The following is a 144,179-nucleotide window of genomic DNA, read 5'->3' as shown; positions in this document are numbered from 1 at the left end:
CAACGAGGACCCTTGAAGGTCAAATAAATATGAATAAATAATTACAGCTGGGGGAGGGTCGAAATATTCTGAGAAATAAATTTGATTGAAATCATAATTTTACGAGAAGAAAAAACTGAAATTATTAAAAGAAACTTGAATATTCTTTGAGATTATAATTTATTTTTGGATCAACCTCATTTCTGATTGTTTTCCTGCAGATTTATGTCGACATGTGTAGTCAGGAAAGAGACCAACGTGCAAAAATACAATTAATCACAAAGTCCCTATCGTAAGGGACCTCAAACACGTTTTAACGCCTTAACTAATGAATCTCAAACATTAATTATCATAAACTTATGAAGTGATGACATGAATGTAAACTGCAATTTGGTTGGTGGAGGTATATAATAGCGACGTTGTAATTCCAGTTTACAGCTTGTTTAAATACTGGATACTGGAAGTTTATTCCATTCAATTGCAGCCGTGTGTGAAAAGTCTCATCTGTTGAGCTGCGTCTTTTCTAAACTAACAGTCACTCGTCCCTGAATCAAACTTTAACTCTGGATCTAAAGAAGAGACGGCTTGTTGTTCGACAACCAAGTCCACAGAGTGGCCCCAGGACACGCCCTTGAGGGACCCCACAACTTATAGATCTAGCTTTGGAAAAAGTCCCATCGATATCCACGATCAGGAGAGTTTCAGAAAAGTAGGTTTTATTGTGAAAAGCCTCGAATTGACCAACAAGATGTGACATGACGATAATACAACGTGTAAAGGCTGAACATGCTTTATATTAATCTGGTTTCAGAAACAACTTCAGTTCAGATTTTACCACAATTTAATTATTTTAATAGAAATTGTCCCAAAACCTGTTAAATGTAGTGAAAGTGAAACTTCTCTTGCAGACCCACAGATTTTGTTTATTCTTCCATTTAAACTACAAAATATCAAAGATGCTGAAATGTAACTTTTTTTACATATTTTTTTTCAAGAAGTCTCCTGGAAAGAACTTAATCACGAACAAACACTTAAATACTTCAAATTATATGTGAAGGTAACCTGAGTCTTGTAGTCGGTGGAAAGCTGAACATTAAAAAGAAAAAAGGAAGTTGGCAAGAACACAACGTGGAAAATGAATAAATAAATAATTAATTCATATTTATTTGGCTTTAAATGGAGCATTTCTTCTTATACTTCGTAACAAGATTTATTTCTGCATTAAAATAAAATAAAGTGTAACCAAATAACAAAAAATCATCTTTAGTCAACCTGTGCCGGATTCTCCAGTTTGGGGTTATATAATATTCTTATATAATTTCTCTCGTCTCCAGATCTGCCGACTGGATTAAAGAGAAACTTGAAGGAATGTTTACGTTTGTAAAACTTTCTCTGCACGTATAATATTTTCAGGAAACTCAAAAAGCTATATTGCAATGCTGGATTATCACAAATCATTCCCATGTGGTTCTACGTGTTCCTTTTCACACTACGAGCCGACAGTACAACGGTAGCGGACAGAAGAAGGTGCAGTCGTGTTGGATAATTAGGTCAAAATATACATACACGTGAAAATGAATGCGTGTTTTTCGGATACGCTCCAAAATGTCATCCTTGGCCCATGCGACACCCTTCCACCAAGTGTCATAAAACCCGTAATCCTGCGGACATGATGAAAACTGCACGGGGTATATCGTCTTTGTTTGCTAACTAACAGCCTCACACATGCTGACAAACCGTTGTGCAAGTAGATCAGGATGTCTGCAGAGAGCCAACTCGGCTCCCTTCTGTGTTTACTTTGTGTTTGAGACGACACATAACTCATTGTTCACACTGTACTGTTAGTAATGAGAGAGCATTAAATTGCTTGGTTTTTGAATGGCATTTGGTGTGATAGCTGTCCACACGCAGCAGAAAGGCACATTACTGTTCTCGTCGCACATGTAACCACTCAACAAGTTCTATCGATTAATTGAGAAGCTAAACATAATGTGGGTTGATGTTTGGAGTAAGTGGGTGACTCTATTCAGAAGAAATTCAGGGGGTGAGATGCATGCCGAATGGAAGAGTAGGCGCTTAAATGATAGAAAACATCAATAACATCTTACAGCATATATACCTCCGCTGGTGACAGGGGAAGTATTAAATTGCTGGATTTATGAATGGAGTTTGGTGTAGCACTGTGTAAATTACTGACATGATTCATGTTTATTTGGAAAGCTGTAGGAGGCCGGAGAGTGGAAAGTCAGCACGAAGGGAAATAAACCAGAATCATCCGTTAACACCTCGTTTTAACTTGTACACGCCGCCTTCACACGAGAGCAGAAATTAAACTGATGCAGGAACCAAAAAAGTCCAGATCTGAGAGTCAGCAAGTCTGGAGTCAGTCTGCAGTAGTTCAAGCACAAAGTCAGAGCAGAAAAAACTGAATGAAAAACACAAGATCTTAGAAAAAGATGATAATAATGATAATAATATAATAATAATAATAACAATAATAATGATAATAATAATAATAATAATGATTAATTGGGTAATTATGATAATTATCCACAGAATTGTCACGTCTGCTTCTCCAGAAACTCTATTCTATTATCCAATACCACCTTAAAAAAATAATGATTATCCTGCTCGGGTTCTTGGAGCAGCTTTGGCGTTAATCTTCAATAACAGTTTGGTCCATTTCGTCTTCCTCCTCCAGTCTTTGGTCAGTCCTCTCTCTCCGATACATAATCAATAAGATCAGCTGACAGTAAACACGACTCCGTCAGGTGACGACACGACGACTCCGACAGCACTCATCTAACAGAGACACAGATAACACCGATCAGATCAACACTCACGTGTTCCAGGTCAGGATACTGAGCACTGACTGTTAACGTCGTTATAACCTGTGCTTTTTTAAGAAACATTAACTTTGGGTATAAACAACAATTACACCTTTAATTTTAGAAAAAGTAACTTATTGTTAATCTTCTCTTTTATCCGTTACCGGTCTTATCGGATTTATTTATTTTAAATAATTAAAATAAATCTTTTGCTTGTTTTTTATTAATTATTGTTTTATTATAACTTTCTATTTTTATCTTTTTGTATTTTACTGTAAATCGTATTTTTTCTTATTTTTAATGAGATTTTGAATATCACTATTGCCATTCTTCTTGTATTTAATTTATTTTTAGTCATCTCTGCATTTTTGTTTTTATTTATTTTAATGTAAATTGCATTTCTTTTAGTTTTAACTTATTTTTTTATTAATTAATTTTCACTTAGATTGTTAATAATATTATTATTTTATATTTCCTTCAACTCTAGTTTTGTTTTTATTGTATTTATTTATGTATTCATTATTATATTTGGTTATTTTAATTAATATTTATAATTCCTCCATGTATAGATTATTCTTTGTCTTACTTGTATTTGGTGGAATAATCAGCTTTGGAACTACAGTTCCCATAATGCTTTGAGTGATGTAAACAAGAAGTATAGTCTTTATTAAAAGTGTGCCAAATGATCTAATAGGAGATAATGTTTCCAGTGTACCCGTGGATTTGTATGGGTACAAATATCACGGGATTCATTTGATACTGAAGAAAACTTCAAATGTTCCGCAGCATCTTTTTTTCTACGATTTCTAAATAGATTTATGGACGTTTATTCTGGGTGGACATCAGAGATAATAATGTGTGTGTGTATATATATATATATATATATATATATATATATATATATATATATATATATATATATATATATATATATATATATATATATATATATATATATATAAAAAAAATATATATATATATATATATATATATATATATATATATATATATATATATATATATATATATATATATATATATATATATATATAAAAAATATATATATATAAATATAAATATAAATATATATATATATATATATATATATATATATATTCTGTGTATTTGTTGTTGACCTCTGACCTGCGGAGGCTGCGAGCTTCATACAGCGTGTCGTCCTCGTCGCTCTCCACCGCCTCCATCTCCACAGAGTCGTCGTAGTTTGACAGCAGGCCGTACTTTTTCTTGTAGGCGGGCCTCTTCAGCCTGTCAATCAAGTAAAAATCACCATTATTACCAGCACTAAATGTTTTTTAATAATTATAATACAAGTCTGTTTGGTGCTTTAGATGCTGAACTTAAGAGTGGCTCCAACCGCAAAATAAAACACAGGAGTCGTAGTTTACAGAGTACGTACAGCTGTAACCTGTACAGTCTGTAAAGCACACCGAGACAAATGTATAATTTGTGATATTGGGCTATACAAATACATTTGATTTGATTTAGCTGATAAGAGACAAAGTGTTAAATTGAGAGATTTATGGATGGAGTTTGGTGTGACGAGCACATTCAGGGGAATGATGACGGTATTGTCAGTTTTTAGTGATAAAGGATTAACTGAACTGGTAAACTGTTCTTTGATAACACGACTCGCTGTGTCTTATTTTTAGCAGGAAAAAAAGCTTTACATTTTCAAAACACAATGAAAATACTGTTATAAGGGTAATGTTAGTTATGTCAATTTATTAGGAGGTACAGAAGTATTATTAGTATTGCTGATAAACTGAATAAAACTGATTTATTTATCACTAATACTGATAAAACAAAAAGGGTTTAAACTACCCATATAATAAGAAGTAAATATCGTGAATCCTTAAATTATTAACTCATGGATAAAATACAACATAAAACTATTTGGCCGTTTTATTTTCCTGCAATATTTAAGAGAAGTATTAAATCACGAGATTTATGAACGGAGTTTGGTGTGACGTCTATCACCTCACAATGGATTTATTTTTACGAAAGTATATGTTAGCTTTTGTAGCAACAGAAAAAAGTTTTACTTTGTATTTTGTGAATGTGTCACCTATACGTTCCGTTATTTACTAAATCGCTTCTTATATGAACGGAGTTTGGTGTACTGATATGAGAGAGGTCTTTAAATTGTGAGATTTATGAATAGAGTTTGGTGTGGCGTATATCCAGATACAGGTGATTGGATGCAAGTTTTTCTTTTACGAAAGTATACGTTAGCTTTTGTAGCAGCAGACAAAAGTTGTATATTGTGTTTTGTTAATGGGTCACCGATACATTTATTTACTAAACCTCTACTTTTATGGATGGAGTTTGGTGTAAAGCGGAGTAACAGTTGTCCTCACCGCACAGCTCGGATGAGGAAGTAGAGAACTCCGATGATGGTGATGCCGATCAGGACGTACAGGGCCCTCTGGATCATCGAGCTATCCAGCCCGTTAAACAGCCCTCCTCCGTGGCCCTTATGACCGCCGTGGTGTGTGGAGTTCCCTCCGCTGCTGGAGTTCGTCACTGCGGGTATGGTCGCCGCCGCTGTCCCCGGCACCACTGCAGGCTTGATCACTTCCTCCACCGCGGACACGAACACCCAACATATCGGTACAAGAACCGCGGAGCGAAGTCTGTTAAAAGTCATTTTAACGTCCAGAAACACTCCGCGCGGACTAAAAGAAGAAAACAACGGCGGTGGAGTTTAACTTGTTGAGCCGGAACCGGGGTATAAATGGGGGGTTTCCAGATATACACGTCGCGTTAGCTGAACTTTTTGATATTAAAGTAAATATCCCCAAAAAAGTAGGAAGTTAACATCCACCTACTGCCGACGTCAGGCGTGTGGGTGGGGCAAGTTCTCCCTCAGTTTGACTCTCAGGTAATTCCTGCTAACCAATCACAACAGTGAATCCAGACATCTGCAAGTTTTAATGCAGGGTTTACATCCAGTACATTTAGTGAAGCTTTAAATTACTAAATGTGTATCAACATAATGAAATGTAAAATGTTCTGCCTTTTTGTCTTTCTGCTTTTATTTATTTTATAGAAAATTGTTTCAAAATCTGAACTACGTTTTCACATAAAAGGAATTTGCTTTGGTGCATAAACACAGAACGAGAAGATTAATACAAATAAAGGCAGGTATTGAAAAATGCAAGAAAATAATAATAGAAAAAAATAATTTAAAAACACATTTAGAAGTGGTAATTTTGGGAAGAATCTTGCAAAGGTTTACAGTACCAAGTATATAATAAATATGCAATGTACAAAGATATAGTCCCAATCACATCTGTCTGTCCGTTACATTAATGATATTTTCTAACAGATTTTAGCTGAACTGAAGAGCGGCTCCTCCAGATTTAGAAAAACATGAATCACATTCTGCAAAGTCTGAATAGCTACTGGTATGAAGGAGAAATCTTTAAATTGTGAGATTTATGGCTGGAGTTTGGTGTAATGGGTGTCCATGTACAGGTATCAGCAGATGTAAACATAAATAAAAATATTTTATATATATATATATATATATATATATATATATATATATATATATATATATACATTCTATAACTGCTTTTTTATAATATTTTAGGGATATTCTACTAATATCTTTTTATATACTTTGCTAACAAATATTGGATATTCTGTATTGATATTCTTTTAGATATGTTACTAATATTCTTTGGGGATATTTTCTTCTATTTATGAATATATTTGGGATTTTGTACTAATATGTTTTAAAGATGTTGTACTAAGGTCTTTCTGAGACTGAGAGGTAAGAAAACAGACACATATTTGACTGAAATAAATACTGATATAGATTTTGATAAGGCAGAAGCAAACTGCTCTCTGTCCTCAGCCAGATCAATTATCTTTCCCTTTAGAAAATTCTCATATTTAACTAATCACACAATGAGTCGTAGGCATGTGACTCCACCTGTACACCGGAGGTAGTAAAGGTCATAGTTCACCAACAGATTTGTAACTTTTCTATAGGAGCAGTTTTCGGCCCTCTGATTTTACAAACCTCTATTTAATACTTAATAACTTATCATGTAAACATGGTTAATATTAATAAAAATAAAATATAGAAGTCACTTTATTTGATTAAATGTTTTAATTAATTAATTTAATTTTTACACTTTAATTATCTCTTACTTTAAATGATAGCGAACACAGAGTTAATGCGTTATTGACATCTTTAACCACAAAAAAATTAAATAAACTGAAATATGGTTAGTATGCACATATTATGTGACTGAAATATATTTTCTTTGAGGCACCAAAAATACATTGTGCCTTTTGAAAAGTTGTTTTCAATTTGTTACTTCAAGGCTGGATTACTGCAACTCATTGTTATCAGGTTGTCCCAAAAAGTCGCTTAAGACTCTTCAGTTGATCCAAAATGCAGCGGCACGTGTATTGACAAGAACAAGGAAACAGGATCATATTACTCCTGTATCAGCTGCTCTGCACTGGCTCCCGGTAAAATACAGAATAGAACTCAAAATCCTTCTCCTGACTTACAAAGCGATTAATGGTCAGGCTCCAGCATATCTTAAAGATCTCATAGTACCTTATAAACCAACTAGAGCATTACGCTCCCAGACTGCAGGGTTACTTGTGGTTCCTAGAGTCTCTAAGAGTACAATGGGAGCCAGAGCCTTCAGCTATCAAGCTCCTCTCCAGTGGAACCAGCTTCCAGTTTGTGTTCGGGAGGCAGACACACTCTCCACATTTAAGAGTAGGCTAAAGACTTTCCTTTTTGATAAAGCTTATAGTTAGGGCTGGCTCAGGTTTGCCCTGGATCAGCCCCTAGTTATGCTGCTATAGGCTCAGACTGCCGGGGGACACCTCCCTGCTCTCCTCCTCTTCCTCTCCCCTCCCCTCCCTCTCTTCCTCTCCCTCTCTATCTGTATGCATTTATGTAAATGTATGTTACTAACTCATCATCCGGAGTTTCTGTGTCTCATGTGACAGGATGCCACTGATAAAATTTACGTCAGGATCAGGAATCGTGGCTCCGCCTGCTGCCCTGGTCCTGCTGGACACCAGGAAGCCTTTTTGACATTTTCCTGGATTCATCCAAACTTTCTCTTTTTCAACACAACATCATTTCTGTCAAATGTTGTATTTGTACTATGTTGTTTATCCTGTACACACGACATCTATTGTACGTCTGTCCGTCCTGGGAGAGGGATCCCTCCTCAGTCTCTCCCTGAGGTTTCTTACATTTTTCCCCTTTAATTATGGGGTTTCTTTTAGGAAGTTTTTCCTTGTGCGATGCGAGGGTCTAAGGACAGAGGGTCTAAAGACAGAGGGTCTAAGGACAGAGGGTCTAAAGACAGAGGGTCTAAAGACAGAGGGTGTAAGGACAGAGGGTCTGAGGACAGAGGGTCTAAGGACAGAGGGTCTAAGGACAGAGGGTCTAATGATAGAGGGTCTAAGGACAGAGGGTCTAAGGACAGAGGGTCTAAAGACAGAGGGTCTAATGATAGAGGGTCTAAGGACAGAGGGTCTAAGGACAGAGGGTCTAAAGACAGAGGGTCTAATGATAGAGGGTCTGAGGACAGAGGGTCTAAGAACAGAGGGTCTGAGGACAGAGGGTCTAATGATAGAGGGTCTAAGGACAGAGGGTCTGAGGACAGAGGGTCTAAGGACAGAGGGTCTAAAGACAGAGGGTCTGAGGACAGAGGGTCTGAGGACAGAGGGTCTAAGGACAGAGGGTCTAAGAACAGAGTGTCTAAGAACAGAGGGTCTAAGGACAGAGGGTCTAAGGACAGAGGGTCTAAAGACAGAGGGTCTAATGATAGAGGGTCTGAGGACAGAGGGTCTAAGGACAGAGGGTCTAAGGACAGAGGGTCTGAGGACAGAGGGTCTAATGATAGAGGGTCTAAGTACAGAGGGTCTGAGGACAGAGGGTCTAAGGACAGAGGGTCTGAGGACAGAGGGTCTAATGATAGAGGGTCTAAGTACAGAGGGTCTAAGGACAGAGAGTGTTGTATCCTGTAGTCTGTAAACACTGAGACAAACGTATAATTTGTAATATTGGGTTATATAAATACATTTGATTTGATTTTTAATATAGGGGGCATTTCATTTAACCTGCAGTGAGTTCACAGTTAAAATGTACGCATGGTGGGTATTTGTATTTCTTTCAGATATGTATTAACTTTTGTCCAATACTTCCCACATATTTGACACATTTTTGTTTGATATTTTACTAATATGTTTGGGATATTCTACTTATATTTATATATTTTTTTGTTGTTGATATTTTACAAACTTTTTTGGATTATGAATTAATATTTTTATTTATTTAAAATGTAAGGGTTTTCACAGTTTTTAAAAAGGTACATATGATGGGTATTTTATGAGCTAATGACATTATTTTTAGCCCAAATGTGATTAATTTTAGGCCAATAAATAATAAATGAATAAAAGCTTCGGCATCTTACCGCCACATTATATCCCTGGCAGTGTGCGGAGGGCTTTGAATCCCCATCTACACTGTGTTGAGAAATTAAATGTAGAGTTAACTGAATAAATAAATCCTTTCGGGAGAGGTGGTGGTGTCTTTTGTTCAGCAAAGTAATAGGGCCATTGTAGGTTTAATACATTAAAATAAAGATTACGGAGCCGGGGAATAATACGAAGAGAAAACTCCGAGATTAAAGTTGTAATTTGATCAATAAAACAATTTAAAGCAGTTTAAAAGCAACTGCAGGCTGGGGTGGAATTTATAACTTTATTCTCAGAAATTCTGACTTTGTTTTTCTTCCCTCTGTGGCAGGTCACAGCTGCATTCAGGCCTCTGTGGGAGAACATCTGGAGAGCTTCACATCTTGGTTTAACTTTGCGCTGGTTGTGTTTCCTCCTGATGATTCACCTGTCAGCTTTAATCCTGGTCGTGTTCAGCAGCAGCAGCTGTTTACCTGCCTGCACAGCCTGCGGCTTTTTACCTAATGAGCACGCTCACATCTGGACACATCCCTCAGAGGTAATAAATCTGCTCACCTGTCTGTCCTGATGGCAGCGCGTGAGATACACAACTCAACTCAGATGATTTTGTAATATTTTTCAGAGTGGACTATTTTTAGGTTGGTTTGGCAATGATTAAGAGAGATAAGTGTAGATTTATCCAATATTTTACTAATATTCTTTGGATATTTTATTGATATTTTATTGATATTTTATTGATATTTTATGGATATTTTATTGATATTTTATTGATATTTTATTGATATTTTATGGATATTTTATGGATATTTTATGAATTTTAGTTTGGTTCAGTTTAACTCAGTAAAAAAAAAAGAATTTAATTGTTTTTTTGTTGTGTTGAACCTGTTAAACCCTGAGTTTTTAACGCACATAAATAAAATCTCAACACATCTCGACAAAGAAGTTTAATTGTTATTAGTGTTAACAGAGCGGGCGCTGTGGTGTCTCCACTGCAGTGAATGGACTTCAGTCAGCGTATGAACGAGTTCTTTGAGATATTTTGCGAATATTAATCAGACATTTTACCGATATTTTGGGAAATATTTACAGATTATTTTCCTCTTTCAGATATTGTAATACATTTTTTTGGATATCTCAATAGCGTTTTTATTTTTGGATATTGTAACTACAATTTCCTGGATATTAACTCTGGGAACCATCACCTTGTCGTGGTGGAGAGGTTTGTGTGTCCCTATGAACCTGAGAGCTGTGTTGTCTGGAGCCTAGTGCTCCTGGTAGGGTCTCCCAAGGCAAATTGGTCTCAGGCGAGGGGCCAGACTAAGAATGGTTCAAAACGACTTCATGAAAAAAAGGGAAAGAAAAGGAGAGACCCTGCCCGGAGGAAGCCCGGGACCCCCGTCTGGAGCCAGGCCCAGAGGGAGGGCCCTGACAGCGAGAGCCTGATGGCCGGGTTTGCCACGGAGCCCAGTCGGGCACAGCCCGAAGAAGCTACGTGGTGCCTCCCATCCATCCATCCTGTGGGCCCACCACTAATGGGAAAAACCGCTGGGGTCGGGTGCACTGTCACATGGGTGGCAGTGATGGTCAGGGACCTCGACGGACCAGACCCGGGCAGCAGAGGCTGGCTCTGGGGACGTGGAACGCCACCTCTCTGTGGGGGAAGGAGCCGGAACTAGTGCGGGAGGTGGAGCGCTACCAGTTGGATCTGGTTTACATCTACGCACAGTCTTGGCTCTGGAACCGTAATCCTGGATAGGGGTTGGACTCTATTCTTCTCCGGAGTTGCCCAAGGTGTGAGGCGTCAGGCGGGGGTGGGGATACTCACAAGTCCCTGGCTGAGCGCCGCTACGTTGGAGTTTACCCCAGTGGATGAGAGGGTCGCCTCCCTACGCCTTCGGGTAATGGGGGGGAAAACTCTGACTGTTGTTTGTGCCTATGCCCCAAACCGCAGTTCGTAGTATGCGGCCTTTTTGGAGACCCTGAATGGAGCCCTGCAGGGGGCTCTAGTAGGGGACTCCGTAGTCTTGCTGGGAGACTTCAACGCACACGTGGGAAACGATGGAGACACCTGGACAGGCGTGATTGGGAGGAAGGGCCTCCCTGATCTAAACCCGAACGGTCGTTTGTTGTTGGACTTCTGTGCTAGTCATGGAATGGCCATAACAAACACCATGTTCGAACATAAGGATGCTCATAAGTGCACGTGGTACCAGAGCACCCTAGGCCAAAGGTCAATGATAGATTTTGTAATCGTATCATCTGATCTGAGGCCGCATGTTTTGGACACTCAGGTGAAGAGAGGGGCGGAGCTGTCGACTGATCACTATCTGGTGGTGAGTTGGATCAAGGGGTGGGGAAAGACTCTGGACAGACCTGGTAAACCCAAACGGGTAGTGCGGGTGAACTGGGAACGTCTGGAGGAAGCCCCTGTGCTGGGGATCTTTAACTCACACCTCCGGCAGAGCTTTTCAGACATCCCTGTGGAGGTTGGGGGCATTGAACCTGATTGGGCGATGTTCAAAACCTCTATTGCTGAAGCTGCGGTGATGAGCTGTGGTCTCAAGGTTTTAGGTGCCTCAAGGGGCGGTAAACCTCGAACACCGTGGTGGACCCCGGTGGTCAGGGGAGCCGTCCGACTGAAGAAGGAGTCCTTCCGGGTAATGTTATCCGGGAGGACTCCGCCCAAAGCGAGAGTTGTGTCCGGATACTCGGCAGTAAATCTGACTCGTTCCCAGTGAATGTTGGCCTCCGCCAGGGCTGCACTTTATCACCAATCCTGTTCATGATTTTCATGGATAGGATATCGAGGCGTAGTCGTGGAGGAGAGGGGTTGCAGTTCGGTGGCCTGAGGATCTCATTGCTGCTCTTTGCAGATGATGTGGTCCTTATGGCATCATCGGTCTGTGACCTTCAACAGTCACTGGATCGGTTCGCAGCCGAGTGTGCAGCGGTTGGAATGAGGATCAGCACCTCCAAATCTGAGGCCATGGCTCTCAGCAGGAAACCGGTGGATTGCCTACTCCAGATAGGGAATGAGCCCTTACCCCAAGTGAAGGAGTTCAAGTACCGCGGGGTCTTGTTCGCGAGTGAGGGAACGATGGAGCGAGAGATTGGCCGGAGAATCGGAGCAGCGGGGGCGGTACTGCAGTCGCTTTACCGCACCGTTGTGACGAAAAGAGAGCTGAACCAGAAGGCAAAGCTCTCAATATACCGGTCGATCTTCGTTCCTACCCTCACCTATGGTCATGAAGGCTGGGTCATGACCGAAAGAACGAGATCACGGGTACAAGCGGCCAAAATTGGTTTTCTCAGACGGGTGGCTGGCGTCTCCCTTAGAGATAGGGTGAGAAGCTCAGCCATCCGTGAGAGACTCGGAGTAGAGCCGCTGCTCCTTTGCGTTGAAAGGAGCCAGTTGAGGCCACCTGGCCATCTCCCTAGGGAGGTGTTCCAGGCACGTCCAGCTGGGAGGAGACCCCGGGGAAGACCCAGGACTCGGTGGAGAGATTATATCTGGCCTGGGAACGCCTCAGGATCCCCCAGTCGGAGCTGGAGGATGTGGCCCGGAGAAGGGAAGATTGGGGTTCCTTACTGGAGCTGCTGCCCCCGCGACCCGACCCCGAATAAGCGGTAGACGATGGATGGATGGATTTAACTTATATTTTTCAGATATTTGACCAATATTTAAAAAAAGATATTGTTGTGACATTTTAATTCTTTACTTTTAACACCTTTTGGATATTTTATTGGTATTTTATGAATAATTACTGATATTCCTTTCGAATATTTTACTAAGTTTTGTCCAATGTTTAATGAAATTTTAGCCGGATATTCTATTCATACTTTTGGGATATTCTACTCTTATTTGTTAGGTATTCTCTTTGATATTTAATGATATGTTTTCGTATATTTTACAAAGTTTTGTCTGATATTGTTCTATAATGTTTTCCTGATATTAAAAAATATATATATTTAATTTATGTTTTAGTGATATTCTAATAATATTTATTTTTGATCTTTTACTAACATCTTTCGGATATTTTACTAGTTTTATCCAATATTTTACCAATATCTTTTGGATATTTTACAATTTCTGGGGGGATATTCTACTAATATTTTGGGGATATTTTATATTTACCAACATCTTTAGGATACTTTACTAATATTAGTCAAATATTTCTCAGATTAACGTGTGATGGTGTTTCGGTGTCAGAGTTGCGGGTTTGATTCCCGCAGGATCAAAGCCTCCAGATGTCACGCTAATGTACATTTATGTATTTAGGTTATTTCTGTATTTAGGTTGCTGACTGAGGCTTCAGTGACTGACAGGCCGGCCGTCCAATGGCAGCGCGGTTTGGCTCCGTTACAGCGTTGTGATTGGTGCTCGCGTTGACAGAGGGGCGGGGCTGTGAGATTACAGCAGCAGCATCTCTGTCTCTGCAGATCCCGCGGACATCTGGAGCTGCCCTGCCCGGGAATCAAACCTCCCTACCGAGCACCGAACACTGACATCCCGCATTGACCCAGCCCGGTGTGTCGCTGTCTGTTTTCCCGGTGAAATCGCCCTCTGGGCTCCGGTGTTGTTGTCGCGGCTGTCCGGGCTGGATCTCCACCGGGAGGCTGCAGCGCTCCGGAGGGACCGTTTCTGCCGGTAATAACACGGAAATACGAATAAAACCCGGGACAGGGGGGTGATGGACTGAAGTGATCTGACATCTGAGAGCGTTTTTAGGCCCACTGTGAGCTGCGACACATCCGGACCTGGTGCGTCTCGATCCCGGCTCCTGCTCCAACCTGGACCACAGAGTCGTGTTTGTCCCTGAGGATTAAAAACATTTATTTTGTTTTTTAGTTTGTCAGATCTTTTCTGTGATAAACGGTCCTGATTGAGACTTCCTCCTCTTCCTCCTCCTCCTCCTCCTCCTCCTCGTGCTGGTCTGGATTAAAGCCCATCAGGATCATGAATCATCCCCCCTCTGCTCCTCTAATCCGGGTTTTACCGAGCTGGATTTAAATCTGAGATCTGATCTGGATTACGCTGCTCCTGGATCTGATCGGGTCACGTCCTGGTCCTGGTGTGATCTTGGACTCGGTCCTGGTTGTTTTGGGGGGAGTTCTGCTGTCAACCATGCCGACGTCCCGGCCCGGTTCGGCGCCGGTGGAGTTCTGGGTGGACGGGTCGAGGCGGGACGGGGCGGTGGAGGAGTTCTACACCCTGAGCTCCGAGCTGGGCAGGTCTGCACCACATTGTTAGGGGTGGGGGTGGGGGGGAGATGAGCTCACATGGACCCCCATTGGACCAAAGTTACTCACATGAGTTTCCTCAGGTCCTGGATTGTATTGTTTAAATTCTGATATTTAATATATATAATATATATATTTATATTTATATATATAATATATAATATATATATATATTTATATTTATATATATATATAATATATAATATATATATATATATATATATATATTTATATAATATTTTATTGTATTTTACGAGATTGAATTTACAAGAAAATAAATCAGAAATGATCTGAGATTAAAAAGTCATCCCTTTACTGTGATGAGGTTGATCCAAAGTGAAGTGATGGAGGTTCTTTTAGTTTTTTGCTTGTAAATTTACGACTTTATTTACGAGAATATCCAAAAAAATTCTCGAAAGTATATTTTGAAAATAATTCATTAATATATAATTTTTTCCCTGTAAATTTACCACTTTACAACAAATTATAAAAATTATTTTGTCATAATGTTTTCCATTTTTTCACGAGAAAATTCGAGTTTTTTCTCGTTAATATGATCTTTTCTTGTAAATGTACGACTTTCATCTCAGAGACTATTTTATTTTTTTCTCGTTAATATGTTAGTTTTCTTTCTCGTAAATGTGTGACTATAATTTCAGAGAATATAAAAAATGAATTCTCGCAAATTTCTGATTATTTTCTCGTAATTTCTTGTAAATCTTAGAATATTGGAAATGCTAAATCTTTCTCTCAGATTATAAAAAGCCTATCAGGGTTGAGATTCTCCTGACGAGACAAACTTATTGTCGGCGTCTGTGAGCAGCCGTAGCTCCACAACACAAGATTCAAAATAGACTCAAAACAATCACAAAGACTAAAAATAGAAGCAAAATGTCAATAAAAAAAACACAAAATGAAAAAAATAGGATGCAAAACCACCTCAAAATGATGCAAACAAGTAAGAAATAGACCCTAAATCATTTAAAATAGATGCAAAACAATCACAAAGACACACAAAACGACTCTGAAGGGAGTCAAAGTAGATGTGTGTGTCTTGTTTCTGTGTAGAGCCTCTTACATGTCTGAGCCCAGGGGCCCAAAGTCTCATAATCCCTCCGTGGTACCATGGAAGTGTTGTTATGGGTGGCTCTCGTAAATGAGGATGAAGTAAATCTGGAAGTGACAAACCCTTAGTTCTGCCCTGTTGAATCATCATAAACCTATTGCTACATATTTTATAAAGTCATTGCTCATTTGGTGACATTTCCAGATTAAATTTACGCCCAGTTTGATTCTGGATTAAACCTAAGAAACCGTGTTTGAGGAGGAAAGATATATATAATAGGAGGTTTGCCAATGACCCCTAAAGCAACATAAATGACCTATTTAACCGTGTGAAACAGAACTACTTGGTAATCTTGATATCATTATATCTGATGTCCATCCAGAATAAACGTCCATAAATCCCCCTAGCAATGTAAAGAAAAAAGATGCTGCAGAACTTGCCTGAGAACTTTCATGTTTTTAAGTTTCTTCGGTATCAAAGTAATTCAGTGATAGTTGTCTATACATCCATTAATACACTGCAAACAGGAGCTGCTAATACATCATTCGGCATAACTATCTACCCATATCCTTACCTGTAGCTGACATTAAAACAGCACATTTGATACGTTTTTACGGGGTCTTGCTCTCCTGATGGCTTAAATATTTCATTTTGGCGTAAAAATGACCCACATACGGATTGAAATCACTGACCAGAGCTGTTGGCATCTTACAGTTTTGGATACTAATGCAAAGACAAGTTTCACTAGTGACACAAAAACACAACTTCTTAAAAATATATCACTTTGTTAAGTACACTATGTCGTGAGAAATGGTGGTCTAGTGCTCTAGGGTCAGCGGAGATCTGGGGCGAAGCTCTGAAGCGCACTGATCTATAAATATTGCAACATTAGTGCTTTATGAATAAATTATTATTATGCTTATTATTAATACTTCCAACACGTTAGGTGCGTTTCCATCCACCTCTTTTTAAGCATATTTCAAATTTGCACAAAAAAACCCCCCTGAGATGAAATATGAAAATCTTGAAATATTGGAAACAAGTTTTTACGTTGCGGTGGAAAAGTTAGTTTATCAATAAAGTTTTTCTGAAACAAAATGTTCAATACATTTGGATGGAAACCTGGCTTCTGTTAACATACTGTACGCTCCCTGGACACTTGATTAAGATTAAATCTAATGATATCCAATACAACACCTCAGCAACAAATTCTACATTTATTAAAAAAAATCTTTTAAAATTCTTTTCAGATTTTCTTATTTCTGTATGTCTTACATTAGTTTTACTTATTTGAAACTAATCTACCTGTAAGATTCTTGCTGTTCGGCGTTTGTATCCTCATCATTGTTTGCACTTATTGTCACTTTGGACAAAAGCTGAATGAACTCTAACATAATGTAAAACGTGAGGACGAAATATTAGCTGATTGTTTAATACCGTGATATCGTGATACCCGACTGCCACTCGACATTCGCAAACAGGCTTCTGGTTCACCAGGAAAAGAAAAAGTTTTTTTAACCAATGAAATGACACATGCATGTTAAGCCTTCTGTGATTGGTTGGAATGAGCTGTCCACACTTCACTTGAGCTCGCACGTTTTGTCTGGTGAAAGCGTCCTGGTTTGGTTCTGCCGGTGTGAAAGTGACCAAACCGTTGTTTATTGTTGGTGTGCGTGTTCACACGTCGTGTTGTTGTTGCTGTTCTTTCAGTCAACAACAACAACTCCGGGGAAAACACTCAAATTATGTCAGCAGTGAATTCACAAACGTGTGAGCCGCTCTGTTACCAGGTGCCCTGTTGCCATGGAGACCGGCCGGCACTGTGTGTAGGTGTGAGTGTGTGTGTGTGTGTGTGTGTGGTTTCTTTTCAGATGGATCTGTTTCCTCCATCTGTCCCATCAGAATAACACACACATACACACACACACACACACACACACACACACACACACACACACACACACACACACACACACACACACACATTATTTAAGTGTATTTTCACAGTCATGATGAATTTGTGTGAACGTGACTTTTCTCAGAGAAAGACGAGGAGGAGACAGTTTCTTCTGTTTCTTCTGTTTCTGACTTTAATAACTTCATAACTCACGAGCCGTCCTGCGTAGATATGACGTCTCATTCACGTAATCGGAGAGATAATCGTGAAAAAAAGGCGGGAAGGCGTCGTGGTTGCGATGTGGGCGTGAAGCTCCTCCGATAATGAAGAAAACCTTGAACTTGATTCACGCCTTCATCACATTTACTACAACGTTAACCTCTTACCGTGTGCGGGGAAATGCAATGAACCTGAAATTATGACAAAATATAATGCAAAAAGTCTCACGTTTATTTTAAAACGCGCCCACGTATTCACAGGACAGAAACAAACCAAAACAATAAAATACCCGACTAAAGAACTTTCTCTATTTTAAGACCATTTGACCAACAATTTATATATATATATAAATATATATATATATATATATATATATATATATATATAAATTATATATATATATATATATATTTATATTATATATATATATATATATATATATATATATATAAATATATATATATATATATATATATATATATATATATATATATATATTTATATATATATATATATTTATATATATATAATATATATATATTTATATATATATATATATATTTATATATATATATATATATATATATATATATATATATATTTATATATATATATATATATATATATATATGTGGAAACCACACAACACATATTTAAACTAATAGCAAACAAGCCCGACGATGGCAGGTGATAAAACATCCAGAAACAAGACAAGTACATCAAAACAGATTTACAAAAGCCATCCTTCTACTTTTGAACGTATGTTATTTATAAACCTTTCACAGCCCCATATTCCTGACACCTCGCCTGAAATGAGACAATTAAACACGTTCAGCTTTAACACTGTGGTTTCTTCCAGAGGAGCGACGTCCATCGTGTATCGCTGCGAGGAGAAAACAGACCCAGAAACCCTACGCCCTCAAAGTCCTCAAGAAAACGGTCAGTGTTCGGCCCAGTTAGAGGTCAGAGGTCAGAGGTCACGACGAGGGTCGACCTCTGAGCAGATTGATATAGAAAAAAGTGATTTCTGTTTTATATATATTTATATAGTTATATTTCTATGTGAATTAACAAACAGGGATGTTCAAACGCCTCTTGCTTGTCAGTGAGGATGATAATTTAAATCAGATTGTATAGAAGTCTATGAGAACATGTTTCTTCTTCTCTCTTGATTTATTACCTCAGTAACATTTTCCTGATGAGTTTACGTCTCAATCTGTAGTTTCAAGTCTTCTTCAACATGATGTTCATTTAGTAACTGATGGAAACATTTAAAATAGATATCAAGCAGCGTCTCTTTAGGGCGGGGCTACCTGTGATTGACAGGTCGCTACCATGGTTTCACAGTTTATGTTTAAGTCACACAATAACACAAACTCCTGTGTTCTGTGAGGTAAAATTACTGTTTTTGTCAATAGAGTCTGGTGTGTTTGAAGAGAGCATAGATATCGGCGTCAGAAAAAATATTCTTGGTAATACACAAACGAAGGAGAAGTAACTCTTACAACCCCACTTCAAAACATCTTCTTATTATTATCCCTTTAAGAGCAGCCACATTAAAGTCCACACACTCATCTTTAGTTGGATACTTTTATAGAAACAGGCAGCAGGACGGATCAATGTTCTGCTGTGGACGTATTTTAGACACCTAAGAAAAAATCTATATCAGTTTAAGGGCACGCTATAATTAGAATATTTTCACTGCTATAACTTGCTGTCAGACATCCTTTCTCACGGGGAACTGAAGCCGTTATATATGCTCTCTTCAAACACACCAGACTCCATTGATAAAACAGTCATTTTAACTGTAGAAACACGAGGCTGCTGGTCTGCCGCTGCCTCGATCAGATAGTTTTTCTTTATTGTTTGACTTTTAACAGATATTTCCGTCTCACGTTGTTTCTTCTGTCGCAGATCGACAAGAAAATAGTTCGCACAGAAATCGGAGTCCTGCTGCGTCTTTCTCACCCAAACATCGTAAGTATGTTTCTCACCACACAGTAATAATCATATTCACAATGATTCATTGTAAAAAGCACGTTATCAACCACAATGTGCTCATTTTAAATGTTTCATATATATTTGATATATTTTTCATTCATTTTCGATATTGTGATATACATATACATATATATTGTATTTGACAGTTTGAGCATGTCATATCTCGTTCAGTGTCGCTGTAGTCGAGTGTGTCTGTGTTTTCCTGTAGATTAATAATAAAGTAATGATTGTGTATAAATATCAGAAATAATAATATGACACGCTTCCTCATTTGCATAATACAGAAGAAATGTACAAAGAAAATAATACAGAAATAAATAGGTTTGGGGAAATAAATAGGGGGGGGGGGGGATGCAAAGGGACAATAATAGAGAAATAAATAATAAATACATTAAAAAATATAATAAAAATTCCCATATCATTATTTTTTGTTAAAAGACCAAATAATATAAAATATAAATATTTTCTCTGTTTTCATGCGCAAGTTAAATGTTATCTGTTGGATGTCTTTACATATACATACATGTCTTTACATATCTTTATGTCGTGTTACATTTCATTGTATTCCTATACTTTGGAGCGCCCACTCTCTGTTTTAAATATGATAATTTGCGTGTAACCAGCAATACACTATATGTTTATTATAATATATAATTACTGATGTTTACAGAGTTATACCTTGTTCTGTTGTTTTCTCTCAGATCCAGCTGAAGGACATATTTGAGACGGACACTGACATCGCTCTGGTGCTGGAGCTGGTGACGGGAGGAGAGCTGTTCGACAGGTAAAGTATATTCTGCATTTTTATTTACACTATCGAGGCTTAAACATTATAATAAACTCTGGGCCGTTGGACAACTAACCCATGTGCCTCACTAGGGACTTTCTTTACTTTTTAATTTGACAATTTCCCATTATTTCGGCTCAGTTAATGCATATGGCGTTTCTTTCCCCCCACATTTTGTAAATTGTACCATAGCTTCTTTAATAAGTGTATATTAAAGTGTGTGTCCAAAACACAGACAGTCAGAGCCTTAAGGACAAAAAGGTCTCTATTGAAATACATTAAAACCAAAGTTTCTGATCCCACGGCCATAAAAATCATTATTATATTATTATAACAATTAATATTATTATATTTGAGCACCGGCATCAAAATTGTACTTTACATAAAAAATGAAAGATTTGTGTGTTTTGTGTCATTATGTAAATAAACTGGTATTTAAAATTCTGAAAATGAATGATTATTTGTAGTTATGATCAGGACGGAAGTGGAATGTTATGATAATGTTATTATATATTTTTGACGCAGACTTCTTAAGGTGAGGGACAAGAGTTAACTGGTTTGGGTCCGAAGATACAGATATGTAAAAAGTGAAAAAGCTGTAGAGAATGTAAATAAACAGGCGTCATGTCAGAGGTGTAACGTGTGTGTTTGTCCGCAGGATTGTGGAGCGAGGTTACTACAGCGAGAGAGACGCCGCTCACGTCATCAAACAGATCCTGGAGGCCGTGGCGGTAAGACTGCTGCATTCAGTGTCTGTTCTCACTGTCAGTAAAATCCAGCGCTGTCTGTGTGTCTGTTCTTCGTCACAGTCAGAGTAGATGATCCAGCTCCATCCTTCCCTCCGTTCATTAGATTACTGTTCACTTCCTCCGTCTCTGTTCAGTCTCTGCAGCTTGAACCAGCTGCTGTCAGACAGATGTGGTTTTTAGGTCTGAAAACTGTCACGAGACCAGCAGAGAGGCTTCAACCTGTCAGATCTCACGTCCTAAGCTTATGCTTAGCTTCTAGTTCCTGTTAGCTGAGAGTTAGCTTCTAGTTCATGTTAGCTTGTATGTCCAGACACTTAGCTTAGGGTTAGCTTCTAGTTCATGTTAGCTTGTAGGTCCAGACACTTAGCTTAGGGTTAGCTTCTAGTTCTTGTTAGCTTCTAGGTCCATACAGTTAACTAAGAGTTAGCTTCTAGTTGGAGTTAGCATTAGGGTTAGCTTCTAGTTCATGTTAGCTTTCAGATCCAGACACTTAGCTTAGAGTTAGCTTCTAGTTCATGTTAGCTTTTAGATCCAGACACTTAGCTTAGAGTTAGCTTCTAGTTCGTGTTAGCGTTTGGGTTAGCTTCTAGTTTGTGTTAGCGTTTGGGTTAGCTTCTAGTTCGTGTTAGCGTTTGGGTTAGCTTCTAGTTTGTGTTAGCTTTTAGATCCAGACACTTAGCTTAGAGTTAGCTTCTAGTTCGTGTTAGCGTTTGGGTTAGCTTCTAGTTCGTGTTAGCGTTTGGGTTAGCTTCTAGTTCGTGTTAGCGTTTGGGTTAGCTTCTAGTTTGTGTTAGCTTCCAGGTACAGACAGTTAACTAAGAGTTATCTTATCGGAAACTGCAAAAAAAAGAGCTGCCCACATAATAGTGCCCTAAAACGTGAATAGGGATTCATTCTGCGTTGGCTTAATTGTTCAGCACCGGAGGATGCCACTTGGTTAAGAGATGGTGTCTTGGTCCTATAGCTAAACATTACCTTCTCTCTTCTCGACACACAGAGATGAAAATGATTTCTATATAAAACATGTGGCAGGATTTCATTAAATGTTGCACTGTTCCTTTAAGCTATAATAAATGTTGCACTGTTCCTTTAAGCTATAATAAATGTTGCACTGTTCCTTCAGGTTCACTATGAACATGTTTGTTCTCTAACAGAAGTCTGTTCAGAAGCAGATTTTGTTTTGTGGAGTAGGAGTTCTTCCTCCTCCAGCTGATGAATCACAGTCTTCCTGTTTCTCAGCGGATTTAATCAAACCTGAAAGTTTAAATGTCAACATGTGACGAGGCGTTCACTGACATGCTTACACAACACTGCACTTTTTATTTGGGCCCAACATGGCTGAATATGCAGCAACAGGAAACAAAAACTGATTAATTAATAAAAGAAGTCAGTGATGATCATAACATGTAATTATTGCCAGCATGAGAGATTATGATACAGCTCTGCCTGACAAGACACGTTCAGGGGAAACAAAGGCTCAGTGCCATTCACATGTTTATACATTTCTTATCAGATAATATTACGTTTTAATAAAATGAGGCTTCAGTCTCTGACAAATGTTTCAGAATCATAGAAAATAAATGATTCATAATAAATTATAAAACATTTACTATATTATATTACATTAAATGATATTATTAATTAACTGATACTAAATATATTAATTAATATAACATATATCTTTATAACAATACAAAATATTGTAATATTTTTAGTGTATAATGATTTATTTAGATATATGTTTTAATTATTATGTATTTATTTCATGGACTACTTATTACTTTAGTTGCTGTAGTTCGTTGATGTAGTTGCATTGGTGAGTTTCTGTCGGTGTAAGAGTTGCAGTAGTGAGTTGCTCTAGTTGCAATAGTGAGTTGCAATATGTGAAGTAGTTGCCGTAGTGAGTTGCGGTAGTTGCAGTAGTGAGTTGCTGTAGTTGCAGTAGTGAGTTGCTGTAGTTGCAGAAGTGAGTTGCTGTAGTTGCAGTAGTTAGTTGCTGTAGTTGCAGAAGTGAGTTGCAAGTGTAGCTGTAGTTGCAGTAATTGCAGCAGTTGCATTAGAAGGTTGCTGTAGTTGTTGTAGTTGCGGTAGTTAGATGCAGGTGATGCTGTAGTTGGAGTAGTGAGTTGCTGTAGTTGCCGTAGTGAGTTGCTGTAGATGATTGCTTTAGTTGCAGTAGAAGGTTGCTGTAGTTGTTGTAGTTGCAGTAGTTAGTTGCATGTGGTGCTGTAGTTGCAGTAATGAGTTGCTGTAGTTGATTGCTGTAGTTGCAGTAGTCAGTTGCAGGTGTTGCTGGCAGCAGCGTTGTTGTACACGGTGGCAGCGTGCAGCAGCTGCAGGTTTCTTATGCAACAGCAGCTTCCATCCTGCTGCTGAACAGATTAAAACCAGAGAGGATTAACACACACACACACACACACACACACACACACACACACACACACACACACACAAATATACACACACAAATATAAACACACTGACCACAGCTGACCTACATCTACCACGCAGAGAAACATACGCCTGTGTATGTGTGTGTGTGAGTGTGTGTATTAGGATTACAGTACAGTTGTATTTGCTGTATCACATGTGTGTGTGTGTGTGTGACGTTAATCTGCAACGCAGAAACATCCTATAGCCCCTGAACACATCAACATCTTTTTTGCACCAGTTTCTCAAACTCAGGGTCGTGACTCCACGAGGGCGACGGCTTTTATATTCTCACAGTTTCACTCTCAGAGAAGAGCCGACTGTCATCAAGGAGAGCGGCGCTGCAACGTCGGGACGGCTGCAGTGTTTATGTTCATGACAATTATGCAAATGAGACAAATGAAAGATTAAAAATGGACTCGTTCGTCTGCAGGAAACGAGATATCAGACTGTTGTGTGGCAGATTTTAATGTTTGTAAGAGAGACTGAAAAACATGAAGACTTACTGATGATTTATCTGCTTCTATATTAGTGTTTCTTTTAACGAGTAAAGACAACACAGACATCTCACTGGAACAAATACAAAGATCCAGCCGATGCGTACTGATAAACACAAACACACAACCGAAATAAATACCCATTAAAGATATAATAAAACAAAAGAAGAAAATAATAAGTAAATTAAATTAAAAGAAAAGAAAAAAAGCTTCACATACAAATTAATTTCATTATTATACAGAAACACGTAGATTGTGTCTCAGTAATTACAAAAAGCAGTTATTTATAAATCTACACTTAATGTTCTTTTTAATTAAATACAAACCAGGCTTCAACTTTTATCCACCTTTACAAATGTTTGTAGTCTCAACATTTCTATTTGCAACACACCCTTCCAAAATAAAATGACGCTTCATAAACATCCTGAATTGATTGATCGTCTCACAAAGTGTTTTCAGAAAATAAAATCTCCTCTCAGACTCCGATCTGAGAACAGGAAGTTAGTGTTCAGAGAGCAGCAGGGCATGCTGGGAGCTGGAGAAAGACGCCATCTGTCAGTCCATCCTGCCAAATCCTCCACAGACGCCCCCCCACCACACACAGACACCTCCACCTCACCTGAAGGCGTTTCATATCTCTCCAGCTTTTTCTCACAAACACTTTTCACAGTGTGTCTGTAATACCCACTGCAGCCTCTAGAGGGCGCCAACAAGACTTAACACTGACTACGTTTACGTTCACAAAATATTCAGTTTTGTGCCGTGATTCCGAAAAAGACAATATTCCTACTACTCTGTTTATATTCAAACGTGGAGCTGCTTTTAAACTGTGTGTGTGTGTGTGTGTGTGTGTGTGTGTGTGTGTGTTTCAGTATCTGCATGAGAATGGTGTCGTGCATCGTGACCTCAAACCGGAGAACCTGCTGTACGCCGACCTGTCGCTGGACGCTCCGCTGAAGATCGGTAACAAACACCAACAGCTTCACATCTTTACACTTGTTCAGACTTTTACTGACAACTGGATTTACTTCAATTCTGATTTAAGAGTGTAGGTTTAAATGAAGTTTAAGAAAATAAACTAGAAGTGTCTCACCTTGCATTTAGTATTCAGAAACAAATTATTTATTGATTTAACTCAGAGAAAGTGGGAAATAAAATGAATATATAATCTTTATCTGACACAGCACAAAAACATGTTTGAGTATCATTGACATCCCAGACTGTGAAAGAAATCCCCCCTAGCATTTAATATACATAAAATAATTTAAAAACAATTCTCATAAAAAAACAGTGGCATAACATTTTTTAATAATTTAAAGGGTTAAAATTAAGAAAGTTATTGAATATGTTTGGTAGTTATGATCAGGAGTGAAGTTGGTCAAAAGATGGAAAATAATATTAACATATAATATTTTTATGGCAGTTTTTTAACGCAGATGTTTTTGTCCTTGTACGACGTCAGAGCAGCTTTTTAAAAGTGATGCACAAAGGTTATATGACTTGAGTACGTACTTAGTTATTTTCCAGAACTGCAATTCATCTGTAAATAGCAGAAAATCCCATCTGTCGTATTTTAAGTAATAATGATTTGACAGCACCTGAACGCAGCATCCTGTCCTGCTCTTCAGTTTGAGCTCAATGAGAATATAGAACATTATCTGGTCCAGTTATCTGGCGACCAGGAGCAGCCGCAGTGTGTTGGGCCTCGGTGTGTGCTCGGTCTCAGTGTGTGTTCGGTCTCAGTGTGTGTTGGGCCTCGGTGTGTGTTCGGTCTCAGTGTGTGTTCGGCCTCGGTGTGTGTTCGGCCTCGGTGTGTGTTGGGCCTCGCTGTGTGTTGGGCCTCGCTGTGTGTTGGGCCTCAGTGTGTGTTCGGCCTCCTCCTCAGTGTGTGTTGGGCCTCGGTGTGTGTTGGGCCTCGGTGTGTGATCGGCCTCGATGTGTGTTCGGCCTCCTCCTCAGTGTGTGTTGGGCCTCGGTGTGTGTTGGGCCTCGGTGTGTGTTGGGCCTCGGTGTGTGTTCGGCCTCGGTGTGTGTTCGGCCTCCTCCTCAGTGTGTGTTGGGCCTTGGTGTGTGTTGGGCCTCGGTGTGTGTTCGGCCTCCTCCTCAGTGTGTGTTGGGCCTTGGTGTGTGTTGGGCCTCGGTGTGTGTTGGGCCTCGGTGTGTGTTGGGCCTCCTCAGTGTGTGTTCGGCCTCGGTGTGTGTTTGGCCTCGGTGTGTGTTTGGCCTCCTCAGTGTGTGTTCGGCCTCGGTGTGTGTTCGGTCTCGGTGTGTGTTCGGTCTCGGTGTGTGTTCGGTCTCGGTGTGTGTTTGGCCTCCTCAGTGTGTGTTTGGCCTCCTCAGTGTGTGTTCGGCCTCCTCAGTGTGTGTTCGGCCTCCTCAGTGTGTGTGTTTGGCCTCCTCAGTGTGTGTTCGGCCTCCTCAGTGTGTGTGTTCGGCCTCCTCAGTGTGTGTGTTTGGCCTCCTCAGTGTGTGTTTGGCCTCCTCAGTGTGTGTTTGGCCTCCTCAGTGTGTGTTCGGCCTCCTCAGTGTGTGTGTTTGGCCTCCTCAGTGTGTGTTCGGCCTCCTCAGTGTGTGTTCGGCCTCCTCAGTGTGTGTTCGGCCTCCTCAGTGTGTGTGTTTGGCCTCCTCAGTGTGTGTGTTTGGCCTCCTCAGTGTGTGTTCGGCCTCCTCAGTGTGTGTGTTTGGCCTCCTCAGTATGTGTTTGGCCTCCTCAGTGTGTGTGTTGGGTCTCAGTGTGTGTTCGGCCTCCTCAGTGTGTGTTCGGCCTCCTCAGTGTGTGTGTTGGGTCTCAGTGTGTGTTTGGCCTCCTCAGTGTGTGCTCGGCCTCCAGATGGCCGGTGAGCCTCCGGCGAGCAGCTACAGATGGAAGACGCTCACATTCAGCACCAACACCTTCCTTTAGTTCAGACTCTCCTTCACTGCTCTCTGCACCTCATCTCACTTTAAATAGAAACTGTAGAAACACTTCTCAAAACCCAACAGTGAGAAGAATCAATGAATCAGATGTTTTTATTAAATTCATGAATTCATGTTTTCCTCTCTTACAGCCGACTTTGGTCTTTCCAAAATCATCGACGACCAGGTGACGATGAAGACGGTCTGTGGCACACCGGGGTACTGCGGTGAGTTCATAATGCTGCACCAGCCGAATTTAAGGGTGTAGGAGGAGAACTAGGTGGTGTAGTAGCTGTAAGAGAAGGTAGAAGTATAATATCAGCTGTGTGTGTTATATGTGTTTAATGACCTGTGTATCTGTGATGTCCGGAAGCAGGCAGTGATGCGTTCACTGCAGCCGCTGCTCTGTGGGATTTCACAGTACTCTCAGTTAGAGCTTCTGTCGGCCATCTGGCGTGTAACGGGCTCCTCTCTCTGCGCCTGCAGCTCCAGAGATCCTGCGGGGGAACGCGTATGGCCCCGAGGTGGACATGTGGTCGGTGGGCGTCATCCTCTACATCCTGTGAGTCCATTCACACCTCCCAAAGAACTGATTCAGGACTGACTCACTCCTCTCTGTTTGGATTTCACGTCGAAGTTTTTTGGTCTTCCGTCTGTCTTATAACAACGATGACATAATGTGAAACACAGCTTCCTGTTTATCTGTTTCCTCAGACATTAACTGGGTGTGTTAATGGAGACGTTAAATGGGTTTACTGTCCATAATGACTCTACGAGCGGAAATGTTCTGATCCCTCATTTGAAAAAGTCTTGTGAGCCGTTTTCTAAGTCTTCTGTTTGTGTTTATGACTTAAGAACAGCGTTTTTCTAGTCTTTGCAACAAGTCAGGAGAGATAAACACACACACACACACACACACACACACACACACACACACACACACACACACACACACACACACACTGTTGGCTATGTCATTTGGGATTTTGCCCATGGACACTTTGACATGTTGACCACAGGGGACGGGGATCGATCCGCCGACCTTGTGATTGGTGGACGACCGCTCTGAGTCACAGCCGCCTCTAATTGTTTGTTGTTGTTGTAATACTCGTGTTGGCCACAAGAGGCTGAAGTGCATCAGTGCCCCAGGTTCTAAATAGGAATAAAAGCGGCAGATTAGCGCTGATTAAATTACATTTCTAGCCAAAAGAAAGACGTGACGGTAATGTTACGTAACTTGTTAACACACAATATATGTACCTTGTGTTTAGAGGAATTAAAAATCACCAGGAAGAAAATCTGAATGCTTTTAGTCCGAGAATATGAGGTGTTGGGGTTTTTATTATATCTTTTTTAATAGTCCTTTATTAAACAACTATGCATAAAAACATTAATGTCATAAAGAGAGGAAATGATTTATTACAGATTTAGCTCATTTCCATGTGCAGTCGCTGTGGTGCACTTCAGCCTCTTGTGGCCAGAAAGAGTATTACAACAACAAACACTTTTTTATTTTCACCTATTTTACAGCTGCAACTTTATTTAAGATTATCCTCGAAAAATCTGTTCTTAAATCATAAACACAGGAAATAAAATAGTTTAGATCAAACTTAGAAAATGTATCAGCTGATTTGTTTCCTCACTTGCCTCTCAGGGCTTCCGTAAAATGTTGTTTATTTGTGACAAAAAAAGAAATTATTCACTTATTGACTATAAAAACAGAGAAAAAAGTCTCTTAAAGTTTTTTTAATTAATTTGAATAAATAGCAGTACCTGTGCCGCTGACTGCGTCCTGTTCCCCAGACTCTGCGGGTTCGAGCCCTTCTTTGACCCGCGGGGGGATCAGTACATGTACAGCCGGATCCTCAACTGCGACTACGAGTTTGTGTCCCCGTGGTGGGACGACGTCTCCCTCAATGCCAAGGATCTGGTGAGTCCCTCCTCCGGACATCCTGGCACTTTAATAATTCAATATGTTTTGTTTGTTTACATGAAAACTCCACAGGGGCAACTTTAACTTCGAGCTTTCTGGAATTTATTTTGACTTGAAGTCTCACGTGACTTGTCTTGAATGACTTGTACTTGTTTGGCGAGGACTTAGGCTATAACACACTAATAATGCGATAAATAAATACAATTATAAAAATAATTTCTTTAAATTCAGTCCAAGTTCCACTGCATTTCTGTCACGTGACTGTTTGTCTCAGCCGAGTCGTTCATGTCTTCACCGTTACGCTGACGAGCGCAGAATTTAATATTTTTTACAGGATGTGTTTCGTGCGAACGGTTGATTTTTGGGAAATTTTAAATCAGACATGTAGAATAAAATGATTCCGATGAAATATGAAATATTAAGCTAAGATTTGTTGGTTTGAAGCATTCGTCACTCATGATTCAGTCGAGGGTTGTCGGAAATATTAAAATCTGGTGATAGTTGTCTGGATTGTGTTGGACTTATATGAAGGGACTTGAACTCGGTCCTTTGGTCTGCAGGTCAGTAAGCTGATCGTCCTCGACCCTCACAAGCGCCTCAGCGTCCGGGAGGCCCTGCAGCACCCCTGGGTGCTCGGCAAAGCCGCCCGCTTCTCCCACATGGACACCGCCCAGAGGAAACTACAGGAGTTCAACGCTCGCCGCAAACTTAAGGTGAGGACTTAGTGTTGACGAAAACAAATCCAAATCTTTACAGTAAATGTACACGAGCGTTAGTGTGTGTGTGTGTGTGTGTGTGTGTGTGTGTGTGTGTGTGTGTGTGTGTGTGTGTGTGTGTAATAATTCCTCCTGTTCATGAAGCTTCAGCAGTGTGAGAAACACAAATCAGAAGTTTGTGCTTTTAGTCCCAAAACAGGGAAGATCTACGGAGCGTCTTTCTTTTCTTAGACTTAGTTACAGATGTGTAACCCTAATGTGCAGTACATCCAACATACCACTATCACTGTGCAGCAGTGTTTAACATCTGAGGTTAGATTTGAAGAAGAGTTGTCAAATTGTGTCAATTTCGTTCAAAGGGTGAGTGATAGGGTTGTCGTTAAAATACATTTCCAATATTCGCAAAGGTGTCACTAATAAAAAATACAACTTTACACCTTCAAGTTATGTCTTTCACCAAACTAAGATTATTGTCTTGTTTAACTTATCGTAAAACATACTTCATTAAACTCGAGAGAACCAAAATGAAACTCACTCCAACCGACCTTTTTAGCCTTTTCACTGTTCCAACAATCACCAACTCTGGTTTGGTCAAAACAACGTGTTAATGCACGAGTCAGGTGTGTTCCTGCTCCACGTTGTTTAGCAGTGCTCACTGTTCCTGTTAGGGGAACGTTAGCGTTTGACTTTAGAAATGCTCGATATGTTTCTGCAGAAAACCTTGACTTCAGTTTTTATCTTTTGAACGACAAAACCAGAATAAAAGTGTGTGAATGTGTCAACAGGCCGCCATGAAGGCCGTCGTGGCCACCAGCCGGATGCACGAGAGCTCGCGGCGCCGCACCGACAGCTGTGAGATTCCAGGCTCGGGGACTTCCAGGCAGAGCAGCATGCAGCAGGACCCGCCTCCGGAGTCAACAAGCCCCACCCCCGGTGACGAAGAGGCCCCGCCCCCGGACCAGCAGCCGCCGCAGGAGGACGAATCAAAGCCCGCCGACCAAAGTGCCCTCACCCCCTCCCCTCCACGCAGCCCAGAACCACCACCCAGCGCTGTTGTCACGCCCACAGGGCCCGCCCCCACCAGACCGCCGCTGCGCCTCGACGGGCTTCGACAAGCGTCCAGCGTCCCCAAAGCCGCCCCGGTCCCGCCACGCCTTCCGCAGAAGAGCTACTCCGTGGTAGAGCCCGCCTCCAGAGTCGACGCTAAGCTCACGGTGGCCATTACCCCGAGTCCCGCCGGCCTCAGCAACGGCTTCACGCCGGGGGCGGAGCCCGCCAGTAAGACGGCCCACTGCCAGTGATCAGCTGACAAACAGAGTCGCTCCACTCTGCGAAAGTGTCTCATCTTCCATTAGCTCTTTACTCACATCTCAAGTCTTTGGCACCAAATGAACCTAAAGTTTCTGTAACTGACGGAGAAAACGTTTAACTTCCACTTCTACGCTAACGTGCGAACAGACACGCTGGAGGCTTCGCTGAGTTTCTGCAGCCGGGACTGTTGTTCTGTTGAGCTGCTGGTTCTGGTTCTGTTGAGGCTGGAGAAGATTCAGGATCTGAAACACGACACACGAGTTACACGTTATTAAATCTCTGCTGTTGTTTCTGTGGTAAGAAAAACAGATAAACGCGCCAGATTATTCAGATTTTAACAAAAACAACCAAATCGTTCTGTCTTTTATCTGATGTTTTTATTTTTTTTAAAGTGTGGCTTTTCTAGCGAGCAAAACATTGTTTGTGTTTTTGTAGATGATTATTAGATTATTTCTGTCATATGAGATTTTAATAATCCACCATCTGCCATGTGCCTGGAGATTTATGGCACAGTTTTATTTTAAATTGAATTTATTTTATAAAAAGTTTATATGTATCATGATATATGTAATTCACTGTTATAATCTAATATCACAAACTAAGATATGAAACTTCCCGCTGCATTTTAATGAACAGAAAGCTCCATTTACTCAAAACAAACTAAAATAATGTTTCTTGCTGTGTTTTGTGGCTTTTCTTACGGCAGTAACGTCAGAAACATATGAATGTGTTTGCTTTGCACCGGTCACAGACCTTCACACGTTTAGATGGAGTCTGACGACTTCTGCTGCATTAACCTCTCAGTGAAGATTAAATGTTGCTGCACAGAGAGAAGGAGGTTCAACATGTTCAGCTGCTGTGGTGGAGTCGCTTCAGTTTGGTCACAAACTTACATTTTATCTCTGAGAACTACAACAGCGTATAAGGACCATTGTAATAAATACAGAGCCGGGGGGGGGATATTCCAAGAAAACAAATCTATATTCTCTGAGGAAATATTTGAGAAATTGGAAGTTGATCTAACCGTGGAAAGAGAAGTGGTTTGGTTCCTCCTTTTTTCTCAGAGAATATTCAAAGGTTTATTTTATCGTAAATGTACGACTTTATTAATTTCTCGTATATAACGAACGGCTAGCCGGACTCTGTCCAACAATACACCGACCACCGCGTCTGAAGCTTGACATGTTGTAACTCGTATGTTTAATCCACAGACTGAAGTGGACGTAGTCACGGTGACTACCCGTTGGTTTGTGGCCTACGGTGTAGAAACCTCGAGTTTGGCATTTTGGCTGTCGCCATCTTGGTTTTGACGAGAGATTGGAGTTGGGGAGAGATACGCATCGCATGTCACCGTGGTAGCGACCTGTCAATCACAGGTAGCCTCGCCCTAAAGAGACGCTGCTTTATCCTCTATTTTACTGTAAATGTTTCCATAAGTTACTAAATGAACATCATGTTGAAGAAGACTTGAAACTACAGATTGAGACATAAACTCATCAGGAAAATGTTACTGAGGGAATAAATCAAGAGAGAAACATGTTCTCATAGACTTCTATACAACCAGAGGAGTCGCCCCCTGCTGGAGGTTACAGAGAAATAGAAACATTTTCTCATAGACTTCTATACAACCAGAGGAGTCGCCCCCTGCTGGAGGTTACAGAGAAGTAGAAACATTTTCTCATAGACTTTTATACAACCAGAGGAGTCGCCCCCTGCTGGATGTTACAGAGAAATAGAAACATTTTCTCATAGACTTCTATACAACCAGAGGAGTCTCCCCCTGCTGGATGTTACAGAGAACGCAGGTTTAAGGCTCTTCCTCATGGGCTTTACCTTTCAGAGGACTTCACGGAGGCTGCGTCCACTTCGTTTATACAGTCTATCCTTTAATCTGCTGAAAAACTGAAATGTAAGAACAAGAATTTATAACCAGAGACGCTGCACAGAGGCACTGGGCGGATGGATACACTGCTGTTTGTCAAGAAATAGTTCTGGCTTGGAGATCATTGGCAGGTGTATTCTTGAATATTGACATTGAAGTTCTGATCTGGGACAAACAAAGACTCCGGCTTCTTCTTCTTCTTTTGAAGGTGACCTTTTCCTCAGATGCTCAGGACGAAGCTGATTGTATTTTATTAAACTTTATTGAACACGTCTGCGTGGACACTGGTGTGAAGGACGAGGAGAGAGAGCAGCTTTTTCTTCTGCGTCCCTTTTTAGTGACGGAGCTGATGTGTTGCTGCTTTGGACAAAAAACTCTGAGGAAGTTTAAAGACACGATCTTTTGTTTTTTATCCTTTCTACTCTTGACTGTTGACTCCCGCTGGCTTCATTCTGCAGCTGTATGAGTAGATAAATCCAGTGTGTAGTTCAGTGGCGTGTTGTGTTTGTGGGTAAAACGCAGTGTTGTTTACACTTTTATCAGCAGTGATGATGACGAGCTCCTGTTTGCACTGTACATAGTTTGGTTTTAGATTATTACTGACATCTTTACCACCTGACCAGAGACACAGTCAGTGTCCAAACACCCAAAAACACAAAATTTGAGCTTCGACGTTAAAGTTAACTTTGTTTTTTTCAACATGGACACTATTTATCACTCGATATTGGACAAGTTTCAAAAATAATTGTCCCCATTAGTCACAAAACTAGTCTCCAGGTTGAAAAACACTGAAGTTTCCCTTTTAAATAAAACCTTTCGTCTGATCTGAAACCACACGTTCTACCTCTCTTTGTACAGGGGCTTCCAAAATCACTCTTTTAAATGACGCAGACGTCTCTGGAAAGAAAATCCTGTCGACCCGATGCCACGCTGGGAAAAACACAAAATGACGGTGGCCAAGACAGACCAAACTAAAGCAAACTTCCTGCCGTTGGCCGGTTCAGTTCACAGAAGAGTTCTGGGCCCGAACGGGAGATCGATCCTTACTGGTCAAAACGTCTCAGAGAGACACGTTCATACTACTATCCTAGTTACATGTAACAGTGTTATGTAATTAAAGCACTAAATATAATTCTAATCCTTTACAGAGAAAGTTACGAATCAAAAGGTTGAATCTGAATTTGTTCTGTTTGGTGAAAACGTATTCTGTACAATATAACATTAAAGCTGCTGCTTTGCATCTTTTAGGTGCAACACCATCAAAGAACTTTACGTCCAGACAGACTCCATGTATTTTGCTTTTGAGTGTTTTCTTGTTTTAATTAGCTAAATCTGTCAATCAAATCAATGCACAGCAGCTCTAAGCAACCAGCGACCCACAGCGGGGGGGGGCCATGTCGCCGAACAAGAACGCCTGTCAGTGCTGGAAAAGGGCTCTAACGTCACCGTGTGAAGCTTGTTTTGTTTTTAGGACTGTTCAGCTTTATTGCCCAGTAAAGTAATCAAATGTAATCAGTTACATCACTTTGATGAAGTAATTAAAAAACTTCCGTATTACGTTTTTAACAGAGATACTCGTTATCTGTATTATATTTCACGACTGTACTGTAGTTACCTGAGGTATTTACTGATGCACCTAATAAAAGGTGCTTTTTTCCGGCATTTCTAATTTGACTGTTTCATATTTGAAGCTGTAACTCTCTAAGTGAGAGCAGGACGTTCAGTAAATGACTCTGAAGTCGTTTGTTAACTCTCCGCTTGATCAACAGGAGTGATTCTGAGGTGATTCATCGATACGAGCCCTGAGCTGCGTTTCTAAAAGAGCTTTTTGTTCTGTCTCAGCCACCGTAGAACTTCCTGGATGGTGAAGAGGAACACAGTCGTCCCTGAAGGGCTTTTCATTTTAAAGAGGAACCAAACCCCCAAAAGGTGCCCTGAAAACATCTTCTCACATAATGTAATATTCCATCATTGGAAATGTATTCAGATAATGTTTAAGCTTCATTTTCCATCGACAGGAATTTTAGTTTAAAGCATCTTTGCCTGATAAAATCTTGTACATTTTTAATTCAACATATAATAAACATGAAATCTGTGTGAAATGTTAACACGACTCGAACAGTTTAATATATTTTGTTTATTTGCACATTTTATATTTCTGAGATAATATATCTTTATAATCCCCGACCTGAGAGTTCTTACATTATCGTTAAAAAAGTTATTTTCAGGCGTTACTGGGAGAAAAGCTCTGCGTCAAAGTTGGACTGTGGTCTGTAGTTTGGTTCCTCTTTAAATAATTTATCTTTTGTTGTAACTTTTGCCAAATGAAACTCACTGGAACTATCTGTCATGACAGAAAGCATGTACTCTGTATATGTGACTCACATCTATACTCTTATGTGAAAACATGAATATTTTGCTTCTATTTATCTCGGCTTCGGAGGGACAGTCGGGGGGGGGGGGGTTCAAGGTGGGCGGGGCTAATCTGTAAATGGTGTTTGTTTTGTGTTTGCTGAGTGAACTCGTACCTTTCTTTTTTATTTCGAAGGATGACATAAAGTGACAGTGTGAGCGCTGTTAACATGTGTATCTCTGCATGTATCGTTTACTTTCTGTTGATCATATCAGATTAAAGACTCGGTTTGAATCCAGCAGGACTCCGTCTGAGGCAGGACTCTGCATCACAGTTGGTAGAAGTCATTAATGGCTTCTTCTCTTATTCTGGAGGACACAGATGCAAGGACGGATTACTGAACGGGCCTCTGTGTGAAGTTACTGCTAACATTTCTTTTTGGGATGTCACAAAGAGAATACGACCACAAAGACGCACACGACAAGGCACAAATAAAACTAAGAAATGCAAACAACTTCAAGAAACGCAAAATAACGTAAAGAGACGCAAAACAACCTCAACGAGACTTCAAGATTCAACTTCAGACTTCAAGAAGACACAAAACAACCACAAAGAAACGCATAAAAACTACAATGAAACGCAAAACAACGTAAAACAGTCACAAAACGACTACAACAAATCCTTCACATAGACAAATTTAGGAAGACGCAAAACAACTTAGGGCGCAAAAAAGCACAAAGAGGAGCAAAACAAGATAGCAGGTGTTTTATTCTCCTGCAGTGATATTATTCAAATATTAACACATTGAAAAAGGCAGAAGTCACTTCAGAGTCCTCAGTTGTCGCCACCAGCTGTTTGAAAAATAAAAATTGAAATATAAAACACACGTTTAGCTCGTAGATTTATCGCAGTCTCTTTCCAGCTGGTCCATCTGTTCACAGCCGTGTGTTTGAGTCCAGTCTGGGACTCGAACCCGTGACCTCTGAGTCACACAGTCAGACCTCTGAGAAGAGTTTCTGTTTGCAGACTCGTCCCTCCTGCTTCGTCCCACAACAGTATTCGGAACTGGACCTCCAGTCTTCTGCCGGCACCTCCCACACCGAGGTGGCGCTGTAGGCTCCGCCCCCCTCTGACCTCATCCGTGACACGACGGCGCCCGATGATGTCACCGCCGTGTTGTCGACCCACCACAGGACGTCCTGCAGAGGTGAGTGTAACCCAGTGAGGACGCACACCAGAAGGTGAGGAGATCCTGCATCCGGAGAGAGCGGAGCGGACGATAGAATCTGAACAAACGGACCAGAACCTGCAGACAGATGAGTATAATACGAATATTATACACTTTCAAAACAAAGGCGGGAAATTTAAATCAACAATTTATAAAAGCATCACAATGGTGGATGTGTCTTCAAAATGTCATAATCTTATTTAATATTTCTAATGAGATGTAAAACTACAAAAATATGTTAAACAACTACAAAGAGACGTGAAACAACTACAAAGAGACTTAAAACAACTACAAAGAGACTTAAAACAACTACAAAGAGACTTAAAACAACTACAAAGAGACTTAAAACAACTACAAAGAGACATAAAATAACTACAAAAAGACATTAAACAACTACAAAAAGAAGTAAAACAACTACAAAAAGACGTCAAACAACTACAAAGATACGTGAAACAACTACAAAGAGACGCAAAACAACTACAAAGAGACGTAAAACAACTACAAAGAGACGTCAAACAACTACAAAGAGACGTGAAACAACTACAAAGAGACGTAAAACAACTATAAAGAGACGTCAAACAACTACAAATAGACGTAAAATAACTACAAAGAGACGTAAAACAACTACAAAGAGACATAAAATAACTACAAAAAGATGTAAAACAACTACAAAAAGACGTTAAACAACTACAAAAAGAAGTAAAACAACTACAAAAAGACGTCAAACAACTACAAAGAGACGTGAAACAACTACAAAGAGACGTAAAACAACTACAAAGAGACGTAAAATAACTACAAAGAGACGTAAAACAACTACAAAGAGACGTAAAACAACTACAAAGAGACGTAAAACAACTATAAAGAGACGCAAAATAACTGCAAAGAGACGTAAAACAACTACAAAGAGACGTAAAACAACTTTAAAGAAATATAAACCCACAATATGACACAACATATTACAAAGAAACGCAAAATAACTTCAAAGAGACACAAATCCACCACAATCTCATTTAATCTTTTACGTTTTGGATCCGACCTGCTGTCTTGTGATGATGTTGAAGATGAAGCTCGTCTTCATCACAATCTGCTGCTTCTTCCTCAGCGTCCACCTGCAGCCGAGTCCCGCCGCTGAAAACCATCGAGAAGGAGACGGACTGTGTGCTGGGCCGAGACGCAACAACCCAACATCTGCAGGAGGAAACTAACTGGTTACAAACAGGAAACAGCGTCTGAAGATGTGAAGGTGTGAGTCGTCTCACCGCAGGAGGACGATGAAGGTCACGGTCGTGTTCATCCTGAAGGTAAAGTCCTGCTGACGGGGAATCATGGAAACATTTAGTTTCTCTAATTAATATCTTTAGTTTTTCTGAGTTCAAAGTTTATCCCAATAATGACTCACTCTACTTAAAATAATTAAAGGTACTAAAACTGGATTGTGTTCTGATGTGAATTAAAAGTCCATATAATGTTGTTTTTAACCTTAAATAAAAGTGCCATTTATGGTGATCTTAATTGACACAGCCTCTAACGATGGTTCATCTTTAATTAAAGTCCTTATAATTATTTATTTCACCTGAAATTAAAGTCTTCTTAACTATGTTTTGTTTTTTGTTAAATAAATACCCCAATAGTGTAGATTTGTACTTTTCATAAAACTACTCCTGGTGAAGAGATTGTCCCAAAGTCCTCATGATGTATTTAATTTAATTCTTTACTTTAATTAAAAGTCCATATAATGTTTGCTTTTTTAAACGTGTCATTAATCATGTTTTTGTAAATATTAATTTAAGGTCCTCATGATGTTTTTAAATAAATGTCCTTGTCAGAATTTATTTTAAGACATAAATCTATATAATATATATATTTTTTAGCTTAAATAAAATTATTTAAAATGTTTTTCTACATTTAATAAAAGTCTTTATAATGATGGGGTCTTGTTCTCTTTTTTACCTGAAACAAAAGTATAATGTTGTTTTTTTCCTTTTAAATGAAAATAATCATTAATCACGTTTTTTTAATAACCTTAAATATAAGTATTTTTAAAGAGTTTGTACTTTAAATTAAAGTCTTCGTAATGATTTTGTTAAAGACCTTAAATAAGAGTATTTTGAAGGTCTTCCTACCTTAGCTAACGGTCCCTGTAGCTGCTGCTGCAGTCGGTCTGAAGTCTGCAGGTCTACTGAGTGTTAACGACACTTTGAGTCTGGAAAACATGAAACCTGTCGGAGCAGAACAGCGAACGTCTCCAGAGAGAAGCTGCTCTGGGATCAGACCGTTGGTTCAGATGGTGAAGGACAGAAAAACAGGAAATTTTGTCACGTTGTTGGTTTCTGAGAAAATATCCTGAATTCAAACTGTCGAAACGCTTCAGACGCACAAACACTGTCTGTTGTTTTCATGTGGAACATTGTTCTTCATGCAGGCCAATATTCTCGTCTTCAGACGAGAGGAAGCATGAGAACATGAGAGTGTGTGTGTGTAACTGTGTGTGTAGATGTAAACTCTCCACAGCTACATTACATAACGCCTCATGTACATATTAAACACTTGTGATATAAAGTTGTGTTGATGTGAGTCATGAAGTGGGGAAGCTTCATGATATCTGTTAGTTACATGTATGACTCTGTTCACCTGTAGTGTGTACAACATGTATGACCCTGTTCACCTGTAGTGTGTACAACATGTATGACCCTGTTCACCTGTAGTGTGTACAACATGTATGACCCTGTTCACCTGTAGTGTGTACAACATGTATGACCCTGTTCACCTGTAGTGTGTACAACATGTATGACTCTGTTCACCTGTAGTGTGTACAACATGTATGACCCTGTTCACCTGTAGTGTGTACAAACATGTATGACCCTGTTCACCTGTAGTGTGTACAACATGTATGACCTGTTCACCTGTAGTGTGTACAACATGTATGACTCTGTTCACCTGTAGTGTGTACAACATGTATGACTCTGTTCACCTGTAGTGTGTACAACATGTATGACTCTGTTCACCTGTAGTGTGTACAACATGTATGACTCTGTTCACCTGTAGTGTGTACAACATGTATGACTCTGTTCACCTGTAGTGTGTACAACATGTATGACTCTGTTCACCTGTAGTGTGTACAACATGTATGACTCTGTTCACCTGTAGTGTGTACAACATGTATGACTCTGTTCACCTGTAGTGTGTACAACATGTATGACTCTGTTCACCTGTAGTGTGTACAACATGTATGACTCTGTTCACCTGTAGTGTGTACAACATGTATGACTCTGTTCACCTGTAGTGTGTACAACATGTATGACTCTGTTCACCTGTAGTGTGTACAACATGTATGACTCTGTTCACCTGTAGTGTGTACAACATGTATGACTCTGTTCACCTGTAGTGTGTACAACATGTATGACTCTGTTCACCTGTAGTGTGTACAACATGTATGACTCTGTTCACCTGTAGTGTGTACAACATGTATGACTCTGTTCACCTGTAGTGTGTACAACATGTATGACTCTGTTCACCTGTAGTGTGTACAACATGTATGACTCTGTTCACCTGTAGTGTGTACAACATGTATGACTGTTCACCTGTAGTGTGTACAACATGTATGAATGTTACAATACATATCTTTAAAGGAGCTTTTCTCTAAAGGAGCTTTTTCTCACACTCTTCAGCAGAAGTCTCCACTTCAGTAGCACTTACATACACCAAACGTTCCACTTTCATTCCTCTCTATATTCTGAAGCTTTGTGCAGAGGGCTTTGTTCACATGTCACTCACAGCTCATGTTATACATGAAGTGGGGAAGTGTCAGCTGATATGTGTGAGCTGTTTATTTGAGCCTGTTCACCTTCATGCAGGAGTTCATTAGAGCTCGTCTTCACTGAACACATGAATACTTGCTGCAGTGTGTCGATGTGTTTCACAGAAGAAGTACTGCAGTATCTGGAAGGTGGAGCTCAATATTAAAGAGTGCAGAAGTTATTGGATGCAGATTGTCATTAAAATAAGAAGCAGCAGGTGGAGCCAGACACACACACAGACTGACAGACAGTTCAACAGTCACTGCTCCTACTGTTGAAGTAGGTCAGTGAACGCACCTTGATCTCTGTGTTGATGCATCTGCTCCACCTGGATCCTCCTGCACACCAACACACAGACCAGAGAGCATGCTGGGAAACTACAGCAACACAAAGGTCCTTTAAATCCTTCAAACTGCACATTTCATGACTTTCATTTGTACGTTCTTTCATTTCCCCACTCGACAGACACGAAACATGTCTCCTTATTACTGTAGTGATAATATTGATCTGCAGTAATACAGTAGTTTCATATTCACAGCTGATCTATAAGACAACATCTGATCACCACGTGCTGCTACTTTGCTCAGTTATTGTCTCAGATCAGCTTCACATTGTCTCCGTCAGCTTTGTTTGATACCCTGGAATGAAGACAAGAAGAAAAGACTTGATGTTTGTTTATTCATCATGTGAAGCTGCACTTTGTTCTCACATCAGTAAAGTTCAATGACTTCATGTACACGTTCACTTTGAGCACAATGTCAGCATGTGAAAGACAAGAATGAATCCTCTGCTGATGGATTATGATCAGGATAAGTACACTTCTATAAGTCCTCATAACAACAACAACACATCAATGTGCTTCTAGACGTCTTTCTAACAGAACAAAGTGTCCAGGATAAGCTGCTGCTTCCTCTCTGAACACATGCAGTGGAAGAGAAACAAGATAGAAATACATCAACACAAATATTCATCAAACATTGAGTGGACATGTTGATGCAGAGACAGCAACATGATGAGCAGTGAGAGCCTCCATGGCTCCACAGACAGAGGGAGCAGCTCCACCTAAACAAAGTCCCACATTACACAACCACTGATGACGTCAAGCACCGCCCACAATGTTTGAGTGACAGCTGAACAAACGCCACAACAATCAGCCGTCGGCACAAACACGGAGACGAAATACGTTTCAGAGTTTAAACACAGAGCTGAAGCCGCTTCCCTTAAATCACACGTTCACATTCATTTTAAAGGAAGAAGTCTTTTTAGTCTTAACATGTTTAATACAAACCCCACCCAGGATGAGGGTCATGTTCAACTTCACTGATAACATCACAAGAACATTGTGTTCAAAGTAAATGTGATCTGTGATCAACATTCACAGGAAACTATCTGCTCACACTTCATCCTGGTGTCACACAAACCTCCTGCACTTATATTGTGATTATTATTCAGGTTCATTGTACAGCTGATCATCTGGAATATAATATGAAACATAGAACATGTCACTTAGTGCGGGGGGGTTAGTTTACTCACTGAGAGAAGAAGACTCCCTGAAGGAGAACCAGAGATTTACTTCTGTCTACTTGAGTTTACAGAACTCAGCAGTGGATCCATAAGAATATAAACCAACTCCAGCGTAGAGCGGCTGAGAGAATGTGTGGTGGACTCTGTGCAGGAGAGTCATGGTGTCAGAGACGCTGTAGAAGGACAGAACACCTGCTCTGTGATCCAGGTACACTCCGAGTCTGGAGGACGGAGGACCTGAGACGGGAGTTTTGACTTTGTTGTGATAAAATGTATAACTGTTATTGTCACAATATAACATCCAGGATTTATCATTACATCCAAATCCACATTCACCCCCCCCCACTGCTCTGCTGATGTTCTTGTATGCGACTGCTACACGAACTCCCCCGCTCCACTCCACCTCCCAGTAACTACGTCCAGTCAGACTCTCTCTACTCAGCACCTGAAGATATCCAGTGAATCTGTCTGTGTGACGAGAATAAGACTGTTGTTCACTCATTACTGTCACTTTTCTGCCCCCCTCAGATAATAACAGCTGTGTGTGTGCTGTGTTTGGATCCAGTGTGATGTCACGTGAATACTTTAAGAATCCAGCTCTGGTCTTGGGCTCTGCTGACAGTGAAACATCCACTTCAGTCCCAGTCTGTGAGATGTTTGTCCACTTCTCTCTCAGAACGTCCTGGAGTTCATCTGTGACTTGTGACACAGCCGCTGTCACTTCCTCAAAGTATCTGAGAGGGATGTTGATGCTGGAGGAGAGTGTAGACTCACTGAGTGGGGACAGTGAGGGGTAGTTGTGTAGAAACTGGTTGTGGTCCTCTGTGTGTGCGAGCTGCTTCAGATCAGCGTCTTTCCTCTTCAGCTCAGTGATCTCCTGCTCCAGCTTCTCCTGAAGCTCTTTGACTCGACTCACTTCACTTTCCTGCTGCGATCTGAGCTGCTGCTTCACATCAGAGCTTCTTTTCTGCATGAGACGGATCAGCTGAGTGAACATCTTCTCACTGTCCTCCACTGCTCTGTCAGCAGAGCGATTGATGACCTCCACCTTCTGCTGAAGCAGCTTCACATCTTTCTCTCCGTCCTGGATTCTCTGCTGGATGTTTAGTCGACTCCCCTCGAGCTCTCTCTGCCTCTCAGTCCTTTCTGCTGCAGCTGAGACTGTGTCGTGGCCTTTATGTTCCTCCAGAGAGCAGAGATAACAGATACACTGCTGATCAGTACGGCAGAACATCTTCATCACCTCATCGTGACGAGAGCACATGTTCTCCTGGAGCTTCTGGGAGGGCTCCACCAGCTTGTGTTTCATGAATGGAGCCGCATCATAATGACGCTGGAGGTGTTTCTCACAGTAAGAGGCCACACACTGCACACAGGACTTGAAGGCTTTCAGTTTTCTCCCAGTGCAGAAATCACATCCCACATCTTCAGGTCCAGCATAGCAGTGATCAGCAGGAGCAGCTTGGAGTCCAGTCTTCTTCAGCTCCTCCACTAAAGCTGCTAACATGGTGTTCTTCAGCAGGACAGGCCTCGGTGTGAAGGTCTGCCTGCACTGAGGGCAGCTGTGGCTTCTCTTCTCGTCCTCTCCATCCCAGAAGCTTTGAATACAGTTCTTGCAGTAGCTGTGTCCACAGGGAGTCGTCACCGGATCCTTCAGTAGATCCAGACAGATGGAACAAGAGAAGGTTTCGCGGTCCAGCTGAACTCCTTTCTGCGCCATTTCTCCTTCACTGCCAGCGACTGTGTGAGTCTCACTTCCTGAGGAGTGTAGGGTATAAAGGTCCTCCACATTACAGGAAGAGGAAGGGGGGGGGGAGCAGGGTGTGACAGATACTGTGTGAGTCTCACTTCCTGAGAAGTGAAACTAGTTTGAGCTGCGATCTCAACAGCATGTGTGTGTGCAGCGAGTGGAGCCTGTCAGCTGTGTGTGTGCAGCGCCATGTTGGTTACACCCATCCACACAGCTGTAGATCTGCAGGGGAGGGACCAGGAAGTGTATGAGCAGGGGGGAGGGGGGGGGGTTATAACAAGCTCCACCACATTACAGGAAGAGGAGGGGGGGGGGGGGGAGAGCAGGGTGTGACAGATACTGTTTGTTCAACATGTTTCACAAACACTCACTTCAGCTTCAGGAAACTTCTTACAGTCAGTTTAGACTTCAGCTGTAAAAACAAAGGAGTCGTCCTGTAGTGAAGTACAAATACTACAGTAATACTTCAGTACAGTACAAATACTACAGCAATACTTCAGTACAAGTACAAATACTACAGCAATACTTCAGTACAAGTACAAATACTACAGTAATACTTCAGTACAGTACAAATACTACAGCAATACTTCAGTACAAGTACAAATACTACAGTAATACTTCAGTACAAGTACAAATATTACAGTAATACTTCAGTACAAGTACAAATACTACAGTAATATTTCAGTACAGTACAAATACTACAGTAATACTTCAGTACATTATAAATACTACAGTAATACTTCAGTACAAGTACAAATACTACAGTAATACTTCAGTACAGTACAAATACTACAGTAATACTTCAGTACAGTACAAATACTACAGTAATACTTCAGTATAAGTACAAATACTACAGTAATACTTCAGTACAAGTACAAATACTACAGTAATACTTCAGTATAAGTACAAATACTACAGTAATACTTCAGTACAGTACAAATACTACAGTAATACTTCAGTACAAGTACAAATACTACAGTAATACTTCAGTACAAATACTACAGTAATACTTCAGTACAGTACAAATACTACAGTAATACTTCAGTACAAATACTACAGTAATACTTCAGTACAAGTACAAATACTCCAGTAATACTTCAATACAAGTACAAATACTCCAGTAATACTTCAGTACAAGTACAAATACTACAGTTATACTTCAGTACAAGTACAAATACTACAGTAATACTTCAGTACAGTACAAATACTACAGTAATACTTCAGTACAAGTACAAATACTCCAGTAATACTTCAGTACAAGTACAAATACTCCAGTAATACTTCAGTACAAATACTACAGTAATACTTCAGTACAGTACAAATACTACAGTAATACTTCAGTACAAATACTACAGTAATACTTCAGTACAAGTACAAATACTCCAGTTATACTTCAGTACAAGTACAAATACTACAGTAATACTTCAGTACAGTACAAATACTACAGTAATACTTCAGTACAAGTACAAATACTACAGTAATACTTCAGTACAGTATAAATACTACAGTAATACTTCAGTACAAATACTACAGTAATACGTCAATACAAATACTACAGTAATACTTCAGTACAGTATAAATACTACAGTAATACTTCAGTACAAGTACAAATGCTACAGTAATACTTCAGTACAGTATAAATACTACAGTAATACTTCAGTACAAATGCTACAGTAATACTTCAGTACAAGTATAAATACTACAGTAATACTTCAGTACAAGTACAAATGCTACAGTAATACTTCAGTACAGTATAAATACTACAGTAATACTTCAGTACAGTATAAATACTACAGTAATACTTCAGTACAGTATAAATAGTACAGTAATACTTCAGTACAAATACTACAGTAATACTTCAGTACAGTATAAATACTACAGTAATACTTCAGTACAAATACTACAGTAATACTTCAGTACAGTATAAATACTACAGTAATACTTCAGTACAGTATAAATAGTACAGTAATACTTCAGTACAAATACTACAGTAATACTTCAGTACAGTATAAATACTACAGTAATACTTCAGTACAAATACTACAGTCATACTTCAATATAGTATAAATACTACAGTAATACTTCAGTACAAATACTACAGTAATACTTCAGTACAGTACAAATGCTACAGTAATACTTCAGTACAAGTATAAATACTACAGTAATACTTCAGTACAAGTACAAATACTACAGTAATACTTCAGTACAGTATAAATACTACAGTAATACTTCAGTACTATCGGCTGCTCAGTGTTATTTTGAGCTGCTGTTAGATATAGATATATAGAGATATAGATTTTGCACAGCAGTAAAAGTACACAGTTAATATACTTCTCAGCACTCGATGATATAAAGCTGTAGAATACAAGACTAAATATAAAGTACCAATCAGAGTACACAACAATATACCAAAGTACTACAACTCAGATACAAACCCAGGATCAGATTCTGTAGTCGAGTTTCACATCGAAGCTTTAATGTGAGGAATGAAGTTTCATGATATCAGTTCCATAATGTTTATATTTAAACATGAACACTTGTAATATAAACTTGTGTTGATGTGAGTCATGAAGTGGGGAAGCTTCATGATATCTGTTAGTTACATGTTTGACTCTGTTCACCTGTAGTGTGTACAACATGTATGACTCTGTTCACCTGTAGTGTGTACAACATGTATGACTCTGTTCACCTGTAGTGTGTACAACATGTATGACCCTGTTCACCTGTAGTGTGTACAACATGTATGACTCTGTTCACCTGTAGTGTGTACAACATGTATGACCCTGTTCACCTGTAGTGTGTACAACATGTATGACTCTGTTCACCTGTAGTGTGTACAACATGTATGACTCTGTTCACCTGTAGTGTGTACAACATGTATGACCCTGTTCACCTGTAGTGTGTACAACATGTATGACTCTGTTCACCTATAGTGTGTACAACATGTATGACTCTGTTCACCTGTAGTGTGTACAACATGTATGACTCTGTTCACCTGTAGTGTGTACAACATGTATGACTCTGTTCACCTGTAGTGTGTACAACATGTATGACTCTGTTCACCTGTAGTGTGTACAACATGTATGACTCTGTTCACCTGTAGTGTGTACAACATGTATGACTCTGTTCACCTGTAGTGTGTACAACATGTATGACCCTGTTCACCTGTAGTGTGTACAACATGTATGACTCTGTTCACCTGTAGTGTGTACAACATGTATGACTCTGTTCACCTGTAGTGTGTACAACATGTATGACTCTGTTCACCTGTAGTGTGTACAACATGTATGACTCTGTTCACCTGTAGTGTGTACAACATGTATGACTCTGTTCACCTGTAGTGTGTACAACATGTATGACTCTGTTCACCTGTAGTGTGTACAACATGTATGACCCTGTTCACCTGTAGTGTGTACAACATGTATGACTCTGTTCACCTGTAGTGTGTACAACATGTATGACCCTGTTCACCTGTAGTGTGTACAACATGTATGAATGTTACAATACATATCTTTAAAGGAGCTTTTCTTTAAAGGAGCTTTTTCTCACACTCTTCAGCAGAAATCTCCACTTCAGTAGCACTTACATACACCAAACTTTCCACTTTCATTCCTCTCTATATTCTGAAGCTTTGTGCAGAGGGCTTTGTTCACATTTCATTCAGAGCCTCATTTATAGAACATTTTATTCATAAAAATAGATTTAGATTCCAAAATCCCCTCTGTAAAAACCTTTGACTTTAATATGTCAACAAAATGAAACAAGACTTTTGAACCTGCTTTATCTAATGTTCAGTTTTACAAGTTTCCTGACATGTTATGTTTAAATTTGCACTTTTTTTAAGTCGCTTTGGACAAAAGCATCAACTAAATTAAATGTAATCTGTTTGGAAATATATGCAAATTAGCACATATCTAATAAGACATTTTCTATTTTGTATATTTAAATATAACATTTTAGAAAAGTTGTAAAACAAAAAAAGACATTTGTATTGGTGATATCTATTAGTTAAAATGTTCACCATATTCACCTGTCGGCTATAAAATATTCTATAACAAATGCAGTGTTAAGACCTCTGGTAATGTAAATAGTTAACTGTGTCGTTACTGTATAACTTCAGTTTGTATTAAATTAATTTGTTAAAATAATTCTCTCTTGTTTTATGAATATATGTAGGACTATTAATAAAGTAAAGGTGTCTCTTTAAATGAGTGAAACAGCGCCCCCCTTTAATGTCGCTCAGTCTGAGTGGTGAGATACTGTATTGCAGTCTAAACTTATAAAGACAATCGGTTCGTCTATCTGAGAGAAACCAGGTCAATCTGATTTAAAAAGTAATATTTAATAATCAAATGTGAAACCACGAAGGGACAGGACAGTAGAGAAGGAACTGAAGTGAAGCCAGTCGCTCTCACACAGACACTTAACGGCACAGTTAGTTAGTTTTCCGGTGTTGCTAATGCTACTAGCTAACATCTTGCTCGATGGGCGAAGCTCCGTCAATAAACAAAATGGCGTCGCAGCAACAAGCTCGTGCAGACAGGACCAAGGTGAAGCTGTTCGTGAGTTTACCGCCATGAAGGGAAGAAGAACAGAGTTTACAAAACGTGAGGCAGATACTGCAACTGTCTGTCTGTGTGTCTGTGTGTCGTGTTGTGTAAAACTATACTTGTTGTTTTGTTTTAAAACATGGATGGATTACTGGACGGTCAGGCTGCCACTGGCTTCAACTACAAACATGTCACTCAAAGAGACACCAACTGGGAAGTGACTCAAAGTTTCTACAAAAACACACAAATGACTACAAAGAGACCAAAAACAACTACAACACGATGCAAAGAGAATGAAAAATGACTACAAACATGCAGAATGAACACAAAGAGACACACAATGACTACAAAGAGACTACAAAGAGACACAAAATGACTACAAAGAGACACAAAAAGACTACAAAGAGACTACAAAGAGACACAAAGAGACACAAAATGACTACAAAGAGAGACACACAATGACTACAAAGAGACACAAAAAGACTACAAAGAGACACAAAATGACTACAAAGAGACACAAAAAGACTACAAAGAGACACAAAGAGACACAAAATGACTACAAAGAGAGACACAAAAAGACTACAAAGAGACACAAAAAGATTACAAAGAGACACAAAATGACTACAAAGAGACACAAAAAGACTACAAAGAGACACAACTATTAAGTCTGTTTGTCTTGATCCTGTGTGGAGAGACGATGGGGTCCATTGTCTCATAATCCACCCATGGCCCAAACTAGCTTTTGCGTTCTTTCTAAATCACCTAAATGTAACGACAGGTCATAATATCTTTGGTTTAACATGATCACCTTCTTTCTCTCACTTTAATCTGGTCGTTTCTGTGCATTAACCTCAAAGCCTAATAAGACTTCACACCATCAGTCACTGGTGAAAATAAAATACTAAATAAGGTAAAAAGATGAATAAAGATGCTAATAATACAAAACATTTTCACACGGAATAACTATATATTTTTAATAAGATAATTGAAAGTTACATTTATAGCATTACATCATACAGGTGATCCTATTCTTCAGGTAAAACTTGGCTTTCTTGTAATCTGAAATCAATTATATAATAACAGAAACATTTAAAAATAATAATAGTTTAAAAAATGAACGTACAACAGGACAGTCTGAAGCTTAAATGTTTAAATCATAAGATACAAAGTTTAAATCATGAGATAAAAAATGAATGAATGAAAATGATAAAGAAAGTATAAATCAACAAGCTGCAAAGTTCACATTATTTCCCGGTGTGTTCCAGTGGCATTGGTTTCTTCTTCTGCTCTCCGCCCTGAGTCATGCCGCAGAAATAAACTGCTGAGTCGCTCTGCTCGGAGTCGTGCAGCAGCAGCGAGCCGTCGGCTGCAGCCGAGACTTTGTCAGGAGCAACGCCGGGGCCGTACCTCACCTTAGAGGTGTCTGCAGACCTGAAGCTCAAGAGCAGCTCCGGACTCTGTCCTTCTGCCTTCTTGTACCAGCTGAGGGTGGAGGAGGCGTTGGTGACGTTCAGCAGGGGGCACTGCAGGGTGGCGGCCTCCCCGACTCTCACCTGCACAGTGGAGGCTGGCAGGGCGGCGACGTGGCGACGCGGCAAACCTTAAAGATGACAAAGTCAAGTAAAAAGTAAATTACTTTAAAGTTGACTTATTAAAAGGTAGTCACCAGAGTCTCAATACACTTTACAGAATACACACACACACACACACACACACACACGCATACACACACACACACACACACACACACACACACACACACACACACACACACACGCATACACACACACACACACACACACACACACACACACACACACACCAAAAGCTTTTTTTTCTAATAATTTTGATTGATTATATTTGATATTTTGACTTTCATCTCATAATCTTTTCTAATCTCATAATTACTTTAATTTTTTTCTAATCTTGATTTTATCATGTTTTTTTTTTTACTTTCTAATTTTGACTTTTTTCTAATATATATATATTTTTAAATCTCATTTCGACTTCATATCTCGTGATTTTCAATTTCCGTTTCATAATTTTTATTATATAAACTAAAACTAAAACCAACAAAGCAAGGTTGTATTAACAGTTCTAGTTAAAATAATGTGACGGAGGCTGGAGCCCAGTTTCACTGATACAAATACTAAACAAAAATATAACTTATAACAAAGTCAGGAGATAAAAAATAGCTAAAAATCAGGAGATGATAAAAGTCGATTAACTTTGTTTCGATCGTTTAATTAACAAATTAAATGATAGTTGCAGCTCTTAATATATATATATATTATATATATATATATATATATTATATATATATATATATATATTATATATATATATATATATATAATATATATATATATATATATTATATATATCTATATATATAATATATATATATATAATATATATATATATATATATATATATATATGTATACAGTATGTTCCTTCTGTCCTTCAGCCTGCAGCTTTAAACATTTCAAGTCTTTTTCACACGTGTCAGTGATGATTATTCGACAGCGGCTGCATTTAATAATCAACGAACTGAAGTGTGCATTTAAATGTGTGAACAGAGTTTAGACGTTATGATATAAATATAAATAAAACAGACTCACCGCTGAGAGAGAGGAAGATCAGAACGACCAACACAGACTCCATCATTCATCAACTGACGGAGGAAACGGCTGCTGTTGTTGTCCTTAAAACCAACAGAGCGTTTGAAAACAACAGCTAACTGACGCACTGCTCAGTAAACGCTGCATTCTGCCCACCAAACTATCGTTTTAATTATCAATAACTATTATCATTTATATCAGTTTATCCCTAAAATAAAATACCATCATCATTCCCCTGAATGTGCTCGTCACACCAAACTCCATCCATAAATCTCTCAATTTAACACTTTGTCTCTTATCAGCTAAATCAAATCAAATGTATTTGTATAGCCCAATATCACAAATTATACATTTGTCTCGGTGTGCTTTACAGACTGTACAGGTTACAGCTGTACGTACTCTGTAAACTACGACTCCTGTGTTTTATTTTGCGGTTGGAGCCACTCTTAAGTTCAGCATCTAAAGCACCAAACAGACTTGTATTATAATTATTAAAAAACATTTAGTGCTGGTAATAATGGTGATTTTTACTTGATTGACAGGCTGAAGAGGCCCGCCTACAAGAAAAAGTACGGCCTGCTGTCAAACTACGACGACTCTGTGGAGATGGAGGCGGTGGAGAGCGACGAGGACGACACGCTGTATGAAGCTCGCAGCCTCCGCAGGTCAGAGGTCAACAACAAATACACAGAATATATATATATATATATATACACACACATTATTATCTCTGATGTCCACCCAGAATAAACGTCCATAAATCTATTTAGAAATCGTAGAAAAAAAGATGCTGCGGAACATTTTAAGTTTTCTTCAGTATCAAATGAATCCCGTGATATTTGTACATCCATGGGAAACAGGAGCGGATAATAGATCATTTGGCACACTTTTAATGGAGAAACAAATATATTATACTATTAATATATATTATACTTCCTGTTTATGTCCCCCAGATCCCCGGTTTTCTCATGTAGTACTTAAAAGTATTTTTTTAACATTAATTATTTTGTACTGTCCCGTTTAGATTTATACACTGAAAATAAAAGAAACAAAACGTATATATTTATATTAAAAATGTATATTTATATTAAAAATATATATTTATATTAAAAATATATATATTTATATTAAAAATATATATTTATATTGAAAATATATATATTTATATTAAAAATATATATTTATATTTATAAATCATCATTAAATATTTTTTTATGTGTATTATACAATTAATTTCCTTTTCAAAACTATTCAACAAATTAACTAATTTAACTGTTTTACGTCTTTTTTTTATGGATTTGTTCTAAATTTTGTTTTTGTAAAGTTCATATTGACTCGCTCTAATCTGGAAACACTTTGTGGTGGAAAGTCTGTTAACAAAGATCTTATTATAAAGAGCGTGCAGCACAAAGGTGAGGAAGGTGGTCTCATCTTTATACACCTCAGGTAACACCGGTCCTGGCTTTGATGCATTTGGTCGTTGTGATTCAAACACAGCCCCCCCCCCCCTGCTTCCTTATCTCTTCACTGCCTCCCCCTACCATAAACACCGAGGGTAATAAAAGGTCAAGCCTTCCCCCCGTCACATATGTGAGATAGGAAGAAAGACAACGATAAGAACAACAGGGATCAGAAAGGAGCAATGCAGAATTCTCCCATTACAACTTCTGGAAGCGTTAACGTTGTGTTTACTGCTTTATACTGAACGTGAAAGCAATACTCATATGTATCTTACTTATACTTTTCAGCATTAAAATGAATCATAGATCCCATTTTCAGCATTATTATTAATATATTACACTATTGTATATATTGTAATATACATATTTTAACATTTATTGTTGTATATATTTATGTTATTCTAAAATAGAGCAACTGTAACTAAATCCACACTTCACTTTTGTTTTTAAAAAACGTGACTAAAATAATTATTGGACTATTAAAATAGTTGCAGATTAATGGACTAACTGTTGCAGCCCTTATTTTATTAGTTTATACTCAGTGTTGAGCTCCTGTCTGTCTGCCTTCCTGTCTGCCTGTCTGTCGGTCTGCCTGCCTGTCGGTCTGCCTGCCTGCCTGTCTGTCGGTCGGTCTGCCTGCCTGCCTGTCTGCCTGCCTGCCTGCCTGCCTGCCTGTCTGCCTGTCTGTCTGCCTGTCCGTCGGTCTGCCTGCCTGCCTGCCTGTCTGCCTGCCTGTCTGTCTGCCTGCCTGTCGGTCTGCCTGCCTGCCTGCCTGCCTGCCTGCCTGCCTGTCTGCCTGTCTGTCTGTCTGTCTGTCGGTCGGTCTGTCTGCCTGTCTGCCTGTCTGTCTGCCTGTCTGTCGGTCTGCCTGCCTGCCTGCCTGCCTGCTTGTCTGTCGGTCTGCCTGCCTGTCTGCCTGCCTGCCTGTCTGCCTGCCTGTCTGTCTGCCTGCCTGTCTGTCGGTCTGCCTGCCTGCCTGCCTGCCTGCCTGCCTGCCTGCCTGTCTGCCTGTCTGTCTGTCTGCCTGTCTGTCTGTCGGTCTGCCTGCCTGCCTGTCGGTCTGCCTGTCTGCCTGTGTCTGTCTGTCTGTCTGTCTGTCTGCCTGTCTGCCTGTGTCTGTCTGTCTGCCTGTCTGTCTGTCTGTCTGGTGACAGATCAGCTGTGTGATGTGTCAGCAGATGGGTGAGATGATGTGTAATGACGCGTTTCAGCCTCATGGAGGCGCTACAGACACTGCAGGAGACTGCAGACAGAAATAACTTTTAAATCAGTGGATTTGTGGAGGGAGTTCTGCACAGGGAGCAAACTGAGAGAGCAGATATAAATCACCAGACGCTCCCTGCTGTGTTGCAACACTGAGATGTTGTCAGCAGGATTTTTGTGAAACAGAATATTTCTGTTAGTTCGTGATGCGTGAAAGTACTCGCATATAACTTCTGCCACCACTTAGTGGATCCACCAACTTTTACTTAAAGCATTTGCGTTTAGTTGTGCAACCCTGTGCTGAACCTTTATTATTATTATTATTATTATTATTATTATTATTATTATTATTATTATTATTATTATTATTATTTATTATTTATTATTTAAAAGAAAACATTTAAGAAGCTGAAACCAGAGACTGTTTGAATGTTTTGCTAGAAAAGTGACTTGCAACAGCTCTACTGTTTTATATTTCAGCAAACTCTTCGTGTTTTGGACGAAACAAGACATTTAAAAAAATTTGACGTTTAAAAGACCAGGCAACAAAATGTTCATAACGGAAACACTTCTGTATCTGCTCATCTGTGTGGTGAGACAGAAGATAATAACAGTTTGAATGATGTTGTTAGCATGTTAGCATGTTAGCTCCTGCAGCTAATAGTCCTGGTTGTATTATTTCCTGTCCTCCCCTGAACTTCCCCGTGTTTGGACGGAGGAAACGGGGTCAGAGGTCAGCTGACTGTCGGCTAACAACATCAGGTCTGAGTGCAGAAGAAGTTTGTGATTTCATTTTATCTCCTGCATGTCTGAAATAGAAAGTGATGATGCAGATAAAACCGCTTCCTGTCAGTTTCTGCTGCAGGTTTGAAGGCGTTTTGTCCTGCAGAACACATTTTTCATCTGAATCTCATCAGTTAGCGTGAGCTTCAGCTCCTGCAGTAAACACAGCATCTGCGTGCATCTTTAACTTAAAGCAGTTGTGACTTTATGCAGCAGTTAAAATGATGATATCTGAGGTCACATGACTTTTATTTGGCGCCACTAGAACCTGCTGGTGTTGATAGTAAGGGAGTTCCCAACATCCCGTGTTATGCACATAAAAAGCAGAGTCTTGATTAACAACGGTATAAATTAGGTCTGCAACTACTTATAATTATTTTCATTATCGATTTGTCTGCTGATAATTTAATTGTTTAGTCAATGAAACGTCACAAGATTGTCAAAAAATGGCCGTCACAACTTTACAGAGCAAAACATGGCGTCTTGAAATATCTTGTTTTGTTCGACCAAAAGTCCAAATACACGAATATTTAGTTTACAATGAAGTACGACAAAGTAAAGCAACACTTGTGACCTTTTTCCTGTCAGGTGTCTCCAACATTTGTTTTAATAATCTGAGCACATGTCGTATTTATTTAATTTCTTATTACTTTTAATTTTTTATATAACTTTTATTTTGGTATTTTATTTTGAAATTGCTGTAGTTGTCTGATTTTATTTAATTTCCGTCCTTAAGTGTTATTTTTTTTCTTATTCAAACCAAGAATCAGCGGCAGGAGCACATCCCTGCACTGGTAACGGTTAACTGTGAAACTCCAGCATGTGATGGATGTGTGCTTGGGAGGTGGTGGGGGGGGATTAACCCTGAGTGAGTCAGGGACCCTGAGCTGGACAAGGTTACAGATGTTTGTATAGACATGTTGTTTGGCTGTTTCCAGTTGTGCCAGCAGCTGGCAGGAGGTCAGGAAAGAGCTGAAGAGGAATGAAGGCAAACGTTCTGTCTTTCTTTTTCTGTTTCGACTTCTCTGAGTTTTGTTTCTTGGACTGAAACTTATTCAAGTCCCGCTGCCAAGGATCCACATAGTTTGTGTTCTAGAGTTCATCCAGGTTCATATTGCTGTGAGGAAACAGAAACAGAAAGCCCTTAGTGTTCACACACACACACACACACACACACACACACACACGCTGCACATGGAAAGTTTCGTTTATGCGTGAAGTGTGTGTGGGACTTTCCTGTTGATCACAGCGTCCTCTCTTGGCACGATAACACCGACATGGAGGGGAGAAAGAGGGTGAGGTTTTGGGTGGGGAGGCTACAGGAGGCGGGGTGGTGGCTGGGAGGTGGGGGGGGGGGTAGAGAGGGTGAGGCAGGGGGTGTGGCTGAGATATTTTGCTGTCACTCCTCCCAATGTTCATGCCCAGCCTGAAGGGAAAGTCCAGCTCACTTCAACCTGAGAGAGACTCCGTAACAGCAGCAGCACAGCTCGTCTTCATCATCCTCACCTCCATCCATGGCGACCTCCTCCAAGTCCTCACAGACGGCGAAGAACGTGGTGCTCTTCCTGCTGGCGCTCTGGTCTGTGATCTCGCTGATCATCATTGTGGTGTGGGCGACGTCCCCGGACCTGAAGAGCGCCTCCAAGTGCCGCTCAGAGCTGCAAGAAATGACGGTGCAGCTGGAGGGGGCCAAGGTGGTGTATAACAAGAACAAGGTGGCTCTGGAAGAGCTGGTGGAGGCGGCGAGGGCGGTGCAGGCCCGCCAGAAAGCTGAGATCCTGATGCTGCTGGGACACTTCAATGCCACTAACGCCACGCTGGAGGAGTGTCGGCAGGAAAACGTGAGTTTTCTAATCTCCCTGACGTGTAGTTCAGTCACACACGTGTGAACTGTCTCTATGGAAGTTGATTGCTGCCAAAATGATGAAGGAAGTCATTATGACAAACATCAAAAATAATGAGTTGGTATCAGTCATTATTGTGAGATATTAAGTCATTATTGTGAGATATTAAGTCATTATTGTGAGATATTAAGTCATTATTGTGAGATACTAAGTCATTATTATGAGATATTAAGTCATTATTGTGAGATATTAAGTCATTATAGTGAGATACTAAGTCATTATTGTGAGATACTAAGTCATTATTGTGAGATATTAAGTCATTATTGTGAGATATTAAGTCCTTATTGTGAGATATTAAGTCATTATTGTGAGATACTAAGTCATTATTGTGAGATATTAAGTCATTATTGTGAGATATTAAGTCATTATTGTGAGATATTAAGTCATTATTGTGAGATATTAAGTCATTATTGTGAGATATTAAGTCCTTATTGTGAGATATTAAGTCATTATTGTGAGATACTAAGTCATTATTATGAGATATTAAGTCATTATTGTGAGATATTAAGTCATTATTGTGAGATATTAAGTCATTATTGTGAGATATTAAGTCATTATTGTGAGATATTAAGTCCTTATTGTGAGATATTAAGTCATTATTGTGAGATACTAAGTCATTATTGTGAGATATTAAGTCATTATTGTGAGATATTAAGTCATTATTGTGAGATACTAAGTCATTATTGTGAGATACTAAGTCATTATTGTGAGATACTAAGTCATTATTGTGAGATACTAAGTCATTATTGTGAGATACTAAGTCATTATTGTGAGATATTAAGTCATTATTGTGAGATACTAAGTCATTATTGTGAGATATTAAGTCATTATTGTGAGATATTAAGTCATTATTGTGAGATACTAAGTCATTATTGTGAGATACTAAGTCATTATTGTGAGATATTAAGTCATTATTGTGAGATATTAAGTCATTATTGTGAGATATTAAGTCATTATTGTGAGATATTAAGTCATTATTGTGAGATATTAAGTCATTATTGTGAGATATTAAGTCATTATTGTGAGATATTAAGTCATTATTGTGAGATACTAAGTCATTATTGTGAGATATTAAGTCATTATTGTGAGATATTAAGTCATTATTGTGAGATACTAAGTCATTATTGTGAGATACTAAGTCATTATTGTGAGATACTAAGTCATTATTGTGAGATACTAAGTCATTATTGTGAGATATTAAGTCATTATTGTGAGATATTAAGTCATTATTGTGAGATACTAAGTCATTATTGTGAGATACTAAGTCATTATTGTGAGATACTAAGTCATTATTGTGAGATACTAAGTCATTATTGTGAGATATTAAGTCATTATTGTGAGATACTAAGTCATTATTGTGAGATATTAAGTCATTATAGTGAGATATTAAGTCATTATTATGAGATATTAAGTCATTATTGTGAGATACTAAGTCATTATTGTGAGATATTAAGTCATTATTGTGAGATACTAAGTCATTATTGTGAGATATTAAGTCATTATAGTGAGATATTAAGTCATTATTGTGAGATATTAAGTCATTATTGTGAGATACTAAGTCATTATTGTGAGATACTAAGTCATTATTGTGAGATATTAAGTCATTATTGTGAGATATTAAGTCATTATTGTGAGATATTAAGTCATTATTGTGAGATATTAAGTCATTATTGTGAGATACTAAGTCATTATTGTGAGATACTAAGTCATTATTGTGAGATATTAAGTCATTATTGTGAGATATTAAGTCCTTATTGTGAGATACTAAGTCATTATTGTGAGATATTAAGTCATTATTGTGAGATATTAAGTCATTATTATGAGATATTAAGTCATTATTGTGAGATACTAAGTCATTATTGTGAGATATTAAGTCATTATTGTGAGATACTAAGTCATTATTGTGAGATACTAAGTCATTATTATGAGATATTAAGTCATTATTGTGAGATATTATACTAAGTCATTATTATGAGATATTAAGTCATTATTATGAGATATTAGTATATGAGATATTAAGTCATTATTATGAGATATTAAGTCATTCTAGATGTATTACATTGTTCTTATAACAGGAAACAAATGTAAAGCTAAAGAACGTCCTGTTTGAATCTGTTTACGTTCCTTCCTGTTTGGTTTCGCCTGTGTGTTTCCTGTGGTGTCAGTTGAGGTTAAAGGGATACTTCGGATGTTTTGAAGTGGGGTTGTATGAGGAACATTAGATGCACCACCAGCCAGCTAAGCATCGTACTGCTGTGGAAGTATTTTAGACACTAAATCGATATCAGTTTAAGTGTACGCTATATTTATGGTATTTTCACCGCTTTACTTTGCTGTCTGAAGCCGTTATCGATGCTTTCTTCAAACACACCAGACTCCATTGACAAAAACAGTCATTTTACCTCGCAGAACGCGGGAGTTGCTGGTCTACCGCTGCCTTGATTGGTTAATTAGTTTGTGTTATTGTGTGGCTTTGGTGTTTTAAAGGGTTAGTTTGGACTCATCAAATTCACACAATAACACAAACCGAGGCAGCGGTAGACCAGCAACTCCTGTGTTACGAGAGGTAAAATGACTGTTTTTGTCTATGGAGTCTGGCTGTTTTGAAGAGAGCATAGATACAACAGCAGGGGAAATCGGTGGTTAGTTAGTTTATCTTATTGTGTAACTTTCGTTGATCCAAACTAACCCTTTAAAACACAGAAGTCACACAAACAAACTTGCATCCGAACTGCCCCTTTTAAGTTTAACATCGAAACATTTCTTCTCAGTTCAGCCCGGTCACACATATCTTCATGTTAAAACACATTTAGTTTTTTACAGTGTGACAACTGAACAGACCCAGGAGATGATGTTTGAGGCTAAATGACTTATCTTTGTAATGTTGCCAGTTTATTATCAACTGATACTGAAAAAAGCCTCTAATCAGTTGATTGTTTTGTTTATAAAATGTCAGAAAATAGTGAAAAACAGCCGATATGGTGTCTCAGCGTTACTTATTTAAATGTGAAAAGCTAAATATTTGATATGTTGGCAGATAATTGGGAATTTAAAGAAAAGATGTTCTCTGTCTTTGTGTCTCAGATTATATCCGAGGCCTTGAACATCATAATTAACCGTTTCTGTTAACGAGGTTTCAGTCCTCAAAATACTTATTTCATACAATTGGACTTGTTTCTACCGTGTAATGTTGCCAGTTCTTTACCAAGTCGGCACCAAACTGATACTGAAAATAGCTCTTTTTTTCAGTCCTACTGCCAAAATTGAAAGCAGAGCAACCGGAGCCCCACCCGCCCCAAACGCCCCACCCGCCTCACCAAAACACTAACAGCTTCCATCTGTCCTCCGAAAATAAAAACCCGTAACTCACTGAGATCAATTCAATTATACAAAAAGCGACTGAACAGAAGTATTCAGGGACTGTTTATTCTGAAAACATTTGAGTCTGACATTTGTCTTATAAGCGGCTCCATTAGTTTGAGTTACGCGACTTTCTCTCTGAGTTATTGTTTATTGTGAACAGAGACTCTTCTCTTTACTGTCCTCCTCCTCTTTACTCCAGTGTTTCCATGTTGGGAGACTTTTTATTTCCCCTCCAGTAAAAGACTTTGAATAGTTTTTCCCTCCCTGCAGGCCGAGTGTTTAAACTGTGAAGAGTTTAGTGTCTCCCAACATTTCCAGCTTCATTTTCTCAGAGTTGTTGGTTGGAAAATGTGAGTGTTTGCCTTCGCTCCTCCTCCTCCTCTTCCTCCCCCCTGACTCATTCCTCCTCTCCTCACTTCACCTCTGATCCAGTCCTCCCTCACTGTTCCTTTTTAGATTTTCCCTACTTTGACTTCTCCCCTCCTTTTTATTTTAACTTTTTATTTCTCCTCCTCATGTGTGAAAGACTCGGTATTTGCTGACGGGAACCTCTCACGTCATCACTGTGGACTTTGGACGATCTGGAATATTCCCCGCTGTTATTTATAGAAACAGAAAGTGTGCAAACATGAAGTATTTTCCTGGTAACAGATTCCCAGAATTCCCTGCACTGCACGCTGACCTGCATGCAAGGCCACACCCCCATCTGGGGGAGAGGAAACAGAATATCCCTTAGATGTCGATGCAATGTGACGTGCTTTTGGATTATAATGTTGACAAACGTTTGTTTTGGAGACGTGTCTAATGAGTATATTGCAACCGTGCCTGAACCTGAGCGTTACCTTGATGATTAATCTAACATCTGAAGCATCTTCTCCCTCTGGGACGACGCGATGCCGGTCTGGACTATAGAGTTTCCGGAAGTGAAAACTCCATTCGTTAGCTATAATGTCGTAACCATCCAAGGTAGACTGACCCGAGGGATTGTGAAGCGATGGAGCACGCTCCTGTATGATGTCGACCTTGTTTTAAGAAAAACATTTTATTTGCGATGACATGGAGAAGTACTCCTGCCTTTTAATATTCAAACGGAAATATATCCGAAAGTGTAGAACAAACACTCACTGCGTCACATTAACATAATACATAAACTGCTCGTGTAGACGGCGTGCTCTTACTTTGAAATGCAGAAATGATGTCATCAACAGACAATCGCATGCTTACCAAAAATAGCCGAGTAAAATGCAAATCCTCAAGCGTAGAATTGAGATTCACAAATCAATTTAATCTATAGACAGATTTTATTTTTATTTTGTGGATTTCGTTTGTATATTTGCAAAATATTTTTGGGAGTTTACGAATCATTTTGTAAAAGTGTCGGATTATTTTAGTAGCAGAGTAAGAAATACTATTTCTTTATTAAAGAGAAATAGTAAATATACAACATTATAAGATGGGTCTCTTCAAATTAACACATTTATTTAAATCCTGACCTGATCAATCTTTGAATAAATGCTTTCCTTAACCTTTGACCTTTAACCCGGTCTTTAGCCTCGCGTGGCCGACCTTTGGAGATGTGGCCGCGTGAGCTCGTCAGTTAAATCAAAACATGGTGGGAGCTGCTCCATCGAAGGCACCACCAGGACTTAAGGCCGATGTCTGGTTGCATTTCGGATTTAAAAACTATGAAGAAGCAAATATGTGAAGTTTTGTAAAAACCTCAACCCAGATACGCCATCTACAAAACATGTGCAAAGTGCGGCTGTTCATTAACAAGTGCATTGATTATTTAATGATACATAAATGTAACTGCTTTGGGGTCAATTCTTAATGTAAACATTCTGTTTTTAATAATGCACCAGGTTCCTTGTACACTTCACAACGTGTGTGTTGTATTATTTTAACGCCTGACTAACTGATGCTGCACATGTAGAAATTAAATTGATGCAGTTTGTGACAGTGAAGCAGCTTTGAGCAGATTGTGTGTCAGTCTGCAGGAAGTTGATTCACATCAACACAGAAGTTTGTTCTGTCTGTGCCTCCGGACCACTTCCTCTCTTCAACGTTCTTCAACTATCCTTTAACCCCCTCAGGTCATAACTTTCTCTCTGTATGCATACATGTGATCTGGCTGCTGCATTCCTACAAAATAAAAGCTTCATACGTACGTGAGCTCTGTAACTGTTTCCACCTGAACACCAGCTGCTGATCGCCTGACCTCATGCTTTACTCACGTTAACCCGCTGCATGCTGGGTAGATACTTTACCTTGTTTTACCTTTCTGTTGGTGTTGGACGATAACAGAGCTGCACTCCAGTTGCTCTCTGCTGCCAAACCTGTGAGCCGCGTGTGATATTTGCAGGTGTTGTGTGATATGCAGAGGGAGTGGATTCACTTTTTAGTTTAGTTTGACGACTTTCTTCAGCTGGTTTGATCTTTTATCGGATTGTTCTTTGTTAGTGTTATTATGATTCTGAATGATAAAGCTGGTTTCATCTTTATATTAATGAAGTGAGGCTTTAATTTCTGGTATGAACTACCTACCGATCTGTCTAGCTTACTTTACTTTCTGTCGAGAAACAGAAGAAACCGTCTGAATGTGTTGTAAGAAGAATGTAATGTTTCTTAAAGGCTGAAGTCCATGAAAACCCCTTTACACCAATGTGAAGTCATTATGATGAGAAACCTTCTCACAATAGTGACGATGCAGTAACATAATCTTGATTAATATTTGATCAGCGCAGCCTAAACGCCCAGTTTAATAAGAGTTCACTGCGTTACAGATTCCTCGGCTCTGATTGGTTGTTTTCCTTCGGGTGGAATCTTGCAAATGTCATTAGGAGCAAAGGAGCAGTTAGAGGAATATTAATGTTTTTCACAGATTTTCTGTCTCATGCATTTCTGTCAGGATTTAGTGACAGATTCAGAAAATATCACAAAAGTATTTGCAGCTTTTATAAAATGGTTCATATTAAAACGTTTACTATTAATACTTTTTTATTTTCTCCAAACAAATCTTTTTTTTCTTCTGATGGTCTGAAGTCAGGATATTGTGACAGTTTTAGGAAATATGACAAAAGGTTATTAGCAATGTTTGCATATGTTGTCAATTATAGAAAATCAGAATCTGCAGTTCAGCCCAAGAATATTTCAAGAGGTGAATCTCACATTTGAGATTTGTTCTGGCGTCGTCAGGCTGGTTACGCACACGCATGCAAATACTGAGTCTGAGAGAGTGAAGTGTTCTTCCTGTGCATCACTTCCTGTGCATCACTTCCTGTTCAGCACCTCCAGGTGTTTGTTGGGACTCGAATCGGCAGCGAAAAAATCCCCGAAGACGCCAAAGTGAAACAAAGTTTTCAGACTGTAGAGAGATCACAGTGGAACATTCAGTACAACACTTTTAAATAAAACCTTTAGAAAGGGTGGAGGTGAAACTTCAACGGTTTATTTTATTTATTAACTTTAATAAAGAAATTTCCATATTAGTGGAGTCATGTTGATCTGGGAAAATATGAGGATGTTCCAGAAGCTTCTTACGGCCCTGTCACACATCCGTATGACAGAAACGTATGCCGGCGCATACGAAATATCGGCAATAGGTTGATATAAATTAAGGGTACGCCGAACATGCCAGACACACGGCCCTGTCACCGTACGGCAGAAACATGTCGGCGTATATGAACAGTAGCTCAAAATGTGTCAGAGTCCAAATACGTCCAACTTTTCCACAGCGGTGTCGTAGCTGACGTATACATAACTAATTATTATACGTATGTCCAACATTGATAGCGTATCACTTACTTATTTAAAACGTATCAGAGCGTCTGGACAACGGAGCTGGAAAAGTGCCGTTTGGTTCACGTCATGCTGATGCTGGAGAACGGCTAACATGCTGAACGCTAGCTGTACGTAGAAACACGTTTAATAAGTTACTCCGTCGTCAGGCATCATCTTAACATCGGGTAGGAATAGGTTATCCACTCGTTATCAATACATTGGCTGTAGGATTCACCGTCAGCCGACGTAGCCGATATCTAACGTACCTCTAACGTAGTCACGTAGGTATTCACGTATGTCTAACATCACGTAACGTCTGCATATCTTATGAAGCACACGTCGGGTACGTCCGGTAATTTTGAACATGCTCAAAACATCAGCGTTGCACAAGAGATTTAAAACAAGTGAAAATATATTTTCTCAAAGAACCCCCAGATATCTTAAAAAATATTGAGGCCGGATTTAAAGCAAATACATTTGTCTCGATACAAAGAAAATATTTAAGATTTAAGTCGTGTCTCTTCTCTGAGACGACGCACAAGTTTCAGTATATATGTATGCACTGAGCTATAGAGTTGTCTCTTTGTAGTCTTTTTGTGTCTCTTTGAAGTCGTTTTGTGTCTCTTTGTAGTCTTTTTGTGTCTCTTTGAAGTCGTTTTGTGTCTCTTTGTAGTCTTTTTGTGTCTCTTTGAAGTCGTTTTGTGTCTCTTTGTAGTCTTTTTGTGTCTCTTTGTAGTCGTTTTGTGTCTCTTTGTAGTCATTTTGTGTCTCTTTGTAGTCTTTTTGTGTCTCTTTGAAGTCGTTTTGTGTCTCTTTGTAGTCTTTTTGTGTCTCTTTGAAGTCGTTTTGTGTCTCTTTGTAGTCTTTTTGTGTCTCTTTGAAGTCGTTTTGTGTCTCTTTGTAGTCTTTTTGTGTCTCTTTGTAGTCATTTTGTGTCTCTTTGTAGTCTTTTTGTGTCTCTTTGAAGTCGTTTTGTGTCTCTTTGTAGTCTTTTTGTGTCTCTTTGAAGTCGTTTTGAGTCTCTTTGAAGTCGTTTTGTGTCTCTTTGTAGTCTTTTTGTGTCTCTTTGAAATCGTTTTGTGTCTCTATGAAGTCATTTTGAGTCCCTTTGAAGTCGTTTTGAGTCTCTTTGTAGTTGTTTTGGTTTTTGTAGTAATGTTGCTTCTCTTTGTACTTGTATTGAGTCTCTTCCTGGTTGGTACGAGTCTCTTTGAGTGACATGTTGTATGTATAGGCATGGTGGGCTCTGGACACTGGAGGCCCCTCTGGCCTGGGCCCGGTTGGCTTGTTCAGCAATCGTTCTATGGATCCTTGTTTTTTGTTGATGATGATGTTTCACACCTGAGCCTCTCTGAGCAGAAGGTGTGCGTTCCTGGGTTCTATGAGGAGCTCTACCTTCACCTCTCAACACCCCATTAGCTCAGTACATTAGTATTATTAGCAGCATTACTGTGGACAGTGTGTACAGTGTGTTGTTAAGGCATTAGAAGCCTCTCAGGGTGAACGCATTTGTTTGGACTGTTCCTTTAAGTGCAGGACTCTGTTTAAAGAGCCGATCTAACAATAACTGCTGCGTTCGGTGAAAGGAATGTTTCTAAAAGCCGTTCTCAGCCGTCCTGCTTTCAATCACCACCTGAGCTCTGAGAGCAGACAGCAGCCTGGCACAGCCTGGCACAGCCTGGCACAGCCTGGCACAGCACGGCCCAGCTGAGGGTCCTTCAGAGCAGCTTCATCGTCCACATGTGTTGAGAAATGTTTCTGCAGGTGAAGGTTGAGATACTGCACCTGAAGAGCAGCTGAAGCATTTAACAAACACGGGGAAGAAGATTAATCTGGTTTGTTTCGTGCATTAAAGATGTTTTATGAGCTGACGTCTCAGTTCTTAGATGTTGTAACGTCCTTGATTGCACCACAGTTCCTGCTCCTTCTCTTAACGGCAGAACTCCGTGATGAAATCTTTAGTTTTGAGAAGAATTTAAAGGGATAGTTCAGATGTTTTGAGTCGATGTGTACCTAGAGTAGATTAGGGATGTCACAAGAAACGATTCTTTGTTGCCAAGTCGACGCAAAAAAACGTAGCGGTATCCGATTTTCTTGGCCTTTTGTGAATATATGTTACTTTCCCCTGATACTGCTTCGGGCCTCTGTGCCCAGTAAGCCCGTTCAGTGGCTGCAACATTTCAAAAACACATTGCAGATATCTGCTTTTAAAAACAAGTCACTGAAGGCAGAATAATACACGGTGTAAGTGTGATAGTTGGCCTGCTGCTGTGTGTTTTCCTTCGGTCTCTCGGTAACGTGTCTGGGGGGGGGGTTTGTTTCGTGCTGCAGGTCGTCCTGAGCTGGAACATCAGCGCTCTGCAGGAGAACGTGGAGCAGCTCCGTCAGACGGAGACCAACCTCACGGCTCAGATCAGACTGCAGGAAGGTAAGTAACGCTCTGTAGGAAAAAGTCCATCATTGCCATGAAAGGAGACTTTCTCAGCCGAGCCACCGACCGTATATTCTTAGCTGCATTTTCCCCCCCTGTTACCATAACGACCAGTGAGTCAGAGTAAATAAACACACACGATTGGTCGGTTTTTAAAAAAACAACAGGAATGTGTTTTGTGCTCCGAGAGAGTTTCCTTTTAATTATCAGACAAAAACCACCAATATAAAATTATACTCAACTAAAGTATCCGCAGGAAAACTTCAATCCACAGACGGGAGAAAAGAGGAAACAAGGAGTGAAAGAAAGGATGTAAGAAAAGCAACTTAACGTAGATCATTTCTGAAAACAAAAGTAAGGAAACAAATGTAAGAAGTACAAACAGAATGCTTGAATGCAATAAAGAAAGTTCACACACAGAAAAAAAAGAACAATAAATACAATTTTGCAAGAATTAAATAAACACAAGCATTCAAGCTTAAAACCCAAGGCTATACATTAGTCCAAATTAATTTGAATTAGTTTCAAAAATATATTTAATTCCTTTTAATCATGGAAAGAACGAAGAGAAGAAAGAAAGGAAAAGGAACTTTTAAAAAAATTAAATAAGAAAAGAAGGAAACTTTATTTATTTATTTATATATATATAATATATATATATATATATATAAATTGTATGTATATATATCTATATTGTATGTATAGATCTATTATATATGAAATTGTATATATATCTATATATAATTTTTCTATGTTTATATATATATATATATAGATATATATATAACTTGTATGTATATATATATATATATATATAATTAATTTTATATATCTATATATATATACTTTTTTATATTTATATATATATATATATATATGTATATACTTTTTTTATATTTACTCTCTATATATATCCTCCTATCTCTATATAATTATATATATATATATATATATATATAAATTATATAATTTATATAAAAATGCAGCCGAAAGTGCGTCATATAAAAAAAGAAAAAACAATAAATACGTTCTTACTAAAAAATGACAACAATATAATTAAATAATGTTAAAACTCAATAATTAAAAGTTAATAAACACCCGGGATGAAACATTTTCCAAAACTAATGCTTAAAAACTAAAACTAGAAATAAATAATGGAAGTGTATATATAACTTTAGAAAAGTTAAAAGTTAAAACAGATATAAATAGATGACAGCTGATGTTTTTTTTTAAATGTTCGGTTGTGGTGGAAAGTTTGAATTAAGTCTTTATACAAATGACAAGTGAAGTCTTTAATACTGACATGAAGATTCTTGAGAAATAAACGTGTGTTTGTCTGCAGAGGCAGATGTTAGGTAGACACAAGAACACGTTTGCTCCATTGTGTTTGTTATGATGACCTTCAGTCGACCTAAGATACAAGGGGCGAGTTTGAAGTGTGGGACTAAAGAAGACTTTGTCCATCTGAAGGAGGCGCAGGGAGAATATGGTGGGAATGCAAATCCAGTTACGGAGACATGAGGAGAAATACAGAAGATTAAAACGTGTATCAATACAAATAACAGATTTATGAAATGTTTGTTTTTATTTTGTAGCATCAAGTGTAATTTTCTTTTGTTTTAAAGATTATTTTAGTAACATGTTTAAGTCCAAATCCAAATGAAACGAGGTGTCGGGGTGTGTTTTTACTGCAGTGTGCGATGACTTAAGAGTTTAAAGGAATACACATATTTTCCTTGAGTAATGCTCCAGCAGCGGGGCGGGAGCAGGAGCCCAATGGGAAGTGCAGAAACCATTTAATGAAGGTGACTTCCTGCTGTGAATAGTCGGAGGGAAATGATGAATTCCTGTATGAAGCAGATATGAGAGGAGCATTGTGTTGCAGATACACATCAGTGTTTAACGTGCCAGGAACAAGTGAGTCAGAAACATCAGAAACGAGCCAGTGAACCACAATAAATCAGAAGAAGTGCTCGGATCTTTTGTTGAAGAAGAAATAGTAGAGAAAATACAGTTTATTTAATTTAATTGGAATAGAATAAACAATAATAATAATTATAATATAATATAATATATATATATATACAAGTAAAAGAAACGAGCCAGTGTTTTATTAGCAGACATGATGCTGCACAATAATCACATTTTAAAAACGTATGTGTGATTTGTTTATTATGAGAAAGTGAGACTTCAGGACTCATTAATTAAGAAAAACGTACTTTATTATGTCACTTCACACAGTATTAAACATATTTCTGGCTCAGTTTATTAATAGAAAACCAAATAAAGGCACAAATCTGAAGAGAATCTGAGTTGAAACCGCCTCTATGTGATTTATTTTACTGAACCGTGATCTCCCTGAGGCTCGATCTGCTCACAAACAAGCTAAAGTACAAAAAACACGAGAGCTCGCAGCTCATTCCTGAGATAACAGACGAGACGTCAGCCTGCGATAATAACAACACTCAGCGTCTCCTTATAAGTTAATACAGAAGCTGATCCGCACCAAACTCTGTTCTGATTACTCTCAATTCTACCCCCCCCCCCCCTCGTTACTGTTGCTATGTAGGACAACTGTCCGTCAACAGTATCAGACTGCTCACAACAATAGTGACCCCGAACATGTATTGATTCATAATCTCAGCATATTTGCAAATATTTTAGCTCTTCTTAGATTTCGTTGTAATGCGTCTCACATTGTAAATACAAACTTGTAAGTAAATTGTACATTTCTTAATTTTGTTAGTAACTTTAACTAAGATTAAATAAAAAAACATAACTGGGAAATGGGACAATAACATTAAATGAAAAATAATAACTCAAACACAAGTTAATGCTTAATTGTACTTTTTAATATAGGAAAAAACCCAAAAATGTTTATGTTTTTTTATAAATCTGAGGAAAATTATGTTTTTCAGTTTAATTTCCAACTGAATTCTGGGAACTGTAGTCTTAAGACACACCTGCAGTTACCACCACTGACCACAGGGTGTCGCCAAAGAAAGCAGGACTGAGATCTGAAGGATTTAAACTGCCTCCAAACTGCCATACATTTATATATTTATAATATTATTGTATTACATTCTTTGATTTAAATCTTTTCACCAACATAACATTTAATTTTCAGAATTTTAACCCTTTTAATTCCAGTTTGTTGACATAATGCTGCAGTTGTTTTTTTTAATGGGGGAAAGCAAACACAAATAAATTCTGTATACTATAAATGCTACCGGGAATCTTTATTATTTTATTTTTTTCACAGTCTGGGGAATGTTAATGATTAGAAACAACATTGATTTTGAAACCAGAAACATTAGCATGTTTTTGTCCCATAGAGAAAACATGAGAAAAGACTCTGTGAAGTCAGGGCTCCAGATGTAAAGCTGATATAATAGAAAGCAGGACTTTATGCTGCTTGTGGATCAAACATTGTGGTTTTAATGAGGACATATTTGTTCTTAAGGCTTTGACTGTCTGTATTTTATTATAGACTTAAAGTCAACTTTAAAAAAAAAGAGCCATAAATGTTCAAACTCAAGTTAAAAACTCAAATCCAACATAACAATAAAATACAGTAAATACATAACAACTACATTTATGGTTGGTTGTCAAATAAAAACATGTTTTAAGGTTTAACATAAGAGTGTGTGTGTGTGTGTGTGTGTGTGTGTGTGTGTGTGTGTGTGTGTGTGTGTTCAGATCACATCGAGGCACTGCAGCAGAACGTGACGGAGGCCGGCCATCAGAACGAGTCCTGCTTCAGCCTGAAGGCGGCTGCTGAGAGTCAGATGTTAGCGGCTCAGAGTCAGACCCGAGGCTGTGAGTCCCGGCAGCAGTACCTGCACAAACAGCTGTGAGTCGACGCTTCTTTCAGAGATGCACAATTTGAATTTGACCGATGAGATTTATGCAGAGTAAGAACTGCAAAGATGTCAACAATCTTCAAATGTTCATTTATTGTAGTTATTATAGTGAAGTTCCAGTGTCTACATTAATCAGCCAAAAAGGGAGAAAACTATTTTAAATGTTGCATTGTATTATGTTATGTTTGTCTATTTTTAAATTATGCAAATAAACTTAAACGAACTTCCCTGTTTCTGCCAGTAGTGGAAGAAGTAAAAATAAAGTATTATCAGCAAAAAGTATCAAAAGTACTCATTACGCAACATGACCTCATATTATTACTATTAAAGAATATTATATTATTCAGTTTCTATCACTAACAAATACATGAGAGTATTTTAATGTTGTCGTTCATCAATGTGGAGCAAAGACGAGATGCTTTGTGTCCCACTGAGTAGATTAGTAGTGAAGTACTGCATCATGTACGCAAAACATGTTTTAATTTCAATATATAATGTAGTGGAGTACAAGTATAAAGATACTCAATGAAAATACAAGTGAAGATTGTACTTTCTGCTCTCTGTCTTGCTAAAACAGTTTGTTGAAAGTGTGTTTGTGTGTGTTTACAGTCAGAAGTGTAAAGAGGTGGAGGCAGAAGCTCCTGAGCAGACGGAGCAGACGGGGCAGCAGGGCGACGGCTCGTCCTCCGCCTCGCCCCTCTCTGGTATCCCTGCGCTGATGCTGCTCGTCTGCAGCGCTCTGCATCTGGTAACCTGTGAGTACCGACGACACTAATCGCTCACACATGACTGTATATCACGTCTGACACAGTGAAGACCTGCAGAAACCACAAAACCGCTGCACCCGAACGCATCATTTACACGGCTACACCTTTTTATCAAGTCGAACTATAACTGAGAAAGCAGGTTTATATAACTTATTACACGTACCTGTTTTAAATTCATTATTTTATAAATTGAAAAGACACTCAGGGAGCGCCAGAGGCCAATGGTGCATTCAGGTGCCCCTCAGAAAGTCCCATTTCCTGACTTTGGTGTGTTCATGAGCTTTAAGTCGTAATGTGGAAACAACTCGGACGTGACAAAGAAGACGTGTTGCGTTTTATTGCAACACGATGATTTCTGTTTCAGAGTTGTTGTAGCACGAATGCTCGTAATGTTAACGAAAGAGAAACATAGTTGTGTATAAACATATATATATATTATATATACTCAAGTTATAATTATATATCATCTTTTAGCGATTAAGTGTATTTCAGATCTATTCCTCAAATTAACTCCTTTTACTTTTCTACATCTACAGTTTGTTTATTCTTATCTTTTTTAATTTATTATTTAACAGTTTTATTTCCAAATTTTTTAATTTCTTTATACAACATTTTTGAAGCTGGTATTAATTAGTTTATATATATATATATATATATATATATATTTATTTATTATATATATATATATATATATATATATTTATTTATATATATATATATATATATATATATATATATATATATATATATATTACCTACAATGGCCCTGATAGTCAAGGGGGCGGGGGGTGTTACAGTGCGTGTGTTGTGTCTTCAGGAGCGAGGCGGTGACCTGTCGATCGACGGCGAGCACTGCGGCCCAGGACGAAGGGGGCGGAGCCTGGACGGACTGTACAAACCTCCTGTCTACGTGACAAACAGATCGCCATGGAGATGCTGACGTAACGAATGATTGGACAGAAACTTTGCTTTGACTTGAACAGCTGAGACGTTTACTGACTCATTTAAAGACGCCGCTGCTTCACCGCTGTTGTTTTTATTTCTTCACGAAGCTTAACGGCTGCTTTTTAACTTCGTGCTGCTGCTTTTACATTTTAGCCTTTAATATTAATATTAAAATGAAATCATCTGTCAGTTTGTTTTACATTAAATTTCCTTTTAGACATTTGTTATCATAGAAAATCAACTTGCAAGAGAATACAATTTAAAAAGAGTGTAAATATCCTGACTGTTGCAAAAAGAAGTATAAGTAAAGAAGTGTTTTACTCCAGTAAAAGTATTAATATCTCCGTGCAGAAAAACTGCGTTTAAAAGTCCTGCATTGAAAATGTTACTTAAGTAAAAGTATCAACATCAAATATACTTACAATGCCAAAGGAGTAACTTTACTCGCGTTACATGTCTCGTAAATGTACTTAGTTACTTGTCCCCACTAAAAAAGCTCCATGCTGCGTTCAAGGAACATCAGAGATTTAAGAATCAGCTGCTGAAAACTGTGTGAGAAACTAATAATTAATAATATTTGTGTTTCATAAATTAGGAGTTTGCTTGTGTTTTTCTTTTTACTCAGTCTCTCACACAGAGAGGAAGTTTGACTTTCACAATAAGAGCACACAAGAAGAATCTCTCTCTGCTGGTTTATTAAAAACCAAATCTATTAAAGACTGATGGAGGAAAAAGATCAGCAGAGAGGAAAAAATTAATCTTATTTCAGTTCCGAGTTCCTGTTTATACCTGACGGTTAAATCTGGTCTCAAGCTGGATCACAAATTGTGTTTTTGTGAGATGAAAGTAGAGTCAGACCATAGACTGTAAACAGGAAGTGGACGTCGTCTTACTTATTGTAAGTCGCTTTGGACAAAAGCGTCAGATAGATGAACTGTAATGTACCCGTTGGTTTGTGGAATACGGTTTTGAAGCCTCGAGTTTGGTACTTTGTTTGTCGCCATTTTGGAGCCGGAAGTGACCATATTTGGAAGAGAGAGAGGAGCTAATGAGGAGCGAGGCCTAAGAAGTTAGCAGCTAACGCTCGCTGGCATAGTTAGCAAGGTGCTTCAGTAATTCACGTTAACTGTGATATTAATTGTGATGCTAATTTTGGCTAGCGATGCTTAAAACAAAATGTACTAACTTAAAAATATAAAAAAACAGCCGACTTCTTAGGCTCCAGTTAAGTTTTCTGCACGAACACGAGCTGCCGCGATGTTTGGCTGGTTTCTCCTCACGGCAAACTGTCGCGGACAGAGTTTTGAAAACGTGCGTTTATAGTTCATCGTGGTTTTCGCCCGTCTGCGTAGAAATAGATGGATGTGCACAAATATGTGAGAACGCACGGATGCCTTAAGACTTAACCAGGAGTGTGTTTGCGTACAACCGAACACCGCGGTGGTAGCGACCTGTCAATCACAAGGTAGCCCCGCCCTATAGCAGACGCTACTTTATCGTCTATTTTACTCTAAACGGAACGTAAGTTACTAAATGAACATCATGCTGTATTGAAGAAGACTTGAAACTACAGATTGAGACATAAATGTATTAGTAAAATATTTACTGAGGTAATAAATCAAGAGAGAAACATTTTCTCATAGACTTCTATAGAACCAGAGGAGTCTCCCCCTGCTGGAGGTCACAGAGAATACAAGTTTAAGGCTCTTCTGCGTTGGCTTCACTTTTCAGACGCTGTTGACGAACATAAATATCAGCTGTCGATTATTCGCGTTCTTAATCTTTTACTTTCTGTCGAAACGAGATTTTACAGTCAAGTGTGAACGAGCTCAAAGTGCGAATGAATTGTCTGTTTATGTTTTTCACTGTTTGTTTCTTTTCGAACTCGCAGCTTGAAGCTCGACGAAGCAACGACTCAACTTTTAGAGGCTTTTATCTAATTTGACGGGGGGTGGGATGCCGGGGAGGGAGGGGTTTGGGACTGATGGAGGGTGGGGGGAGTCGGAGGAAAGGGTGAATGTTTTATTGAGTTTTAATAAACCAGAAAATCTAAACTTGTCTTTGTCCTGATTTAAAGAGTTGAAGTTCAGTACTGTACTTAAATACAAATGTGAGGTACTTGTGCATTTTCTGCTACTTCTTACTTGCACTCCACTTTATTTTTAGGGAATACTGTACGTTTCTCTCGCTTACTGATAACTTCCGTTACTTTTAGAGATTTAGACTTTAGTTAAAAAATGATTGAGGGAGAGTCACAGCAGGTTTTATAATATATTTTGTTTTTTTTATTTGTTTCTAATATTCATCAAATGAGAAAGAATTAAAACCATAATGTATTTTTTTATATCCAAATTGTGCTTTGTAATATAGTTATGTAAAAAAAAAAAAAAAGTTCAGTAAAGGAGAAAATAATATTTTATATTTTATATTTTATATTTATATTGCAATTTTTTGACGTATATTTTATCTTCTAAGGAAATTAGAGCAACTTTTTTTAAAATGAGGCACCTGGATTAAATACTTCCACACGGAACAAAAACGCTAAAGGCAAATAAAAACTTTAAACATAATCTTTCTTTCACCTAAATTAGTATTTAATAACTTCTCTCTATAAAACTCTCCGTCTGTATATTTGCACTAACATAGTTTGACCAGCAGGTGGCGCCATTTCTACTGTTAAATGCTTCCAAACTGAATCAGCATGTTGCCTCAGATGCAGATTATTGATTATAAATGAAAGCAGGTCAACGATCAGCTTCAGTCAAAGTAAAAGTATTAATACCACAGTGTAGAAATACTATCACACAAGTAAAAGCTCTACATTAAGTTAAAGTACAAAAGTATTAACATCTAAATATATATGTAACACATCAAAAGAAAGCAGAATATTATATTATATTAGAATTATTTATGCATTAATGTGTTCATCACTTCAATGTTGCCGCTGACAAGGTGGGTAGTTTAATAATACATCATCCCTTATTAGTTCATTATATTATATATTATTTTAAACACTTTATTTGTTTTGTACAAGTTTAATTAATAAAAAAAGAACTGAAAATATCCAAGAGACACAAAACTCAAGCAAACCAAATAATATTAATAATAATAATTTAGAATTTTCCTGTGAGAGACATCAGAGTGTGTTCTCCCACAGTCCAGTCTGTCAGGATGAACACTGACAGGAGGGTGATGAGGTCAGGAGGGGGCGGGGCCTGTCACTGTAACAAGCCAATGATGAGTGGGCGAGGACTGATAAATATCTCAGCCAATCAGACGCCCCCGAGAGAGACAACAACAGTAACAGGTCCCAGAGGAGAGAAGGGGCGTGTTTCAATTAGTGTGAGTGTGTGTGTGTGTGTGTGTGTGTGTGTGTGTGTGTGTGTGTGTGTGTGTGTGTGTGTGTGAGATGATGCTTCAGCCTCAGTTCCCACCTCTTGTCTCTTCCACAGCCAGCGGTTCTTTATTGTCTCCGTTTATCTGATGTGAGAAACATTTCTGCTGACTGATAACATACAGAGAACAAGAAGTATTCAGAGCCTTTACTGCAGTACGACTACCACACTGTGAAAATACTCCTCTACAAGTAAAAGTCCAGCATTCAAAGTCTTACTTCAACAAAATGTACTTGAAGAAGCAAAGTGGCCAAAATGTAAACTTAAAACAATTAACTTTCTCAACAGAGTGTGAAGAGCTAACAGTGTTGACGTTAAACACGTCTCTGTGTCGTGCTGCTGAGATATCTCCTGAAGTTAGCATGCTAACAGCTAGCTGCGCTCCGTCCTGTCTGTAATACCACGTGTTCCTCTAGAGGTGATCGTGAGTCACTGTAGCTGCAGTCTGCTCAGTACAGAGAGAAGAACAGCTTCATGCACGTTTTAAAGTTTGTTTATTAAGTTAAGTACAAACCTAGCGCAACATAACACGACTGCAGCTGTCTGGTTAGAAAGACAAAACAACTATTGCGACAAAATAAAAATGTGTTTGACATATTTTTACTTTTTAGTCCCATCAGCTAACATGGAGGAGGTGGACTTTATGACCTGTACTGCAGCCAACCACCAGGGGGCTATAAAAGTACTGATCGTGTAGTAAATGTATTTAAAGTACTTAAAGTAAAAGTACTGATTGTGTAGTAAATGTAGTTAAAGTACTTAAAGTAAAAGTACTGATTGTGCAGTAAATGTAGTTAAAGTACTTAAAGTAAAAGTACTGATTGTGTAGTAAATGTATTTAAAGTACTTAAAGTAAAAGTACTGATTGTGTAGTAAATGTAGTTAAAGTACTTAAAGTAAAAGTACTGATTGTGTAGTAAATGTAGTTAAAGTACTTAAAGTAAAAGTACTGATTGTGTAGTAAATGTAGTTAAAGTACTTAAAGTAAAAGTACTGATTGTGTAGTAAATGTATTTAAAGTACTTAAAGTAAAAGTACTGATTGTGTAGTAAATGTAGTTAAAGTACTTAAAGTAAAAGTACTGATCGTGTAGTAAATGTAGTTAAAGTACTTAAAGTAAAAGTACTGATTGTGTAGTAAATGTATTTAAAGTACTTAAAGTAAAAGTACTGATTGTGTAGTAAATGTATTTAAAGTACTTAAAGTAAAGTACTGATTGTGTATTAAATGTAGTTAAAGTACTTAAAGTAAAAGTACTGATTGTGTATTAAATGTAGTTAAAGTACTTAAAGTAAAAGTACTGATCGTGTAGTAAATGTATTTAAAGTACTTAAAGTAAAAGTACTGATTGTGTATTAAATGTAGTTAAAGTACTTAAAGTAAAGTACTGATTGTGTATTAAATGTAGTTCTAAGTACTTAAAGTAAAAGTACTGATCGTGTAGTAAATGTATTTAAAGTACTTAAAGTAAAAGTACTGATTGTGTAGTAACATGTAGTTAAAGTACTTAAAGTAAAAGTACTGATTGTGTAGTAAATGTAGTTAAAGTACTTAAAGTAAAAGTACTGATTGTGCAGTAAATGTATTTAAAGTACTTAAAGTAAAAGTACTGATTGTGTAGTAAATGTATTTAAAGTACTTAAAGTAAAAGTACTGATTGTGTAGTAAATGTATTTAAAGTACTTAAAGTAAAGTACTGATTGTGTATTAAATGTAGTTAAAGTACTTAAAGTAAAAGTACTGATTGTGTAGTAAATGTAGTTAAAGTACTTAAAGTAAAGTAATGATTGTGTAGTAAATGTAGTTAAAGTACTTAAAGTAAAGTAATGATTGTGTAGTAAATGTAGTTAAAGTACTTAAAGTAAAGTACTTATTGTACGGTAAATGTAGTTAAAGTACTTAAAGTAAAAATACTGATTGTGTAGTAATAATGTGTGTGTTACATGTTCCTGTTACATTAATGTGTGTGTTACATTAAAGTGTGTGTTACATGTTCCTGTTACATTAATGTGTGTGTTACATGTTCCTGTTACATTAATGTGTGTGTTACATGTTCCTGTTACATTAATGTGTGTGTTACATGTTCCTGTTACATTAATGTGTGTGTTACATGTTCCTGTTACATTAATGTGTGTGTTACATTAATGTGTGTGTTACATGTTCCTGTTACATTAATGTGTGTGTTACATTAATGTGTGTGTTACATGTTCCTGTTGCATTAATGTGTGTGTTACATGTTCCTGTTACATTAATGTGTGTTACATGTTCCTGTTGCATTAATGTGTGTGTTACATGTTCCTGTTACATTAATGTGTGTGTTACATGTTCCTGTTACAGTAATGTGTGTGTTACATGTTCCTGTTACATTAATGTGTGTGTTACATGTTCCTGTTACATTAATGTGTGTGTTACATGTTCCTGTTACATTAATGTGTGTGTTACATTAATGTGTGTGTTACATGTTCCTGTTACAGTAATGTGTGTGTTACATGTTCCTGTTACATTAATGTGTGTGTTACATGTTCCTGTTACAGTAATGTGTGTGTTACATGTTCCTGTTACATTAATGTGTGTGTTACATGTTCCTGTTACATTAATGTGTGTGTTACATGTTCCTGCTGCATTAATGTGTGTGTTACATGTTCCTGTTACATTAATGTGTGTGTTACATGTTCCTGTTACATTAATGTGTGTGTTACATGTTCCTGTTACATTAATGTGTGTGTTACATGTTCCTGTTACATTAATGTGTGTGTTACATGTTCCTGCTGCAGATGTCTTTACCTGCTTTATTTACACCTGGGTAGTTTATTCTACACAATGCATCATATTCTGTTTCCTTTTTGCAGCTGATCCCAGAGACTTTTTTAAGACTTTGTTCAGCTGAAGGAGGATCGTCTCACTTCATCCTTCAGTTTATCACAAACATTCAACACATCTTGAGATACACAGGGAGGAAAATCTGTGATCTGAAAAGTAACTAAATGCGGATACATTTAGTGGATTGGAAGTATAAAGTAGCAGAAAATAGAAATATTTAAGTAAATGTACTTAGTTGCTTTCCACCTCTGCTGATCTGCACCAGGTCAGATAAACTGGGACAATGAAGAGCTGCTGAAAGAGACAAGAGGTGGGAACTGAGGCTGAAGCATCATCTCACACACACACACACACACACACACACACACACACACACACACACACACACACACACACTCACACTAATTGAAACACGCCCCTTCTCTCCTCTGGGACCTGTTACTGTTGTTGTCTCTCTCGGGGGCGTCTGATTGGCTGAGATGTTTATCAGTTCTCGCCCACTCATCATTGGCTTGTTACAGTGACAGGCCCCGCCCCCTCCTGACCTCATCACCCTCCTGTCAGTGTTCATCCTGACAGACTGGACTGTGGGAGAACACACTCTGATGTCTCTCACAGGAAAATAAAAAAATTAATTCAGGCCACAGGTGCAGGTGTGGTGGTGCAACAGTGGTGCATCATGGGAGTTTGGTGGGGTAGTGCAGCAGCAGTGCATCATGGGAGTTCTCCTCTCTCTGATTCAAAGGTTAATCATCAGTGTTTCTCCTGGGCACTGTTCGGCTGCCGCTAACGTTTGCTCAGCTTGTTTCTCTGATATTTTTCTGTTGGTCGACTCATCGTTGCAGCTCTTTATAAGACAACTGACCATAAATTAAGTTAAAATAAATCAATGAGAATCAATGGGCCATTTAAATTTAAATTTTTAATTTCATCATATTTCTCTTCCAGAGGTTCTTGTTTTAGTTGGTTTGCTTTACATTTGATTTATTCTTAAGGTTTTAATTGTTTTACTAATTAATTTAATAATAACAACAACAATACTTTTTACTTAGAATATAAATGAGGCCTCTATATTATATATATATATATATATATATATATATATATATATATATATATATATGTGTGTGTATATATATATGTGTATATATATATATATGTGTATATATATATATATATATATATATATATATATATAAAAATAAATATTTCTTATTTTAAATAAAGGTTGAATCATTAAACAACATCATTGATAACAGATTCATATTAAAACAATAAATAACTTTGTGTAGAATTACTTCAATATTTATTGATCTGTGTTCTTACAGAAACATTTTGCATCACAGATGAAAATAAACAACACATTTTTAACAAGAGTTAAAACAATAAAAGCACCAAAGTTCCTTTCACATTAAAAGAAACTCAATCTGGTTACTGATTCTTCTGCTGAGACAGCATAACTTCTTCTTCTCTGGCAGAATATAAAACACATCACATGTCTTCTTCTCTGGCAGAATATAAAACACATCACATGTCTTCTTCTCTGACAGAATATAAAACACATCACATGTCTTCTCTTCTTCTCTGGCAGAATATAAAACACATCACATGTCTTCTTCTCTGGCAGAATATAAAACACATCACATGTCTTCTTCTCTGGCAGAATATAAAACACATCACATGTCTTCTTCTCTGACAGAATATAAAACACATCACATGTCTTCTCTTCTTCTCTGGCAGAATATAAAACACATCACATGTCTTCTTCTCTGACAGAATATAAAACACATCACATGTCTTCTCTTCTTCTCTGGCAGAATATAAAACACATCACATGTCTTCTTCTCTGACAGAATATAAAACACATCACATGTCTTCTCTTCTTCTCTGGCAGAATATAAAACACATCACATGTCTTCTTCTCTGGCAGAATATAAAACACATCACATGTCTTCTCTTCTTCTCTGACAGAATATAAAACACATCACATGTCTTCTTCTCTGACAGAATATAAAACACATCACATGTCTTCTCTTCTTCTCTGGCAGAATATAAAACACATCACATGTCTTCTTCTCTGGCAGAATATAAAACACATCACATGTCTTCTTCTCTGACAGAATATAAAACACATCACATGTCTTCTTCTCTGGCAGAATATAAAACACATCACATGTCTTCTTCTCTGGCAGAATATAAAACACATCACATGTCTTCTCTTCTTCTCTGACAGAATATAAAACACATCACATGTCTTCTTCTCTGGCAGAATATAAAACACATCACATGTCTTCTCTTCTTCTCTGACAGAATATAAAACACATCACATGTCTTCTTCTCTGGCAGAATATAAAACACATCACATGTCTTCTCTTCTTCTCTGACAGAATATAAAACACATCACATCATCACACAATCCAACATGTCTAATACTAATTAATTAATAACACTAATAAATGTGAATATCACATGAACTCTCAGTCCAATACAACAATATGTATTTTTAAAGGACTGTTCCACTGTTTTAAATGATTACTTCATGATCTTTATTTCACCACCTGCTGGTCTCCAGTGTGACTGGACTGTCCTGGAGCTGTCTGTCCTGGAGCCGTCTGTCCACGGGCGTATCATGAGACAATGGGCCCCTGGACACAGACATGTAAGACACCTGTCCCACATAGGAGCAGGACACACAGGCTCCAAGAGTCTCAAAGAGTTTCATTTTAGTCATTTTGCATCTATTTTCAGTCGTGTTGCATCTTTGTATTCGTTTTGTGTCTCTTTGAGTCTCTTCCTGGTTGGTGCGTGTCTCTGTTTGAGTAACATTTTGCAGGTGAAGGCCAGGGGGGCCCCTAACACGTTGGACCCCTGGGCCCAGGAGGCCCATTCATAAATCCATCCATGGGTGGAGGTACTGCAGAAGACCTCCACAGTCCTGCTCCTCCGTCAGACCGTCCGAGTCTCCGTCCACTGAACTCCCATAGCTGGAGTTTGGTGACGGCGTCCCCTGCAGCTCGCTGTCCACGCTCCCCGCCCGGCCCCAGGGGCCCCCCCTGAGGTCCTCCTGCTCCGTCGCAATCTGGTCCAGGAAGGTGATGTACCTGAGGGCGAGGCGCAGGATCTCGTTCTTGCTGAGCTTCCTGTCGGGGGGGTGTGTGGGGATGAGGCGCCGCAGCTCGGTGAACGCACCGTTAACGTTCTGCTGACGGCAACGCTCCCGACTGTTGGTGGAGACCTGGCGGAAGACCCGGGGACGAGGACCTGAGGGGCGAGAGGAGGAGTCAGCTGGAGTCATGAAAACCAGGTGGAGGAGGAAGGCAGCGGCGGGATGTACGATCATTATCGTATTTGTACGATAATTTTGCCCTGTGTACGATTTATGATCAAAAATACCAAACGGGTCATAATGTTCGATAATTTGACCATTTTGTAACTTTTATTATAAATCCATCAAAGAATGAATCTAAAAATTATATTTTTCACTTGTGTAACTGCAAATGTAAATAAGAAATGTAAAGCGTTTATAATGTCTGAATTTGTTAAATTCTTGTAATTGTACAAACTCACCGTCACTGATCTGGCAGGAAGTCGTTCTTTGTTTCATCGCGAGGCTTCGACTTGAATCCCTGCAGACAGACAGAAACACACGTTTAAACATTTAAAATCAAGTAGTTTCAAACAAATAAACTATAATAACTGATGTTGTGTTCCACGTCTTCCACAGAAAGGTCAACGTCACATTTAACACATAATCTGCTTCCTTTAGTGTTTGAATTAAATAATATAGTTTATTGATTTTAAGTGAAGGACTTTGTTTGTTCTGAAGGATCAAATTCAAGTCAAAGATTTCAATCTGAATATGATGATGATGTTTTTAGAGGCCGATATTTTGTGTATTGATATTCAGCATCAAACACAAAATATCATATTTTCTCTATAATACATTTGCAAAAATTAAATCTGCACTACGTTACACAGTCAACCCAGTTTTCCCACAAATAAGAGATTCTGTCTTCATAAAAACTCACTTTATTATAATAAAATAAGGAGTTAAAAGCAGTTTTCTCTCTCTCACCTGTTGAAGGTGTGGAGGTGATGTCTCGTGCAGGCAGCGGACGACTGATGTCGGTGATCCGGGTTAGTGTCGGCGGGGGTCCGGTGGTCTCTCTGTCAGCACGGAGCTCTGCAGCTTCAGTGTCCGTGTCTCCGCCTCGCTGCCTGTTTTATACCGAGCGTCCCGCGTCCCTCTCTGCGTGTCGTGACGTTGTTTCCATGGAGACCCACATTAATAATGAGAGACCCCGACAGACCCGGTGGGAGGGATGGTCCCAGGAAGCTACACCCCAGGGACCTGCAGGAGCCAGGGCTCGCCTCTCCCCGCCCCCCTCCGCTGCAGGAGTCGTGTTTTCCGGCGTCTCCTCCTCCGTCACGACCCGCACGAGCTGCAACTAAATACATCAAACTTTGTTTTTATAAATCTGCTGCAGGTAGAATATTATAGGGGGCAACACTTTTATCTTTATCTTATATATTCTAACCAGCAGCAAATGAAAGGTTAAGGTCTCAGCTATAAATACATATATTTGTTTGTAAATGTTTTCTAAAATGAGGTGATTAAAGTCATGTTCAAAGGATTCAAAGGCAGTACTCTAGTCTTACTTCCTCTAATCTTACTTTTACTTTTAGTACTTACGTTTTATTTTTTTATACTTACTAATTCTAATATGTATATATATATATATATATATATATATATATATATATATATATATATATATATATATATATATATATATGGTCCTTTTGTACTCTTTATGCATGTTATTGGTCATTTAGTGTCTCTTTGTGGTGGTCTTGCAACATTTTGTGACACTTTGTGGTAGACCCATTCAGTAATCCATCCACGCGTCAGTTCGGAGGTTTGAAGCAGAAAAAGTAGTTAAAATAGCAGAAATATATAAAATAATCAGTGAGAATAAAGACGCTAACAAAAGGTCTAAAAGGATGATAATGAATCTTTGAGATCAGTGTTCAGATTGTGCTGTGGTGGCGCCCCCTGCTGGCTGCAGGACGCGCTGCTGCTCCACACACACAACTGCACTCAGTCTGAATATTAACAAGATTTTAGTTCCACAAGTATAAAACATTAAAACTGCAACAGATCAAAAGAAAATGAATCAGCAACTATTTTAATAGTTATATAAAATATGCCAAATATTCACATCCAGGCTTCATTACGTGCTTTTTGTTATAAGTGACCATAAAGACAATAAAGTGTTTTTATATTTTTTACTTTTTCAAAACATTTTAAGAGAAAAGATCTTAATCAGAAGACATGACATAAGTCAACAAGTGCACCCGAAGATGTCTCATTATATTATATTATATTATATTTGTAAAGTACAGTTTAAATCGGTCATAATGAATAAAAAAGAAAACAAATCTTAAGACTTTTTATGACCTAAAATATAAAAGAAACATCTAAGACACATGAGAGATGATGCAGTATTTATTACAAAAATTATAAACAAAATGTCCATAAAACAATTCAGAGAAATAAAATAATAAATCTGTTAAAAGGTTTTCTGGATGATTCAAAGATCGACTGAAACGCCAGAAATACAAAACTCGGTGAAAGAAGACGATAGTAAAAAAGTACTTATAATAAAATGTATTTAATAAAAAAATAGGATTTATTCACTGCGAGCGTTTGTTAAAATCACAGTTTTTGGAGCTTTAACAAAATCAGGAAAACATCTTTAAACACTTTAAAGAACAATATCTCTCAGATGAAACAAAAACAAACAGATAAACTGCAACAATCTAATAAATCAATGTAATAAAATAAGAATAGCCCCGTGCATCCCGGCAAGGAGAGCGAGCGCAGCGATCTCGAATGCCAAAATCACACCAGGGCGTGGCGACGAGCTGCCATGCAACATCAATGAAACGCTGCGGCAGCCGCGCCGAACGAAGCAAAAATGGATCGTACATTTTTTGGTTGACATCAGTCGTGTATTATTGAGACACACTGACAGAAATGAATAGACGCGTGTGAAATATTCGGTTTATCGTGAATCGGGCAGTCCTCCTGTCTGAATAGTTGTGACGTGACGCATTTGAGTGGATTTGCCGATATTGCGCGTCCTGTTATGTGACTATCACGCATGTGCACATTGCGATGTTGAAACGATGGACTGGTGCAGGATTGAGTCCTAAAACCTGGAAATGAGTCAACCAACGTTTTAGCACTTCCGTTTCCCTCGTCTCAAAGTCGACGTGTTTTTGGTTAGAAGACTGAAATGAGGTCTGTGGTTAACACAAGCTGAAGAGATTGTAACGTTTTGTCCTACGACAAATCCCCAATTTATGACTTTTTTGAAGCCTCGGTCTTAAAACATCTGGTTGCTAGCACGTGGCTAAATGAGACTAAACGTCATCAGGCCGAACATGAGTCTTCAGCTTAGTGGTGGTGACGGACGACATTCACGCTTCCAAAATCATAAAAGTATGATATATCGTGCAGCCATGTAAGTGAGCAGATCCACCTCACGTCTTAATGTATAACAGGTCCAGAGGATTGTGGAGCTCTGAGAGTTCTCTAGTTTTATTATGCGATGTGTTTTTCAGTTCATTTGCATTAGGTTTCCTACACGGAAGCTTGTTTGTAAACGTGCCAGCGTGTGTACAATGTGTACGATGTACAGTAGATCTGTATCTAAGATATTGTGGACGAGTTGCTGTGGAGGAACAGGATCATGTTGAGGTTTCAGAACTGATCACCTGCACGGGAGAAAGCTCTCTCCAAGGGCACAGCAGTGGAGACGACCCCGAGGCTCTTCAGAGCTAGCTTGCTAAGCTCGCCAAACTGCTTCCCGTTTCCTGTGTGCCTCCACCAGGACAGAGGGTTTGACGTCTCTACAGTAGGTTTGTAGGCCATGTATCTGTCCAGTACGACTTGTAGTTCACGAGCAGAGGAGGCGTGGCCTGCAGTGAGAGCCTTCATTATCTTAGACCTCGCATGTTTTCTGTTTCGTTCTCCCAGCTGGTTTTTGAATCTCGGGTCGAGGAATGTGAAGACGGCCAGTCTGTGGTAGTTGACGTCACCAAATTCCTCTTTTTCCTGGCAACATCATTCTGTCTCTGTTCTGTGAGTTTGTCCATGAGCTTCTTCAGCAGTGGCAGGATGGCCGAAATGGTCTCGAATCCTTCTTGTTCCATCGTGTTCGTGGCTTCCTTCAGAGGTTTCAGAGCCGATATCATGTTGTTTATTTTCTCTTCATTCGTTTTCGTTTAGAATTCATTTAGTCTTGCCTCTGTTGTCTAACACAGTCTTGTCTCAGATGGTCTTGTGCTGGTGAATCAGTTGTTGAAGCATGTCCAGCCACGGGAGCCAGCGCTCCCCGGAGTACATGAGCAGCTCACCTGGTGCCGTCGTCGTCCGCCCCTGAATCTCCCTTTTAGTTATCAGCATTCCCTGGTTCCCATCTGTGGAAGGAAACTAATTTGAAGTTCAAGACTTTGAAAACCTGAGCTTTTGCTCTTTGATGCTTTTGGATTTTTAAAAATAACATATTTACTTTATTTAAGTTTATTTAACAATATCTCAATTTCACCACCGCTGAAGTTCTTCTTCTTCTCACAGACTTTGTTTTGGTGACACCTCTCCAACTGTCCAACACGTGATCACCTGCAGCTGGAGTGAAACTGAAGAAACGGAAGTGAAGATCTGTAACGTGTCCGGACTTGACTGATGATTAAGAGTCTAATAACTCGCTCGTCTCTGTCTGTAGTGAAACTATTGTATAATTATATTGTAAAGACAACGGCTGACTGAAACTAATAACAAGTATTGATGACGCACCAAAGACACAAACAGACTAAATTTAAAGTATAATTTAAGATTAATTTACATTTCTCTATGCAACATATTATACATCATACAGTTCCCACATCAACAAGACAAACAGCCAAATTCTGATTAACAAAACAAACTTTGTTAAAATATTTCTGCCTAATTTAAAGTTTTTAACGAAAGATCTTCAATTATATTATTGTACGATTCATCCAGAACACACGACCGACGTCAGATATTTAAATAAGATAAAGTTTATTTATCCAGAGGGAGATTTCTGTGCAGCAGCAGCAGCAGCTATAAAGAAACAAAAAATCCTACAGCCACCAAGAAACAAGAATAAGAGATTTTAATAAAAATGGGAATAAAAAATGTAAATAATAAAAAGCTAAAATAATAAAACCTTTTTTAAAATAAAGCAATTAAAAATGTAAAGAAAATGAATCGAATAAAACATGAACAGTAGGATGAAAATATACAATATATACTATTACCTTTTTATATTGTCAGCTTTCATATACTTTGTGTTACTACATGTAATACATATTTAAACAAAAAGTAATCTATCTTATCGAGTTAATCTATTTTGAAAATGCTGTACATTATATTTTATATTCTATTTATATATATTATAGTTTTTTGTGTTTACTTGTATACTTCAGGACATAACAGGTTGTGCTGATCCGAGCAGGCCAGCAGGTGTCAGTGTGTCTCCTTGAGGACAATTTGTGTCTCTTTGTAGAGTGTGTGTGTGTGTGTGTGTGTGTGTGTGTGTGTGTGTGTGTGTGTGTGGTGTGTGTGTGTGTGTGTGTGTGTGTGTGTGCGAGTGTGTGTGTGTGTGTGCGAGTGTGTCTGTGTGTGTGTGTTTGTGCGAGTGTGTCTGTGTGTGTGTGTGTGTGTGTGTTTGTGCGAGTGTGTCTGTGTGTGTGTGTGTGTGTGTGTCTGTGTGTCTCTTTGTAGAGTGTGTATAAAGATGTAGATGTATACAGATACAGATGTATACAGATATAGATGTATACAGATATAGATGTATAAAGATACAGATGTATACAGATATAGATGTATACAGATATAGATGTATACAGATATAGATGTATACAGATATAGATGTATACAGATATAGATGTATAAAGATACAGATGTATACAGATATAGATGTATACAGATATAGATGTATACAGATACAGATGTATACAGATACAGATGTATACAGATATAGATGTATAGATATAGATGTATAAAGATATAGATGTATACAGATATAGATGTATACAGATATAGATGTATACAGATATAGATGTATACAGATATAGATGTATACAGATATAGATGTATACAGATATAGATGTATACAGATATAGATGTATACAGATATAGATGTATACAGATATAGATGTATACAGATATAGATGTATACAGATATAGATGTATACAGATATAGATGTATACAGATATAGATGTATACAGATACAGATGTATACAGATATAGATGTATACAGATATAGATGTATACAGATATAGATGTATACAGATATAGATGTATACAGATATAGATGTATACAGATATAGATGTATACAGATATAGATGTATAAAGATACAGATGTATACAGATATAGATGTATACAGATATAGATGTATACAGATACAGATGTATACAGATATAGATGTATACAGATATAGATGTATACAGATATAGATGTATAAAGATATAGATGTATACAGATATAGATGTATACAGATATAGATGTATACAGATATAGATGTATACAGATATAGATGTATAAAGATATAGATGTATACAGATATAGATGTATACAGATATAGATGTATACAGATATAGATGTATACAGATATAGATGTATACAGATATAGATGTATACAGATATAGATGTATACAGATATAGATGTATACAGATATAGATGTATAAGATATAGATGTATACAGATATAGATGTATACAGATATAGATGTATAAAGATATAGATGTATACAGATATAGATGTATACAGATATAGATGTATACAGATATAGATGTATACAGATATAGATGTATACAGATATAGATGTATAAGATATAGATGTATACAGATATAGATGTATACAGATATAGATGTATACAGATATAGATGTATACAGATATAGATGTATACAGATATAGATGTATAAAGATATAGATGTATACAGATATAGATGTATACAGATATAGATGTATAAAGATATAGATGTATACAGATATAGATGTATACAGATATAGATGTATAAAGATATAGATGTATACAGATATAGATGTATACAGATACAGATGTATACAGATATAGATGTATAGATATAGGTGTATACAGATATAGATGTATACAGATATAAAGATATAGATGTATACAGATATAGATGTATACAGATATAGATGTATACAGATATAGATGTATACAGATACAGATGTATACAGATATAGATGTATACAGATATAGATGTATAAAGATATAGATGTATACAGATATAGATGTATACAGATATAGATGTATAAAGATATAGATGTATACAGATATAGATGTATACAGATATAGATGTATACAGATATAGATGTATAAAGATACAGATGTATACAGATATAGATGTATACAGATATAGATGTATACAGATATAGATGTATAAAGATACAGATGTATACAGATATAGATGTATAGATATAGGTGTATACAGATATAGATGTATACAGATATAGGTGTATAAAGATATAGATGTATACAGATATAGATGTATACAGATACAGATGTATACAGATATAGATGTATAAAGATACAGATGTATACAGATATAGATGTATAGATATAGGTGTATACAGATACAGATGTATACAGATATAGATGTATAGATATAGATGTATACAGATATAGATGTATACAAATATAGATGTATAGATATAGATGTATACAGATATAGATGTATAGATATAGATGTATACAGATATAGATGTATACAGATATACATGTATACAGATATAGATATATTCTATCCATAGATATGAGTGCCACATTTTTAAAATTTCTCAGTTATTCATTTACATTTGTTTTATTTGCCTTTTTCATTTACTTTCCTCTTTAATTTTCCCATTAATTATGATTATTATTATTTTTATTTTATTTACTATATACATATTTGTATGTATTTATTTTTAAATACATATATGTATTTATTATGTAATTTTCCCTTTGCATTTCCCACCCTATTTATTTCCACAACAAATGAAATATTTATGTAATTTTATTCATATTACTTTGGAAGCTTTGACTAAATATCAAGAAAGTAGCAAATCATGGGAATAAAAACACCTCAAAACTACACGGTTACTGTCCACCACTGTGGCTGTCCTCTTCTCTGATGGAGCACGCTGTCCGGGCATTCTGCCAGACATAACTGACCTCCAACCGAACAGCAGCTCTCCAGAAAACAGAAGAAGAAGAAACGCCAGCTGATCTCATTATGAGATAATAATGACAATATGGTGAAACTGGTGAGGGCTGGACAGCTGCCATCTTCTTCTTCTGTTTGTTTGTCTGCAGCGCTGATGAAGACAACTGCAGGAGATCAGGGTACACACACACACTCACACACACACACACACACACACACACACACACACACACACACACAGTCTACTGTCTAATTTTGATGTATTACAGTAAAAGGAAAACTTCACCAACTGTAGTTACTTTACAGATTTAGATTTTTATGTACAAACTGCACAATGTTAAATTATATTTAGTAGGCTTATATTAAAATGTTTTTAATGGCCATTTAAAAATAATGTTAAGTATATTGTTTAATTAGTTTAATAAAGCTTTCAAACCCAACATTTTATACATGTTTTTTAAATATGAAGTATATTGTTTAATTATAAAAAAATATTTTTGAAATTTTAAATGTTATGTTGTGTATATTGTTTAGTTAGTTTAGAAATGTTTTGAGACCTGACGTTTTAAACATAATGTTAAGACCATATGAATTTATTTTGGATACAGATGCGTCTTTCCGTCTCTGTAGGAACAAAGTGGACAAAGTAGAAAAATAATTTTAAGTGGAACATTGTTTTATTGGTGAATTTATCAAACACAGATTCATACACTTCTTAACATTTTCTCTCTGAAATCATCTTCAAAGTAAACTCAGTAAATGTATTTTTATTTTTTCTGCTCATGCAGCGCAGAAAAGAAATGTCCTGAAGAGGCCCGATGACCTCTGACCCCTCGTTAGCTCTTTAGCCAATCAGATAAATGCATTCTTTAACATTACTTTATAAGCATCCAATAAGAAAATATACAAAAACAGATTTTTTTGTCTTTCAGAGAATAGAATATGCAGACATTTGGATGTAGAAAAACATTTTCTTCTCAGACACCTGTAAACCAGAGATGGCAGGGAGGTCTCACTGCCACTCACAAAACCATCAGAACTTTGTTTCTGTAGTTTTTCTTTCTTCCAGCTTCTTTAACATTTCTTACGCCACGAAAAAACGGATTCCATCCACATGAAAATCAACCAAAAAAAAGAGGATGAACTGTAAAAAACCCACCAAAACCTTATTCATCAACGGAACCAGAAAGCACAGGACTACAAAGACCAGAATGCATTGTGATGCAAGCAGGAACATAGAGGAAACACATCAACTGCAACAACAACAACAACAAACATCAGGCTGATTCCTTCATGAAATTCATATCTCATATGAATTTTCTACTGCGTTTTTTAAAAACTGAAAAATGGCACAAACATAAAATAAAAACTTGAATTTAAGCTTTTTTTTGTACCAAACGAAGAAACGAAGTCAGTTTGTTTTCCATCCGTCCTCCATCACAGTGCGTTCGTTATATATATACTGCATTTCCCAGCATGCCCCTGCTCGTCCACACACACAAGGACACGCTCGTCCTCCATCAGTGGAGATGGAGGGATTGTATGAAGAGATGAAGAGAAAAGAAAACCCGTCCTCTCGACCACACGGTGTTGCTGTTTCCCATAAAACAAGTCAGTCACTAAAAATTCAGCACCAGTGGGAAAAAGGCCATTTTTGATTGGTTCATTTTAGTTTTGCGCTTAACATTCGTTTTTATTTTTACCACAAAACGACACGATTTAGAAAAGAAAAATGGGCGTGACTCCTCCCCCTGATATAACCCCGCCCCCTTATGGCAGAAGTGGGCGGGGTCACAATGACCCCTGTAGCTGCTGTATGACTTCACCCAGTAATAGAAAAGTTTAACAATAGTCTTTGGCAGATTTACAGAAATAAAAGGCCGTCTGCTGCTGAAGGTGGGCGAGAGACATAATGAATGAGAGACGACAGTCTCATCTGTTTTATATTCATCACTGATCACGATTAGTCACAGAAATGAGCCACAATGTTCAAAATTATTAGTAAATGTATATGATCGTTCGGATTCGGGGTGAACATGTAATCATTTATGTATGTATATTGTTTTATAAAATGTATTAGAATATTGAGTTGGTATGTGAAGCTACGTTAGCTCGTCCCATCGCTCTGAAAATGTCCCTGCTGTGGGACAAATAAAGGATTTCTGATTTTGATTCTGTGAAGCTACATTAGCTCTTCGCCTAGGTCTTTAAAGCTAGGTTAGCTCATCTCGGAGGTCTGTAAAACTACGTTAGCTAATCCCGTCAGTCTGTGAAGCTACATTAGCTAATGTCATCGGTCTGTGAAGCTACGTTAGCTAATGTCATCGGTCTGTAAAACTACGTTAGCTAATGTCATCGGTCTGTGAAGCTACGTTAGCTAATGTCATCGGTCTGTGACGCTACGTTAGCTAATGTCATCGGTCTGTAAAGCTACGTTAGCTAATCTGATCGGTCTGTAAAGCTACGTTAGCTAATCTCATCGGTCTGTAAAGCTACATTAGCTAATCTCATCGGTCTGTAAAGCTACGTTAGCTAATCTCATCGGTCTATGAAGCTACGTTAGCTAATCTCATCGGTCTGTAAAGCTACGTTAGCTCCTCCCCTCGGTCTGTGAAGCTACGTTAGCTCCTCCCCTCGGTCTGTGAAGCTACGTTAGCTCCTCCCCTCGGTCTGTGAAGCTACGTTAGCTCGTAAGTTAACAATATTTTGAGGGTTTGTCAGTCAGATCTCAAACTTTGTTAGACGTGTCTTACCAGCAGTTGTACGCTAAATTGGTAGAAAACGTGACCAATGAGCCCAGCGAGGTGCATTCATCCTTTATGAAGGGTTGAAGTTCATATGTTAACTTTTGCTACAGGACCTGCTGTGTGTTTGGCAGCTGTGGCTGGTTTCTGTGACTGTCATCAGTGAAAAGATTTAAAACTGACGAAGGCGGCAGCAGAACAGAGAGCTGCTGGTGAACGCTGCTCTGACTGAAGTCTGTTCGTTTCTTTCTGCTGCTGATGTTTTAGTCCAGAGCTGCTTTGAAAAGCCAAAGATGATGATCAGCTGGATGTGTTCATTTCTCCAGAGAAGCAAACTGAAGCTGGACTCCACTGACCGCCATGTTGAAAGTAAATATTTGGCACAAAACTGTGTTTCAAATATTTCTTTCACTCATTACCTGAAAAGAGAAGTCTGATTTAAATCTGTTATCTGAACAGCTACAATCACTGATATTTTTTACCTGATCATCTCCCTGATGGATTATTATTGTTTTTTTTTATATTTCCTGACATAAATAATAATTTTGTCAATTTTGTACCACCAGATTTGGTCAGATATTGCACTAAAAGACCACATCAGTGTGTTTGCAAGTTTTGGCTTCTAAATTATGTGAATTTATGAAACCCCTAAACATTTATTTTTAGATAAAATAATGTTTTTAAGCTTGTACATGAGATTATAATAATATAAAATAATATTATATTGTTGAATTTATTATATTTATGAATAGAGACAGGGCTTTAATTTGATACATTTAAATCTTGTGCACCTTTTTGGGACTCCAGGGTTTCTGTAAGTACTTAACAGTTTATTAAGTTATTTATTTGATGTATTGTTTAATAATTCTCCAGGCAGCCATTGATTTCTGTACAATATAAAAATGAATGAGCAGGTTTGTATGATCATATTGTATAATCCATCACAGTTGACATGAACTCTGCATTGATTTATATCTTTATTATTGCTGCACGATTAAGCAGGTTAAATACCTCAAATCAAAAGTGTAATATCAAACGAAGGCAGAGTTGCTGTTTACTTTGATGGATTAAAAATCTCCGACAAGGTTCAACAGTCTGAAGGATTTTCATTCTGTACCGACATGAACAGAAACCAGCCGCCCGGAAAAGTACCTTTAAATATCTAAAACACGTAAATGTTGAATTGTGATGTAAAGTATATCAAATGTATTTATATAGCCCAATATCACAAATTACACATTTGTCTCAGTGGGCTTTGTATATGTGACTGAAGTTCTGCACACAAGTAATCGATGAGGAGCGAACATTGTGTCTTAAACGACTGCTGTGGCCCTTTAAGTTTATTAGTTCATGCATAATTTATTAGAAATGCTATTTGCAGATTTCCTGTTTTTCTCTTTATATCATATTAAAGTGAATATCTTTGGGTTTTGGACAAAACAAGACATTTAAAGAAGTCACCTTTGATTTTACATTTTAAATTGATTAATCTAGAAAGTAATCAGAAGTTATTGCCTTAATATATATTATACGTGTGTATCAGCGGTAACATGGGAGTCAATGGAGTCGGGACTTTGTCAGAGCAGAAACATCCATCACAGAGCTCCAGGCTCCTCCCACCAGTGACCTTGGCCTCCTCTGATTGGCTGAGCTGCTGAGTGGCGTTCAGGTGAAGGTCAGAGGTCAGGGAAAGGAGGCTGCTGCTGTATTGGTTTTCTCCTCCGAGCGAAGGGAAGACGGAGATCTGTCCAACAGTAAGAAGAAGAGGAGCAGAGCAGGAGGTGCTATGAGGAGGCGAGGAGGAGGAAGAGCAACATGGCGGGCAGCAGGAGGAGGCCGGGCAGGGCGAGGCTGCAGCCGCCGGTGGTGTCGTCCGTCAGGAAGGGCTCCGGAGACTCGTACACCGAGTCATCTGAGAGACAGAGGGATATTTATTCTGAGGTGTTTAATAAACAGTATACTTTTACTTACACCTCTGTATATATAAATATATGTATATCAATAAAATATATATTCCTTATGTTAAATAATAATATGTTTAGAATCTATTTTTTATTTTTTACACATTTAATTGGCATGTTGGGAGCTTGAGACTTAACACTGCTTCTCTGTAATCTAATTGTTGTGAATATGATAAATAAAGAACTTGAACTTGAATATCTCCTTAAACTGATATTAAATTATCTATATTATAATACAGCTGGTTAATTATTTTATTTTTATGTTAGCTTCCTCCACAATAAAGAGCTTTTATTGTGAAAGAATTGGTGTAAACGCTACATGTGTCAGAGGGATTCTGGGAGTCGGTGGAAGAAGTATTCAGATCATTTACTGCAGAAAAAGTACTAATACCACAAGTTAAAGTCCTGCATTCAAAACTTAAGTTAAAATATGTAAATATAATCAGCTAAATGTATTTAAAGTATAGAATTATGCAGTAAAAATAATGTACATTAAATTGTTCCCTGTTTTATTATTATTATAAATGTTTCTGGATTAATTCTACTGCTGCATTAATGTGTATGTTGCATTTTTACCTCCTTTATATCCTGTTGGTAGTTTAATATGTATGTATGTATGTGTATATATATATATATATATATATATATATATATATATATATATATATATATATATATATATATATGTTATATTCTATAAGATCATCATGTATTTGTAGCTTCGTCTCTGTCCTGTGGAACCACGTGTCTGTAAAAGTCTACATTCTCAGCTTTGTGACGATGCATTTTAAGTACTTTGTTTATCTTAAGTAGGAGAATATACTGCATGTGATATTCACAGTCAGTGTTTCAGAGCTTGAGAGCGTCTGCAGATAATCCCCCTCCACATCCCATAAACACCTTCTCCTCCCTGCTCAGCAGCGTTTTACTCCACAAATCCTCCAAAAGCTGGTTTGTTAGTGAGACGGAGGATTTCAAGCCTGTTCATGTGCTAACGTTTAACACCTTCACTGTGACTGCTACGCGTCTTAACACTGCTGCTGCTTCTAACTGACATTTACACTTTTATATGAATGTGTTACGCAGACAGAGAAGTTGTTCCTGAGGCAGCAGGAGCTTTTATTCCACTGAAAATACAATCAACGATAAAAGTGCTTCATGTAAAAACCTTATTCATTCAATTTTGATGTAATTAATATTGTACTTCTTACTCTAATATACTTATGACTTTTTAAAGACATACTATACTATGAATTTATCATGACATACTATACTATGACTTTTACGACTTTTTTATGACATAGTATACTACGACTTTTAATTACTTTTTTTTTTTTACAATACACTAGACTTATGACTTTTCCAACTTTTTGTACAAGATACTATACTGTGACTTTTTTACGACATACTATACTGTGACTTTTATACGAACCTTTTTACCACTTGCTATACTGTGACTCTTTTACAACTTTTTACGACTTCTTTTACGACATGCCATTCTGTCTATAAAAAAAGTCATACAAAACTACTATCAATATCTAAAGGCAAACATTAATTACATTATAAATCATAAATACATTTAAACTGTAGAAATACTTTTGTTCCTTATATATTAAACATTTTTTGACTGATTATTTGATCAACAGAGAGAAAAACTCTAAATATAAACATTATATGCCGAAGCTCCAAAATTAAAAAGGACAAAAACACAAGTTCAAACACGACGACGACAGACGGAAGAGGAAGAACAGAAGAAGAAACTCACTGGTGGGTTTGACGTAGATTTTGAGCTTCAGACACGGTTTCCCAGCCAGGTTAGGATGAGGAGACGCTGCAGAGACAACAGAGACACGTCAGCATCGCTGGAGGAAGTATTCACATCCTTTACTGCAGTTACAGTACTAATACCACAGTAAAGATACTCTGTGACAGTAAAAGTACTAATACCACAGTAAAGATACTCTGTGACAGTAAAAGTACTAATACCACAGTAAAGATACTCTGTGACAGTAAAAGTATTAATACCACAGTAAAGATACTCTGTGACAGTAAAAGTATTAATACCACAGTAAAGATACTATGTGACAGTAAAAGTATTAATACCACAGTAAAGATACTCTGTGACAGTAAAAGTACTAATACCACAGTAAAGATACTCTGTGACAGTGAAAGTATTAATACCACAGTAAAGATACTCTGTGACAGTAAAAGTATTAATACCACAGTAAAGATACTCTGTGACAGTAAAAGTACTAATACCACAGTAAAGATACTCTGTGACAGTAAAAGTATTAATACCACAGTAAAGATACTATGTGACAGTAAAAGTATTAATACCACAGTAAAGATACTCTGTGACAGTGAAAGTATTAATACCACAGTAAAGATACTCTGTGACAGTAAAAGTATTAATACCACAGTAAAGATACTCTGTGACAGTAAAAGTATTAATACCACAGTAAAGATACTATGTGACAGTAAAAGTAATAATACCACAGTAAAGATACTCTGTGACAGTAAAAGTAATAATACCACAGTAAAGATACTCTGTGACAGTAAAAGTACTAATACCACAGTAAAGATACTCTGTGACAGTAAAAGTACTAATACCACAGTAAAGATACTCTGTGACAGTAAAAGTATGAATACCACAGTAAAGATACTCTGAGACAGTAAAAGTACTAATACCACAGTAAAGATACTCTGTGACAGTAACAGTATTAATACCACAGTAAAGATACTCTGTGACAGTAAAAGTACTAATACCACAGTAAAGATAGTCTGTGACAGTAAAAGTATTAATACCACAGTAAAGATGCTCTGTGACAGTAAAAGTAATAATACCACAGTAAAGATACTCTGTGACAGTAACAATATTAATACCACAGTAAAGATACTCTGTGACAGTAAAAGTACTAATACCACAGTAAAGATACTCTGTGACAGTAAAAGTATTAATACCACAGTAAAGATACTATGTGACAGTAAAAGTATTAATACCACAGTAAAGATACTCTGTGACAGTGAAAGTATTAATACCACAGTAAAGATACTCTGTGACAGTAAAAGTATTAATACCACAGTAAAGATACTCTGTGACAGTAAAAGTATTAATACCACAGTAAAGATACTATGTGACAGTAAAAGTAATAATACCACAGTAAAGATACTCTGTGACAGTAAAAGTAATAATACCACAGTAAAGATACTCTGTGACAGTAAAAGTACTAATACCACAGTAAAGATACTCTGTGACAGTAAAAGTACTAATACCACAGTAAAGATACTCTGTGACAGTAAAAGTATGAATACCACAGTAAAGATACTCTGAGACAGTAAAAGTACTAATACCACAGTAAAGATACTCTGTGACAGTAACAGTATTAATACCACAGTAAAGATACTCTGTGACAGTAAAAGTACTAATACCACAGTAAAGATAGTCTGTGACAGTAAAAGTATTAATACCACAGTAAAGATGCTCTGTGACAGTAAAAGTAATAATACCACAGTAAAGATACTCTGTGACAGTAACAATATTAATACCACAGTAAAGATACTCTGTGACAGTAAAAGTACTAATACCACAGTAAAGATACTCTGTGACAGTAAAAGTATGAATACCACAGTAAAGATACTCTGAGACAGTAAAAGTACTAATACCACAGTAAAGATACTCTGTGACAGTAACAGTATTAATACCACAGTAAAGATACTCTGTGACAGTAAAAGTACTAATACCACAGTAAAGATACTCTGTGACAGTAAAAGTATTAATACCACAGTAAAGATGCTCTGTGACAGTAAAAGTAATAATACCACAGTAAAGATACTCTGTGACAGTAAAAGTAATAATACCACAGTAAAGATACTATGTGACAGTAAAAGTACTAATACCACAGTAAAGATACTCTGTGACAGTAAAAGTACTAATACCACAGTAAAGATACTCTGTGACAGTAACAATATTAATACCACAGTAAAGATACTCTGTGGCAGTAAAAGTACTAATACCACAGTAAAGATACTCTGTGACAGTAAAAGTATTAATACCACAGTAAAGATACTCTGTGACAGTAAAAGTACTAATACCACAGTAAAGATACTCTGTGACAGTAAAAGTAATAATACCACAGTAAAGATACTCTGTGACAGTAAAAGTAATAATACCACAGTAAAGATTCTCTGTGACAGTAAACGTACTAATACCACAGTAAAGATACTCTGTGACAGTAAAAGTAATAATACCACAGTAAAGATACTCTGTGACAGTAAAAGTAATAATACCACAGTAAAGATTCTCTGTGACAGTAAAAGTAATAATACCACAGTAAAGATACTCTGTGACAGTAAAAGTAATAATACCACAGTAAAGATGCTCTGTGACAGTAAACGTACTAATACCACAGTAAAGATACTCTGTGACAGTAAAAGTAATAATACCACAGTAAAAATACTATGTGACAGTAAAAGTATTAATACCACAGTAAAGATACTCTGTGACAGTAAAAGTCCTGCATTGAAAATGTTACTGCAGTAAAAATATTTAAGTATAATAAGGAAAATGTAGTTAAACTATTAGAAGTATAATAAGGAAAATGTAGTATATAAATGAAGTATAATAACTGTATTATATGATTTATTTCTCATGATTTTATTGTTTGTAGAGCTGACTGATTATTTTCATGATGAATTAATCTTCTGGATTTTTTCCCCATTAATCAAATGTTTGGTTTGTAAATATTGTGAAAATAATGAGAAATGGGCTCAAAGTGACACCTTACAATTTTTGTTTAGTCCAAACCTCGACATTATTACTAATAAACTGACATTATTAACATTATTCAAAGGAAAGGAAACACATTTTTACATAAAATAAGTAGGACTGCTTCCTCATTTTGGATTTCTTTAGTCAATTACACATTTTTAAAGCTTTTTCATGCTGAATTTCTTATTTCTAAGAGACTTGTGTGCACATCTCTGGTAAACACAAGATTCAAAGTGCAGCTTTACAGGACTGAGAAACTCAGTTTTACAGATTTGTCAATTAAATCTGCTAGTCGAATAAAAATGTCTTTATTTGAGGACAGAAAGATGACAAGAAAAAGCTGTTTAGTGAAATAGAAAGTGACATGAAAAGAAAATACTCAAATAAAGCACAAGATCCTTAAAATGTAAAAGTACAGTATGTGAAACATTCAGATTTGATTTAAACACAAGTCTGATGCTTCAGATTCTTTGTTTTCTCAGAGAGCTGCAGCTGTTTGACCTGCACAACACACACACACACACACACACACACACACACACACACACACACACACACACACACACACACACACACACACACACACACACACACACACACACACAGTCATTAAGTGTCATTTAAAACAAACTGCCAGTTTCTCTGCTGGAAGCTCTTTCGCTTCAAATGAGCCACAATTTAGGAAATATTTTCCAGGTTGGACGACAAATTATGTCTAGACAGAAACACACACACACACACACACGCACACACACACATACGCGCATATATAATGGCAGCAGTGTGTGTTTCTGTGTTTTAAACCTCCAACATGTTGCTTATATTACACCACATGTATTTTCACTGAGCTCTGATTATATTCTTTATTTTTCACACACATAAATATAAAGTGTGTGTGAGGGTTTGGTGGAAATCTGACAGGGCTGAGATAAACAAACAGACCTAAAGGACGTACAAACGGTGAAATATAAACATAAAAATAGAACATTATAAATATATAGATATGATGAACTAAAACGTTCAGGTACATTTATATTCTTATATCTACCTTTGAAGACAACAGCTGTAATTAAAAGGTGCAGTGATAATAACACACCGGGGTGAAACAAGGTCCCCCTCATTATCTAAACTAGAATCACCTGCTTTAGTTTTTGTGAAATTAAATCATTAAAATTGGATTTATAAAACACAATATCACAAATTAGAAATGTGTCTCGTGGGGGGCTTCACATCCCGTCCAGCACACGACACCGTCTGTCCTTAGTCTCCTGCAGGGGACAAGGAAGAAACCTCCGGAAGAGCAACTGAGGACGGATCTTCTCCCAGGACGGACAGATGTGTTCAGAATAAACGACGTAGTAAAATCACAGCCCGCACGACAACAAGGATTAATGCATGTGAACAGATATGAACAAGATGGAGCCAGGTGGAGGTGAAGCTTTGTGGCATGATTAGCATATGAATGAGTCATGGTCACAGTGACCTTTGACCTTTCACCACCAATTTCTAATGAGTTCATCATCGAGTCCAAGTGGACGTTTGTACCAAAATTTAGGAAATACCTTGGAGGAGATCCTGAGAAATCAGTTTACTCTGAGAACGTAATGAAACAATTAAAGCGACCTGGGAGCCGTTTAGCAGAGCAGCGATTAGCCTCGCATCATCAAAACAAAAAGGTCTGCGAGCCAATAGGAAGAGAGTCTGTGAGATGTGCCGTCTTTTTGTATTTTATTTAACCAGATTTTAAAAACGGACACATCTCAGCTCAACTCACAAGACTGGAGGCAGAGAGAAATGTTTAAAAGTCAGTAATAACCACACGTCACCAGAGTCCTTCTGATAAACACAACTTCTCACGCGCTCATCAGCTTGTTGCCGAGTAGCCAGCGTTTGAACGGTGAGGTCAAGAGGAAGCAGCAGACAGAAAGGGGGGGGGGGGGGGGGGAATCCAAAATTTAGGAGCCATTCCTCCGTAAAACTCACCCAAACCTTCAAACATGTTCTGAATAAACAAAGAGACAACAGCAGATTTGAACAGATCCAGTCTGAAAACATCTTCTGCTTTGTTCATTCCAAACTGAACTTCGGCCTCCATGAACCCACAACACACGATCTTCTGTGATTTAATACACAGATTAAAAAGATGTTCAGTAAAAAGTAGTAATTTATGCTTCGTCAGGTCTGTCGGCAAGAAAGCTACTTTTAAAATGCTTGTTTTCTGAATGGAGTTCTGCATAATCAGCGAAACATCGATGTAGCTGCTGCAACAACCCTCAACATCCTGTCAATTATAAATACGTCAGTAGTACTCAGAGTGTAGTACTCAGTGTGTAGTACTCAGTGTGTAGTACTCAGAGTGTAGTACTCAGAGTGTAGTACTCAGAGTGTAGTACTCAGTGTGTAGTACTCAGTGTGTAGTACTCAGAGTGTAGTACTCAGAGTGTAGTACTCTATGTGTAGTACGTAGTACTCAGAGTGTAGTACTCAGTGTGTAGTACTCAGAGTGTAGTACTCAGAGTGTAGTACTCAGAGTGTAGTACTCAGTGTGTAGTACTCAGTGTGTAGTACTCAGAGTGTAGTACTCAGAGTGTAGTACTCTATGTGTAGTACGTAGTACTCAGAGTGTAGTACTCAGTGTGTAGTACTCAGAGTGTAGTACTCAGAGTGTAGTACTCAGTGTGTAGTACTCAGTGTGTAGTACGTAGTACTCAGAGTGTAGTACTCAGTGTGTAGTACTCAGTGTGTAGTACGTAGTACTCAGTGTGTAGTACTCAGTGTGTAGTACGTAGTACTCAGTGTGTAGTACTCAGTGTGTAGTACGTAGTACTCAGTGTGTAGTACTCCGTGTGTAGTACTCAGTGTGTAGTACTCAGTGTGTAGTAGTACTCAGTGTGTAGTACTCAGTGTGTAGTACTCAGTGTGTAGTACTCAGTGTGTAGTAGTACTCCGTGTGTAGTACTCAGAGTGTAGTACTCAGAGTGTAGTACTCAGAGTGTAGTACTCAGTGTGTAGTACTCAGTGTGTAGTACTCAGTGTGTAGTACTCACAGATGTAGTAGTACTCAGTGTGTAGTACTCACAGATGTAGTAGTACTCAGTGTGTCATACTCAGTGTGTAGTACTCAGTATGTAGTACTCACAGATGTAGTAGTACTCACAGATGTAGTAGTACTCAGTGTGTAGTACTGTAGTAGTACTCAGTGTGTAGTACTCACAGATGTAGTAGTACTCAGTATGTAATACTCACAGATGTAGTAGTACTCAGTGTGTAGTACTCACAGATGTAGTAGTACTCAGTGTGTAGTACTCACAGATGTAGTAGTACTCAGTATGTAGTACTCACAGATGTAGTAGTACTCACAGATGTAGTAGTACTCAGTGTGTAGTACTCACAGATGTAGTAGTACTCAGTGTGTAGTACTCACAGATGTAGTAGTACTCAGTATGTAGTACTCACAGATGTAGTAGTACTCACAGATGTAGTAGTACTCAGTGTGTAGTACTCACAGATGTAGTAGTACTCAGTGTGTAGTACTCACAGATGTAGTAGTACTCGTGTCCCGGCCTGAACTCGAAGCCGAGGCTGAAGGGCGTGAACAGCTGGAACTTCTCGGAGAACTTCAGCGGTCCGTTGGGGCTCTGCGGCCGGTTGCACTCCCAGCGCTTGAAGCCCTTCCTGTGGTGGTCGCAGGTGGTGTACCCGTCGTAGTTCACCATGTACAGCACGTAGTGCTCCATGCGCTCGGCCGCCTCTGGCCACTCGTAGTGCGGACAGTAGATGTCCAGGTAGTCGTTGATCGCCACCTCCACCGTGTACTCGCCCCGAAAGAACCTGAGGAGGAGAAATGAGTTTTTCTGTTCACTACAGCTGTGTGTATGGAGGCCTTCAGCTGCCACGATAATAAATATAAAGAAACATAAAGAAATGTATTACTAAAAGCTTGAATTAGTCAAATGAATGTGCAGGTTCATTTAAAAATAAATAAATATTCACATAAATAAAATACATAAACTGTATTTATATATTTGAATAAATAAGGATATAGGGAAACAAAAAAAACATTAATAAATGTAAACAGAGAATAAAAAATTGGTAAATAATTAAATCAATACAAAATATATAATTTGTCAAATTTATAAATACATTTTATTCATAATGAGCCTCAGTGGCTGTTGCTTTGCAGTTAAAAGACAGTCAGGGGTTTAAATCAGAGTCCAAAACTGTGAAATGCATCTTGGGAATCGTAGTTGACTTCTTTCTTTTTATTTCCACTTATTTAGCTTTTCTGTTATTTATTTAACACAGTTTATCTTTTCATGTCCATCCAAGACTAATAATTATTATTCTAACACGAAGAAAACAGTGTTTTAATACATTTCATTCCAGTATTCTGCTCAAGACACAAGGAGCCTCCATTTAACACATGGAAACCATTGATCAATGGCTGTGTGTGTGTGTGTGTGTTTCCCACAGACACCCCCGAGGTTTCAATAAATCAAAACCAACTGTTTATCGAAGCGTTGTCGTGTTTAGAGAACAGAGATCTGACTCACTTCCTGCTTTGTATTACACAAGTACCACAAGTACTTCAGAAGTAGTTGTAGTATTTTAGCAGTTACAACAACAATAAGGGATGAAAGACACACACACACACACACACACACACACACACACACACACACACACACACACACACACACACACACACACACACACACACACACCTCTCTCTCTCTCTCTCTCTCTCTCTAGGAAAGGTAGAAACAAATATAATTAAATTTAAAAAAGAGAAAAGCAGCTGCTCAAAGCTCTGTCTGCACTTTTTTAATATAAGAAGATTGTCTTGTTTTGTTTTACCTGAAACTTATGCATTAAGACTAATTGTATTTATAATAAAGATATCTATTTGTTTTAAAATGTTCAATGTGTCTGTATGAATTGACAATAAATAAATATAATAAATAAATATTGTTGAAATGATGGAAATGAATGTTGCTGACGTCGGCTGAAGTCGGTAAAAATACTTCTATTAAAAGTGTTTTTTATGCACTTCTGAACACCAATCAGCATCCATCAATATTCAATCAGAACAGCAACAACAGCTGTTCAAACCCCTTTCCTCATGAAGCAGATTCATAACAATAAGAACTTAATGAGTTTGTAAATGATAACTTAGATTGTTGCTTTTTTAAGTTGTGGGTATTTAATGTTAGAACGCTTTTAAACTCACTTTTCAGGGACTTGAGTTGCGTTTCACTTGTCTGACAGCTTTTCTTCTCCGTCTGTAAAGTCACGAAGAAGACTTCATATTTTAAAGATTATATATATATATATATAATTCACCATCAGTACCAGATGCCTGAATATTGTTTTGGTTGGACAAAAGGGCGTGGTTTTATGATATTGAAAGTTGTATATTTAAACTACACTGCACATATAAAAGCCCAGCCCGGGACAAGAGTCGAGAATTAGCAATAGAGAGCGGCGGGAACGAGTCCTGAAACACGGGAACGAGGCAGAATTTTGCATTTCCTGAAGAAAAACAAACTCTTCCTCACATTCCTGTCTCCTCGTCACATTTTATACTCAAAATACTGCCTCTATGGAAGATCATTGATGCCAAAAGCAACAGAAATAACGTTCATTTTCTTTAATTTACCAAAGAGTTAGTTTTTATTTGATGTCCGTTTTGTAATTTTATTTTGTAGATAATATTGGATTTTTTGAAGGGTTTTATGTTTTGAAATAAGGTCTGTGGTTAACACAAGCTAAATGAGACCAAACATCATCACGCTAACGTTAGCCGCCTTTAGCTTAGCGGTGGTGACGTGAAGTCATCACGCTAACGTTATCCGCCTTTAGCTTAGCGGTGGTGACGTGAAGTCATCACGCTAACGTTAGCCGCCTTTAGCTTAGCGGTGGTGACGTGAAGTCATCACGCTAACGTTAGCCGCCTTTAGCTTAGCGGTGGTGACGTGAAGTCATCACGCTAACGTTAGCCGCCTTTAGCTTAGCGGTGGTGACGGGAAGTCATCACGCTAACGTTAGCCGCCTTTAGCTTAGCGGTGGTGACGTGAAGTCATCACGCTAACGTTAGCCGCCTTTAGCTTAGCGGTGGTGACGTGAAGTCATCACGCTAACGTTAGCCGCCTTTAGCTTAGCGGTGGTGATGTGAAGTTATCACGCTAACGTTAGCCGCCTTTAGCTTAGCGGTGGTGACGTGAAGTCATCACGCTAACGTTAGTCGCCTTTAGCTTAGCGGTGGTGACGTGAAGTCATCACGCTAACGTTAGCCGCCTTTAGCTTAGCGATGGTGACGTGAAGTCATCACGCTAACGTTAGTCGCCTTTAGCTTAGCGGTGGTGACATGAAGTCATCACGCTAACGTTAGCCGCCTTTAGCTTAGCTGTTGCAGTTCGTGTATAGCCTCAAAGCATTAAAGTGTTAACATGTGGAGTCAAGCCATCTGAAGACCTCATCTTGGACTCATAAAGGTCACGTGAAGAGATCATTGGAGTTCACTTCACTCAACGGTTAAGAAAGTTCTTCTTTAAACGTTCTCTGTTCAGTTTGAAGTCGCCAGTGAAATAAAGTTTCCTCAGAAACAAATAAAGAGTTTGATGAGAAACATGTCGAGTGAATCAGTAAAAAGTGTTTTTGTTTCTCACAGCTGCTCCGTCACACTGTTGCTGTAATTTACATAATTTAATTGAGCACAAACACGGATTGTGTCACACAAACCTCCTTATTATTACAAACGATCATCATTCAACGATCGATCCGAGAAAACAAACTAATCAAACTTCACGTGTCTCTGAATATTCATGTCAGAACAACACCACTGAAGTTAAAGGGGGGGGGGGGGGGGGAGGGGGGGGTCTAATCAGCAGAGCTAATTTAGATTGTGCTAATGAGGTTTGAACTGACTGATATAGTTTCTCACGGCCCGTCCTGATTGGCTGAGCAGGTTTAATCACAGCTCGTTTTAAATTCAGCTCCGCTCTCATTTAACAATAAAAACATTTTTAATTCACTTGTTTGACAGTGTGTGTGTGTGTGTGTGTGTGTGTGTGTGTCTGTGTGTGTGTGTGTCTGTGTGTGTGTGTGTGTGTGTGTGTGTCTGTGTGTGTGTCTGTGTGTGTGTCTGTGTGTGTGCGTGTGTGTGTGCGTGTGTGTGTGTGCCTGTGTGTGTGTGTCTGTGTGTGTGTCTATGTGTGTCTGTATGTGTCTGTGTGTGTCTGTGTGTGTGCGTGTGTCTGTGTGTGTGTGTGTGTCTGTGTGTGTGTCTGTGTGTGTGTGTCTCTGTGTGTGTGTGTGTCTGTGTGTGTCTCTGTGTGTGTGTGTGTGTGTCTTTGTGTGTGTGTGTCTGTGTGTGTGTCTGTGTGTGTGTGTGTGTGTCTTTGTGTGTGTGTGTGTCTGTGTCTCTGTGTGTGTGTGTGTGTCTGTGTGTGTCTGTGTGTGTGTGTGTCTGTTGTGTGTGTCTCTGTGTGTGTGTGTGTGTGTCTGTGTGTGTCTCTGTGTGGTGTGTGTCTGTGTGTGTGTGTGTTCTGTGTGTGTGTGTCTTTGTGTGTGTGTGTCTGTGTGTGTGTGTCTCTGTGTGTGTGTCTGTGTGTGTCTGTGTCTGTGTGTGTGTGTGTCTGTGTGTGTGTGTCTCTGTGTGTCTGTGTGTGTCTGTGTGTGTGTGTGTGTGTGTGTCTTTGTGTGTGTGTGTGTGTGTGTGTGTCTGTGTCTCTGTGTGTGTGTGTGTCTCTGTGTGTGTCTGTGTTGTGTCTGTGTCTCTGTGTGTGTGTGTGTGTCTGTGTGTGTGTCTGTCTGTGTGTGTGTGTGTCTGTGTATGTGTGTGTCTTTGCGTGTGTGTGTCTGTGTGTGTGTGTGTGTCTGTGTGTGTGTCTGTGTGTGTGTGTGTGTGTCTTTGTGTGTGTGTGTCTGTGTGTGTGTGTGTCTGTGTGTGTGTGTGTCTGTGTGTGTGTGTGTGTGTGTGCGTGTGTGTGTGTGTGTGTGTGCTGTGTGTCTGTGTGTGTGTGTGTCGTGTGTGTGTGTGTGTGTGTCTGTGTGTGTGTGTCTGTGTGTGTGTGTGTGTGTCTGTGTGTGTGTGTGTCTGTTGTGTTGTGTGTGTGTGTGCGTGTGTGTGTGTGTGTGTGTGTGTGTCTGTGTGTGTGTCTGTGTGTCTGTGTGTGTGTGTGTCTGTGTGTGTCTGTGTGTGTGTGTGTGTGTGTGTGCGTGTGTGTGTGTGTGTGTGTGTGTCTGTGTGTCTGTGTGTGTGTGTGTCTGTGTGTGTGTGTCTGTGTGTGTGTGTGTGTGTCTGTGTGTGTGGTGTGTGTCTGTGTGTGTGTGTGTGTGTGTGTGCGTGTGTGTGTGTGTGTGTGTCTGTGTCTGTGTGTCTGTGTGTGTGTGTGTCTGTGTGTGTGTGTGTCTGTGTGTGTGTGTGTGTGTGTGTGTGTGTGTGTGTGTGTGTGTGTGCGTGTGTGTGTGTGTGTGTTATAAAACCCATGAAATCAAACAGATCCTGCTGAGTTAACAAAGTCAAACTTCGAGGTGAATACTCGACTCGTCACTTGTTACAGCGTCGGCAGATTTCTGCTCTGCATCAGTTCCGCCTGTAGGGGGTGCTGTCTTCATCTGTCTAATCTACCCAGAATGCTTTGGGGAGGAGCGTTTATCCTGTTGCTTTACTTTATTTCCCACATTTTGCCTCTCAGGCTACACCATATGTTTTTGAAAATGTATGCAGTCTGAAATAAACACCTGCAGACATAACTGAGGGGTGAAAAAACACTAAATTAATAATTATAATCCAATAATGTAATATATCTTATTCTACATAATGAGTACGTTTTACTTTTATACTTTTACTTGAGTAAAGTTTTGAACACAGGACTTTAACTGTGGTTTTACTTCTTTTACTTTTTCTACCACTGAAACTGCGATACTCTTCTCACCTGTGAAAATATCTCTGCACATTGCATAATCTTTTTACTTTTGCACATTCTTTGGACAATTTTGCACATTTCTGCTCAAACTACCACGTCTAAAAACTAAACAGATCTTTCATTTGAATATTCTGATGCATTAGACATATTTAAATAGAATTTCATGTCTTATATCTTTAGATGTTCTTCACTTGCTATGTGCAGAATGCAGCAGGTATAATTTAATGCAAAAGGACATTTTATCCACGTTATCTGTGTAAATATGCTCTAAATGGTTTCTGCACAACATTAACTACAATCTGAATGCATAGCGAATTCTTCATGTCTTGTGTGTTTGTGATTTGCACTCAGAGTTTTTAGTGTATGTGATTGTACGTGTGCACGACGTACGACTGCTGCTTTCTTGGACAGATTTTATCTGGTTAAATTAAAAATAAACTACATTTCTTGATTTTTGCAATACTTGCCTTTATTTTTAATGTGAAACTTGGCAATAAATCAGATTTGGATTAATATCCCATAATTATGACTTATATTTCAAGACATTTTTGTTCTTAGTTGAAAACATTTAACTCTTTCATACATCACTGTAATTCATGCACAGAATAAAGAAAATGGACACCTACGGTTCTTTAAAGTCCAGCTTCAATTTCATGTTTTGTAACTTGGTATTAAATAAAAATCTTCCCTTCATCCTCTACGGTCTTTATTTTTAGTGACGCTTCCTGAAAGCGTCACGTTGGATGAACAAAGCGGTTATTTTTGCTCCATATAATTAAGTTATCTTAATGATTCAAAACACTTTAACTTTCCCTTCAGAGTCTGCTGAATCACAGCGATGATTATTCCCGTGTGACCTGAACGCAGCATGGGAGCGCGGTCCTGATGGAGGTCGATCAGCTGGAAACATCCTGCTGAACGAGGAGTTTCTCCTCCGCCGCGCCCTCTTTGTCTTCCCTAACACCATTAGCAAAGTGCATGCTAACCCAGTTAGCTGAAGGATTGGGTGACGCTGACAGGCGGTGCGTTCACTGAACTCTGTCCCCTTTAGCTCTCACATCATCACTCATCACTCTAATGGAGAGAAGCTCTGTGTCCGTCCCAGCTGGCCGAGGGACGAGCGGGTTCACCATCATCTTCATCATCATTTATCTCACACACAGCAGCTCATTGCAAATGTTGAACGGACTCCTGAAGGAGAACTGAGTATTGTCTTTCAGAGTTCATCAGTTTGACCATCCAGCACACAGCAGTGGCAGGAAGCACCCGAGTACATTTACTTCACTGAATGTCGGAGGTGCTGCTTTCTTTATTTTACTTTTTCTTTAGTGTGCACGGCAGCTGCCTGTACAAAGTATGTACGGGTCGGACGTGTAGGTCCTAACATGGCGCCTTGAACCATTGACCATCGTGCTCATAGGCATATATCTGCTGCAAAGGATTGTGGGTCAGAATAGCCAGACGAGCACGCTGGGTCACATACTGCAGCATGTGACCGGGTTCAGTCTGACATCCTGGTATTTTTGGAATACTACATTTGACATATTATGTGATGGGACGTACTAAATCTTCTTTCTTCCTTCCTTCCATCCTGCCTCACTCCTGTCCTCTCCTTCCTCCCTTCTTTTCTTTCCGTCCTCCCTCCTTCTTCCTTCCTTCCTCTCCTCTAGCCCTCCTTCCTTCCTCTCGGGTCCTTACTTTCGTCCTCCCTCTCCCTACTCCCTTCCTGTCCTTTCCTTTCTCCTTCCTTCCTTTCTGTCCTCCCTCCTTATTTCTTCCTTCGTTCCCTTCTTCCTTTGTACTTCTTCCTTCCTTTGATCCTTCCTTTCTTCCTTCTTCCCTTACTATCTTCCTCCATTCCGCCTTTATCGCTTCCTTCCCTCTTTCCTTCCTTCAGTCTGTGTTTTTTGGACACATCACTTCTCTCCTGTCTGTTTTAATCGATGACTCAGCGGAGGATCTGATTGGACGTCCTGCCAGCAGAAGCTGAACAGGTGTCCTACACACAAATTATCACGTTTTCTGTGGTCACATGTTTTTTGTTAAAAGTTTTTCCGCCCAGCAGCTGCAGTGTGAATCTCTGAATATATTTCCCGCTCACAGCTCCCAGCATGCCTTGCTGCTGTGATTTACGGTTTAATCTGTGCAGGTCTGTGAAGGTCAGGTGGATTAGATCCAGGTCCGCTGATGACGGGGACGGGTCGAGGTCATTCGTCAGTCGTCCTGACACACAAACTGAAGAAGTGACCTGCTGACGGATTAAAGTTCAGATCTGCTCAGACATTCCCGTTGACCACAGACTGGAGGAGCACGTGTGTTCTTTTTGTTCTCAGCTGTTTGGAGGCACCTGGAAGCTGCTCGACCTCCTTCAGGATCATCATTCTTCATATGTTCACATTCTTTGTTGAACTTTAGGTTGTTTGTACTGTCGTTTTATTACGCAGGGCCCATTATACAAACAAAATGTAGTTACTGTGCTGAGGTGAAACGAGGAGGTTCAGGTGGAGCAGAAGATTATCTTTAGAATATTAACATTTTCTTAATTCTACTTTTTATTCCTTTTCAGTAAATACATTTTCATAGAATTATTTTGCTTGTTTCTATTAATTGTTTTGTGATATTTATAGTATAGCAATTAAAGTAATTTAAAATATAACTAATAATGAATAATCACAATTAAAATATAATAAAATATAATTTAATAATATAGTAATTAAAACAATTAAACTAAAACTAAATACTGGACTAAAACACCAGATATATTGAATCAAACCAGGACAACAAGCAGAGAATAAATAAAAGTCTGACGGACATAACTTGAATCAATAAATAATAAATAAATAATATTAAATGTAGTTTTGTGTGGGATTCATCACTTGTGGTCAAAAGTCCCTTAAGTCAGCTTTAACTTAAACATATTTTCCTTGTTATATAACGTGTGCGTTATATATTTTTTGTAGTTATGTAAAGATCTTTAATTACTAATGAACCCATGACTGCGTTCCCACAGCAGCTTTATTATTTCTGTCCCGCAGTCACATGATCGATGCCCTCTGGAGATACTCCGCACACCATTGTGTTGCTGTAACCTGAGTGTGTCCTGACAGGCTCAGCTACAATACCCGCAGTGTTTCCTTCAGGTTCAGACAAGAAGCTACAAGCTGCGAGACAAAACTATCTGATCTGATGTCCGAAAACCTGATCCTACCACACACACAGGTTTCTCTTCTGTAAGGAGAAACCTCCATCTTGTCCCTCACGGCTCAAACATGAACGCAAGGCAGACGGAAAAGAAATTGTGAATTATTCGTATGTTTTATGATAGAAATGCCTAAAATTCATGGATCTGATACTTAAACTGGACTTTCTGGATCATACTTTACTGAAATATTTAGATTTTCTGCTACTTTATACTTCTATGCTACTACATCTCAGAGGGAGATATTGTATAATAAGTTATGTTTCATTATAGATTAAGCTGCCCAGCAGTATATAAAGTCATTCAAATGATCTCCATCTTTACCTGCTGCGATTAATGCATCAATAATTATAATCCAAGAATATAATATATATCATTCTGCATGATTCTTCTGGTACTTTAAGTATATTTGCTGATACTTTTGTGTTTTTACATGCAACAGATTATCGGTATTACGACTTCTATTACTATTTATACCTAAAAAGATCTGCGTACTTCTCTAAGGATGAAGTAGCGTATGATTTAAATCACTCAAGTACCTCAAAATCTTACTGGAGTTATTGGAATTACATAATTGTGTCTAAGTTTCAGAAGTACAGTTTGATCAGCAGCGGAGCTAAGAGTGCAAAGTTTATCCTGAGGGTGGCGCTAGAGGAAAGATCATTAACATCTTAAGGGTTCATCTTATTTATTAACATATTTAATAATATTTTCTAGGATGTTCTTAAACTCGGCCAGGCCTCCACCACAGGAAGGATGACGGTGAACTTTCAAAACAAAAGCCTTTTTATAAAATGTGACCAGAATCTCAGCACTGATAATGTGTTTCTAAATGTATATTATACATACACATATATATATAATATATATATGTGTATATTATACATACACATATATATTATTATATATGATTAAATATACAAAAAATATATAGATAAAAAAATATAGAGTAGATATATAGATATAATAGATATATATATAATATATAATTATATAAGATATATATATCATATAGGAATATATATATAAATTATATAAGATATATATATATAATATATATAGATAATTAGAATATATATATATAAGAATATATATACTATATATATAATATATATATATATATATATATATAGATATATAGATATATAATGTATAATTGTATAGTAATAATAATAATATATATATATAGATATATAAATAAATAATATCTTAATATAATAATAAAATCTTATATTATCTATTATCTTATATTTATCTATCTCTTATTCTCTTCTTCCTCCTATTTTTCTCTTCTTCTTCTTCTCTTATTATTAATCTCTAATCCCTATATAGCCTTCTATTATTTATCTCTCCTCCTCCTCTCTTCGCTCTTATATATATCTCTTATACATATATATAGAATTCAATATATATATATATAATATATATATATTATTAATATATTATATATATAAACATATAATATATATATATATATATATATATATATATTATATAACTGTAGAGCGTGCACTCGAGGTTTTCGTCTTAAAAAGTTAAAACTGATGTAGAAAGTAAAAGATAAGAACAGAAGAGTTAACTTCATGCAGCACATATGGGTACTGATTTAAATATTTTATTTGTATTATTATTATTAACAGGGTTCATTCATCTTATGCTACTCATTATATTTATTCTATTTTATCTTTTTATTTTGATATATTTTGTGTTTTTATTGCGTATTCTACGTGTTGTTACTGTAAAGCACTAAATGCTTCATTTCTTGTATAAGAAGTGGAATACAAATAAAATAATATATATATATAAAGTTTTATATTATTATTAGTGTGTATCTACGCGGCTCGTATAACAAAGTACATCTTCTTGTTATGGACGTAATAAACAGCTGAGAAACTTTTATTTTCCTCAACTTCAAGTGATACAAAAATAAAAGTATCAAGTGTTTGTTTCTGGCAGTGAACTCTCACACTGAGAAGTATTCGCAGTAATGTTACAGAAGTACTGACAGGAGTTATGGTGCGTACAGATTCCTGAGTCATGTAATATTCAGAATATGTGGGATCATGTTAAAACACACACACACACACACACACACACACACACACACACACACACACACACACCAGTCGCCGCCACATGTTCACTGCAACACGACTCCAGTCTCTTTGTCTCTGGTTACCACGGCGACCCATGATGAACGCAACACCAGACGTGTGTGTGTGTGTGTGTGTGTGTGTGTGTGTGTGTAAATCACAGTTTGCATATGGAGCTCTGTAACACTGATCTGTTGGTTAGCCTAGCTTAGCACAAACACTGGAAGCGGGTGGAAACTGTTAGCCTGTTAGCTAGTCCGTCAGATTTACACGTTTTAGTCAACGTTTGGAGATGAAACTGAAATTCTTCTTCTTCTCTGGTTTTGGGGACCACGGAGGACGACATGATCTCCCAGGTAACACTATACAAAGGTACACACATTTACCTTTAACTAGTTTCTTATTAGCTTGCATATTAGTAGCATATCGTCTCTTTTCTATTCCTTATAAAGCACGTGATTATGCCTGATTCTGCTCGGACATTCATTTTCTTAACCTCCTAATTACTGCTTATTGATAGTACGTAAGGAAGTAGTTGTACATGAACTACATCTTCTCAGTATGGGCCTTATAAGGTGGTAACACCACAATAATTCTCCCTTATTAACTTAATGAACACGATCTATTCTCATGAAATAAAACACAAAACTGCACGTTTCAAATCGTGTCCAATAACTGTTCATTATTTCTAAATCAGAGTGCGTTGCTCATTCTGAAGGGAGGTCTTGCTCATGAATAATTCAGCAGTCTGACACTAAACATGTCTCCTCTTCACACTTAATAAATCCATTCTATCTCACAACAAGTGTAATTAACAGAGCTGCAGTGTGTGAGGTTAGAGTTGGAAATACCAGAGAACCAGAGATTCAAGAGCGTTATAGAAGAGGAACCTGCCAACTGTCAATCAAACTGCTCCCTCCCTCATCCGGCCGTATCATTGCCCCCCCCCCCCCTCCGGTCAGAAACAATAAGGAGCTGCTGCTGCTTTGTGTTTTCTGATCTGAGAGGTGAAGCCTGTCAAACACAAACACACAGTGACCCCTCCTCTCCTCTCATGTGGGTCATGTGGCCCCTGTTGGCCCCCGCGTGGTCCGCTATTATCTTTAGTCCCGTCACTCATCGAGGACGAGGAGCAGGAGGAGGAGGAACATTTCCAAAGTGGGAAAAAAGTGGCGATAAATCAAATCAACAGGAGGTTCCCAACGCTTAGATAAAGCTCTTTGTCCTGGAAAAGCTTTGAATCACGTGGAACTCCAGGTCTTCACAGACCCATGGAAGAGAGTTGGAGATGTTTGGGCTCCCACGTATCATGGAGAACCTGGAAAATGTGATGTTATTGAAGGCAGTTTCAGAAAACACATTTCTGAATGAGCACACACCCACGTCCTGATGGATTGAATGTCGTGAAGAACCTGGAAATGTTTATATTCTTTAAGACCAGTCCTGGAACATAATACAGCAAAAATAATGTCCTGGAAAAAAGCTCTTTGAATGCGTATTCTGTGAATCCAGGTCCTGGTTATTAAAGCTAACAGGGTCCCCACATGTCCTGGAAAACCTGGAGGACAGGAAAACTGCAGCTGCAGCTTCCAGGTCCAAAACAAGTTCTGGACAAAAGGATCAAATAAGGCAGGAACATCCTGGAATATGAAGAGTTGTCAAAGGAAAGGACCTTATAAAACCTGGAAATGTTGAAATTCTTCAAGTCCTGGAAAAGTCTTGAACGAATAACAGAATATAGTAAAAGAACTCCTGGACAAATATCCTGGAAGATACTTTTTGAATTCCCACTTAGTGTATCAAGGTCCTGATGGCCTGAGGGTCTGAGGAGCCCCACATGTCCTTGGATTCCAGGAGATTCTTTATTGCAGCTTCTGAGTCTGAGTCCTGGACAAAAAGCTAAAAATAAAGCAGGATCCTGCGAAAGGAAAAGTTGTCCTGGAGAAGTTTTGAAAGATTTAGGATGTTTAACAAGGTCCCCATAAAACCTGGAAACATTCTAAAGACAATTTCCAAGTCCTTGCAAAGTCCTGGACAATAAGAGAATAAAGCAAAATGAATCCAGGTCATGATAGAATTAGGGGAAACTGAGATTATTTAATGCAACTTCTGAGTCTTTGTCCTGGACAAAAAACGAAATAAGGCAAGAATATCCTGGAACATTCTGAACGTCCCGGACACGTCACAGAAAAGGCTGGAAAAAGCTTTTTGGATGCACATTTTGGGAATGCTGCAGCTTCCAGGTCTTAGAAAATAAAGTCCTGGACAAAAAGATAAATATAGCAGGAATATCCTGGAAAGAGTCCTGGAGAAGTTCTGTGGATCTGTGCCCCCCCCCTCCCCCCCGCCCCCCGGTCTGTGAGGATTTAGAGTATCAGAGCTCAGAGGAGCACAGGGAGGGTTTCCCTGCCAGCTGGCAGCCTCTTTATCACTTCTATTAACTGTGAGTCCGGCTCGGCGCTGGCTCAGTGCCGGCGCGGCCGGCTGCCACGACGCTTCACACTTCACACTCCTGCTGCAGAAAATCCTTAAATTACAAGCTGCTGCTCTGAAATCAGCTTACAGACACTTTAGACTCATTTCACAGAGTTTATACTGTGATACACGAGACGGAGGAAATGTGACCCTCATCCCTCCGTCACCTCCGTCCACCTCGGCCTGAGAGTCTCCTCAGAGGGCAGCAGCTGAAACACGTCAGCTCTGCTGGTCGTGGATCAACAGAAGGTTTGGATTTCATCATTAGAGATGATGAACTGAAGCTTTTTAATGTCCGATAAACACAGCTCGCTCTCGTATGTGTGCAGCACTTTGTTAACTAAATGTCATTGAGTTACAGTTTGTAGAGAAGTCTGCAGCTCCAATATGGCAGACGTGGACGAGGCATCTACGTTTCTATATCTACCTGCGCTGATCGTTAGCTCAGGTGTAAACACAGCTTGAAGCTTCAGCGTCTCATGATCCGATAAGAAACGTGAAACCTCACTGTTATAAATATTACTGGTTTATTTCTTCTTCTGTTTTTGCAAATTCACACATTCGATTGTTTTCACACACTCACTGAAGGTTATATTCTACTGCATGCTGGGAAATTATTTCTTTCACAAGCTCAAAATATTATATTATATCACCGACAATGTTTATCAGTTTGACTGGTAGATTTAAAAACCTGCAGACTGAACCGGTCATGTCTCTGAAATTATTTTATATAATTATATTATAGAACTTTTTTATAAATGTACATTTCATATTTCTCCGTGACCTTTGCTCCACTTCCTCCTGGTTTCCAGCTGATGTTCAGCCTTAAAGCTGATTGGCTGCTGTAATCTGTGTAATATGATGAGAGCGAGGGATTCACTCGGCTGCACATTTGTTATTTCAGGTTCTGGATCAGGACTGTCACACTCTGACCGATCACTGCTTTATTTCTCTGAGCAGCAGGAGCCTCCTCTTCTTCTTCTTCTTCCTCCTCCTCCTCCTCCTCCTCCTCCTCGGTGGTTTACACTCCTGCAGATTGTCGGCATGTTGAATTACAGGTCTGAGACATGTGTCTGAGACACAGCTCTGTGACATCAGGGTTACAAACAGGGTTCTGCAGAGAACCAGAGGCAAACCAGAGAAAAACCAGAGGAAAACCAGAGAAGAACCAGAGGCAAACCAGAGGAAAACCAGAGGAAAACCAGAGAAGAACCAGAGAAGAACCAGAGAAGAACCAGAGGAAAACCAGAGAAGAACCAGAGTAGAACCAGAGGAGAAACAGAGAAGAACCAGAGAAAAACCAGAGGAAAACCAGAGAAGAACCAGAGGAGAAACAGAGAAGAACCAGAGAAGAACCAGAGGAGAACCAGAGAAGAACCAGAGGAGAACCAGAGGAGAACCAGAGAAGAACCAGAGGAGAACCAGAGGAGAAACAGAGGAGAACCAGAGAAGAACCAGAGAAGAAGCAGGGGAGAACCAGAAAAGAACCAGAGGAGAAACAGAGGAGAACCAGAGAAGAACCAGAGGAGAACCAGAGAAGAACCAGAAAAGAACCAGAGGAGAACCAGAGAAGAAGCAGAGGAGAAGCAGAGGAGAACCAGAGGAGAACCATCAAGAGCCAGAGGAGAACCAGAGAAGAACCAGACAAGAACCATCAAGAACCAGAGGAGAACCAGAGAAGAACCAGACAAGAACCAGACAAGAACCAGAGAATAACCAGAGGAGAACCAGAGAAGAACCATCAAGAACCAGAGGAGAACCAGAGAAGAACCAGAGAAGAACCAGAGAATAACCAGAGGAGAACCAGAGAAGAACCAGAGAAGAACCAGAGGAGAACCAGAGAAGAACCAGAGGAGAACCAGAGAAGAACCAGAGAAGAACCAGAGAATAACCAGAGGAGAACCAGAGAAGAACCAGAGAAGAACCAGAGGAGAACCAGAGAAGAACCAGAGGAGAACCAGAGGAGAACCAGAGAAGAACCAGAGAAGAACCAGAGAATAACCAGAGGAGAACCAGAGAAGAACCAGAGGAGAACCAGAGGAGAACCAGAGAAGAACCAGAGAAGAACCAGAGGAGAACCAGAGAAGAACCAGAGAATAACCAGAGGAGAACCAGAGAAGAACCAGAGGAGAACCAGAGGAGAACCAGAGAAGAACCAGAGGAGAACCTGCTGTCAGCACTGAGCTTTAAAAATGTTTTCCAATTCAATTACTAACTACTGTTGATAATTATCAGTAAAGTGAGATCACAAGATGGCCGGCACTTAACAATGTTTTCTTTCCCGTCATCACTTAATATTTTCTCTTTATATTATTGTTTGTGTTTTATTTGAACTTTATTGGCATTTATATTTGTACTTTTTATACGTTTTAAATCCTAGTTTGTTCTTCTGGCGTTGTGTATGTGCGGAGTGCTGCTTCATATAATGTGCTCTCATGTTGTCATATCATGATTATTATTAGCCAGTAACTTCATCCAGAGACGGTTCAGAAAGAGACGCCGCACTGAGAGTGGGTTCCCTGCACCTCTCGAGGAGACGAGCGGCAGGTTGACTCCAGCGTGAAGGTGAACACAGATTATAACGATTCTTTTGCTCCATCGTCTCCAAAGTACATTTTCCACAAGCCACAGATCTTCCAAACATTCTGACACGAAAATGACATTTTTCAGACGAACAAATCAGGAGAAAATGTACTGTTTCCGAGATCAGCAACAAAGTGTCACACGAGCTAACTAATATTCATAATGCTAAATATGTTTGTTAGCGGTTTAAATATCTAATGTTAGAAAATAAGATATAAATATATTAGACTTTACTGTCAGAAGAGCAGCAACAATATAAGTTAAATTAAACGAAGCCGGTTTGTCTTGTTTGGACCAAACATTTGCTCCTTTTCAACAAACCGTCTTTTCACGCTTGGAGGGCAAATATATCGATAACCGATTAGTCGACAAAGTAATAAAATGTGCAAAATGTCAGAAAATTCAGTTTTCAGCCTCTTAAATATGGAGATTTCCTGCTTTTCTGTGTCTTATATCGTACAAAACAAACAAACATTCAACTGATATGTCGAATTGTTCAGCGTCTCATTGGCTACACGATACGCCGGTCATCAGGAGACTGGGCTGCTGGCTCCGTCTGTAAACAAAAGAAGAGGGCTGGCACCTCCTTACCAAGTTGACACTCATTGGCTGTAGATAACGCATGGAAGCTCCGATTGGCTCAAATGAAATGTCAATCGAAAGGTCAGAGTTCGGCATCGATTTTAGAAGCGTCTAAACGGCACTGAACGCGCGAGATATTATGTTTTTATCACAAAATTGTGCACATCGATCAGATGATTTCAATGATTGCAACAGCTGTTCATGGGCTTTTAACCATGTGACGATGTTCAAGATGGATATACGATCGTGTGGACCTCTGCAATGAACCAGGAAGTGTTTTTTTGGATTATTACTGATTACAGGATTATGATGAGACTTCATAGGTGAGTTGGTTCAAAGTTATGGGTTTGATTGTGAGTTTGCTTGCTTGTGTGAGATGCCTACTGTACTCGCTGTTGTGATTTTGATCTCAAAACCGTTTTGCTCACTAAATAGACGCGACTCTAAGCTTTCTAACGACATGTGGCGTTGCGTAACAACTCCATCATGGTGGACTGTAAACAACACAGGGCAAGTTACAACCTCTTTGAAAATCCACCCGTTATGTGGCTAACGTAATAATAATAATAATAATAATAATGATAATGATAATGATAATGATAATAATAATGATAATGATAATGATAATAATAATAATAATAATAATGATAATGATAATAATAATAATAATAATAATGATAATGATAATGATAATAATAATGATAATGATAATGATAATAATAATAATAATGATAATGATAATGATAATAATAATGATAATGATAATGATAATAATAATAATAATAATAATGATAATAATAATAATAATGATAATAATAATGATAATAATAATAATAATAATAATGATAATAATAATAGTTAATTGCAGTGCAGGATGATTTGGGATAATGCTTGATGCTCGTGAAGGCAGGTGGATGTTGTTAACTTCTCTTCATTTTACGACCAAATAAAAACATTTTGGTAAACTGTGTTTTGACTGCAGCTGTTTTGAAAAAGTCATTGTGACCTTCTGACGTGACCCGCCTCCTGAATCACCACGGCAACCCCTGAGCCTTAACGAGCCTTAACGAGCTTTAAAGAGTTTAACGAGCTCTAACGAGGGATTGAGGCAGAAATAAAGACTTGTCGACGTCAGCGAGGGAAACAGAGTTTCCACCAAAAATATAAAAAAAACTGCGCTGAGGTTTGTTAGCAGCCACACTCCTCCAGATTCCCTCTGTTCTCCCCCCTCCTCCCTTCTCCCCCCCCCCCCTCCTCCCCTCTGGTGCAGCTTTGAATCCGGCCCTGCGGCGGCGTGGCGGTCAGACTCTCTCTCTCTCTCTCTCAGTGTAAACAGGGATGCAGCGTCTCGTTAGCACTTCAAAGCTCGTCAGGTGGTGGGAGGCCGGGGGGAGGAGGGGGGAGGAGTGTCGGTTAAAGTGTACGAGGGGGGAGTCACCGGGGGGAGGGGGGGGTTAAAACAAACAGTGATGTCGGTGACCTTCAACAAGTTTGTCACGGAGTCATCAGAGAGAAACGGAAACTTTTAACTCTTTATTCATCAGTTTCTCTCCTGAAGAACTTTTCTTTTGTTTTACACGTTTGGATTATTTCCTAAATAATTATTTTTATCTTCTCTTCTTGTCTTTCCTTCCTTCTGCCATCTTTGTTGTTCCTTCCTCCTCAGTGTTTGTTTGTGTTCAGTCATCCTCAGATGAACTGTGATCTACAGGGCAGTGAGCTGATGAAGAGGAGGAGGAGGAAGAAGACAGCAGGAGGTTAAACAGAGGAAGGGGAAAAAGAGCGATGGAGAGAGAAGAGAGGAGCAGGAGGAGACAAGGAGAGAGGAGGAGACAAGGAGGAGATAAGGAGGAGGAGGAGACAAGGAGAAGGAGGAGGATGGAGAGAGGAGAGGATAGAGGAGCAGGAGGAGACAAGGAGGAGATAAGGAGGAGGAGACAAGGAGGAGGAGACAAGGAGGAGATAAGGAGGAGGAGACAAGGAGGACATAAGGAGGATGGAGAGAGGAGAGGATAGAGGAGCAGGAGGAGACAAAGAGAGGAGACAAGGAGGAGGAGGAGGAGGATGGAGACAGGAGAGAGGAGGAGACAATGAGGAGAGAGGAGGAGACAAGGAGGAGAGAGGAGGCGAGGAGGAGACGAGGAGGAGAGAGGAGGAGACAAGGAGGAGAGAGGAGGAGACAAGGAGAGAGGAGGCGAGGAGGAGACGAGGAGGAGAGAGGAGGAGACAAGGAGGAGACAAGGAGGAGAGAGGAGGAGACAATGAGGAGAGAGGAGGAGACAAGGAGGAGAGAGGAGGAGGATGGAGAGAGGAGGAGAAGGAAGAGGAGGATGAGACAAGGAGGAGAGAGGAGGAAGAGGAGGAGGATGGAGAGAGGAGGGGAGGAGACAAGGAGGAGAGAGGTGAGGAGAAATGAGAGGAAGGAGGAATGTGTTTGGTTGCAGATCCCGAGGGGGCGGGGACATGGCCTGTGTGTTTGATTGGCAGACAGATTCGGCCAATTGAGACGAACTAACGGAGCGGGACGCGGTCGCTGGAGCAACCAAGAGGGAGACTACCAGAGCTGTCAATCAAAGAGAGAGCAGGGTGTGTGTGTGTGTGTCAGGATTGATTTTTGGAGCATGGCCTCCTCTCCCATGATGCACCTCTCCACCTGTCACTGTCTATATGTGTCGGTTACATACATATACACACACACACACACACACACACACACACACACACACACACACACACACACACACACACACACACACACACACTTAATCATTGTATTAACTTGTGTTTGTTCTCATTAACGACTGACCTACAAAGTAAAAGGTGAAAGACTTTTAATGTGAAACTCTGGAGGAAGTGTGTCTCTGAGGTACACATGGAGGAAACGTGTGTATTATTTATTATAAATAAAGTGTCTCTAACAAAGACACTTTACAGTATAGATATTATTTCTTTTATTATTTAACATATTTAGTTTGTCCTGAGTGATTGACAGGTGCATTAAAAACATAAACATACTTATGATAACACATTAAAGTGTATTTATGTTTATTCAAACAACAACTATCATAACTAACACATATTCTATATCCTGTTTGTTTACATCATTTTAATTATTTTCTGTCAATGATTATCAACAACAATGATTTTAATGCATTTTAAGTTTTTGTGCAGGAAAACATGAAAATGTCTGAATGTGGTGGAAAATATTAAAACAAAAAAATAAAATTGTGACGTCAGAGCTCCAGATGTGAAGCTGAAACCATAGCAAGCCGGACGTTACGCTGTAATGTTCCTCTGTAATGTTCCTCTGTAATGTTCCTCTGTAATGTTCCTCTGTAATGTTCCTGTGTAATGTTCCTGTGTAATGTTCCTCTGTAATGTTCCTCTGTAATGTTCCTCTGTAATGTTCCTGTGTAATGTTCCTCTGTAATGTTCCTCTGTAATGTTCCTCTGTAATGTTCCTCTGTAATGTTCCTCTGTAATGTTCCTCTGTAATGTTCCTGTGTAATGTTCCTGTGTAATGTTCCTCTGTAATGTTCCTCTGTAATGTTCCTCTGTAATGTTCCTCTGTAATGTTCCTCTGTAATGTTCCTGTGTAATGTTCCTGTGTAATGTTCCTCTGTAATGTTCCTCTGTAATGTTCCTCTGTAATGTTCCTCTGTAATGTTCCTGTTACAGCCAGTACAACGAAATTACATTTGAATTGTACATTGTGTATAACTTGAAATGCCAATAAAGTTTTTTGATTTGATTTGATTAAGAATCCGGTTTATTGCCAAGAAGGTTGCTTTGGTGTATCAGTGCATACATAAAGAAATATTATAAAATGTATATCTGAATTAAAAGTGGAAAAGCTTATGCAGTTTTAAAAGTGGTAGTATTGTGCAGAAATGTGTAAAAGTTCACAGTACGAGGAAACACGTTATTATATAATTATATTATAATATAATAGGAGCTCAGGTTCGACTTCCAAACTTATAAAATAAAACACGCCCTCGCCTAAATCTGTGCCACATGATTAATGCAGCCACAATGATCGAAAAACAAATAAATAAATAGTCAAGAAATGTCTCTAGCGAGGCACAAGAGATGTATATATATATATATATATATATATATATATATATATATATATATATATATATATATATATATATATATGTCTCCACTTCCTGTTCTCTTAGGGTGTCGACAAATCATCAACACGAGTTGAGGGATGAATCCACCAGGTGGATCTCACCTCCACACTCCCCACGAGACTCACAGCAGACACAACGCTCTCCAGGGCCTCACAAAGAGAAACACTGACACATCTCGTCCCCTGACACACACACACACACACACACACACACACACACACGCCAGGGTAATTAGTCTTCTCGTTCTTCCCTCATTAAACAAATCGACCAATCAGATCACTCGTGACCTCGTTAGGAAACAAACAGTTTAAATCATCAGAGACGCGTCGGTTTCTTCCTAAAGTCTCACTAGAGATCTTTGTTTTGTTTTCGTGGCAACATCATTAATACTCGTGTACAAAACTAACATTTAGTTTTGGTGATTGGAGAAAACCTTCAGTTCGGTGTCGCAGGATCACCGCGCGCTCCGGGTTTCATGTGAACTGACGTTTGTGGTGAGAAGAGAGATCAACATCAGAGCCGCTGGAGGTTCAGGAGCAGGAAGAGTTTTATTCTTAGTGTTTGTTCTACTTTTTATTTCACATACTCAACATATTACTACATTGTGCAGTGGCATGCTCTGTTGCCCTCTGCAGTGCTGTGCTCGAAATATAAATACAATATATACAACAAAACAATGTGCAAATAATAAAGATAGTGCATATACAGTATTCAATATAAATATATATATATATATATATATATATATATATAAAACATTAATTATATTAGATATTGTGCAGGTAGGTATTAAATATAGTGCATGTATTAAATAGATAGATACTATAATATAGTGCATGTATTAAATAGATAGATACTATAATATAGTGCATGTATTAAATATGCAGCAGAGTCGTGTTTTTATTCAATTTTCAAGCTAATTTTAAGTGAACTTATGAAATCTTGCAAAAAAGAAAATGCAAATTCCATCAACAGCTTTGGAGCGAATAAACGCGGCTGCAGCGTCGTTTGGTCAAGAGGAGAAGAAGTTAAGCTCGGTACTGTCCATGTTTAGAGATATATAGATATAACAGATGATCAGACATGAGAGGTAAATGTTCTGGACGTCAGACAGAACAGAGTCTGGGTCGGTCAGGTCCAGAAGGTTCTGCATCAGGTGTGATCATCATCAGGTTCAGGAGCCACAGGAAGTCTGCACCATTCTTTCAGTCACTAGTGAAACTATTCATTATTGATTTTAGGGACTAAATATTTCCATTTAAAGGACAAAATGTTGAACTATTCCTTTAAAGTATATATTCTATCTTAATCCACGCTTTGTGGTCGAGCTTATTTGTAGAGAACGATATTACACAGAATAAATGCTAAAGCTCTAAACGGTCGTGAACACAAAGTCTGAACTGAAGAAAGATGATTTTAAGCGACTGGAGGATAAACACAGAGAGAAGAGTTCACGAAGAGCTCGTCGGCCGCTGAACCTGCTCAAACAAGACGACAACAAAACGTGTGATTTGCCAAGTCAACGAGTTCTCAGTGCAGCGCTGCTGTTTGCACCTGTTCACGCCAATGTGCTCATCTCATGCTAAATTGGGCGCTTTGTATGCAAATGAGCCTAAAGTCATAAAGTCAGCTTAATTCTCTGCATGAAGTTTTGAGGAATGTCTTTCATTGTTCTTCTTCTTCTCTGCCAAAGTCTACAAACGCAACATTTGAACTTTGCATGCTGGGTAATCACACTTCAACTGAACGTTATGTGTTTGTGCCGTAACATCATGAAAACAATATGTTGTGTCAATCGGACCTCGAGACGAGGCAGCAAGAGACGCACAGTTCATGGAGATATCAGCAACACATTCTCTCACACACACACACACACACACACACACACACAACCTGTGTGTGTGTGTGTGTGTGTGTGTGTACACTCCCTCAGCTCCTGTCATCAGAGTCTCACTTTGCCTGCTGCCATCTGCCCTGCTGAGAGTGTGTGTTTGTTATTAGCTCACCAGTTGCCAACCACACACACACACACACACACACACACACACACAGCTCAGATTACAGAAAGCAGTGCTGACAGATGTTGGTACCTTCAACAACATACGGAGTACACACTACATGCTGTCCACACACACATGCTACATGCTGTTCACACACACACACACACACACACACACACACACACACACACACACACACACACACACTTTGGTCTATAACAACTCTCTGCAGCTGAATGAGGAGTTTCATCTCAAGCTTCAGTTTCATGTTGAAGATAATCCACATAATCAACAGCAGCCAATCACATCGCAGCGGGGCAACAGGTAATCAGCCAATCAAATGTGTGCTTTCATTGCCAAAGAATATGTACATGCGTGTTGTTGTACGGGGGCGATCCTCACGCAGCGTCCTCTCGAGCCGAGCGCATTAAAACAACATTTAAAAAATGTTTTATCACTGAACTTAAAGGCTTCATGTCCGACCTGGCACCTGGTGCTACACGTGTTTATACAGAGCGACACCCAGAACCCCCCCGAACAGCTAAATAATAAAGTCCAGGCCGAGGACTCTGCAGGTACACACACACACACACACACACACACACACACACACACACACACAGTAATAAAAGATAAATGTTAATTTAATGGAAATGACGTCTGTGAAGATTCAGTGTTGAGTCTGAACAGGAAGTTGATTTCAGCAGGAAGTCCAAACTGCTCCTGTTTGATTTACATCCATCTGGGGGGGGGGGGCTGCATGACCGTGACTAATTGATAGGCTGTGGGGGGGGGGGGGGGGCGTCTCGGCCCCGCCAAGCACCAAAGAGGGAGGAGGGGTTACTGAGAGGACACCCTGTTCCCGCTGAGACCCTCTGAATACCCTGCTCATTTTTATTATTATTATTATTATTATTATTATTATTATTATTATTATTATTATTAATAATGTTGTAATTATTATCCTCCCGCAGCTTCTCCCTCTCAGGTCTGAAGGCATTTTTATACATTTTTACATCTTCTTAAATTCATATTTTAAAAAGGTATATCACACGATACCCAAAATGTTTCTAACAAAGTCTTAAGTTCACAAAATAAGAGTGAATTATGAATAAAAAAATAGATAAATGTCCAACATGAACAGCTTTTCATACTTCATATCAAGCTTCATGGGATGTGTGCAAATTAAAAATGCTTATTTTATAATTCCAGCTTCTGAAGTTTCTGTTTTTCTTCGTCTCACATGAAACTAAACGGAAGATTTTTGGGAGGTTTTGACAAAACAAAATATTAAATGACAAACGATCGAGCAGAAGCTTCAAGCCTCTCCAGGATGCGTTCAGGTACAACGCAGAGTGTCGGTCTCTACAGGTTTACTTGTTAAGCTGAAGAAAGTAAAGCGTCGTGTAAAGTGTGACACGTTCACCTCGACTAGAATCTGGATGTTTTCAGCGTCTCAAATACGGAGATTTCCTATTTTCTTTGTTTGTCTTTTAAAGCGTCTTCATGTGAAGCGCTTTGATACCACTGCTACGGACTGATGAAGGTGAAATCCTTCTTCTCCGTCACCGTTCATCAGCATTACATGTTGTTAGTGATGGTGATGAGGATCACTTCTTCACTGATGAAGCGACCAGCAGCACATTCATCTGTTTTCAGCCTCACATATGGAGATTTGCTGCTTTTCTCTGTTTGATATCATAAAAAAGAGGCAAAACAAGACGTTTAAAGACTTTCAGAAGCTGGTTTTGCACATTTTCCACTATTGTCTACGGGATTAATGGTAAAATAATCTGTTCTATGACGTAGAGATGGACTGAAACTCATTTTGGGGCTGAACATCTTCACTGTTATTATAAAGTCACACAAAGAGTAAAGCATGAATCTGAACAAATGTTTTTTAAGGGATGAGAGAGATCAGATGCATTTTAATCTACAACTGAATACTATTTTTATTTTTGTCCGACAATAAACTTAGAAACGAAAATAAAAATCAACTTACAGTTCTTTAGGTAAAGTAAAAGTAAAACTCCGAGAGCAGACTGAGGGCTCTGCTGTCTGGTGACGGGGGAGGTGTGTGTGTGGGGGGGGGGGTGTTAAAGGTCAGAGGTCAACAGCGTTTGATTTGTTGCCCTCTGGAGTGTGAAACATGAAACCTCACAGCTCTGCAGAGACGGACTGAGCGCGTGCAAAACGAAGCCTTATATTTGGGAAAGTGTAAACGTGTATCCTCGGCCGGCGTCGTCCTCGCCAGACGCTGCTGCAGATTCTTACGTGTTTACACTTCAGAGAGTGATGAGGTTTCATTTCTATACAAACTGACATCTTCTCACAAATAAATAAATAAATCAACAATAAGTGAAGACGCAAACTAACTGATGCTTTTACAGGTCAAAGTTTACAGCAGCTGTTTGTTCTCAGCTCTGCAGGACTCGTTTTAACTCGTGCAGAACTTATGAGTTGTTTTACACATTTATTTAAACACTTATTTTTGGACTTTTATTTAGTGTTTTTATTTATAGTATGTCTTTTTACTATTATTTTCTTTTTAACTTTTTTATTTTAAGACTGGATCAGTTAATAAATAACAATTATGTTTAGTTCTGACAGCACAGCACTAATTAAATAACTTTCAGGATTAATAATTAATTTTTCACAAATATTTAAAAGAATAAAAACCAAAATTTAAGATGAGTTGCAGACAAATATATATATATATATACACATATATATATATATATATATATATATATATATACACACACATATACATATATATATATATATATATATATATGTGTATATATATATATACACATATATATATATATATATATATATATATATATATATATACACACACACATATACATATATATATATATATATATATATATATATATATATATATATATATATATATATAGATATGTGTATATATATATATATATATATATATATATATATATATATATATACATACACACATTTTAATTATTAAAATCCTCAGAGAAAAACAAACGAGAATGAAGAAAACACACACACACACACACACACAATCACTAGAACATATACACATTTAATTTCCATGTATGTAAACATATTAAACATTTTAAACTGACTGAAACTGCATTAATATAATACTTCACATATAGAAACCTAGTATTACTTATATTGGCGCAATGTTTAAATTATATAATAGAGTCAAATCACAAATACATTCTTACTTTTGTTAATTTTCTAATGATTAAAAAAATGATAGTATTAGCAGCAAAAGGACGACGAGTAATACTTTCTGAATTATTGTAAAAAGACCTAAAAGTGTTTTATATTAAGAAGAAATAACAGAAATCAGACGATCTTTAAATATTTACAGTTTAGAAAGAAGAAGAATCTGAATTTAAAACTAATTATATATATATATATATATATATATATATATATATTATATATATATTATATTATATATATATAATATATATAATATATAATATATATAATATATATATATATATATATATATATATATATATATATATATATACTTTTTTGTTGAGTCAGTGAAAAGTTCAAAATAAAAGCGCTTAAAAAATCGAAATAAGAATATAAATGATAAATATAACTTATTCTATTCATATTGTAGTTTGTATATACCTCTTATTGTTTCTTCGCTATATATATGTAATAATCTGTCGAATCAATAAATAGTTTTTTGTTTGTTTGACAGTTTAAAAACTAATTATATAAATATTTTAATTCAGTAAAAAGTTCAAAACAAAATCAAAGTTCCCAGAGATTTTAAAAAGACTATATGTCGTTTATTCTATTCTTGTTTTAGTTTTAATATTAATATACTTCTTATTATATATTTATCTGGACTATTTCTGAATCAATAAGTCACGTCTTTAAAGTGTCGGGCATCGAAGAATGCTCCTTATAATTTAACGAAAGCTTATTTTTTGTTTGTTTGACAAACGCTGCAGAAGAATTAAAAATTAAAAAACAAAACAAAACAAAACAAAACAAAATCAAAGCTTCCAGAGTTTTTAGTTTGCACTTAAAATAAAAAATAAAAATATTTTTAATAAAATACAAAGAAAAAATCGTAAATATGAACTTCGAAGGTTTCAGAGTTGAGCTGAAATCTGTTTCTTTGTGACGCTGCAGAAGCACCGGGGGGGGGGGGGGGGGGGGGGGTCTGAGGGTCTGGGTGGGGGGGTGTGGAGGGGTGAGACGAGGGGGTGGATTAGTTCTACTTGGTCGACTGCCCCCCCCCCCCCTCTTTGTCCCGCCTGTCAGCGGTCGATACGCTCCACCAATCACACACTGCAGTCAACAATAGCTGCCATCATTCCCAGAATTCCCTGAGAGGACGGAGACGTTCCTCTGAAGATCCTGCAGCAGCACCGACTCTGATCCAAGAGGAAATCACTGCTGACACGACCAACAACACGTCTGCACCGGACTCTGCACGGTCACACACTCGTCACACGGAGACCGAAGTCTGAGATCGTACTCCTGATTACTATGCTCGTGTGTGTGTATATATATATATATATATATATATATATATATATATATATATATATATATATATTTATATATATACATATATATATATATATATATATATATATATATATATATATATATATATATATATAGTTATATATACATATATATATATATATATATATATATATATATATAAATATATATATATATATATATATATATATATTTATATATATACATATATATATATATACATATATATATATATATGTATATATATATACACATATATATATATATATATATATATATATATATATGTATGTACTGTACACCAAAAACAAACAATTCATTCATTCATGTGCCGTATATATCACCAATAATGTGCAATATATCTTCTATCATACGTGCTATGTGCCATGCTGTATATGAATACAGAAAACGTTTATGCTCCTGATATGTGGAACAAGCTTCAATATTAATCTGAATTCTATGAAAATCTCACACAATATTTCTTAATGTCTCACAATGAAATGATTTATTGTGGTGCTGCAGAGATGTCCCGGCCTGCAGAGATGTCCCGGCCTGCAGATCGTATTTTACAGACTTAAGAATGAACCTGTGTTTGCTACAGATCCTCACATCATGATTATCTCAATGTTTTTCAATGAAAACGAGAATAATGATGCAGAAATCATCATTCCTTCCAAATATCTTGAATCATTTCGTAAGTGCGTTAAATAAAATAATCCACATTTCTTCCATCTCGTTCCGTGAGGATTCCTTAAGAAACCCAAGAACAGTTTCAGTTTCTCCAGAACGATGTTTTACACAATGAACGCTGACGTTTTACTTCATGTTCCTGTGAAATTAACTTGTTTTACTGTTTTTCTGTCTTTGATTTCTAATATATATATATATAATATATATATATATATATATATATATATATATATCGTATCGGCGGGGAACTATCGTCTTAATTAAATAAAGGTTATCTGTACATCTCACACACTCTGGGTCAGCGGTGCGGACGCCGTGTCGTCCATCTCTGAACCACATTAAACAGATTTCACACAAACACTAGTTTTTAACTTCCTGCTCGGTTTCTTATTGTTCCTCTTAAACATGTATTCTATGAGGAAATACTGCAGATGTATAAAGGAAGGATAAGCTCCTTGAGATGAGATGAGTGGAAACACACAAAAAGAGTTAAACATATAGAAAACACGGAAATAGTAAATAAATAAAACTGTTAAATGGCCACAAAGTAGCGAAAGACAATCGGTCATGGATTAGATTTAAAATAGGAGTCAAAGAATTATTAAATATATTAAATGTTCGAATATTAGAAGGTCAAATGTCATAAAAGCTACATGAAGAGCTATAAAATATATAAACTAAATAGTATTCTTATTGTATTTCTCTTGTCTAGTTATGCTTCTTGATTCTTCGCAATCATTTCTTTTTATTTCTATGTTTATTATGCACCAATTCTCCATCTCAAGAAGTTTATTTTGAAAGGACTTTATGCATTTAACGAGCGGGAATGGAAACGAACTGTAAGATATCATACGAACACGTACACGTTGCTTTGTTTCATCACCGAGATCGTACAGAGAACAGTCTGTTGGATAAACAATGACATCATTTTATTGTGATGCAGCCGTTAAAACAGGAAAAGACACTTAAGGGCCGTATAAGGGTAACCAAATATGTAAAGACGATATCTCGTCTCATATCACGATATCGATAACTAATATTGATATATTGCCCCGAGCAAAAATCGTGATCGCGATTAATTGTGCAGCTTTATGTCAACACCTTCCAACTTATCTGTTTCCAGATCTTTTAACTGAGAATTAAGAAACAACGAGAACAAAAACAAGATGGCTGCAGCAGCGAAGCAGCTATTCTAAAAACCAATTATCCACCAACAACATGTTAAAACCACTTCCTGTTCTTCGACCTATCAACAGCGTTGGACTTGTCAGTGAGGGGGGGGGCGGCGGTGTCCCCTCGGCTCCCGCTCGGTCTTATCAGCACCCCGACACGGCCTGGATTACACGGCCCCGGTGGCTGCTGGGAGTTCTGCTAATCTGACCGCTCATTAACATTTAACACAAATCCTGCCAGGAGACGCCAGACTGCAGCTCGTCTCGCTCTCCGCTCTGCGTCCTGGTTGGACAGAAGCCACTGTTGTTGTCGTTTGGCCCTCTGACCGGCCAATCAGCTGCTGCGGTTACTGCCCGCTGCTGAGCCTGGCAGTCAGAGCGCAGGGGAAGAAACAGGGCAATGACCCCCCGACTGACCTCTGACCTCACTGTACTGAAGTTTTATATTCTGTTAGTTGATCCAAAGTGCAGGAATAGAATCTTTGCCGAGTCAACTTTTATTTCTTAAAACCTACATATTCAGCGAGGCCAAGAACGCTTTATAGATTTATTTAAATAATTAAAAAAATATATATTTCAGTTCCTATTTTATTGTTTAATCACTTCTTTTATTGTATTTAAGTACTATGATTGTATATATTTTTTTATTTCATACTATTACATTATTATAGCCTTTAATTATATTTTATTAAAACATTTGATTATTTTATTGTCTCAAAGTCTTTTCTGTTTGTCTTATTTTCTTCGTCAGTCACTAACCTGCATGAAAGGTATTAAAATAAATCCTGATTTTTTAATCAAAAAGAACAGTTTTTTAATTAGTTTTCTGTCAAACAACTGGTCGTTTTAGTTGTATATATAGTGACATGCAGAAGCGTGCATGTAAGGAGACGAGCAGAGGTAATGTTCAGGTTCTGACATCTGACCTGACTTCAGCCTGCAGGAGAAGAAGTCCCGCTGCATCGTTCAGAGCTTCATTCTGCAGCTTCATCCTGACAAGTTCCAAAAATGTATGTTGAAGATGTTTTTCTATCTAAAAGCAGCGACATGTTGCTACTGATGGACAGTAATCCTGCACGCCAAGTCCAAGTTGTGTCAAACATTAGTGTGTGATTAGTTGTAAGGGTTTATTTTGAGCATAATTTATATTTGGAATATAGATTTCTGAGAAAGATAAAGCTAGATTAACCTTTAATAGCGCACTGGAGTAGATCCTGAAATCAGCACCTCTATGTCCTGAATCCAGATTTCATTTTGAATCGTGAGATCCTGAAAGATTCACTCCTGACCTCAGCCCCCCCGGAACATGAGGGGGCCTTTTGGAGACTGAGAAAGCCGAGGAAGTCCCAAGAAGCTCTCTGGAACAAATCATGCTGCGATAACACGAGTCATCAGAGTCCACGCCAGCTCCAGTGCGTTCTGTCTTTAAAGCAGAGGGGGGACATACCCACGGGCGGATTATGAGACAGCGGGGCCTCCGGGCACAGACATGCAAAGGGCCCCACCACGTCTCCTACATGGGAGCAAGGCACACACTTCATGGTTGTTTAGCCTCTTGTTGTTGTTTTGTGTCTCTTTGTAGTTTTTAATGTCTCTTTGTAGTTTTTAATGTCTCTTCGTAGTTTTTTAAAGTCTCCGTAGTTTTTTTAATGTCTCTTTGTAGTTTTTTTAAGTCTCTTTGTAGTTTTTTAATGTCTCCGTAGTTTTTTAATCTCTCTTTGTAGTTTTTAATCTCTCTTTGTAGTTTTTAATGTCTCTTTGTAGTTTTTTAATGTCTCTTTGTAGTTTTTTAAAGTCTCCGTAGTTTTTTAATGTCTCTTTGTAGTTTTTTTAAGTCTCTTTGTAGTTTTGAATGTCTCTTTGTAGTTTTTTAAAGTCTCTTTGTAGTTTTTTTAATGTCTCCGTAGTTTTTAATGTCTCTTTGTTGTCATTTTGAGTCTCTTCCTGGTCAGTACAGTCTCTTTGTTGTGGACCCCTGACACTTTGGGCCCGTTCATTAATCCATCCATGGACATACAAAACAATTAGATATTCTGAAATCCATGTACATTTGTCAAATAACTATAATATGCTCAGATATTATCATTTGAAATGGAAAGAAATAATATTACATTCAAAACGAACGCGAGTGGTCGCACTGCATGTGAACTAAATGTAAACTTAAAGCACAGTCAGTTTATGTAGAAAGCTTCTCATTAACATAAAGTCTGATTAAAGCGGATCACAGAGGATTTGCATGAAACACACACACACACACACACACACACACACACACTGTGAAATGTGCTCTTTTATCCCCCTTATTAGCACACACACGTTTGTCTCTCTATACTTGTGAGGACCCTCATTGATGTAAAGCAACCCATAGCTTCTATAACCTCAACTTAACCATCTCAACTAAACGAAACCCTAAACTGTCCTCACTACGATGGTTTCAATATGTCCACACAGACACTGAACACATCTTCACTTCCTGTACACACAAACACTATTAAGATGCTTATTAAATGAATGCTGCCCAAACTTAAGGTTTACAGTCTGGAGGGAAACCAGGCTGGAAAAGTCACTAAACGCGTATTGGAAAATCAGTAATCGGACTAAAAATCATGTAAGAAACGTATTGTCCCTTCCTGCTTTCCGTAGTTCGTGCAGAATTCAGGTTCCAGGTTGAATAGATAAATCTAACGTCGAGTGTTTTCTCACTAAATCCTGAAATCTGTGAGTTGAACTCTTCCTGCTCGTCCTCCCGACTATAAATCAAATAAAAGTCTGGAGGAAACTCGTTTCTGAAACGTGACACCAGAGTTTTGTCTCCGCTCAGATCAAAATGATCTCTTCTTACCTTTAGAGGAGCAGCAGGAGGACAGGAAGCAGCAGGCAGCCGCCGGGAAAACAAACAGAGAAGAAGAAGAAGGAATTAATATTAATATATTATCAGTGCACACAGAAACATTCAGGAGGAGCAGATGGAGCAACTTTCATTCTCTTCATTTCACGCTCGACTCTTCCTCTCTTCCTTACTCTCTCCTTCCTTCCTTTACTCTCTCCTTCCTTCCTTTACTCTCTCCTTCCTTCCTTTACTCTCTCCTTCCTTCCTTTACTCTCTCCTTCCTTCCTTTACTCTCTCCTTCCTTCCTTCCTTTACTCACTCCTTCCTGCCTTCCTTCCTTCCTTTACTCGCTCCTTCCTTCCTTTACTCTCTCCTTCCTTCCTTCCTTTACTCGCTCCTTCCTTCCTTGCTTCCTTCCTTCCCTCTCTCCTTCCTTCCTTACCCCTCTCCTTCCTTCCTTCCTTTACTCTCTCCTTCCTTCCTTCACTCTCTCCTTCCTTCCTTCCTTCCTTTACTCCCTCCTTCCTTCCTTCCTATACTCTCTCCTTTCTTCTTTCACTATCTCTCTCCTTCCTTCCTTCCTTCCTATACTCTCTCCTTCCTTCCTTCTCTCTCTCCTTCCTTCCTTCCTTCCTTCACTCTCTCCTTCCTTCCTTCCTTCACTCCCTCCTTCCTTCCTTCCTATACTCTCTCCTTCCTTCCTTTACTCCCTCCTTCCTTCCTTCCTTCTCTCTCTCCTTCCTTCCTTCACTCTCTCCTTCCTTCCTTCACTCTCTCCTTCCTTCCTTCACTCTCTCCTTCCTTCACTCTCTCCTTCCTTCACTCTCTCCTTCCTTCCTCCACTCCCTCCTTCTTTCCTTCCTTTACTCTCTCCTTCCTTCCTTCCTTCCTTCCTTGTCTCTCTCCTTCCTTCCTTGTCTCTCTCCTTCCTTCCTTCGCTCTCTCCTTCCTTCCTTCCTTCCTTTACTCTCTCTCCTTTCTTCCTTCACTCCCTCCTTCCTTCCTTCACTCCCTCCTTCCTTCCTTCCTTTACTCTCTCCTTCCTTCCTTCACTCTCTCCTTCCTTCCTTTACTCTCTCCTTCCTTCCTTTACTCTCTCCTTCCTTCCTTCCTTTACTCTCTCCGTCCTCCCTTTCTCTCTTTACTTCCTTGCTTCCTACCTTCCTTCCTCTGTCTCTCTCCTTCCTTGTTTCCTTTAATCTCTCTCCTTCCTTCCTTCCCTTCTCTCTCTTCTTCCTTCCTTTAATCACTCCTTCCTTCCTTCCCTTCTTCCTCTCTCTCTCTCTCTCTATCTCTCTTTCCTTCATCTTTTTTTTGTCTGTGAGCAGTAAATGTTTGGAGACACAGATCTGGATTTTTGTTGTTTTCACATGTTGTGAAATTCCTTTAGAGAACAGAAACAGAGGAGGAAGAGAAAAAGGAAGAAGAAGAAGAAGAGAAGAAGGAGGAAGAGGAGCTGTCTTCACTCAGAGACAACACTAACTGGTCTCCACTCTGTCCTTCACCACCAAACAACAGTTAGTTTTCACCTCCTTTCCTTCACTGTCGACTTGTTTGTGCAGCTGAAGTTCATTCACTATAAAACTAATGAAACTAACTCTCAGTATTTACCAGAAACAGCGACGACGTGTCTCACGGACACGTTAATGACTTCATGTCTGCTTTTCTTCAACAAACAAGAAATCTGTTTCAAACTATAAAAGTCAAAAGCTAAACAAATAATCTTTACATTGTTTGTACTTCAGATCTCAGACCTCCGAGTTGTGACGTGTGTGCAGCAGATTATTGACAGTGAAACTCTAATAAGCCAACGATGAGGACGCTGTGATCAGATCCAGATGTGAGCCGCTGGACTCCACAGAGCCGCTCTGATTGGACGGCGATGCCGTCCCTGTGCTCTGAGTGGACGCCCCTTGTCCCTCCGTTCCCCTCCCTTTTGATTTTTTAATGGAGTTATTATGTGAAATCAGAAGCTGCTGCAGTTTCAGAGACTCCACACTCACAACAACCGTCTGCAGAACGGTGAGAAACACACTGAAACACATCCTCAGCTGGACAAACTATTTAGATTTCAAAGATTTATTTCCTCCAAAGTTCAGGAAGTCAAACAGAGAAAACAAACTCATTACAAGATATTAAGTTATGACTGAAACATGAGCATTAACATTGTTATTGTGAGCACATTAGGGTTAGGGTTAGGGTTGTGTAACGTGCACTGTGTCAGTGAAGTCAAGTGTTTTTATAGAATAAGAAGAAACAAAGCAATAAAACGATAATAAAATATGCAGTTCAGGCTTCACCTCCTTTAAGATCAAACATGATCATAAAGTTAATAAATAAAGAAGCATGAAGACATGGATGCAAATGCTTTATAAATAAATGTAATATATTTGTATGTAATACTTGTATTAAGTCCCCTCTTACATGATTTCTAACATCCTCTTGCTACTTAATCTGTTGTTGGTTTTATTCTATTTCTCTCAACTTCTTTTTTTATTTCTTTTACTGTTTTATTGTTCTACATTATGTCCTTTTATTTCTTTAAGTATGTATACCTGCTTCGACCTGAAAGCACTTGTTTCTAAATGTGCTTTATAAATAAACTCACTTGACTGCAGTTTTACGCTTTTATTGTGAAAGAAAGTTGCATGAACTGTTCTGATAAACTAGTCACTGAAACTAAATGAATTACATTTTGATTAATTATGTTTTTAATATAATATGATGCTGCAGAGAGGTGTAGGTTAAGTTTGGTTCAGATGTTTTGTTTAGTGAGTGAAACAGTTTAGCAGGAATATTGAGGGTCCTCACAAGGACAGATAAACACACATGTGTGTGTGTGTGTGTGTGTTTAGAGGTCAACACACTCACCTCCTCTATGACCTCATCACCATCATTTTTGTCAGGTTGCCCTGGTAACCTCGACCCTCCTGTTTGATTGACAGCTGGCTCGTTTTAGTGACCCCCCCCCCCTCACAGCTGCAGTGCATTATGGGTCACCGAATGAGGCCCGAAGTGGAGGAGTTTCATCATTTTCACTTTTTAGGATCATTACATTCTTTATATTTTTGGTCTCATTTTTCACTTCTGTCAGAGCGACTATCACTCATCAGGTGAGGTCAGGTGGGACGGCTCATTTCCTGTTTCATCTCTCATCGTTTCACCAGAATTCATAGCCCGCTTCACCCATAATGCACTGCTTCCTGTGGACGAGTCAAAGCTGAAGCTCTGGAGACGAAGTGGAAACAAAAGCAGCCGACTAACGTTTATTCAGGATCACATGTGAAGGAGGTTATTACTTATTGATTGATTCATCTGCAGATTATGTTCTTGAATAAACATCTTTCAACACTCGTATACAGATATATTCTACATATTCTTTAGTATTCAGGTTTTACTTTTCTCCACTAAAAGTGTTTGTGCAGCAAAACCTGTGACACCAAAAGTCCCCAAAATGTGCCGGTTGGTTCCAAATTCAAACCACTTCTCAAACACATACAATGAAACTCATTTACTTTATCGTGGCACCGTAACAATGAAGTTTACGTTTTCGCAATTATCTTGAGCTTTGAGTGAAAACTCTTTCCTCGTTTAAATCTCTCCTCTCATCTGCATCTTTGCTTCTGCTCTGAAAATGTCAGATTTTGCTGAGTCGTCAGAAATCGTTCGGCCGATCTTCCCAAAACTTTGTCAGGATCATCTGCAGACGTCACTGAACGTTTTAAGTAAGTCGATCTGTTTCGATGACACAAGTGTAGTCGCGTGAAGCACGTCTTCACTGAGCATCATATCGATGATTACGATTTCTTTATTTATCTTTTTATGACCTGGAATTATTTTAAAGACAATTAAATAAGAAAAGCACTAAAATAGATCAGCTATATTTATCCATATTTTTATTGCACTTTTATCCATTTCTTCTGATTCTAGTCCGTCCCCCTCAAATAAACCCGCCTGTTTGCTCTCCTGCTCCAACATGGAGGAACGCCCTCCCCAGACAGTCTTCACACCTGCAGACTGAACACTCACCTGTTTGGACTGCACCTCGACGCATGAAGAAACTAAATAAATCTTTGTAAGTTGCACTTATATTGTTTTGGCTTGTTTATAGCTAATAGTTGAATTTGTATTCTACTGTTTCGGTATGCTGCACTTCAAACTGTTTGAAGACAGAGTTCACTGATACGATTGTGTTTGAAGATATTGTTCTTACAAGATTCTTGCTGTTCGGAGTTTTATCTCCAGGATTGTTTGCACTTTTTGTTGCTTTGGACAAAAGCGTCAGCAAAATGTAATGTAGTGTAATGTAATGTATGTATGTATGTAATGTTGTAATGTAATGTAATGTAGTGTAATGTAATGTAGGTAATGTAATGTTTGTGTAATGTAATGTAATGTATGTAGTGTAATGAGTGTAGTGTATGTAGTGTAATGTAGTGTAATGTAATGTAATGTAGTGTAATGTAAGTGTAGTGTAATGTAGTGTAAGGTAAGTGTAGTGTAATGTAGTGTAAGTTAATGTAATGTAATTGTAGGTAAGTGTAATGTAATGTAGTGTAATGTAATGTAATGTAGGTAGTGTAATGTAAGTAGGTAATGTGATGTATGTGAATGTAATGTAGTGTACTGTAGTGTACTGTTAATGTAATGTAATGTGATGTAGTGTACTGTAATGTAGTGTAGTGTCAAGTGTAGGTAATGTGATGTAGTGTACTGTATGTCCGTGTAATGTATGTAGTGTCAAATGTAATGTAAGTGATGTAGTGTATGTAATGTAATGTAATGTAATGTAATGTAATGTAATGTAGTGTAATGTAATGTAATGTAATGTAGTGTAATGTAATGTAATGTAGTGTAATGTAATGTAGTGTAGTGTAATGTAATGTAATGTAATGTAGTGTAGTGTAATGTAGTGTAATGTAATGTAATGTAATGTAATGTAGTGTAATGTAGTGTAATGTAATGTAATGTAATGTAGTGTAATGTAATGTAGTGTAATGTAATGTAGTGTAATGTAATGTAATGTTGTGTAATGTAATGTAGTGTAATGTAATGTTGTGTAATGTGATGTAGTGTAATGTAGTGTAATGTAATGTAGTGTAATGTAATGTAGTGTAATGTAGTGTAATGTAATGTAGTGTAATGTAATGTAGTTTAATGTAATGTAATGTAATGTAATGTAGTAGTAATGTAATGTAGTTTAATGTAATGTAATGTAATGTAATGTAGTGTAATGTAATGTAGTTTAATGTAATGTAATGTAGTTTAATGTAGTGTAATGTAGTGTAATGTAGTGTAATGTAATGTAATGTAGTGTAATGTAATGTAGTGTAATGTAATGTAGTTTAATGTAATGTAATGTAATGTAATGTAGTGTAATGTAATGTAATTTAATGTAATGTAATGTAGTGTAATGTAGTGTAATGTAATGTAGTGTAATGTAATGTAGTGTAATGTAATGTAGTGTAATGTAGTGTAATGTAATGTAATGTAGTGTAATGTAATGTAGTGTAATGTAATGTAGTGTAATGTAGTGTAATGTAATGTAGTGTAATGTAATGTAATGTAGTGTAATGTAATGTAGTGTAATGTAATGTAGTGTAATGTAGTGTAGTGTAATGTAATGTAGTGTAATGTAATATGATGTAATGTAATGTAGTGTAGTGTAATGTAATGTAATGTAGTGTAATGTAATGTAGTGTAATGTAGTGTAATGTAATGTAGTGTAATGTAGTGTAATGTAATATGATGTAATGTAATGTAGTGTAATGTAATATGATGTAATGTAATGTAGTGTAATGTAGTGTAGTGTAATGTAGTGTAATGTAATATGATGTAATGTAATGTAGTGTAATGTAATGTAGTGTAATGTAATGTAGTGTAATGTAATGTAGTGTAATGTAGTGTAATGTAATGTAGTGTAGTGTAATGTAGTGTAATGTAGTGTAGTGTCGTGTAGTGTAATGTAATGTAGTGTAATGTAGTGTAGTGTAATGTAATGTAATGTAGTGTAATGTAGTGTAGTGTAATGTAGTGTAATGTAGTGTAGTGTAATGTAATGTAGTGTAATATGATGTAATGTAATGTAATGTAGTGTAATGTAATGTAGTGTAATGTAGTGTGATGTAATATGATGTAATGTAGTGTAATGTAATGTAGTGTAGTGTAGTGTAATGTAATGTAATGTAGTGTAATGTAATGTGATGTGATGTAATGTAATGTGATGTAGTGTAATGTGATGTAGTGTAATGTAGTGTTAATGTAATGTAATGTATTAGTAAGTGTAATGTAATGTAATGTATGTATGTAATGTAGTGTAATGTAGTGTGATGTGATGTAATGTAATGTAATGTAGTGTAATGTAATGTAATGTAGTGTAATGTAGTGTGATGTAATATGATGTAATGTAGTGTAATGTAATGTAGTGTAGTGTAGTGTAATGTAATGTAGTGTAATATGATGTAATGTAATGTAATGTAGTGTAATGTAGTGTGATGTAATATGATGTAATGTAGTGTAGTGTAGTGTAGTGTAATGTAATGTAATGTAGTGTAATGTGATGTGATGTAATGTGATGTAGTGTAATGTGATGTAGTGTAATGTAATGTAATGTAATGTAATGTAGTGTAATGTAATGTAATGTAATGTAGTGTAATGTAATGTAGTGTAATGTAGTGTAATGTGATGTAATGTAGTGTAATGTAGTGTATGTGAATGTAATGTGATTGTAGTGTAATGTATGTAATGTAATGTAATGTAGTGTAATGTAATGTAGTGTAATGTAATGTGATGTGATGTGATGTAATGTAATGTGATGTAGTGTAATGTGATGTAGTGTAATGTAATGTAATGTAGTGTAATGTAATAAAATAGTGAACATTTCTTGTTACAGTTTCCTTCAAATGATCTACTTGTTGTCTTTGACCAAAAGTCCAAAACACAAACCGCAATGTTAAATATTTAATTAACAATGAAGCAGAAAATCTTCAAGAGAAGAAGCTGGAACTGGAGAATTATTTGTTTGTTTGACTGATAAATCACAGAAATTATAAATCTATCGACTTTGAAACATTATTATTTTGTCATAAATCACCAGATCACATTATATCAGTAAATCTCTAAACGTTAAACACAAATGTTGTTTTAAAACCACTCTGGTATTAAAAAATGTTTTAATTATTTCTGCTTTTTATTAAAAGGATCTTCTCGTCAGTGTGAGATTGAAACCAGAGACGACCTTTGACCCCTGAGCTCCAACAAACACAGAAAGCTTCTGCACATTCAGACGCAGAAGAAGAAAACTGTCAGAGAGGCGAGGAACAATAACCAGACCACTGCAGGGATTAGAGAGTGTGAGAGTGTCTGTGTGTGTGTGTGTGTGTGTGTGTGTGTGTGTGTGTCTGTGTGTGTGTGTGAAATGTTAGCAGCTTCAGTGTTCGATGAAGACAAAAGAAATATGAGCAAGTGAGAAAAATGTTTAAAAAGAAGTCCACCGCAGCACCTTTTGAGTTTCTTTCCATCTGCATCAGGAGAAACTTCCGACACCTGATGGCAGTGAAACGGGTAAAAACAGCGGACTGCTCCTTTAACAGGCGGACTGCTCCTTTAACAGGCTGTTTAAAGACCTCCTTCACAAACACAGACTCACAGCCTCAGATGTTTTGGGGTCTAGAGGAAGATAAACAATATAAATGTTGTAATAAAGTGACTCTACATGTAATTCAGGACTCTTAAATCCGGGGTCTTCAACGTTTTTCCGGATCACCGACTAACTACATGCGTATAGAATTTAATTAGCATATTAAACTGGGCCTACAACAACGTGCCATGTATAAACATACCTGTCTGTGGTGCATACAATACTAAGCTTTTAAAATAACAACACGCAGCCCTAACCTATTATGGAGCGGAACAGTGATTTAGGTCAGCTAGCTCGTTAGCTAGTTAACTTTTCATCATTTTATCTTTGCTGATAATATGATAGATTTGTGTTGCTGTCATGTGTTTTCAAAAAACTTCAAAAACATTATCAAACTATAATTGTCCGGTCCCCGTAAAGCAACACAATGCTTTAAATCCACATTGAATACTTTCAGGAACACTGCAGGTGTTAAAGGTGTAACACAAAGATGTCTTTCTGTATAAATGTCGTCTTTGTAGGCAGAACGACGGCAGAGAGAAAAAATAAACATTTAATTAAACTACAGGTCCCGACAAGGTGCAGAGGCTCAAAACTCCAGGGCAGGAATTATAGCACCAACTCTCTGAAGATGCAAATTACTTCGCTGTAACTACGTGTGGCTATTAGTGCTGATCTTCTTTTAATTGGACTTTTTCAATAAGGCTAATTTGCATAGAAAGGGACCAATGATGTGCTAAATGTCTGCATATTACCTCACAGGAATAGCAGCGATCTGCTCTTTGCTTGGCAGCGCAGTTAGATCAGAGAGATCAGTCAGAAATAACAAATTATTGTTTGAATATTCGACTGATTTTTGCATTTTCACATTGTTTTTCAGTGCATTCTGGGATCTGTGTTGCTTCCTGGTTCTGGTTCAGACTCAGAGTCCCTGCGAGCCGCGTAATCTCCTCTGAGTTCATTAACGTCCCCGCTGCTTCCTGTTTGTCAGGAGGCGTTCAGTATAAATGTGGCGTCTTACCACAGCGGGCCACCCAGCGGCCAATCGGAGACCAGGGAGGGGGGGGGCATGGGACAGAATTAATGAAGAGGAGACAACGTGTTCAGAGTGAAGAGGACGAGGACACCAAGGACACACAGAGGACTCAGAGTAAACGCACAGAACTTTATACAGAATACAGACAGAGACCTGCGTCCACGATCCTCGATACCAGTTCTACACCACGGTGAAAAACAGAACAATGTACTTAAAGATACACTCCTTAGCCAAGTTAAACAGCTCATAAATAACTCTAATATCTATTTTATATTGCTGAGAAACTGGATTTAATAAAGTTTCTCATCAAAAACTACATTTTACAAGATTACAATTGAACACATCATGACAATATTATATTATCGCGCTATTATATATATTATTATGTACTTTTGGGAAATTTAGAATTAAAAAAAAATATATATATATTGTGAGGAACGTGTACTGTACTGCATTTTCATTGTAATTTGTTTAAAAGTTTATTTTTATGTCTAATTGTTGACTTGATGTAGATTTTGTGTTTTATTTTTAGTATTATTAGTTTTTGTATTTTAGGGTTAAAGTTATGTTCTATTGTCTTTGTGCTTCGACAGCTGCAGCATGAAAACAGTTAATTTGATCATAATGAGGGTTTGTAATGTTGGTGGTTACAGTTAATCAATTAACTCTGTGTGCATGTGTGTGTGCGTGTGTGTGTGTTTCCTGTCCAAACACTAATAGAAACACTAATTGTTCGGCCCCGCTGGTCATCACAAACCTGCTGTGATTAGTCAGGAGAGTAGGAGGAGGAAGAGGGGGGGGATTAATATTGGACTAATAAATATGACCTAACGAGGGGGGGGTGGGGGCTCCCTGGTGAGAGAGGACAGATAATTAAGGTCTCAGGCTTCACCCAACGGCAAATTAGTGTCACTGTGTCGTATCACACACACACGCTCGTCTCTCTGTCCTAGTGAGGACCCTCACGAATGTAACGTAACCTAGACCTGAACCTGATTCTAACCTTAAAGAGGCTCAAACATCTAAAAGAAAATAATTTGTCCCTGTTGCCATAAATAATAATACTTTAATCAGAAACCAGTTTATTGCCAAGAAAGTTTTCACATACGAGGAATTTGCTTTTGAGTATTTGTGCATAACATGAATATAGTAAGAGGAAGTTAAATGAAAAAGAAATCAAGAAACTTAAATAGAGACTAAATGAAAACTATAGTAAAATGTGAAAAAATATAAAAGATATGTACAATACATCTGAATTAAAATCAAATCTGTAGCCTATAGAAGAAAATTAGAATAAAAATATGGAAATAATTACTATTAAGTACAATATATCGGACTTTAATGAAAGAGCTTTTTAGAAGTGGGAGTTTTGTGCAGAAATTTGTATAATTGTTTAAAGAATATGCAAGTTTCACAGTATGAAAAAAGCCATTTTGAAGGCAACTTACAACCTCAGCACAGGATTGAATATGTATTTATTCATCGAGTACCTGATGCTCCTTTATTGTATATTATTTTGTGTAAATGTGTCTGTATGTCAGATAATGCGTTTTGTGTAGGTCTACCCCTTTTAAGAGCAGATTTGCACATTCAACCAAAAGACACATTTCTGCATTTTGCATGCAGAAAGAAGCCAATAAATATATAAAAAGTATTAGTTAATCAGAAGTTAATCCAAGGCCTCAGCAGTCTTTACTTTTAGTATAAACTCCCGCTGTGTGCTACTGTTCCTCCTGCAGCTCAGTGAACAAACACAAAGAACAGAAACTTTGGATGATTCCCACAAACTGTTCTGAGAAGATTTACTGTCCTCAAATGATTTAAATGTAATAACGCTAAATTGGATGTTCTCGGTACAAACTGTTCTTCACTCTGATCACCGTCACACTAACAACATTAACATTTACTGAATTGCTCCTGTTGGCGCTTTGACCTCTCAGATTCATGTCCGTGTGTCCAGGACAGACACAGGTCCGGGACGTGTTTAGCGTAGCTTAGCATTAAGTCATTGCAGTGAGCTTCTCCCATTACAATTCCTTTAGTGTTCCTGGTTCAGCAGCAAAATCC

General features: G+C 38.1%; 7 protein-coding genes across 7 annotated transcripts; 2 read left to right on the top strand and 5 right to left on the bottom strand.

Annotated features, from left to right (window-relative positions):
• Positions 1-1,103: 1,103 nt before the first annotated feature.
• fam174c (family with sequence similarity 174 member C) lies at positions 1,104-5,686 on the bottom strand. Its single transcript, XM_029430501.1, has 3 exons — positions 5,186-5,686; positions 3,951-4,073; positions 1,104-2,781 (listed from the first exon to the last, which is right to left on the bottom strand). The coding sequence occupies exons 1-3, from the start codon at positions 5,473-5,475 to the stop codon at positions 2,778-2,780; spliced, it is 417 nt and encodes a 138-aa protein (XP_029286361.1). The 5' UTR covers positions 5,476-5,686; the 3' UTR covers positions 1,104-2,777.
• An 8,064-nt stretch (positions 5,687-13,750) lies between these two features.
• Positions 13,751-32,505, top strand: LOC115007617 (calcium/calmodulin-dependent protein kinase type IV-like). Its single transcript, XM_029430561.1, is given in 12 exon segments — positions 13,751-14,525; positions 18,576-18,609; positions 18,611-18,655; positions 19,631-19,693; positions 20,419-20,501; positions 21,163-21,235; positions 25,053-25,143; positions 27,228-27,302; positions 27,562-27,637; positions 28,879-29,005; positions 29,569-29,721; positions 30,510-32,505. Coding segments are annotated over 12 exon segments (1,443 nt in total). The 5' UTR covers positions 13,751-14,418; the 3' UTR covers positions 31,026-32,505.
• A 9,260-nt stretch (positions 32,506-41,765) lies between these two features.
• On the bottom strand, positions 41,766-43,784 carry LOC115007436 (tripartite motif-containing protein 16-like). Its single transcript, XM_029430302.1, has 2 exons — positions 43,671-43,784; positions 41,766-43,577 (listed from the first exon to the last, which is right to left on the bottom strand). Exon 2 carries the CDS (start codon positions 43,537-43,539, stop codon positions 41,875-41,877), a length of 1,665 nt encoding a protein of 554 aa, XP_029286162.1. The 5' UTR covers positions 43,540-43,577; positions 43,671-43,784; the 3' UTR covers positions 41,766-41,874.
• Positions 43,785-49,066: 5,282 nt separating this feature from the next.
• On the bottom strand, positions 49,067-51,382 carry LOC115007180 (T cell receptor alpha variable 13-1). The gene is made up of 2 exons (XM_075074119.1): positions 50,743-51,382; positions 49,067-49,719 (listed from the first exon to the last, which is right to left on the bottom strand). Exons 1-2 carry the CDS (start codon positions 50,786-50,788, stop codon positions 49,364-49,366), a joined length of 402 nt encoding a protein of 133 aa, XP_074930220.1. The 5' UTR covers positions 50,789-51,382; the 3' UTR covers positions 49,067-49,363.
• A 4,235-nt stretch (positions 51,383-55,617) lies between these two features.
• On the top strand, positions 55,618-73,200 carry LOC115007179 (uncharacterized). The gene is made up of 5 exons (XM_029429917.1): positions 55,618-56,029; positions 65,567-65,663; positions 69,366-69,519; positions 70,139-70,284; positions 71,114-73,200. Coding segments are annotated over exons 1-5 (726 nt in total). The 5' UTR covers positions 55,618-55,702; the 3' UTR covers positions 71,116-73,200.
• Positions 73,201-79,793: 6,593 nt separating this feature from the next.
• On the bottom strand, positions 79,794-81,662 carry LOC115007304 (T-cell acute lymphocytic leukemia protein 1 homolog). The gene is made up of 3 exons (XM_029430110.1): positions 81,532-81,662; positions 81,024-81,082; positions 79,794-80,717 (listed from the first exon to the last, which is right to left on the bottom strand). Exons 2-3 carry the CDS (start codon positions 81,058-81,060, stop codon positions 80,344-80,346), a joined length of 411 nt encoding a protein of 136 aa, XP_029285970.1. The 5' UTR covers positions 81,061-81,082; positions 81,532-81,662; the 3' UTR covers positions 79,794-80,343.
• A 7,731-nt stretch (positions 81,663-89,393) lies between these two features.
• On the bottom strand, positions 89,394-115,739 carry efna2b (ephrin-A2b). Its single transcript, XM_029430557.1, has 4 exons — positions 115,658-115,739; positions 101,735-102,027; positions 95,194-95,259; positions 89,394-93,379 (listed from the first exon to the last, which is right to left on the bottom strand). Coding segments are annotated over exons 1-4 (489 nt in total). The 5' UTR covers positions 115,660-115,739; the 3' UTR covers positions 89,394-93,251.
• Positions 115,740-144,179: the final 28,440 nt, after the last annotated feature.

The sequence above is a fragment of the Cottoperca gobio genome, chromosome 4 (genome assembly GCF_900634415.1).
Source record: "Cottoperca gobio chromosome 4, fCotGob3.1, whole genome shotgun sequence".
Taxonomy (NCBI): domain Eukaryota; kingdom Metazoa; phylum Chordata; class Actinopteri; order Perciformes; family Bovichtidae; genus Cottoperca; species Cottoperca gobio.
Note: the sequence above shows the minus strand (reverse complement) of the source record. Positions and strands in the feature narration are given on the sequence as shown.

Coding starts and splice junctions, on each gene's coding strand:
- fam174c (XM_029430501.1), bottom strand. CDS start 5,475: ATGACTTTTAACAGACTTCGCTCCGCGGTTCTTGTACCGATATGTTGG. Junction 4,074..5,185: donor TTCCTCATCCGAGCTGTGCG/GTGAGGACAACT, acceptor CTTGATTGACAG/GCTGAAGAGGCCCGCCTACA.
- LOC115007436 (XM_029430302.1), bottom strand. CDS start 43,539: ATGGCGCAGAAAGGAGTTCAGCTGGACCGCGAAACCTTCTCTTGTTCC.
- LOC115007180 (XM_075074119.1), bottom strand. CDS start 50,788: ATGATGGAGTCTGTGTTGGTCGTTCTGATCTTCCTCTCTCTCAGCG. Junction 49,720..50,742: donor GATCTTCCTCTCTCTCAGCG/GTGAGTCTGTTT, acceptor GTCATCTTTAAG/GTTTGCCGCGTCGCCACGTC.
- LOC115007179 (XM_029429917.1), top strand. CDS start 55,703: ATGGCGACCTCCTCCAAGTCCTCACAGACGGCGAAGAACGTGGTGCTC. Junction 65,664..69,365: donor TCAGATCAGACTGCAGGAAG/GTAAGTAACGCT, acceptor GTGTGTGTTCAG/ATCACATCGAGGCACTGCAG. Junction 69,520..70,138: donor CAGTACCTGCACAAACAGCT/GTGAGTCGACGC, acceptor GTGTGTTTACAG/TCAGAAGTGTAAAGAGGTGG.
- LOC115007304 (XM_029430110.1), bottom strand. CDS start 81,060: ATGAAACAAAGAACGACTTCCTGCCAGATCAGTGACG. Junction 80,718..81,023: donor TTCCTGCCAGATCAGTGACG/GTGAGTTTGTAC, acceptor CTCGCCCCTCAG/GTCCTCGTCCCCGGGTCTTC.
- efna2b (XM_029430557.1), bottom strand. Junction 95,260..101,734: donor ACACGAGTACTACTACATCT/GTGAGTACTACA, acceptor TTGTCTCTGCAG/CGTCTCCTCATCCTAACCTG. Junction 93,380..95,193: donor AATCTACGTCAAACCCACCA/GTGAGTTTCTTC, acceptor TCTGTCTCTCAG/ATGACTCGGTGTACGAGTCT.